A 124,396-nucleotide genomic window follows, 5' to 3' on the forward strand; every position below is an offset into this window, starting at 1 on the left:
CATGTATTTTATTTATTTAGGGGCAGATGGTGACTAGCCATAATGCAGCCACACAAGGGAATAAGAATTCTCCATGAGGGCTGTCACGCTATCTGGAGTGGCTCGTGACCATGAGTGCCAATCTCAGGGCAGACTGTCAAAAACAGGGCAGACACCCCAAACTGGTGGTAAGTTCTATAGTAGATTTCACGAAGTCAGTAACAAATGTGAACTCCTGGATCACTATAACAGTCACACCATGAAGTCACTGACAGTGCCCTTAGACTCTCCTGTCTATCTTGCCACCAAGGCAAGCTGGACTCAGTGATAAATGCTCACTTACACCAAAAATCACACAGCCACAGCCCCAAGAGACCAGTCACTTTCCCCAGATCATTTGACACCCTAGATCTTACACCAAAGACAACACCTGTAGCCAATGCTGTAATAAACTAAAGAAAAAAGAAATGAGAGCATTATTTTCAGGTTAACGCAAGCAAACATATACACAGATGAGTTGCAATCTAAATCCTAAGAGTAACAGTGTTGTAATGATGTGTCAATTCAAAGTGTCTTTCAGGGCAGGCCCAGGAGGTAACATCTGGGGATCTCTGGCTTCAGCCTCTGGCCCTGTGAGAGTTCAAACAGCAGAGATGGAAAATTTTCCTGTGTCTTTGTTTTACTTCATTCATTCAGCCTCCAAATCTATAGAACAAGCTTCCATGCATGTAGCATTTCCAAGGTGTGATAACCAGTCCTTTGTATTGGGATGTTCTTTGATCACCCATCTGCTTTTGATAGTTCTTCTGGATGGGTGGAGGTGGGGGGGACACTCTTTCCATCTGGGTTCACAACTTTAGAGCAAATATTTTCAAGGTTATAAAGCAAAAATGATTCCTTACAGCATAGAATACGGACGTAACAAATAAGATTAATGCGCACAGCAACTTACAAACATTCTATAGAGTCTAAACACTAAATACATTCTTATAAGACTAATACCTATTTTGAGCAACACTAAAATGTAAGTCAACTGGCCTGGTCTCCAGCTATGAGTTTGTCGGTTCTTAGCTAATGCAGCTAATGCAGCCTTAGCAAGAGCTGGCTCCTGGCCTGCCAGTGTCACAAGGACGACTTCAATTTTAGCTCCAGAGGCCATGGGTGGCAAGTTTGTAGAAATTTTGGTGGTGCCCAGAACCCGCCCCCCAACTCCGCCCCCCCAAACTCCGCTCCCACCTGCCTAAGGCTCTGGAAGGGGGCTTGGGGGGGAGGTCTGGGGTGCAGATCCTGGGCTGGGGATTAGGGTGCAGGAGGGGTGCAGGGTGCAGGCTTTGGGATGGAGTTTGGGTGCTGGGTGCAGGCTCTGGGCTGGGGCAGGGGGTGGGTGTGCAGGAGGGGGTGAGGGGTGCAGGCTTTGGGATGGAGTTTGGGTGCAGGCTCTGGGAGGGAGTTTGGAGGTTGTAAGGGGTGTGTGGGAAGGGGAAGGGGGTGCACCCTCTGGGAGGGAGTTGGGGGATAGGAGGGAGTGCAGGGGTGAGGGCTGTGGGGCTGAGGATGAGGGATTCATGATGCAGGAGGGGGCTCAGGGCTGAGGCAGAGGATTAGGGTGCGGGGGGATGAGGGCTCTGGCTGGTGCTGAGGGGTTCATGATGCAGGAGGGGGCTCCGGGCAGAGGATTGGAGTGAGGGCTGTGGGGCTGAGGATGAAGGGTTCATGATGTGGGGGGCTCAGGGCTGGGGCTGAGGATTAGGGTGCGGGGGGACGAGGGGTTCATGCTGCGGGGGGGCTCAGGGCTGGGGCTGAGGATTAGGGTGCGGGGGGACGAGGGCTCTGGCTGGGGCTGAGGATTAGGGTGCGGGGGGATGAGGGCTCAGGGCTGGGGCAGAGGATTAGGGTGCGGGGGGATGAGGGGTCTGGCTGGCGATGAGGGTTTGGGGCGTTGGAGAGGCTCAGGGCTAGGGCAGGGTAAGGGCAGCCTGCCTTGCCATTAGTCGAGGGCAGGCGCTAGGACCCTGTGGCAGCAGACAGCAGTTCTGCTGGGAGCCGCTCTCCGGCAGCACAAGCAGGCAGGGGAGAGGCGCGCATGCTGCTTTTTGTCAGGGACGCGGCGCGGCCTGGTGGGGGTGTGGGACACGCAGGGGGAGGGGTGGCAGGCGGGAGCTGGGACCTGCTCCAGGCAGGGACGTGGCGGGGCGGGGGAGGCCCGCGGGGGCCGGGGCCCTATCCAGGCAGGGCCCGGGGAGAGACCCAGCTCCAAGTATTGCTGGAGCAGGGCACCCGGCCCTGAATATTCCTGGAGCCCGAGCACCGCAAATGTATATAACCTGCCGCCTATGCCAGAGGCTAAGGGAAGCAGGGGACTGCCCACCAGATGCTCTCCCAGGGAATCAAGTGGAGGCATCACTCCACCTATCTCTCTCCCACCTCCCTCACTGGCCACCTAGGGGGGAATAAGTAGCATTACTCTCCTTCTCTCCAGTGCAACTGGAGCACTTTAGCTGCAGGTTCTCCTGCTGCAGCAAACTACATCTGTACGCTGCCCCTTACTCAGGAAAGTGCACAAAGGTTCTAATTCAGTAAGGTTCTTACGCACATGTGTAACTGTAAGCATAAGAGAAACTCCAATGGGACTATTCATGAGCTCAACATCATGCACGTGCTTAAGTACCTGGCTGAATCAGAGCCAAAAAGAAAAACTTAGCCCAGAGAAATTTGCCCACCTCTGTACACGATTAGAGGTAAAGTTCAGAATCTCTGACTGTATCCTTACATCCTCACTTTTTCATTGATTCAGCCTCCATCATGTAACACTTACTTGTGCCAGTAGACTCCTCTAGCTCAATGGGACTTCTCAGGTGAATAAAGCTTGCAGGATCTGGTTAACACTAAACATAGATAGATAGGGGGCATTTTCAGAAGCACAATTGACCATTCGTTGCTATAGGCAAAATGGTTTTGCATATATTAGAATAAAAATATACCGCGTGTGGGTAAAAACACCTGGTTTTCAGTTACAGCAGTTAGCACGTTTTGCTAACAACCCCTGAATGGTACTGCTGCAGCAGCAGCACAGTTTGAGCTCTCCTATGTTCATCACACCCACTGTTAATGGATGAGTTGGTTTTGTTTATTTTGGCTTTGCTTCTTCACCAACACTCCAAGGCGCCACAGCAGAGTCTCTTCTCTAATTTTACACTGGTGTGGGGCAGGGCAGTTGCTTAGCAAAAATAAAAGCTATCAGCCAATGGAGCAACAACAACAACAACAACAACAACAAAAGAGCAACTTCAGAGGGGAGTGGGCCAGGAATTTCTTTGAGCCTGGAACTGCCTGAAGTTAATTGTTCACATAAGAAGAATAAACTGGTGGTGCTATAATTGAATTTTTATGGAAATAAACAGGTGGCAGATTTACTGTGGCTGTGGGGATAGCAGGGGGTGAAATGCTGTAGCCACATTAACCTGTTTAATTTAATAGCCTCTGTACTCCTACAGGAGAAAAATAATGCTGTGTAGCTAGTTCAGTCAGCTGGATGCCAAATATAAATAACTACAATTACCATAAGATTGCCCATGTGCTGGTTGGGAAAAGGGCTTTGTGCCAGCGTCTGCTTAGTTGTCATGTTTATTAATTAAGCTCCAGGAAGTTTAAAAACAAAAGTTTTGGTGTAGCAAGAAAAATAAAGACACCAAGGAGGAGCAAGTGTAAGGCTTCAAACACAAAGGGCTAACTGACAGTCCCCCCGCTCTGCGGTACTGCCTACTCAAACAGACATTGTCAAAGCCTCAGGATGACTGTTTCCAAATCGAGAAGTGAATGAAGTTTTGCACCATGCTGCCCCCTGGTGGTGTAGCATTAACAATACACTGGCTTTGAAAACCGGCCAGTGTTAAGACTGCAATCTTCAATACTTGAGGGCAACGAGCGCAAAATAAGCACTGATGTTGCTAAAGCATGGTATGTTTACGATTAAGCTAATTGCATGAGCAAGGATGAAACTATTTGATTTAGTTTCTTTACCTTTCACCACTGATGCAAAGCAAAAATAGACTGAATCAGAAGTAGCACTGTATTTACATCTTGGCCAGTTAGAGTGAATTGATGGAATTCTGTTGCATAATTCAAAGACGGCTCTAAGACAATCCTATATGATAATGAAATTAGAGAATTTGAAGGCTGCACAGTTAAGCACTCATTAGTCAGGAAATACCAACGTTAAGATTCCAGGCATACTCATAACTCTGTCCCCTACGGCATATACGTGGCAACATAGTCATGATCAGTCTTAAATACAGCAATATAATATCAAACCATTTCCCCTTACAATTTCAGATAAATATGTGTAACATCTTATACTATTGTGCACTATTCTATGTGTGCTGGACAAATAGTGTTCATGAAAGTACTTTATACACAAGATGCCTTTGACGGAAGCAAAGCTTCCGAAGGAGCCATTGCTTCATTGACTGTGCGCTTTACAAGATATCACTCTGTTTAAGAAAAGGAGCCAAATCCTTAGCTGGTGTCAATTGGCATAGCTCTATTGGCTTCAATGGAGCTACATCAATTTGCGCCAACTGAAGATCTGGCCCATAGCAACTGAGCATTAATTCAAAATTATATTGCAATTGCATATATTTACAATGGGGCACAGAAAAGAACTTTAATTTTGACACTACCCGACTTTGGAGTGGTAGACTTTGCAACCTTAATATTCTCTTAAGATGGGGATTTTTACTGCAATTCCTTAGCTGTCTTAAAAAAAATGACAGAAACAAGAATTTCCATAATCTTGAAACATTTTAGTAAGACACCACTGGAATGTGCCTACTGACTCTTGTCTTATTTACTATGCATTGTACTTTGTACACCCTGAAACTGCAGGAACCCTGCCTTATTGCCAGCTCATCATTAGTAGAGTATTGCCTTTTTCCACATATTATGGGCAACAAACTCTATCTTCCTTCTGAAACATTACACAATTGTTGTTCAAATGATCAGTATGTTGGCTCTTCCTAGCCATCCACAAGAGCAACATTTTTTCATGGTTTTTTTTAGCATTTCTTCTTCTGATCCCTACTATTGAAACCAGATCCAAAGAGGCAATGAAAAAAATATTTTTTTAAAAAAAGTAGATACCTGTACTTTGCAAGCTTCTAAAAAAAAACACAGTTCAGGTTTATGTTTTAGAAAAGCGAAGCTGGGTCTTCTATTATCCTAACCAGTTTGCCAATCCCAGACAGAAAACAGGGGCTTCTATTCCAGGCTCAAGGTTAAGATAAACTTTATGGGGAAATATTAAGGAATGACATTGCAAATCTATGAGAAAAATGTATAAAATGAAATTCAAAACACAGACCACATTTTCTGTTCCTGCTGACACACCTGAAAAAGCAGTAAGTGCAAACTTCAGGGATTTCCTGTCTAAGAATGGAACTTGGGTGTAGACCACTGTGGGTAACTATAAATAGTCAAATAAAACCAGCTCTTAGCCATGGACACCCTGAAGAATTTGAGAATACAAAAGAATTCCAGGTTGCCAAGCTGGAAAATGTGGGTAAATTCTCTGAACCACGGGAGCCAATATCATCTCCTCCAACCTAGTAGCATATTTTCAGTCTTATTGAGATTAATTTGCAACCAGTTCATCCTCACCCAAACCCTGATTCTCATGGCCAGATACTAGGTAAGCCAATCAAATCACACCAGGTTGGCCAATGAAATAGAAAGATATGAGTGTCATCCACATATTGAATCCTATGCAGCCCATAGTATTTCACTATCTCCTCCAATGGTCTCACATGCACATTGAATACAAGCAGTGACGGAAGAGAACCCTTTGGTATGTTTCATGAAAGGTATTCAAGGCAAATTACCACCAGTACCATTTGGGTCTTCTCAGCAAATGAAAAACCCATACTCTGAAGAGGGGATTCTTTTAACCCACTTAGGGTTTGCAGCTGTGTCAATGATGTCACCTTTTGGTCAGTACTAGCAAAGGCAGCTGAGACTTCTGAATGAATCAACATGGACCTTTACTAGCACAGGATCTTTGTCCAGCAAAGTCATCACAGCCTCCATGTCAGGTCTCTAAACTGATCCAGGGCAAGGAAGTCTGCATTGGCCAGGAGTTACCAAGTGCTTCAGTGTCACTTTCTTAATAACCTTTCCCAAAAGAGGAAAGTGAAAAAGCAGGCAATAATTAGTGAGAATATTAACATCAAAGGAATATTTTTTTTAGCAAGAGCCTAACAATCTCTTCTTTAAGAGACATTTGAACCCTGTCCTCTCATCCCAGTAAATGATAACATGACCTATGTCTTTTTGTTATTTATTTAAAAATATATTTAATGGAAACAGCCCACAACTCACATCCAGCTAGAACATTTTTTAAACCTGTATTTCATAGAGTCATAGTCCACTTAAGATGATGTAAAATTTTATTAGCTGCATCAGATCTAAATTTAAATATAAAAACTAACACAGGAAAGGATTTTCTTCCTGAACTTTGATCAGTAGGATCATTGTCCCCTTAAATATTTGGCAGCTTCTCCAGTTCCCCACAGCACTTAGGTCAGTTGTCTTGGATGTAATACTCAGGAAGAGGAAGATTCCTGTGGCCATGTTAAACACCGTGTTAAGTGGCTAAGCACTGGAATAGAGTGTCTAGGGAGGCTGTGGAATCTCCATCACTGGAGATTTCAAGAGCAGGTTAGACACACCTGTCTGGGATGGGCTAGATAATAGTCCTGTCATGAGTGCAGGGGACTGGACTAGATGACCTCTCGAGGTCACTTCCAGTCTTACGAGTCTATGATTCTATGTTTGAAGAGTGTTTATTTTGTTTCTTTGTAAAGGCATTTTCTAGTTGAAACATGAAAAATATTGCTCAGGTGGGGTCTTTCCTATTTATGAATCTGTATGGCCAAAATGGCCACCGCTAGCTCAAAAAGCAGCAAACATTCTCTTCATCCATGAGCTGGCATGGGGAAATGAAACTGCCAGATAAAAGACGAAAAATGTGATAAGGGTATGTAGGTATCTTGTGAGTCTGATGATATCACAAACCACTTAAACTTCACTCTTTTTTCTATCAGAACTCCATAATGTCTATGGAGTATTTTATCCCTGGTTTTCCTCTGTTGTGTTCTTTATATTTAATGGATACAGGTAACACTGACAGATAGCTATGTTGTATTCTATATCCAGGCTTTGGACAACCTATTTTCTCAGTTTTGATTTCTTCTGTGTTAGATCTATTTCCTTAATCTTGTTTACTTCCTGGCATACATCCATGAAAAACTGATATTCCTTTGAAAAAAACTTGAAATTTAAGGCACACCCATATCACTTTTAAAATAAATTTCGAAATAAGTCACACTGGCCACATAATAAATATTCTCATGAAGATGGCCTTACATATTTTAAGTGATTTTATAGCACTTTCAATATGCATTTGAAAAAGTAAGTGTATAAATCATTGTAAACAGAAAAGATATGAAGTTTTTTTGTTTGTTTTTCGTACAGCTTGGTTACCAAATTCTATAATACTTGCTGGTGTTTGGTATCTCTTCTGCTCTCTTTCTGTTTCTCCTTTTTTATCTTCCTATCCTGTTTTAGTTTTCCTTCTAACTTTCTGTTTTGGCATGTGTTTTGATTGTTGGCTTTCAAGCATCTCATGCTTATTTTCCAAAGTAGTATCTTCAGTCCAGAGTAACATATGTGCATTTACATTTACATTTCTCTGATTTAGTTTCTTGTTTGGGGTTTTAAATTATTTCTTTAGTTACTTCGTTGAAGTAAAACGCTTCAAAACATACTAAAATCTCACTGTTTAATTCTCTATATAACACCACAGCACTCACATTTTTATAGACAGATTAGCTGGCTTTCTAATAAAACAGTCTTTCACATTTCCATTTGAGCTGTGCAAAACCAAGTTGCTTTATGCAAACGTTTTCTTCAGTTGTGATTTGAATGGGTTCACATCACCAAGCTTTTCTAGTACCTTCAGTGGGACTAGGGTCTGACCCAAACTGAAACTCAGGTTAAGACCCTGCATTTCATCTAACTATGAATCAAAACTTCCAGATGAGGATTTTTTCATGATTTACTATGGTGAACTATTAATCAACTTGGGTTTGAGCCCACACTCACTCATTACTGGACCATGATCACTTGAAATTCTTGTGGCCCTCACCAAACCATGCAATAAACACAGGTCTTTCTTTTGATCTCACTGACATCAGGGTAAGTGATATCAGAATAAGGCCCATAGTCTGAGACTTTTATTGGTGTCAAAATCCAGAATTAGGTGTAATTTGCATGGTTATTTTATCTGGTTGCAAATACTTCAGCTTGTTCTCTATCTAAACTCTCCCATAGCACGTACACACAAACAAATTAACTCAGATCTTCAGCTGATGAAATTCAATTGACATCAATTGAACTATGCTGATTTACACCAATTGAGGAACCAATTCTATGATTTTTTGTTCTGAGTGCAAGAAAACCTCAACCTGATTGGCTGAGTGAAGGCTAAGAGATGGTGAATAAATGCAAAACAGTCAAGAATTTTGTAACTGGAAAGTAAGTTTCCATGCAGGTTTATTTGCTGCAATGGTAGGGCTTAGAGGACAGTGTGAGAAAGCTGGAAATTTGCCAGACTTTAGGATTCTGAATTCAGATCCAGACCTAGCCTGAAATTTAGCTCTCTCTCATCCTCCTATAAAATCCACTTCATGCTCTTGCTAAAACTGCTTTTCATATAATCAAAAGTCAGACCAAAATTATGTGATCATTGCAAAAGAAAAAGAACTTTGATTGGAACCAGTCATTCATCATACCCCACACTTATCCTTTGTCTAATCTTTTACGGTTAAAAACATAACCCACTGGAGGGAGACTGTGCTACATTTCATGAACAGTCACTGCTGGCGCTAAGGGACATTCCCATCTGTTATTTGCTCTTAGCTTTGCTTACTGATAAAACAGGAAGGACAGCTGGCTGATAGGCTTTTTTAAGCAAAAGGCTTCTCTCTTTCCTACAATTAATGTCTATAAATTATTTCTTCAGTAGACAATATGCATCCTACCTCAATTTCAAAATGATTTCTAGTAAATTAAAAATTACGTATCCTATACAAATTTTGCCTCACATAACTCTGACTGATGGAACTTTATAGCTGCTGTCTTTCTTTAACAAATATATTACATTGAACTCCTTCCAGCTACAGAGTGTCTTTTGATTACCGGGATCTCAAATGTGTATATATTTCTCTGTATTACTCAGATATACCGCCACATACAACATGTGTAAAGGAAATACTAAGGTTACATTTTGTTTGAAAGACTAAGAAGGGAACTAGGGAGGGAGAATGGGCAGGATGTTAGCACCTACAGTGCTGGGGGACAGAGGCCGCAATAAGGTCTCGGGAAGAACTGGGCTCTGCTTACTCCGCAATGGCACTTGTTATGCCCTTTTTTTTTTTTTAGTGCTCTTATCTATCGTATCTTATCAGGTACTTATATGGCCCTCATCACCATCGCCTTGGAACACCTCCCCATTGCCAGAGTTTGACGGTGTGTCTACACTGCACCACATTTGCAGTGCTGCAGCTACGCCACTGTAGCACTGAAGTGTAGATGCTTGCTACAGCGACGGAAGGGGTTTTTCCATCACTGTAGTAAATCCACCCTTTCAAGAGGTAGTAGCTAGGTTGATAGAATAATTCTTCTGTCAGCCTAGCAATGTCTACACCGAGGCCTAGGTCATCTTAACTAGTCAGTGGTGTAGCTAGATTGACCTATACTCTAGGTGTAGACCAGGCCTGAGAGCCTGTCTGCAGGCAGGGGGACCCTAACCACAGCCACCACATCTGCCCTTTCTGGTGCTCTGATACTCCCCAAAGTACTTGTAACCATCCTCCACCTTGTGCTCTGGATGCCATGGCCTTTCTCCTCAGAGCAGCTACACTGCAGAAGCTGGTAATGTGACTGAATAATTGTCTTGGTCTTTTTGTTCATTATTTTATTTTTAGCTTTCATGCAGGAATATTCCCCTGTCACTTACACTAGTGGAATGACACCTGATTTACTCCTTTAAAGTCTGAGGGTTTCGGTACAAAGGGATTATGCCCTCAGTCATTAATAGGATAAACTATTCCCAAGGATAGAAATGTGTGTGTTAGGGACACAGCCAAAGCAGTCTGTAAGCAACTCTCTCTCTCTCTCTCTCTCTCTCACACACACACACACAATAATTTTTTGCCAAAGCCATTTTGTGGTACCACTTTTATTTTTGGGACCTCAAAAGGGAGACAGAATCAAAGATTACCGGAACTTTTGCCCTGTGTGAAAGGGTTTGTAGAGATGAATAGCACTTATTTATAAAGGAACAGTAAGGAATTAGAATTATATACATGAGAGGAGCCAAAGAAGACACCAGCCAGCAGTTTCAGTATGGTTACAGTAATACATAATATAGCTAATGATGCTATGTGGCTTCTATATAATGTGCTAGATTGTTTTAAATGGAGCTTAGCCAGTTTACACCAGCTGGAGGATTGGCCCAATATATTTTTACAAGTTCTAGTTCTACTAAAAATATAATTGGAGAATTCAGATGAATTGTTGTCTTTAGCGCCACAAAATGGTTGGCTGTAGTTTAACAAAATGGTTCTTATATCAACAAACATTCTGGCAAAGAAGATTTTTCACTTTTTATGAAGGAGAAGGATTTTCTTCAACTGGCAGCCAAAGATAACGTTTGCCTGTTCCATATGCTGTGTCTAGTATATTTACTTCGGGTGGACTCATGAGTGAGTGTAGGTTCTAAAAGATGTCTGTGACACCCACAAAAGGGTTAAGCAGCTGTCATCAGCTATAGCTAAGAGTGTGCAGTCCTCAGGATCACCAATCAGTAAATGGCAATTTGTTGATATAATGCTTTTGTCTGTGTTTCATTCCTGAGTGTGCATTGTCTCTTATTGTCTTGCTGTGAGGAGGGTAGTGTGAGGGGATTCTGGAACAAGTGGGAACATTCCTCTTTCAATTTGCTCATGTGGTTGAATTTAGCTCTTAATAAGCTTGTTATTTTTCAAATTATTTGCTCAAATTTTTCATACTATTTCTCCAAGCTTGGCAGACATTATAGAAGACACTGATAGATATAACACAAGGGTAGGAGGTAAGCAAAGGTACCTGGCTTCTCCATTTAAAATCCAGCCAGCTAGCAAGAACATGGACCTACTTCACAGCAATGGCCAAGTGTTAAACAGAAAATCCATAGATAATATTTGTGCCCACCCCGTTGTGAATTTAAGGATTTTGGTGCCTGATTGCTCTTACTTTCAAGGACTGATGATTGTCTAACCACTGGTTTAACGCAAATAATAAACATGGGAATAGTGTTTCCTATGCAGAAATTGATCTCTCTCTCTCCTTTCTGTTAGACAGTAATCATGGCATTGCTAAATATGTGTGTTACTAAGTAATCACCCTTATTCAGTGCATTGACTGAGGCTTGATGTTCAAAATAATTAAGAGATCTTTAGACACTTTCCAGTTTGCCAAACAAACACAACATACAGTACTTCTCCCTGACTTTAAACCCCATCAGTATGGTGCTTGCCAGGCACATGTTTTCTCTTTGTGCAGCTCAGAAACAGTTGGCAGAGTGTCAGTTTTGAGTAGGGTGACCAGACAGCAAGTGTGAAAAATCGGGATGGAGGTGGGGGGTAATAGGAGCCTATAGAAGAAAAAGACCCAAAAATCGGGACTGTCCCTATAAAATTGGGACATCTGGTCACCCTAGTTTTGACAATGGGGAGCTATTTGATAGATATGGACCCTGGCCACAGATAATATACAGTTTCCTTTGCTATATCGTTTAGAGCAATATTTAAAACTTTGCGATGAAAAGTTAATTTTCTGACATTATAATGCCTAACAGTATTATAGAATCTGGACACATTCTGGCACATGCACCGTGACAGACAATGACTCATAATGAACTAGTTTTTCTAAAGGTTGAATTTTAGATATATCCTAGAACTAGAACTGGAAGGGAAAAGGTCATCAAGTCAGTCCAGCCCCTTCACACTAGCAGGACCATTTTGCCCCCCCCTCCCTAAGTGGCCTCCTCAAGGATTGAACTCACAACCCTGGGTTTAGCAGGCCAATGCTCAAACCACTGAGCTATCCCTCCCCCCAGAGATGCACAGTATAGTTGTTTGATAATACCACATTGTTCTGACAAGGTCATATCAGCTGCTTTGCCTAAATAAACATCTTACAGGAAAAGAAATATATTGCCTCTTAACACTGCCAAGTCAGCCACAGATGCGTCAGCACAACTACTTCATACGTATGGTATAGCTAAGTAATTACACCACCTTGTTTTTGTATTACCAGGTCTTCTCATTTCCCTCTTCCCACTTCCAGCCCCATTGTTCATTGCTTTCACTCTTTAGATTGCAAGCTCTTTGAGGCAGGACCGTGACATTTTTGTTTGTTTTGTTAGCACACTTTGGGGTGCTGTATAAATAATAAACTAAACAATAACACATGGCTGTCCTCTTAAAATAATCCAAGGGAATCTCAGCTGGGAGACTGTATACCAATGCTCACTAATAGCATGGGTATTCTGTACTTCTAGTACCCATTAATATGACTAACATACACATCCCTACCTCACTTAATTCACTACTGTTAGTAGAGCCCTCTGAGATTTTTCAGATGGAAAGTATTAAAGTGCAAAATACATTTCAATTTTGCCTTTTCCACTAAGACCTCGTCTACAGTGTGGATTTGCTTTGATTTCACCCAGACACTAATGAAGCTGAATCCGTGCAAACCCCTACTATAGACGAGGCCAATTACAATTTGAAGTGGAGCTTGCCCTGGTTTCACGTAGGGATAAGCTTCACTGGTGCAAATCACAGTTTATAGATATTTACCCTCTCTATCCTAAGGGTTTCCACTGGTGCAGTTATGCTGGTTGTTGAAATCAGGACAAATCTCCAAAATAGAAAACCTAGACAGTGCTACTGCTAAATTTGTAATTATTCCTTATTCCTATCTATCCCTAGAGCACTGGATTCTGCTTAATAGCAGCCCAGATATTGACAACTGCTGGTTAATAGCATCATTTTGCTGGGAACCAATCTTGTCCCGGTAATGTTAATGGGATTTGGATATTGGCAAGAGCATGCCATGTATTAACAACACTCTTCGGAAGAAAGACCCCAGCTGCTGGCAGGTTTGTGGGGCTGCAGCAGGCTGGGATGTGCCTACCCTGGCTACAGCCCCACAAACCTGACTGTGGCTGGTGCTCAGCCCATCCCAGTGCTTCCTGCTGGGGCAGCAGCCTCACAAACGTGCCTGTGCACAGGCACTGCACAGGAAGTAAGGTGCTGTGGGCTGGGGAGGGAGGCTGTGGGAAGGACAGTAATGGGGAGGGGCGTCGGGGTGCTGCAACCTCTACCTCTCCTTGAGTTCTCCAGGCTGTGCCCTGCTGAGGGACTGCACCTAGGGAAGGCTGGGATGTGCTTAGCTCCAACCCCCAAAGATCACAGGGAGCAGTATGGTGCAACCCCACAGGCCCCCAGCACCCCCACTTCCCATAGAAAGCCCTCCCTGCTGCTACGCTGCCAGCAGGCAGGTTTGCAGGCTGCAGCCAGGGAAGGCAGGTCCCAGGGCTTTCTTCCCTGGCTGCAGCCCCACAAACCTGCATTCTGCTTATTAGTAACTGCCAGAACTTTTTGCTGGCAGCTGAGGGGTTGCTAATAAGCGGAATCGTCTGTATATAGGGACTCGCCAACAAATGCTGTAGCAATTATACATTATTAAGGCAATTGAAAAGTTCATAAGGGTGAAGCTGTTATTATGGGCCCAGTCCCACTTGCACTAGAACTTTGGCCATGGTTTTTGGTGGGAACAGGACCAGACTCATTCATGATTATTACCCTTGATTGTTATGCCCTTAAGCTGCTGTATTGTAAGTTACTCATGAAAGAGACTGAACTTTTTTCAGCATCTTCCCTGAGACAACTGTCAGTGCTAATAACGATAATATAGATTAACAGGGAAATAATGGTCCCACAGGTAGGGCATGACTGAGGGTTAAAAGTCCACATTTCACTTAGTATTTAAGAGAGAGCTGCACTGAAACAAAAGTAAGCTGTTGGACAAGGTTGAGTTTTGAAATCAGCCCTGTGTTGTGGCTCTTGGCATTGCTCTGGCTTTTGGTAATCTGTCTAGCCTCCCTGCTTCCTGTTGCACACACTAGTCATACACATCACTACTAGTATCAGCAGGAACTACTTAACAAGTGCCAACTTTTATTCCAGAAGTGTGAGCCAGCTCTGTGCTGCACATATGCCAGGCTCCTTCAGTCCTCCCTGTCTCACACTTTGCAGAGGGAAATACACACATTCATAGTCAATCTATTTTAGGGAGCCATAACTCCCAAGGGATGGGATCTGTGTATCGTTTTCCCCCACTACAGTAATAATAATTCCCGACCTCTCAGGGATGTTGTGAGGATAAATACGTTACAGACTGGGAAGTGCTTTGTGATCTACTGATGAAAAGCTCTAGATAAAATCTAGGTGTTATTATTAATATTACTATTACAGTATGTTATTCACACTTTTTTCTTTTACAAAATCTAAGGCCAAATCGTGAGGTCCTCATTTTCTCTCCACTCAGGCAAATACCTCATTAAAGCCAATGTGAGGTTTACCTGAGTAAGGTGTTTAAGATTTGGTCCATATTATTTCTGCTAAGGATCATTTAACAGGCTGATTTCTTGGCACACCAGGAAGACTGTTAGTGTCAGTGGTGACAAGCTAACCTCTCTATCAGGTTGTCCATGAGAGATGTGCGTATACCAGAAAGTGACTGGTGCTACAGAGACAACGCATTTCAAAAGAGGTCAGATCCAAGCAGTTGTTTTTTAGACTAAAGGGAATAAGATTATGACAGTGAGCTGTACAGCATGGATACAGTTCTATCAATAGCTTAACCTATCTAATATCCCACTTCACACACACTATGGCTTTCCTAACTGAATATTTTCAGTAGAAATTCAGAACCATTTTATATATCTCAGTTGTAAAACAAAGGATCTCTTAACATTTCCAATAAAGTAGTAGCTAATTCAATTAAACCATAACGCTGGAGTGGCCATTGCTACTCCAAATTCAGGATCCTCATGAACATCTCACCCCCCCCATGTTAAATTACCTGGGAAGAGGAAGGAGACACTTATCACAAACCTTTCACAGCATATGGGAAGTCATGGGTCTGCAATATCTTCCCCTCTACAGTGCAGGGCAGGTGGAGAAGCAGATGGGTTAAGGGATGGTGCCCAGTCCAGGGATCTATGGCAAAACCTGAGCCAAAGTGTCTGGATTTTTGGCCAAACAGGGGGAGCCAATTTCCCTCTGCATGCATCATAATTCTCCCCAAGTAGCCAGCAGAATGGTGTGTGCTCCTGCTCCCCTCCTTCCCCTTATCTAGTCCCTGGATGCTACGGAGATGGAGAAGATGTTCGTAGAAAAACAATCTGCATTAGTTTATATAGAGAAATTTGCTGCATGAGTTGGGGGTCCATTTCCCTTGTAGCATGCCATGCCTGCTTGTCTGCTAGCCATGTGCTCCCTCCCTCCTAGTCACGAGGAGCAGAGATCATACATTGGTCTCATGAAGGAGGGGTGCAGGTGTTGGCATGATAGCACATATCTACGCTGTCCCTCTGCACAGTACTACAACCCTTCCTGTCTCTTGCACATTGCACAGAAGAGTAGAGTACTGTAGATGGACCTTAAAAGATACCAGTCATGAAATCTCATGTCATCTGAAAGGGATGACCTTCGCTGCACAATCTCCTGACTTAAAGGAAATTCATTCATTCATCAGATAGATCTGATGTACACAAAGAGAACCACACATGCACAGATGGGGCTTAGCAGAGGATAGCAAAGGATACTCTTCCTTGTCTTTAAATAAATCCTATCCTTAAGCTCTATCATGTTTCTTACCCTAATTAATTCATCTGTTAGCCTCATTTCATGTAGCATTGACTCACTGAGAGAAATATCAAGGAGTTCATGGATGTATAGTCTGAATTTCTCCTTCCTTATTTTCAAACTAGCTCTATGGATTATTTATCCAGGTCCTTTAAGTGTGAGCATATTCTTCCCTGGATCTTTATATAAACTTCTTCTGGGACTTGTATAATGTCATCAGATCTCCCTGTCTTCTTCAGTCTAGGTTTGGAGATATTATGGTGTGACGCTGAGTCAGCGAGGGTTAAGTAACCAGCAGGCTGAGTGACCCTTAAAAGCAACCCTTAAGGAGATATTAGAAGAGACTGAAATGGTAAACAGGTTCATTCCTTGCAGATAGTTATCAAAGCCATGTTAAATAGACTAAAATCCTTGATATGTAGGCCTGTATTGTTAAAGGATTGAAAGTAAATAGTAATTGTATTTGTCTGTGTTTACCTACATCTTGGTAGAAGTTTAAAGTTGTGATCTAATTAGCTTGTAGATGCTAAACTTCTGTTCCTGTCTATAATGTTTCATTACTGTATTCTATTGATTCAGAGAACAAAAGGAGTATGTTATCATTTAGATGGGACTTATAATAATGTTATTGACCTCATTTCTCTTTGAAAATTGTAGTAAACTCCCTCTGAACTTTTTGATGGTTAATTGCCTTCTGCTAATGAACTTGTTACCCATGTATAACTAGGAAACGGAGCTTAGCTTCAAAGCAACAATATACATTACCTAGTCTTCATATAAGAAAGGCCCTGCTGAGGTGATGACTTTAACTATAACGAGGCTTCAGCCCTGATTCTTTTTTATCTCAGATCTGCTTAAACCTTGATAGGGAAAGTCTAAACCCATAAGACTGAAGTCTCCAGATTTACTCTGGGTCCAGCGTGGAATTCTCAAACTCTGCATATGGACTGCTGTTGGACTATATCCCTTTAAATTGACTCCAGAAGGACTTTTATAAATCAGCAGCCTCACCATCTCTGCTATGAAATTGACCTAAGAACTTTACTCATTTCTGTACGTATATAGATCTTTTAACCATAGCAACTCTTTCTTTTCTTTTTTTGTTAATAAATCTTAGATTTAGTTAATAAGAATTCGCTGTAAATGTGTATTTGGGTAAGGTCTGAAATATTCATTTACCTGGTGGATAATGTGTCCAATCTCTTGGGATTGATAGAACTTTATATATGGTGAAGAAGGTTTTTAGTAACCGTCACTATATTAGACTTGGCTGTAACCAGTAAGGTATTACAGAAACTGTTTGGTTACTGACTTGGTGAAATCTAATTATAGAATAAACCATCAGTTTCAGGGATAATCGCCCTATTCCTTGCAGTTTGCCCTGAGTAAGCATTGTCAGTGTGGCTCCTCCAGGCACCATGGTGACATATGGTCTCAAAGTCTTTCCGCATAACACATTCATTTAATTCCCCACATTAGTCCTTTTACCCTCCTCTGAACTTTTTTTAAAGATCCTTCTTGAAACTATTAGTATTAAACTGGCCAACTGACACTACATTTGTTGGCTTTATATAGGGGTGTCATTTTCTCTCCTTGGATTCGTGACCTGTAGTCCCCTGGTCTTCTAACAACTCAGCCCTTTGACAATAGCTGCCTCAAAACCAGCAGTAGTTTAAAACAGAACATACAATACAGGTTGTGAACAGCCAGGTCTACAAGCCTCTGGTGCATTATGACCATTTGTGGGATTCTTTTGGATATTCTGGAATGTCAGTCTCCTTTTATCACAGTTTGTCATCAACATTGTTTTTGTTTGTGTTGCAATAGCATTACATTCTGTGTAATTGAGTTTCAGGATGGATGCATCAGGAGACTGAGTGGATATTTCCTTGGGTTTGCAAGCCTTGTCACAATGTGCCTAGATGTTCTTTGCTTTGACTGCCCTGCTGCTTCTGGCATGAGAATAAACATTTGTTTAGAAAAGATCAATGAAAGTAAAATGTGTAACAACAAGGGCCTCTGCTCTGGAAAATGAAATAAAACATAGGGAAGAAAATATCAAACTCTTAGTGAAGCAATCCTCCTGAGAAATTAACTTATAGCCTACAAGAAAATAGAGTAATGCCATTCAGAAGTGAAGAATTCACCAGGTAGAGTTTCCTTTCTCAAATGAATCTCATGTTTGATAAACCAAGAGGCAATTGGCAGAAACTTGTATTCAGTTTCCAAAATGTACAACTGCGTTGTGTTTCTAGAGTTGCTCATATCCAATTATATTTAACCCACTGCGATCTTTATCCGGTGCATGTGGACATTTTCTCAATATTATTAAATACATTATTTCATTCCCTCAATGCTATAATTAAAGATTTTGGTATGTGTCCCCAATACCTTACAATTAACATCACAATAGAAAAAAGACATACTTTTAAAAGAATGATGGAGAAAACTTCTTAATATAATCCACATCAGTGAGAATTCTTCAACAGAGCTGCCAAATGTACTATAACCTGTAATCATTTCAACATTTTTTTTAAACACTCTGCTGGAATTTACTGAACCAGAACAATCCTGTCTAGAAAGCAGGAAATTCAAAGATGCAGTCTCCTTGCAATCTCTTCTGATTAAAATGAAAATACATAGATAGATTAGACAGATATATCAAACAACCTACATTAAATGCAATGTTACAATTGAAAATCAAGCATCAAAAGTGAGGAATTTTCAAAAATTAAAGTTTCTCCCATAATATTAACTTGTTCAGATTGCACTTCCTATGGGCCAGACAAACCAGCATGCTCTGACTGCTTTGCACTACTCTGGAGAAGCAAAGTAACCATTCTTGTTTATTAAGCCAGGTTTATGGCTACTTTGCACTGATGCCAGACAGTCTGAAAGTACTGATAAATCTGGCACAGTGGGTGAGATTTTCAAAAGTGACTGTGATTTAGGAACATAAATCCCAGAGACCAGGTCTCCCTAATTATTCTCTGGTTCTTACAAAAGTGAATGATAAATGCTGTCAGATCCAAATGGGAGTATGGCATATTCATTTTGCATGGAATAGAATGACTTGATTGTGCCACATGTTTGGGTTAATATTATCATCCCTTTGCTGAGAGGTAGCAGATGTCAGCGCCTTCCAGGTTGGTTTCCTGAAAGAGGAGAAATCAGAGACATAGAAACTGGGTATTTTCTCTGTGCATTTTGTTTATTTACATTTTATACACCAGTCCTTGAACAGTGGTCAAACAGCACACAGGCAAATCCCCTTTCTCAGCAATCTTAACTCACACACCAGCTCCCAGTTTCCAGAATACACTCTAGCCCGATAACTGACTCTTCCTAGAGAGATTGAGGCAGAAAGCAAATGATCTTGCTGTTTGCAACATCGTCCGCACACTTCCAAAGAACCCAGAGCACAAAACTTACAACAATACAGTATTTCTTCCAAGACTGAACACTAAGAAATAGAACTGATACGACTATTTGTAACAGTTCCGTCTGGTGACTCCCACTATAACAACACTGTGGGAGCAACTTTAACTTTTGGGATGTTCTAACTTTTAGAGCACTTGATTTTTCAATTTTAACATTGCATTAGAGCTTGTTGTTTGTTTGTTTCATTTGTCTTTCTTTTCTTGATGAAAGGTGTGCTAAGCCTTCATATGGAGGGTACAAAGGCAATATGACATGCTACTCTTTTGCATTACAGGCTGCTGTGAAACTTCTAACTGCAGTATTTCAACCAAACCAAAACATTGGGTGCATTTCATAGTAGTCACACATCATTTCCATAAACAAAAACAAAATTAGTGATGACCGTTGCTACCATTTATACTTCCCACTTCGGTGGTTCTACAATTACTGTGTCATTCGTGTCCTGTGGCTATAGGAATAAAATAGTTCTTATTACTTTAAAAAAGATTCATAATTAATATTGTCATATTTATTGATAGACATTAATAGATGTAATTGACAAGTTAAGCCCCCAATTCAGCAGTCCATCCCTATTCAGCAAAGCACTTAGGCAGGTGTTTATAGTTAAGCATATGCTTAAGTCTTTGCAGACTAGGGATGATTTTAACCACACAACAAAGGTTTTTCAGAGCCTAACAGAAGAAAACATTCTTACATTCAAAGAGATGGGCACAATATATCTGTCCCTCAGACTCAGGTGCAACCTTTCACTCCTCTACATCTGAGGGCAGAATTCTGTTTTTTCTTGCACAAGACATCATGTTGACACCAGCCAAAAGGATAATGCATCATACTATTGTGTTACAGTTACATTTAAATCTTGCAAACTTGCAGCTCACTTATCAAAAAGGTACAGATTAGAACAACATATCAGAGGGAAAAGCCATTATAAAGCTACACAGAGATAAGACACACACAGCAGCTGTGGAAGAAGGAACTCTTGTTGGATTGTCAAAGAAAAAAGAAAAAAATCAATAGAAGGTCTAACAGCCACATATTCCTCATATAGGAGAAATTATAGACTGAATGCAAGGCTCTCCTTCAACCTTTATTCTGCAAAAAAGGTGTAATTTTCAGCCTCAGTATCATTCAAATATCACTGATCTCATTAGTCATCTTACTATTATAATTGATATTACTATGCTATGTGCCTGCATCCCAGCTTTTAACTTATCCCCTACCGAACAGGGATTGGAATTAATGAGCTCGTCTAGAGTTGGCTTTTGCTTCGTGAAATTTCATCAGAAATCTAAACACATTTTATGAATGGTGCAAAACATTTTTCCTCTGGAAGACTTCTTTCAATGTCAGTGCATTTTGCAAAAGGGCCTGAGAGGTCATTTTGCAGGTTTCACAGTCATGTTCATAAAATAATTTGAAACTGCCCATTTTTAAGAAGTGAAAAAACTGAGTATTAGATTCCAAGTGCTTTAGTTTGCTCTCCTCATCTCCTTCCTCCATCTTCCCTCCGCATCTCACAGCAAACTCAACAGCCTACCTATTGTTTCAATGAAGTCAACCCTAGTTATAAGTCAAAGTATAATAAATAGAGAAAAATATCAAAGACATTTCTTAAAAGGTACAAGAAAGATAAATGGAGTTGTTATAGCTGTCGTGGGACCAAACATTGTAACTATGGTTGCAAAAAAGTTTCCATAATAATGGCCTATTTTCAATTGCTTATATTTGTCTGAAACTTCCAACTTTGAAGCTGAAATCTTAGGGGCTACAATTTGAAGGTGCTTTATGGCTTGATCCAAAACCCAGTGAAGACCATAAGAGTCTTCCAGTTGAATCAGTAGGCTTTGAATCAGGCCCCAAGACCAGAGCTTCAGTCAAGCAGAAGTTAGCAGTTCTTCATGCCATCATAAATCATTCCCAGTTTAAAAAAAAAAAAAAGACGGAGTTAAGAGCTAATATATGCACAATAAATTAGGGTGTTGATGTGAACATGTCTATGTACATATTATCTTATAATTTGATATGCTTTGATTTCCTACATGTTTCCATTTCCTCTCCCTCCCATTGCACATTCTCCTGCATTACAAGACATCAGAGTTCTGTGTTCATCTTTAACTTTGGTACTGCCTGACTGTAAGTGCTTATCTTTGCAACTTTAACATTGTTTTAAACACAAGGGTTTTTATCATGTATTTCACGGGGGAAAGTGAGGGTATTTGCATTTAATATTTAAATGTAATACATTGTTGCAGAGTGAAAATCCTTCATTAAGAATAATGCCTTTCAAAACCATATGCTAGTGCTACTGCTAAAGTGAAAATGAAATGGAATATTTGGATTTCAAAGATTAACAACAGGAACATAAACTGAGTTGCAAATAAAATCAAGTCAACCCAATACTTCTTGGCTTGTTTAGAGCCATTCCAGACATAAATATATTCAACAGAGTGTTTGTTTTTATTGAAAAATATGACTCAAGAACTATTAATACACTTAACCCCAACGATCATTAAAATGAGCAATCACAAAATCCAAATTAAAAGTATATAAATCTCAGCCGTCTGTATGTTCATCAATAATGGAATGAATATAAATTTTACTGCCAGCTGGTTAAATTTATGGCAGTGAAATAAGGATCAGGTGGGGATACACTAAAATGAATAAGCCAGGCCCTCAGTCCTTGTCTCTGAATGCTGTGCCTCAGACTGCAACAGATGACTTCTGTGTAGTGTGGATTCCACAAGCTTTTGGTGGAGCCAGGATTATGGCAAAAAGGCTTTCGGTATCTTAAGGAACAGACACATTTGACCATGGTCTGGAGCAGAGCACTTTTAAAGGTGCCATTTTGCAGGCACAGGGGAGCAGCAGCAAGAGGAGAAGCCAGTTGGACAGGGAGCACTAATGTGTAACTAACTATCTAGCACAGTGGTTCTCAACTAGGGGGATGTGTATCCCTGGGGGTATGCAGAGGTCTTCCAGGCAGTACATCAACGCATCTAGATATTTGCCTAGTTTCACAACAAGCTACACAAAAAAGCACTGGGGAAGAAAATTCACATTCCAACTGCCTAGCCCCTAAAAGTAGGGCCAGCTCCCCCAAAACCTCTAAAGTAGTGGTGGACCCTCTGAGTAACTGTTTCCCCTTTCGGGGACTACATGACAATAAAAGCAAGGGACACAAAGATACGGCAAGTGAATGTCTAAATGAGTCACACTTTACTCACAGACAAAGCACAAGAGATATACAGATCTATGGAAACATAACAAAAACTTGCACGTAAAACCCTCCTTGCAGTGAACCACCACTCTTAGATCCCTTTAGGTTTGGACCCTCCTGTCCTCCTGCACAGCCTTGGCTTCTGCTTCTGCTCTCTTCTCTCTCTGTCTCTCAACAAAACCAGGGAGACAGCCTTCCTTTTAAAAGATTCCTTTCCCCATCTGATGACTCTCCTCAGTGTCTGCAAGTCTCTCACCAGGTGATCCATTGCTTGGTTACATGTATACCCAGGAGAATACGTACCTTTGGGCTGCAACTAGCACATTGTCCTAGGATGGTTCCCTTTGGTTAATGATTCCTGATTGCTCATTTGTTAGCTCTCTGCCAGCACTTCCAGGAATCCCAGTTCTATTCAGAGATTAAAAGGCAACAGTGAAGGTACAGTACACTTTTACAATCAAAATAGCATTCACAAAACAATTTGTAATTTGATATAGATACATACTTATAGACATTAATCCATTACATCTGTACCCCAATAAGAAAAAGAACAGAACAGTGGGAACTTCCCATGTGCCTCAGGGATGTTCTTCCACCCCTTTTTGAGAAAGGTAAACTCAGATGTAGTCAGTGATTTAAACTTCATCCATTCATACAGTAAACATTCCCAATAATTACACCAAAACAGTTTTCATGACAACATAACAGCCCAGTGTCAAATTCATTTTACAAATTGCCTTCCTGTGGATCCCATGGGAGAGGTACACTTGGGAATATATCTCCCCCATCCCAAATGCTCTTGTCACCTCAATATTCCTGATTAATTGGGGGTGAGTCCTGAAACCTTCCCGTGAGCCAAGTTTTGTTAGCCACCCCACCCTTACATAGGCCATTTACATTTTCACTGACCATCATACAATTATAGACTTGGGAAAGAATTTCCCATATCTCCTGGCTGCTACTTTCTCTGCAGTCTTCCAAGAAGTTGCTTTACACTTATCTTGGGCTTTTCCCCCTCCCACTGGCAGGTATATTATGTTTGTTAATAGTCTTTACCAGCTTCAGGTTCCTTTCTACTGGTGGAGTTTCAATTCACAGCACCATTCAGGTGTACCTCAATTTCCCCTCTTCCAGATGGAGTTTTGGTCACAACCACACTCAGAACTGGCTCAGTTTCCCATTGACTCCATTGCTCTGTAAATGTCTTACAATTCAGCTATTGTACACAGACTCATTTGCAATGAACTGAAAAAAATCAAGAGTGCAAAATCAAATCACCATCTGGGTGGCTCTGGCCTATATCTAATACACTCTCTCTCTCTTTCACACACATTGCTAAATCACATTTTTCTCATAACTTCAGATTCCAGACAAATGAAATCCCTCAACAAAATAATCAAACCAAGCCAAATTGATCTCTTAAGTGGATCAATAGAAGCTTAACTGAAATGGATTGGGGAGCTTATCAGACTTGATGTAGTAAAACACTAATAAGATTACTTCCAATTCACACATATAGAACTAAATTTTCAGCACAAATTGATCTGATTACCAAGGATGAATGGTCACCTTTAATAATAGATTAAGGCGCTAAAGCATCCCCTTTCTATACAAAGAGTATGTTTTCCTCTTTTATTCCTATAGCTTGTATGCTTCTTAATGTTATATTCTTTCTGCTTTTTTTTAATAATTGTATTGTGGAAATGTTTCAGCATGCTGTGATTCTGTAATTTGGTTAGTGAGGGATTTGTATATAAAAATATCCCGTGGCATGATTCCCATCCCAATACATTTACTTCTATAGGTTCAGAAAACAAACTAAACGCCAGGTTCTTCCCTGCTTTTCAATGAGTAGTACTTGACACTGGGCCACTGGCAAAGCAAGGCACTACTTAATGAGCCAGCTCCCCAACTGCTGTAAATCAGCAGAGCTTCATTGACTTCATGACATAATGAACACACAATAATAATAATAATAAATCTTTAAGTCCGTAATTTCACCCATTTGCACAGAGGTATGGTTTGGTAAATTGTATATAAAGTGATTGAGATGCCCTTTCTGGAGTTCTAACATTTGCAAACAGTTGATCAGCATACAAACCTTCAGAGTCAAGTCAGTGCAAGACTACACCTGATATTTCCATTGGCAAATAGAGTTCCAGGGATGAAGGTAATATTGTGTATTCTGGGGCTTGTGTACACTGTAGCACATTGGATCTAAATCCTGTAACCTAGCATTTCTGGATTCTGTTATACCTTGACGTTTCTCCAGAAAGATTAATGAGGGAAAAGGTTCTACCCCCACCTCCATTCCCCTGGGATGGAGACAAGAAGCTCCTTAGGCCCTCTCAGGGCTGGACTACATTTTCCACTATGTGCTTTGGTCATACAGGTCCACAGTGGTTCAACCAGAGGCAAAACAACTGTGCATCATGGGAGATATAAGCCAGACAGGGAGCTAAGCGTATAGAGGAGAACAGGGGCATGAGGCATCCATGGGGCACTACAGAAGCTCAAGCAGCCACAGATTTATAGCAAACTGACCTAAAACAAAACATTTCAATTTGTTTCAATAAATCAAAATGTTTTGATTCAAGTCAACCTGACTCAACACAAAATATTTCCAACATTGACATTTCCACGCAGAAAATATTGATTTTGTGGAAGATGTCTTTGTCCTCAAAAAACAATTTGATGGAAAATTCCCAACCATTTCTTCTCAAAAATCAGTTCTCATCTCTATTAATCACTTCTGAATCTGTAGCATTTTGTGATGAACCCTATCAATTCATACGGTTTTTGCTGGAATGGAGTATAGGAGAAGAGGGATAATATTTCTAATATCAAAAATAAAAGAAGTCCCTCTGTGACATTGCACTCTATATGATTTTATTAAAATATGCTGCTGAGTGACTGTAGATGGCTTTGTTTTACTTCTAAGTCTTCCTGTGTGCTGACAAGTGGTTAATAGAGTCTTACAGTGACATGTGATCATGTCACCTGAACTGGAATCCATCTTTAACCTGGTGTTTTTCCATTTAGAAGGAGGGGTGGGAATCCAGAGAGGGACAAAGGATTCCCGCCTTATGCAAAATATGCATAAGTGGGTGGAACAGAACAAAGGAGATGGCAATCATGAGAAATCCCCTAGTTACCACCTGAGCTGGAACAAGAGCTGTACCAGGGGAAAGGATTGTGCCCAGACTAGGAAGGCATCCAGTCAGTGAAAGAAACTTATTGAAACATCTCTGAGGGTGAGATTTTCTCTGTATTCAGTTTTATTACTGTATTAGGCTTAGACTTGTGTATTTTATTTTATTTTACTTGGTAATTCACTTTGTTCTGTCTGTTACTACTTGAAACCACTTAAATCCTACTTTCTGTATTTAATAAAATCACATTTTACTTATTAATTAACCCAGAGTATGTATTAATACGGGGGGAGGAGGAAGACAAACATCTGTGCATCTCTCTTGATCAGTGTTATAGAAGGTGAACAATTTATGAATTTACCCTGTATAAGCTTTATACAGGATAAAACAGATTTATTTGGGTTTTGGACCCCATTGGGAGTTGGGCATCTGAGTGTTAAAAACGGGAACACTTCTTAAGCTGCTTTCAGTTAAGTCTGCAGCTTTGGGGCACGTGGTTCAGACCCTGGGTCTGTGCTGGAGCAGACTGGAGTGTCCAGCTCAACAAGACAGGGTGCTGGAGTCCCAAGCTGGCAGGGAAAGCAGGGGCAGAAGTAGTCTTGGAACATCAGTTGGCAGCCCCAAGGGGGTTTCTGTGATCCAACCCGTCACACCCTCTTTATACATTAGAAAGAATAACAAAAGGCACACAAAGAAATTTTCTTTAAAGGTTACATTTCAACTGCCCAGTTGATTATATGAATTCCAGTATAATGTTTTAGTTGTATAAAACATTTAGATGGTATAAAAGCTATACAAAATTAGAGGATTGCCAATCATGACTTGTAGTAGCAAGGTGAGCAAGTATTAAAGCTTATAAATGGAGGACAAAATGTCTCAAACATTTTTGTGAAAAATGTGTCCTCTTTTTTCCCCCCTAAAAATTTTGATGAACATTTTCATTCAGTCCATGAGTATACCAGGAAAGAGATGCATGGTATTGAACTCATAACTGAACATTTCCTGACTTTCTATTATTTAGAACACCTTAAACAAAAACATTTTATTAATATCCTTTTAAATTGTAGACCATTTTTCAATCTTAACTCTGTCTGCATACATTTTTAATATGTGATTATAATATTGCCTGTTCCAGACAGATTCTACTTTGTGTGCCTAAATTGGAGAGGTCAGAATATCATCTCCCTCCTGCAGTCAATCTGAGGGAGAGACTCTGGGGCAGGAAAGGCTCCAGGAACCATGACCAAAGCTGGTGGATCTATGGGAGACCAGATCATTGTATATGGAGGCCCTGTTACTCTACACCAGCTCTGCCCTGTTGGGGCTTCCCCGTTTCTCTGGCAGTACAACTCCATCCCATTTCTCCTGGTTGCAGCTATCCCCAGGGCCCTAGCAGTCTGGCTCAAAAGAAAAGATAATACAACCCAGAGTTGGAAATAATGAACACAAGAAAGAAAGAGAAGGGGATTTGCAAAAGCTTTTGTCATTGTTTCAAGGTTGGGCCGCCTGCCCACACCAAATTTGAAATATTTCAACCTATCCATCAGAAGCTATGGTAACTTATCCAGGGAGTTGCAGTAATATATGCATCTCCCCAGGCTCTGCCCCCAGCCCATTCACACCTCCACCAGCCAAGAGAAATCCCCACCTCTTCACCTCCTCCTCCCCCAGACATCTTGAAGTGTCCTCCGCAAATTGCCTCAAACCAAATACTGGAGTCGCAATCAGGTATGTTATTGCAAGAAGTCCATTTTAAAATTATCTGTAACTAAGTCAAGACAAATGCAAGTTGTAGAGACCAGCATTGGGCTTCCTTTGGTTAAATATACCCAATGGCGAGATGTTTAAAACTAGACACTATTTTAAGGAAACAGAGAGCACTGCTACACCTATGGCAGACTCTGTAGTCATGACACAGCATATAAAAATATAGCAAGCTTTGAGAAAACAGCTTCCACTCCAAATGAAATCAGGAACCACCCACCCAGATGGCTCCTTTATGCTTAGACAGCCATCAGAAGAGTTATATTTTGCCCTACAGAGTTGCAAATCTCAGTAAATAGCAAGTTAATGCCAGATCATTAACATGCTATCATTTTTTGTAGTAGTTTACAATGTGTTTCCAAGGTAGTGTACATTGTACTTTGGCTTGTCTATGACATGTTCCACATTTCCTCAAGTCACAACAACTTCCTTCAAGCTGGTGTAAATAGGTGTTACTTCTTGGTTTATAGAGACCTACAGTGGCATCCAAAGAAAAGGAAAAATACCTTATTTTCTTTGCTTTCTTTTTTAAACATATACTGGGGAGCGGGGAACCTAAGCATGTTAACAGATCTGGTATAGCTTTACCTCTTCTCTGTTCCAACTGGCAGTCATACAGCGTCGAGAGAAAATGCTGAAGTGAACTATTAGAGTCTTTCAGTCATAAGAAAACATGATACAATACACCATAAAATGGTTTATACCTAGAAATGAAAAAAAAATTAACTATTTAAACATCAATATTATGAGATTTTTCTTTATACTGACAAATTCTAATTCATTGCATATAACTTCTCTAGATTTCCTGAACAGGACAGGCTTTCTGTTATAAGCTGTTATGGCACAATGTCTATTAGAATCTACAAATAATTTTGACACCAGTACATTCTGCAGTGATTTGCTATGCTTTTTGCCATAGAAGCCAAAATATTATATTGTATAGAGACATTCAGATCCAAAGAGATCTATGTATATAAAAATAACAGGGTGGGAAACTTTTAATATTAATGTTAGAGGGCTTTCCCTTCTCCCTCTCCCCTGGGTCTTGCCACACAAACAGAAAACAGAAGACCAGAAGTCCGAGGTGCTGGAAATGCGATGTTTATTGGGTTTAGTTTCCAGGAAGCATGTCCATGACTCTGACACTGCAGAGCCTTGTTTTCTAGTGTCCCGTTCTCCCCCACTCTTTAGAAGGCATAATTATACCTGAAATCCATGCCCTCGGTCCCACCCCTTACAATTTATGGTCATGTTCCGTTTTGGGGGTTGTGAGTCTGGGATCTTTGTCCCACCTCTTTTGTATCCCATGGGAGGGGTAAGGAATGTGGTTGTGCTACGGTCAGGGACAGGCATTTCTTTGGCCTTTTAGTGTTTTATACCTTCCCCCCAATCCTCCTTGCCCCTCCCAACTGATTGCTTGACCTTGCCGGGAGATAGGAGTTGAGGCAGTAAGTATACTTCCACCATGCCCAGTAATACTTTAACTGTTCTTATCTCTTCCCATTATACTAACGAACACATCTGGCTAGGCAGAAGCAACATACACAGTGTCTTTGGCCTTTGTTTACACATATAAGTTAGGATCCCTTTGTCCACACATATTATTAAGAATATAAGTGTATGAAGAATCAGACGGGCAAACAAGACCTAAAATTCTATCTCAGGTGGAAGTACAGGCCTGAATCCTACACTGTCACTAGCATGCCTAACAATTAACATAAAATACATTCAATAATATTAAAAGTTCAGATTTTAATAAAGCATAATATCAAGCCCTTTCAAATTGTCAATATAAAATATTATTTTAAGAATAATAATTTGTGAAGTTAAATGTGTATGGGGTTTAAAATGAAGCTAGAAGACACAGTAGTTGGCCTTCTCAATGAATTTTTTTTCCGAAGAAGGTGTTCTTCCACTATACAGCAATACCTAAGAAAAACCTGTAGACAATAGGAAAGGAAGCTACATACTAAGCAAATTGGAATGATACTGAGGATCTCTGACAGAAAGACAACTGGAAACCACAGACAGGATTCTAAACATTACTAATTGATAAACATGGAGATAATGAAAGCCAGACAAAATTGAAGAGATATAAAATTTCCTGGACCATATCAGCTGAATGGGAATTGTTGCTTGGAAAACCCATTAGATGTAGCACATTATACTATATGGCAAAGTCAGCTAAAACAGAGTTACAGTAATCAATTCCTGAAACAACAGAAACAAACATTAAAAAGCAGGAGTATTTTGATAGTAATCAGACCTAAGTTTTATGAATGAAGAGAAAGGAGTTTCTAGTTAATGTAAAATCCATAATCATGCCTATATCTCAGACAACTGAGATAGCTCAGTGGTGGGAGGGATAGCTCAGTGGCTTGAGCATTTTGAAAAATGAGAATCTAATGCTCCACTTAAAGTCAACAGGCCTGCTGGTATGTAGCTCCTCTGATAATCAAGCCCAAAATGTCTCAAGATGAACACCCAAAAACAGAAGCAACCAAATTCAGTAGCAACCAAATTCAGTGGCCATTTTTGAAAATTTATCTTTGTTACTTTATAGTAAAAATTTAAAACTGAGATGTCATGACAAGAGCTGGTTGATTAATGCAAAAACTTTGTGAATTCACTTTCTATGACCATTTGAGCAAACCAATTGCTCATATGTTTACAAAAAGTGAATTATACTAATCAATTCATGAAACAGAAACTATATCATGTGACTTATTTGACCAATCACAAGCATCACTGTTCATATTTAGAATGTTTATCAAATTTAAAAATTCAAAAATATATTAAATAAATTTGAACAACAGCTAAATTCCAGGCAGCAAAAATCTGTTCACAGATATTTTATTAGCAGAAAAACAAGAGATAATTCTATCAAATAATTTATTCTGAGTTATTTGCTTCCATAGTTATGATGAAACATGGCAAGGAATGAATTAGTACCATACACACTAGAACTTGACAGTGTTGCCAAGAGTCCTTCGAAGAGTGTAGTTTCATCTGCATTCGCACTGAAAGGTTCGTATCCTTCAAATGGAAGATCATCAGCTGTGATTTGTACTTTGTTAGAGATCCTTGATGACTGGAACCAAGATTACCTCCTCATGGCAACTGAGGTAGCCATGAATCTAGAAGCAGCAAAGAGTCTTGTGGCACCTTATAGACTAACAGACGTTTGGGAGCATGAGCTTTCCTGGGTGAATACCCACTTCGTCGGATGCATGTAGTAGAAATTTCCAGGGGCAGGTATATATAAGCAAGCAAGAAGCAGGCTAGAGATAACGAGGTTAGTTCAATCAGGGAGGATGAGGCCCTCTTCTAGCAGCTGAGGTGTGAAAACCAAGAGAGGAGAAACTGGTTTTGTAGTTGGCAAGCCATTCACAGTCTTTGTTTAATCCTGAGCTGATGGTGTCAAATTTGCAGATGAACTGAAGCTCAGCAGTTTCTCTCTGAAGTCTGGTCCTGAAGTTTTTTTCCTGCAGGATGGCCACCTTAAGATCTGCTATTGTGTGGCCAGGGAGGTTTAAGTGTTCTCCTACAGGTTTTTGTATATTGCCATTCCTAACATCTGATTTATGTCCATTTATCCTTTCTCTACGGAAAAGGGCCTGGTAATTTGCAATTCTTATTTGAGGACTTGATGTAGAATCATTTTTTCCTTCCAAATAAATCTGGTTTCTGGGGCTCCTTATCTCAAGGTGTTGCTTTCTGTTGGCTTTGTCTAGCTTTAGCCACTGAGACAACCATGGATCCAGGCATGGGGTGACGGTAAAATTGCTTGAAGCCCTGGGTATTATTTGGTAGTAACAGTCCACTTTTTTTTATGTTGGTGCCGAAGAACCAGGTGTCCGCCAAAGCAGCTTACCTAGATCTTCATACCCCTTGTTGATGGGCATTGCAAGATGTTTAGGAACAGATGTGTGAAAGATGTTCAGGCACTTGTGATATTTTTCCTGGACCACCTTCATTTGGATCTCCAGTGTCAGCCATTCTTCATAGCAGTGCTGGGACATTTTGTAGTCATCAGGGGTTGAGGTAGATGCTGCAGGTCTCATAGCCTCATCAAGAGATGATAAGATGTGTGCTGGGATTCAGTCTTCCTCTGCCTGTGATTCCTCATCAGAACCGTGACTGGTCTGGTCAGCTGGTAGTGGAGCCAATTGGGCTAGCTGTAATATCCTTTTGTAAGGTGGAGGAGAAGAGGGGGTGGATACCAGGAAGTACTATCCCTTTTCAGGTGCCTGTGTCTTGGGTAATAGGGATAAGACCTCTAGGCCTGAATATCTAGACCCCAGAAAACAAACTAGTGATACCTTCCCTACTTCACTATTATTGTCATCTGTGTTAGATAGATTACAGGTGGAGTGTGCCTACCTTTGCTATAATCACACCTTCTCCTGCAGTGTTGAGAGACCGTGAGAGGCAGTTGTGGTCACCCTGACTTTGTGTCCTCAGCTGGAAGCATAAAGGACTCTCAGGGCCCCCAACAGAGTCTGAAAGAATCCAAACTTGAGTGCACTGGATGCATATGCATGAAGAGCGGGATTTCCAAAAGTGTTCAACATTGGCCTACCTTGGCTTTTGTTTGAATCTAACAGTAAGGCTCCCACTGAGAGTCGAATTAAGCCAAGACTGTGCACTTTAGAAATTGCAACCACCTAATGAAAGTAAAGGCCTGATCCTGTACTTTCTGAAGTCAATTGATTGACTTCAGTGGGTGCAGGGTTGCTGTTACTTTACAAATCACACCTCCAGTTTCACTCAGTTTGTCAGGACTGAACCATCCACTCTGATTTCCCTGCTGTGGCAACAGACTGCTGCTGCCCCAGCACAGACACTCAAGCAACCTTCCAGCCGTGAAGACGTTAATATCAGAGCCTTCACTCCAAAGTTATGGCAGCATAGTTCTCTAAGCTGCATTTCATTCAGTATTTCCCTGTAAACAGTAGCCTACAGTTCACAATTAGTGTACAGAATGCTGATACTTGTACAGTTCCTCCACCTGTAACTCTCCCCATCCCTCCACACACACATCCAATTTTGCTGGAGAACAAGATTTTATAGCAGCCTGGAGGATTGTGTTTTATTTTTAAATGTTTACAGCTGAACTTTGGAAACATGCATGTGATTTGGAAGAAAAGGAATTTCATACAAAACCCATATTTCAGCTGCCCTCCTAACACCGCCACTTACCCTTCAGAAATTGTTTTATTGATTCTGATTATTTGTAAATGAAATAAGTATTCATGAAAGAGCCCAGACTGATCGCCTTAGAGACTGATGGCCTGATTTAGGCCCAGAACACAATTAGCACAAGCTGTGGCAGGCTAAACTCTGCAGTGCTGCCCCGCCAATGCGCCACAAGGCTTTTCTGGAAAGATTAGCTTCAGTTGTAATTTGGTAGGGGTTCTGGCTCTGACCTAGCAAAACATTTACACATGTGCTTAAAGTTAAGCACATGAGAATTCCCACTGACTTCAATAGGATTATTCACATGCTTAAAGCTAAGCATATGCTGGATTGGGTCATCTCTAGCCAGCCATTCTCTGCTGCAACTACCATATGGATGCCACTTAGTGCCAATTGTGAAGGTAGTATAATGACTTTCAGTTGCTGCCAACATAGTCTGGATTCAAATCAATGATCTAGAGTCAAAAAGCTCCCTTATTATATTATCTGAACAGTTCAGTCCTTGATTTCATCCATTTTAATTTCAACTGTGAAATGAAATAAAGAAATTAGTTGTTAGCAGATGGTTGTCACACAGTATTTGCTAATGTTGAAAAATATGATAAATATTGTACACATACAGCATACAAAACTTATTGCACTGTACTACACTGGAAAAAAATGTAGATGAATAGGTATATTACTAGGGCCCTACCAAATTCACGGCCATGAAAATCACATCATGACAGTGAAATCTGGTCTTTTGGGTCCTTTTTATCCTCTACGAAACAGATTTAACAGGGGACACCAGCGTTTCTCAAATTGAGGGTCCTGACCCAAAAGGGAGTTGCAAGGGGGGGGGGTCACAAGGTTGTTTTAGGGTGAGGCTGCAATATTGCCACCCTTACTTCTGCGCTGCCTTCAGAGCTGAGCGTCAGCTATTGGCTGGCTTAGAAGTAAGAGCAGGAATACCTTACCATGCCACCCTTACTTCTGCATTGCTGACTTCAGATCTGGGTGGCCAGAGACTGGTGGCTGCTGAGGGCCCAGCTCTGCGGGCAACAACGCCAAAGTAAAGGTGGCAATACCATGCCAACCTTACTTCTGCGCTGCTGCTAGCAGCGACTGTGCCTTCAGAACTGGGCTCCTGGTCAGCAGCTACCACTCTCCAACTGCCCAGCTCTGAAGGCAGCACTGCCGCCAGCAGCAGTGCAGAAGGAAGGAGGGCATGGTATGGTAATGCCACCCTTACTTCGGTGCTGCTGAAGTTAGGGTGCCAATACTGCAAACCCCCTCTCCAATAACCTTGCAACACCCCCACCCCGCCAACTCCTTTCAGATTTAAATAGCAGAAATCATGAAAATTTACAATTTAAAAATCCTATGACTGTGAAATTGACCAAAATGGACTGTGAATTTGGTAGGGTCCTAAGGGCCAAATTTTCAAATGGGCCTCAGAATTTGTGTACATGCACCCACAGCTATATATATATATATATGAAGTAGAATCAGGATTTCTGCATTGAGTAGTTAGGCTCACAATTACCTGGCATGCACATTTACTTTTTGTGCATGCCTCCATTTGTATGAGTACAACTCATGTGCACATTTGTGTGGTCTGAAAATTTGGCCCCAACCATTCACACAAAAACCTGTGTGTTTTGGACCTTTACTCCTTTTTAATTCTCTCTGCCATCTTGTGTCATGTTGCACCAAGTTCAGAATCCCACCCTACATTTGGTGCATGATTTAGTATATTTAGTAAATTCACTAGAAGCTGGTACAGTTTATTATCAGTAGAGATGAACAGGTGCAAACAATACCCATCACCAACTGGTGTTTGTAGTATCTCCCAAAATTATCCACAGCCAGTGTGAACCTTCCTATGCTGTAATGTCATTGCTGGACCTTTCACTTAAAATTAAACAAAATCATTTAGTGGAACTAAGCATAAAGTTGTTTATTTTAATCATTTTCATTAAATATTACTGAAGAGGTAAAATGCAGGTTTACCTGCAGGCCTTTGAACATGTTCTCACCATTGTTTTGGCTCTTTACTAGTATTTCCCTTTTATTAAAATTATCGATACAAAAGGTTGATGGGCTATTATTGCTTGATCATTTGAAATTATAACAAGCATCCTTATTTCTGGCCACAGCTATTTTTTTCCTACAAAAACAATGGTATATTCAGTGTGGCAAAACTGGCTTAACACTGATATTTCAGTGAAAATGATCCAAACAAACAGCCAATTGGATTACAAAGTCAAACCACACAGCTGGATGGAAGATGTTAGCAAATCAATTCATTCTGCAGTGCAATATTGTGCACCTTGAATTCCTCTTCTAGGGGACAAAAGTTGCACAAGCCACTGATGGCCAAGAAGTACTCTTTTCTAGGGGCATCTCATTATTAACACTATACAGAAAAAAGAAGGGCATTTATTTTTATGATCCTTCTAGTCATGTATGAGAAAATTGGGGCCCATCTTATTTTGCCCCATTTACTTTGGGGAATAGGGGATATTTAAAAAGGTATTGAGAGAAAGATTGAAGGCGGCTATCAGTGCTTTATTGTGCATTATTCTATAATGTCGTTGTTAAAAACATTTAAGTGTTTGTCTGGATTATAAATTATTTGCAATAAATCTATTGGGGCAGGTTTTTCTAGTACACACCAGTTGCATTATGCCACTGCCAACTAGGTTCATGTCTGCTTTGTGTTGCTGGAATGGGGCACACAGCTTTCCAGTGATTCTGGCATGATGCATTTCCCCCATGTTTTTTTTAAGTGGCTGGTGGGTATATGCTTTCTGCTTGTCTCTTCCTGCATATCAGGGATGGAAACTTGGATAGTTCATCAACAATGCCCCCATTCAAGCTTTGCCTTAGAAATATTAAAATAATGAAACCAGCACATTAAAGAATACTTTGTTTTTTTATTAAACTTCTAACACAGAAATGCATTTCTACATAACTAGCTTTAAACAAATATTCAAAACCACATATACAATATAAGAAGAGCCAACTAAAAGCATTACAGATTGAGTATAAATACATTTCAAATTACATTACATAACAAAACGTGTGAGAGATCATATTGCACCAATCTGTCATCTATACGTTGGCACGTACATAACAGTTTCCAATATGAGCACATCTTCCAAATGAGCCACACTATTACAGTTACACAAGCCACCCATACACAAACACAGGCACGAAGCCTGACACCATAGCTCCTGTTCCACCCTCTGTTCAGGGCAGTTGCTTAGCTGTAGAACCTATTATTTCAAGTATTGAAGTTTGGTGCAGGCATCATTGTCAGGAGCCCACCAGCAACACAGCAAAACCTAATAATTAGGACAGCATTGTCTAAGATATTTACCCACCTAGAAAGTATCTCTGAATAACAGGTAGAAGGAGTGCTGTGTGCTTCCACCTCACTATGTACCCAGTGAGTAATGCCATTCCATTTCTAATGGAAGTAGTGACATAGGTGAACATGGGCAATGGGCATTTTATCACCCACATGTCCACTTTATATAAAGCTTTACATTTCCCATCTACTGGATTGCTCTAAAAATTATTTTAGATTTTGGGGGGGAAAACTTGAAAACTTTTTGTTTAAAATATGGGTTAAGGAATTAAAATGGGTTCAGGTAGATTCATCATAAAATGTAATAATCATCATGATACACAATCTAAAGCACTTCAGAGTTCACATATTGCCACATAAATATGGCACCAGTACAACACTACATGCTATTTTCTAAGCTACCCTGCTTTTCATCATCTGGAATGCCTTTGCATGATCTGAAGCAGAAGCCAAGCTGTATGAGGTTTGCAGTCAAATCCAGCCTTGTCAGAAAGGTAAGATAAATCATCCCTGCCAAGCTGACAGTACAGGAACTGATTTATCCTGCCTTTTTCTGATTCATATTTATTATAAAATCCCAGGTAGCTAGACGTTAGCATCAGTAAAAACTGCTGCCGTTTTGTTCATTGGTGTGCTGTTGCGTGTAGAACAAACATCAAATTTTAATGTGGCATTTAATGATTTATTTATATATATCTGGCACATAAATTAGCTAACATAGCTATGAAATATGAACAGCAGCAAGGTAATTTATGAATATTGAGTTTCACTATGCAGTATGTCACCTAAAAATATAGTGAGAACTCCCTAGAAACGTCTTTTCCTGCCCCAAGCAGCCTATAGTCAGAACACCTGAAAGATTCAAAAATACTGAATGCAATGCCCCCAGTCTCAAAAAATTCTAAACCTTTCCCCTTAAAAATGAAGGGAAAATTTCTCCAGTGCAGTCCGTGATATTTGTAAACATGCCTGAGTCAATGAACCAAACCCTACATTTCCACATGCAAATAGTTAGCTAGGTCTAAATGCAAGGCTGAACCCGCAAATTGGATGTTATGCACACAACTGCCCATTTTGCATGTGTAAATATAATGCTATCCATGCCCAGATGAAGAAGCTCATTTTAAAAATGTGACCATAACTATAGTTTTAGTATTTACTAATTTCCTAATGCACTTTTAGAAATTAGTGTGTGTAAGTGGCAAAAAGTAGGCTGGGGTCTATACTTGTCCTTGTATCTTTCATAAGTGAAATGGGTTAGCATCGGCAATGAATTAGAAATGTAGCAACACATGCAAGATACTCTTCAGAGGCTTGGTAGTGGAAGTCTTAATAGCCTGTTTGCAATATCTGGGGAAAAGTTGCTATGGAAGTGCTTGAAACCATGTAGTTTTGTGAAAGTCAGGAAAATTTTAAGTTTGGAAAAAAACAAACACTATTTCAGCTGGTATCTGTTATCTACTGGAAAATGTTTAAACAATATAGAAGGTAGGTGCACAGGTTTAAACTAAATGTAGATCTCATAAAATGTTCACTTGCAGTAGAGCCACTAAAAAGAGATGCTTTCCCTGGATAGATACTCGTAATCTTCAAGTGAAGTCAGGGTGTAACATGAGAATGTAGGAGAAAGAAACAGAACACCACAGGATGTAAACAATATAGCCCAATGCAAAGGCTCAATTTGAAAGAAGCACATACACGTTTTCCAGTAAAACAGCTACTGAGATTCTAACAGCAAGCCTGTAAATGAGTAAATAATGCCCATGACATTCAACAAAATTCATTGCTTCTACCTGGCTTTGCTCTAAATATTGCAGTGTTTGCCCCTAATAAAATGTTTCCATATTTACAGGAGTGGGAAAATTCTGACTAAAATGTTTGCAGCATATTCAATGGATATCACACAGAAACTGTACATATTTTCCTACAACAGCTGTGTCAGGTATAAAAGAAACATACAAAAATCCACAGTTTAAGGAACCTCAGTTTGTCTGTGTCAATCTGGCACCTTTTGTAAGCACTATGCTCACTTTAAATCCAAGATCTTTTTTGATACTTTTATAACCACTAAATGTGCAGAGATTGAGAAAGAGCAAGTTCACTTCAAGACTTATTCACTCATTCATATAGTTCTTAGTCTACTCTGCTATTCATATGCATTGATTAGTATCCCTAGAAGTCAGCTGGATACCACAATTAGGCAAGCAAAGCTTGCTACTAGTAAATTATACAATGTACTTTAGATCCAATTACACAGTAATGACTGAGTTGCAGATAGTTACTGGCAGCTAAAACTGCCTCGAATGGCTTTCCCTGAGGCAAAGCCAATGGCATCAGAAAAAAAATAATAATCGTCCCAGAACATTTAAACCCATACTTCCCATCCCTGAGGTCGTAATACTCAAATCAATACTTTGATGGAAAAAAAGTTCACACAAATCTTTATAGCACTTTTAAAATGCAATTATAACTGTTATTTTAAAAAACCAACTGCATCTTAGAACTCCAGAATCTAATCCATTTTAATAGAGTTCACTGTGGGCTCAGAAATGTGTTATGGGTATTGTTACTTCAGGCTCATTTACTCTACATACACCTCCAGACGTGTTCATTCTAAATGGTGAAACAGTGTTCTGGAACTAGGGATGCTGGGGGTGCGGTAGCTTCCCCTGGCTTGAAGTGGTTTCCATCATATAAAGGGTTTATAGTTTTGTTCAATGGCTTTCAGCACCCCCACTCTAAAAATTGTTCCAACGCCACTGTGGTGAGACCCTGGCTACATTAAGCAATGTGGTTGGGGGGTGGGGAAGGGTTTTTTTCCTACTTCAAAGATCTAGCTGAATTCTTGGGAGTGGGAAAAGCTCAGAAGAAACACCTGCCCACTGGAAACATTTGTAGCTCTCCATGTGGTGGGGGAATGCACAAGAAGAATGTTATAGGCACAGAGCACTGGCCCTAACTACAGATGTTTTTGTAGCAACTTTAGATCCTCAGACTGAAAATATTAAAGGCCAGTTTTTGAACATAATATTGTCAGCATTCTTGCCATAAAGTTTTTAAAGCTAATTGAAACTCCCTGCTCTTTTGCAATAAAAGCTTTTATTGAGAATTATATTTAGTTGTTTGGGACATTTAAAAGAACAAAAAAAAAGCCAACAACCCACCCCATTGTGCTTGAAGGAAAATATAACTTAAAATATTTTAAGTTAAATTTCCTTTAAATAAAAAACAAGACCAAAAAATGTAAACAAGAATTGGCAAGTCAACTGTAGTTCTACTTTCCTGGAGTTCCTTGCCAAAAAAGAAACATACAAGCAAAATCCAGTCCTGGACTAGGAAAGTTGGGTAACAAGACTGTCCATTGGTCAAAGCAAAAATTTATAATCAAGGTCAGCATGCTAATATATTGCACTTTAACAAAAACTAGGTGAACAGAAAAATCAAGTATGATCCAATGTCTGCAGAGGAACCCTAACCCCCAATCACAAAGCATAAAGTCAAATGACATCATCATTAATGTTGCTCAGCTTCATGACATGATTGTCATGACGGACATGACAGCTAAGATATCCTGTGCCAAAAGATATCCCAACATTTGAAAGAAAGAAAAAATCAGAGTCCTGAACGAAAGTCAGAAATGCAAATGTCAGTTCATTAAGTCTTATCTAAACATCAGTAACAAGGTATTTAAGGCAAGGCCAGCCATTACCAAGACACCATCACTACAAAAAGCTGAGTGAGAACACAGGGAAGTCTTCCAATAAACATATAAAGCAGAAGTGACCTTTCATGCTGTATGGAGCAGCTTTCATACCTAGGCATCTCGATATCAAATCTTGCCATTAACTTACAGTGAACCCAATAGTCCTAACATATCAACCCTGCTTTAGCCACCTGAAATGCTTGAACAGAAAGCCAGACCACAAAGTACTAGGCTCAGTTCTTCCATAGTCTGTGAAAACAAGCACAGTTTACATACGGCAAACGATAGGCACACACGTAGGTGACAACCCATATTCCATATAGTACATTTCCATAGAATATACACCAAAGATGGTGCAAAGGTCATCTGCACCAACCACATGCCTACTGGCAATTCTGCAGTGGAGTCTAACTTCAGTAAGATGCTAACAGCATATAACGGAATGATCTGGCCTAAGAGTGATCAGTCCGAGTGGCAATGGAAGGTATTATATAAAATAAACAAAATCAATAATTGATATACCATATGGGATTACACTTATGCTGTGTCCATCTCCCCTGGGGGAAAGATATAGCTTCTTCTAAGACTGTCTAAAATAGGCCTGACAGTCCCCTCAGCACCAGTTGATATTGAAGAATGCTGTGGGGTTTGCAATATGTCTTTTCCATTATCCTACACCACTGTTTGTCCACGTCAGTGCTAGAGTTACTTTTGCTTATCGTTTAGCACCGCTTCCTGGCTCTGTATCTTCCTTGGGAGCCAAGCCTGCCTTATGGCAATTGGGATGGCACACAGGATTGTGTGGCTATTGGATAATCTACCTGTAGCTCACAGGACATACTGCTTCTGGCAGCCTGCACATTGGGATTATATTTAAATGCCTGCTGCAGCCCATGAGCTAGCACGTGAGCAGGTTATCTTCCATGGCCTTGTATGTGCCTATTCCAATGCTGTTTGGTGCCGACACTGTTATAGACACAAAAATTGCTCCAGCATGAAAGATTGTGCCTCAGTCTCCGTTCACTTATACTTGCCAGCTACTAATGTGTACACTCTGCTAGTCACTGAACACCATGTATACTTCACTGCCTGCTCTTGGCATCTTACTGACTGAAGAATCATGGCTGTGTATTACAACCTTATTAGCCATAAACTGGCCTGTCTACATGGGAATTACACTCATTCTATGCTATAGCTGCAGAAGTGACCCCACTGCATTTAGCAGCACCAGAGTAAATTCATTAGCCTGATTTTACTTGCTCTGATTCTGTTTCATTAATGCTTTAATGGAAGCTGACTCCTCCAGTGCCCAGCTCTAGTTCTTAGCTAGTTGTCCTACTCACTTCTAATCACAGGAACTGAACAAGATCAAATGTCTTATACCTACCTTTTAAGTCCATTCCAACACTATATAATGCTCAAATCAGTAAGTAAAGATCATTGGATACAATGTTTGACACGGACATTTCACAAACCATGACACCTGTTAGCTGGAATGTCTGCTTCAAAAATATATACAACCTGTTTTCCTTGTATTCTTATTGACCAAAGCTAGACTAGGTCCCAATAAAATGGCTCTGTTTGCATTGGAAATTATGAAGTCATAAAATATGCAAAGTCCCTTTCATCTCATTGCATGTTATGAAAATTAACTACCCATCATACTGCCATAAATAACTTAAAATCTTTCCCCTTAAGAAATAATACTAGAAACTTCATGGTTAAAATTAGGGATGATTTGCATTTGGAATTAAGAATAAACAAGCACATACAACCTCCCGAAAGAACTATATTTCTTTGCCTCTTTCTGAAATTAAAAGAAATCAGAAGTTTTTTTTTAAAAAGGTGTGGAGTTGGAGGGGGAGGGAATCATTTTTAAAAACATAATTTTCCTTTGCTAAATTCAAAACTCCAATTTTTTTCAAAATGCAAAAATTGTGAACTTTGTCCATAGTTGATGAAGAAAGAAAGAAAGAAAAGTGGAGAAAGTTTTCAAGAAAAGTTCATCTAAGTCTGTGTCCATTAAAAAAAAAAAAAAGAAGAAGAAATTTCATTGAAGTTACAAAATTCAAAAAATTTTACTGGTTCCAGTTAAAATAAACTTATGCCACATTTTGTATACAAAAATATGTATAGACTAGTTACAGGCCTCAAGATTAAATATATCTTATGATGTGTAAGGCCAAAATGGAGTTTATAATGGAAATGCTTTCAAAACCTTTATTCTACTGTCTATAATTATTTGGTGCCCTGTTTTGAAGTTATTTCTCAAGCACAACTCCTGCTAATATCAGCTGGGCCCTAAACTGATTATGTCAAATCAGATATACATTTATATCAGATCATTGTAAATGGATTTTGTGACTAGGTATTAGTAAAAGATATTACTTGATCTGCACAAATCAAAGTAAAATATTTGGAAATCTCTGTGCATACAGTAAATTATTTCTATGTATTTACAAAAATATAGCATAGACATTTTCATTTTTCTAGTAGCATTATTATTAGTATTTAAAAGTTTGTTCATTAAATATAATTTGAATACATGAATTATGGAAATATATACACATATACAGTAGATACTATATGCTTTTGGAACTGCACATATACATAAGCTATGTTGCAGTCAATATTTTGGTTGCATAAGTAGTGTTAGGTATTTGGAAAATACATAGAAATAGGATTTTACATTTATTTCAGAAAAATGCTACAATGTTGCATGTTTACACAGATGAAATTTATCTTAGCATCTTGTCAACATTTATAAACATTTACAGTCCTATAGTAACAATATTTAGATGTGAATGAGGGATTCCATATATTCACAGAAACTGGTATTAAAAATATGCAAATAATCTGTTTTTTCATTTTCTGTAAAACTAGCTAATAAAAACCAGATCTTTCCTGAGCCTATTCTCTCTACGCTATATTAGAAGTTAAGGCAGTAGTAGCTACATAATCTCTTTAGGAATGTATATGGCCCTTATCTTAGAATTTTACAATGCTATACTCAGACTGTAAGTTGTTTGGGGTAGGCACCTAGTTGTGTGTTTGAACAATGCTTAGTACAATGAGACACTGATCCTTAACTGGGGACTTTTGGCACCACATTATCTAGAGGCAATGCAGTAATAAATAACATGCAGATATTCATAATTGACATTAACCTCCACATACTTCCTCTCCTGGTTAGTGCACTCTAAGTGATCATAAAAATTTAGGGCTGAAAGCGACCTCAAGAGGTCATCTAATCCAGCCCCCTGCACTGAGGTAGTATCACAGAACAGATTAAGATTTTGCAGCTGCTAGTCACAGCTTGCAATATAAGGCGATTCTTCATTGCCTGTATCCATGCAATCATTTACGTCTGTGCAAAGCAAGTGTAAAGCACTGCTGTTCTGATCTGGTAGTGATTTATACAGACTTTGCATCAGTGTAAACAAAAAACATACGGTGCTCAGGCCCAGGGGCGGCTCTAGAAAATAGGCTGCCCCAGGCAGCGCGGTGTGCTGCGCCGCCCTTCCTCGGTCCGGCGGCGGGTCCCCTCTTCCCGCGGCTCCGGTTGAGCTCCCGCGGCAGGTCCACCGGAGCCCCGATACGAGCGGACCTCCCGCGGGCACGGCTGCGGACGGTTCGCGGGTCCGGCGGCTCCGCTTGAGCTGCCGCAGTCATGCCTGCGGGAGGTCTAGCCGAGCCGCGGGATGAGCGCCCCCTCCGCAGTCATGCCTGCGGCAGGTCCGGTCGTCCGCGGCTCCGGTGGACCTCCCGCAGGCATGACTGCGGCAGGTCCACCGGCCCAGCCTGCCGCCCCCTAGATTTGGCTGCCCTAGGCACCAGCTTGGTTTGCTGGTGCCTAGAGCCGCCCCTGCTCAGGCCCTAATGGCCTATTCTAGAAGGGTGAGATTCTTACACCCTGTCTAGCTCCTGCATGCTGGGCGGAGGAAGCCCTACAATCCCTGGATCTGAACAGGAGAGAATATCCCCAGTGCATGAATTTAGTAAGACAGCCTCAGGCTGTTATATGAGAGCCCCTTCACAAGGTCCTGACAGACGGCAGGAGGCTAGGGATGGGAGGGGCATGTCACGGGTGGACCTGCAGCATGCAGCACTGCAGAAATTCTGGATGACACTGGTGCCCATAGGCAGCTGTGGGCAGGCTGCTGTATCTTAAACATTCCTCCAGGACCATGTCCACCCCCAGAAAAATCTGGAATAGAGTGGGTGCAAAGGTGGCTTACCATCACCGTGGTCCCCCCCCTTTCCCTAGGCTGCGAGCTATATGCTGTGGCTCTATGGGATGCAACTCAGTATCTCCCTCGAAGTCTCTATGCTGAAAAAACTTTCATTCATTGACTTCAGTGGGAGTTCTGCCTGCATAGGGAATACCAGACAAAGCCTGAAAAGACCAACACTAGAAAGAAAACACACATCCCATCTTCCTAGCAAGAGGTGTTTTGATAGTAGCTGGTTGGTCAAGAGGTTTAAGGTCCTGATTCTTATCCACACTAGTAATAGTATGATGCAAATCCTTACCACAATACTAGTTCCATTGCTTTAAATGGGTGCAGGATTGGGCCCTAAATGAGAAAAGTCACAACACAGGTTTACCATGCTAGTTGAGGGGATCTTTCTTGAAGGACATGAAGATGACATCTTAGAAAAGGTCAAAATCAGCATTCCAAGGATTTCTTTATATTGTCTAGTTCCTATCTTTGTGCAGTCATACCCATTGCTTCAGGACCCAATACATGCATTTAGTTCTGACTTTTTGTAACTCAATGGATGTCTGATTAAAATGTTTTGCATTAACATTGTATATATTCATAGAATAGAATCATTAATTAAAATAATAAGCACCTTTGTGCCATTTTAAAAATCATTATGCTATTTCACAAGTTATTTTTCTTCTTTTAAATATACAATTGCAGTAAATTAAATGATTTCTCTTAGGACAAAGTAACTGCTTGTGTGAAACTAATGCTACTGAAAAGTGATGGTTGAAATAGGCTCTCAACACTTCTAAATTTCAATCTCTGTAATAAGAAAATGAAAATAATACTATAGTAAACTTAAAGGGACCCAGTCAACTTAAAAATCCATCTGAAAATATTTGTCTATTGTAGTTTCAAACAATACTTAAGGTTATTATAACAAAGATCAGAGGAAAAATATTGTCCTCTTATTTACTTTGTTCATTTGACTGCACTTAGAGGAAACAGTAACACTAACTGCACACAATCTAGTCAATTACTGCATCTTCCCTGTTTATGTGGGTCTTTCACTCAAACACAAGGAAAAAAAACCCCACAAAAAACAAGAAAATGTTATTGTAAAACCACAAAAATTTGCAGGAGACCTCAGAAGCATGTGCAATGAACAGACTTTAAACCTCTTCTTCTTTAAAATTGATTACTTCAAGTTGACAGCATCCCTTTAACTGCTGAAGTTTCGACAGTTCTAGTGTTTCCCTCAATATTTATAAATTAAAAGATTTATGTCTGTTTCATGAAGGTTTTGAAGAAACAACTTATCTTCTAATAGGCAACAGTTTCAAAAGTAGTGCGTTAAATATTTAAATACGTTTTTTTTCTAACATATTAACTGTAACATCTTATCCTAAGGCTGGAGTAGTCTTTGAAATATAGAACCATTTTCTTGAGCATTTAAAATATTTCAGTGTTCACCTACTGTGCAAAGTATTAATAGGAAAGGGCAAGCAAAGTCACATCTGAGCCAAACCTTAACCCAAACCACAAAATGAAAAAAAACCAAAACCAGGGCCGCCCAGAGGATTCCGGGGGCCCGGGGTCTTGGGCAGCAGGCCCCCGCTTCGGGGGTAAGTCGGCGGCGGGGGGGGTCCTTCCATTCCGGGACCCGCCACCAAAGTGCCCCAAAGACCCACGGTGGGGACCCCCCGCCGCCGAATTACCGTCGAAGCGGGACCCGCCACCGAAGTGCAGCCCCCGCCACCGCCGCCGAAGTGCAGTCCCCACCGCAGGTCTTCGGGGCACTTCGGCGGCGGGTCCCGGAACGGAAGCACCCCCCCGCCACCCAATTACCGCCGAAGACCCGGCTGCACTCCGGCGGCGGGTTCCACTTCAGCGGTAATTGGGCAGCGGGGGGGTCCTTCTGTCCCGGAGAGGAAGGACCCCCCACCAGCGAAGACCAGGAGTGAAGAAGCTCCGGGGGCCGGGCCCCGCGAGAGTTTTCCGGGGCCCCCGGAGCGAGTGAAGGACCCCGCTCCAGGGGCCTCGAAAAACTCTCGTGGGGGCCCCTGCAGGGCCCGGGGCCTGGGGCAAATTGCCCCACTTGCCCCCCCCCGGGCGGCCCTGAACAAAACAAAACAAAAAAAACACCAAACTGTTTTGATTCTGAACCAAGTTTTGACTTCAATTTTTTCAACCCAATTTCCTCCCTAATTTCTAGTTTCAATTGAAACTGGGAACCAGGAAGTAGGTTTTGTATGAGAACATCATTTGCTGAGATTTCAAGGCCTAAGAACTTGGTATGTGTTTAAGAACCAGTGATAACTTTCAGACTGGTATAAACTTTTGAAAAGCATCAAATTATGCCTCAAACCTAAAATTTGCCTCCCCTTTAGCAGAAAATTAATATTAAATATCAGAATCGATTTTCAATTACTCTATTGAAAAAAACACAGGAAATTTAGCAATCCTACTAGGCCATCACAAAAGTGGGTGAAATCACCCTGTTTGTGTATGTGGGGAACTGATGTGCTGTTTCAGTTGAGACAAGAGAAATAAGATATTGATGAAGAATGGAGGGAGAGGAAGAACAATGCTGACCCAACCTTTTAGCTAAGGAGCTTTCCCTTACCCTTCTCTCCAGTGAAGGCTAGGTTCTTCATGAGCAGGGTGCAGGATACACTGTTCACAGTATATCTGATTACAAAAACATTTCTGGAACAAATGGTCATTGGCAATGCAGTAAAATCCCCAATTTGAAGAACCTAAGGTTTGCTAAAAAATAATATTATAAAAGGGAAATATTAATGAGATTTTTCATTTTTTTCTACTTGTCCCCACTCTCCCAGAGAGATGAGATGCTCTGTGGCTTCTGTTATTTTACAGCACAGAGCAGATGTACTTTCTACATACCAACTCTTTGTACAAAAGTTTGAGAATGTAAAAAAAAAAAAAAAATTACAGCTCTAGTAACCTAGTCTTTTTCAGGCTTCATTGTAACTGTGACTTGCTCTTGTAATTCTCTGAACTTCCAGGGAGGGGGGAAAACTTCCCCACCCCAATGACCCAAGCTGAAATGGGACACTCAGGCAACACCTCTTCTTAAGGATGTAAGTGATCACGATTTCAAGCCATCTTCTGTTGGGACAACTTCCAGGATGATTTGCAATGTTTCAGTTACCCTGTCTGCAAAGATAAAAGTAAAAAAACTGGAGATATGTGGGAAGCAATCAAGGAAGATTTTCCTAGAAGAGCCGTTCAGCTCACCAATGTTATGTGTTCATAAGTATTTAGATGTACCAGTCATAGCATCATAAAATGTCTCATTTAAAGAGCCCTACAACTGTGTTCCCTTTCTAACCACATTTTGCTCAGCTCCATGCCAAAAAGGGACAATTACTAGGTATAGAAGGGTTCTTATTTGTTGGAGAGACTTCTATTTAGACATTATCTCTAGAGCAGGGCCGCCCAGAGGATTCCGGGGCCCCTGTCTTGCGGGGGGGTCTTCTGTTCCGGGACGCCTGCCCGCCAGAAGAGACGGCCGGCGCCCCCCCAGCCCCGCAGCGACGCGCCGCGCTGCGCCGGTGCCCGGGGCGGGCGCGCGGGGGCGCGGGGGGGCCCAGGCGGGTCGCGGGGCACTGGTCCCGGTCCGGAAGGGAAGCGCCTCGCGCCGCCCCGACCGCCGGCCGCCGGCGCGCGGCAGCGCCCCCGCTTCGCCCCGCCCCCGGCCCCTCCCACACCGGAGTCTCTCGCGCCCGCGGGCAGCCGCAGCGCGGGGCCGCCGCCTGAGCCGCCTCAGGGCGCCGCGTGCGGGGGGAGGGGGCGGGGGAGGGGGAGGGAGGGAGCCCCGAGCTCAGCCCAGAGCCCCCAGCCCCCCCGCCCCCCCCCCTCCCGCGCGGCGCGGGGCGGGGGCCGCCGCGGGGGAGCGGGCGGCGCAGGCGGGCTGGAGGGAGGGAGAGGGCGGGAGAGAGAGGCCCGGGGAGAGCCCCCCCCCGGGGGGCCGGGGGCCCCCGGGGCCCGGGGGCCCCCTGCTCTAGAGAGTTAATTCTCTACACAGTTGTTCAGCTCAAAACAAACAAACAATGTTAATGTTGCAATAAAGGCCCAAATATGCTGAACGATGCACCCATATTCTGTGTCAGAATCCGCTTGACCAAAATAAACTCTGCACTGTAATGCCTCTGTACTGGTTTAAACACGTTACAAGTTAGAAACAATTTCATATTCTCCTTTGTGACTTTTGCTATTATTAAAAGAGAAGAGTCAGGGATTAGTGGGGTTTGTCCTTTGGGTGGTTTGCCTGTTTATGTTGATTCATAGGCAGGCACCAATCATATAAATATTGAATACCAAGGAAAGATTCACTTCTTCTTCAAAGTTCATCTTAAACTAAAAGGCATCCTTGCCACTCGAGGGCCTGATTCTCCACTGCCCAGCACCTTGTGTAGTCATTGACACCAGTGCAAAGTGAGAGCAATATGGGGGGGTAAAACACTACCATTCTGATTTGTTAGTGTTTTATACTCACCCTGCATTGGTAAATGATACAAGGTGCAAGACAATGGAGAATCTCTCTCTATGTGGCTCTTCTTCTCTGCCCTTCTATTTGGGGGGAAGAGGTTGAATACAATATTTAAGGTGAGGAGTTTTTTCTGAAGAAATACTTTGCATTGTAGTCTGGAATATGGAAGTGAGAAGCTGCAAGTACTAAAACACCCATGGTACTTGTGTGCTTTAAGTAGTGGCTAGAGATATTGGGCCTGATTCTCATTTACACTAAGACCTTCTTTATACCACTCTGGCACCACAAGGTATATTTGTATCCATTGTAAAGCCCTTTTTCTGCTTCCAGGGCAGTTTAAAGGACACTCAGCATAAATGAAAGTCAGGCTCATTGGCATCTGGACCTCCTTCATAGGAGCTCGGAGTTGTTATCTATAACCACAGAGTAAAGACTGGGAATGGAAAAGAAACCTCTCAGTAAAAGCAGTGATTTACTGGACATGTAGATGACAGGACCAGGGACCTGCTGCTGCTCTCTAGCATAAAGCGGAGATGAGTTCCTGTGGAGCCCAACCTCATTAACTCAACAAGGAGAGCGGCACTGAACGTATCATGCTACACCTTGAATGGGCAAGTGGCACCCTCTGATGTCTGGAAATAGCCATTAAAGAAATGGATGGATTTTATATGTATAGCATATCTCTACCCTGATATGGGCTCAGCCCTCAACATTCAGAGCCACTGCTTAATTTTAAACTCCTCAAAGGTTGGGGGATGCTTAGCCCATTATAAAGAGACAGGTCACTGGTAAACATGGATCCAGATTTAGGGCTGTGTAACACCCCCAAATTCATGTGTTTTGGCTCAGGTCCACCTCTGATCTCTGTTACATTCTTTTCATTATTGATCTACTTTTGTAGGGTGCTGCTTTGCTTGGATCTTTGGTTTCAAGTTAATTCTGTAAAAGGTGAGAAAACAGCCAGGTGCAAATATGATTTGCCCGAGCACATTGGGTTTAACTGTCTCACAGGTGTCTAATACTAGTGAAATATTAACCACCTGGTGCAATATTAAAAGCCATTTGGGAGTGAGTGAGTGAGAGAGAGAGAGAGAGAGAGAGTATGGGGGTGTGAACTCAAATATCTCTCTGGCTACCTGCATTGGCCAAGCATATTAACGTCACAGTAAGTGAAGTTATTTTTATGAAATATGGTAACTTGATAAATAAGATGAATGCTCATGTTGCAGTCTATGTGGGAGATCAGCTAAATGCATTATTCAGATCTCAGAGAAGCATCCTAAATAGACTTATCCTGAAACAGTACATGTGAAAAATGCTCTTTGGTCTCTACAGTGCAGACTATCAACTCCTGCAAAGTAATATCATTTTTAAAAAATGACTCCAGGGATATTTCTCACTGCCTACTCTGAAACAAAGCTGTTTATTTAATGAGTGGGTTATCACCTCCTCCCCACCTCAAAACTGTCAGCATCAGTTTTCTCTAACTACTATTGTTACTATAGGAATAACACAGGGAAACTGAACAAGCTGTTTCCCCCATATTGACAGGTGCCTGATGCTTTCCCCTCTGAGCCAGTAGTGTGTGTCTGTATATGTTACACAGGCATCTGGCTTGATTTCCTGCATGAGGATCCGGTGTTCTCCAAAGGGCTAGAAGAATCAGCCACACTGTCACAGCTGGTAGAAAAGGCTTAATGTATATCCAATCTCTCCTAAAGAGAATATTTTCCTTTCACCTGAGTAATGTAGTTCAACACTGGCATCCTGTGGCCACAGAGTTTCAAGTAACTATGTTGCAAATCCTCAGGGCTTCTCACCAGAAAATGCAAACAAATATTGTTGATTTATTAAGAAAATATTTTCTAGTTCCGAAACGTCAAGCCAAAGAAATCATAAACTAATGTGGACATCTCCTACTCAGAATAGGTCTGGTTAATTGCTGCTGGGAGGCACAAACTGGCCTGGCATTGGCAGAAGTACATGCTGCATGCACACAAGGCTCTTGTGCTACTTTATTAGGACAAGCTCATTTTAAAGGTCCAGTAAAGCCCAGTGGTGTGGAGTTGGGGAGAGCCCTAGATTTTTTATTTTAATGAACTGTAGTGGGAAAGCCAACTTCTATTGAAATCACTGGCTTTTGCAAAGTGTCTGCAGCATAAGGCAAGCTTTTCACCCAATTTTGTTTAACAAATTACCCACCATTTCTCAAATCTCTTAGGAGATCTTGCCTATATGTCTGTCTGCACTGAAAACTGTCTCGTGATAAAACCTCACAAAATAGGGCTGAGTAACAAAAATACAGAAGTGGGACAGCTTTTTTTTTTAATTAACTGTACTGTTTTTTCCTCTCTAATCAAAAGAACTTCAGACAGCTCTTCACTAACACATCAAAAGTTTCACAAGTTTTTGAAAAAAATTCCATAAATAGTATATAAACAATTTTCCTCAATTAAATTCAGATGTAAAAAAAAATTACAGCTAAGTTACTTCAGGAAAATATGTTGGAAGTCATTCGCAGAAAAGATGTAAACAACCATGATGACAATATATCAACTATAGAGAATTTTATCTCATAACTTTGCTTTTTAATAACCTTTAAGAATCACGTCACCATCTAGGATCCGTTTTAATGAAGGATTTGATTCCAGCATGCCTTACTTGAAACAAAGTCCTATGGCGGCCAATAGGTGTTTGGTTTGAGTAGCGAGTGCAGAATCAGGCCTACATTCAGGCAGGGGCGGTGCTAGCTTTTTTGCCGCCCCAAGCACAAGTCAGGCAGCCTTTGGCGGTGCGCCTGCGGGAGGTCCACCGGTCCCACGGTTTCAGCGTACCCACCGCCAAATTGCCACCGAATCCGTGGGACCGGCGGACCTCCTGCAGGTGAGCCGCTGAAGGCTGCCTAACTGCCACCCTCACAGGGACCGGCAGCAGGGCGCCTCCCGCGGCTTGTGACTCCAGGCACGTACTTGGAGCGCTGGTGCCTGGAGCCACCGCTGCATTCAGGACAATGTTTTAGTTGTCAGAAGCTGTTGTCCTCTCAAGGAAACATTTAATCTATTAGAACAGGCAAATGACTGTAGGAAGGCGGCCAGTAACTTAACTGGGATCAGATACCTGTGTGGTGGGTGTACAAGGGTTCAGTAATCTGAAATGTCTCGTTTAAAAAACGCTTGTCTGTCTGATTGGTTTAAAGAATGAGTTTGCTGCAGACATGGCCATTTAATTAGCTGGAGTTTAGTTTAACTGGTGGAACAATGGTTACAGCACTTGAGTGAAAAGCAAGTAGCTCTGCTGTCCCTGGAACAGAGTGGTGACAAGAATCAAAAGGACTTTCCCATTTGGGGATTATCACCTGTGGCTGACCCTTTAAAGGGAGTTGGGTCTCAGCCCCATCTGTGACATACTTAACTTGCCACCCTAGGGGAAAATGGGTCATATGACTCAATCAGGCCTCTGGACTAGATAAGGGAGAAGCCTGGAAAGAAGCCAGCCTTGGGAGTTGCTGCTCATTAGAGGGACTAAGAGGGAGAAATGGGAAAGAGCCTGGGAAGAGCTGAAAGCTGAGGTATGTCAAGTTGTATGAGTTATTAAAATTGGACCGGACGATAAGAAAGAAGGGGCTGGACACAGTTTGAAATTGGCAAGACGACTCTGGCTTGGTGTTTATGTTTGTACTTGTATAGCCTGGAAAGGGTGGCATTTTTGTTAATTACTTAGCTGGAGGGCCAAATCACGGCAGCAGCCAAACTGGCCTGTGGAGTTTGAGAAGTATTAACAAGGGGGAACTGAGGCACGATGATAAGGGCCACCCCATGCTATGAGAGAGTGGTTTGGAAATGGAAACCCCATTAGAGGGATCAACAGAAGTTCGGAGAGAGAGGGAAGAGTCGCACATTAATGTGGACTTACCTAAGAGCCTTCTGAACCATCTTGGCTTCTTGTCCCATATGATAAAGAGGTAGTAGGCGGGGACACCAGTCAGGGTTATTGCAAAGCCTATTCCTGTATTGACAGGATCAGAGTAAAGTGACAGTGCAACCATGAAGAGGCAAGTGAAGGAAAACAAAGCTGGAATAAATAGCGGCACCTGAAACACAGGCCAAAAAAAAACAACATTACTTTCCACTGACCTTGGTTATTGAATGACACTGGTATTTAATGTTCCATGAAATGTAAATTGGATAAAACACAGCAGCACACTATGGTTCTGCAGAAATACTGGTCTTTTGGAACATGCATTTGAAATGTGAGTAACTAAAGAATATAAATTAAATACAGTGTTATGCAGTAAGTTCTACAGCAGTCTCTTAATTACACACTAAAACACCACAGCACTTTACATCCTTTAAAACGTAAGGGTCGTAAATATGCTGCATTACAAAAGTCCTTTCTCTAGCCCTCTATTAGACAAGCAGCACTAACTATAGTAAAGATTTCCTCTTTGATAATTACCTATTACACTCGATTTTAAAATAAAGCAAAGCGCTCAAGTCGCCAGCTTCCTTTTAAAATCATTAAGTACATACTGATATCCATCCTAAGGTACAAAACAAAATCTGGCTGGAGGAGCACAAGTTAATTGTCATTTGACCACAGATAAATGATATTTGATAGCATTAAGTAACTGACAGGTACTGAAGAAGTATTGTGCTTCTGACAGTATGACTGATTATGTTATCAGTGTTATTCTGAAAACAGAAAAAATATTAATTAATTCTCTCAACTTTCGAGGGTGATGCTGTAAACTGTCTTTTCACCTCTTTGAAGGAGGTGCCTGATGGTGCTGCTAACTAGATGCTTGGTGTAATGGAGAATTCTCAAGAGATGATCCTCTTGCCTTTAGACATTACCAATTCTTTATTGTACCCTGTCAAAGTGTTGTGAAATCAGAGACATGTGCTAAGCTGCTGCCCTTCATTTATATGCCTAAAAGAATGCAACAAAGCAAATTATTTTCTAAGTTAAGTTTCTTCCCCATATTTAAATATGGATAGATTTTTGCTACTCTTACTCAGGCTAAGTAGTATCTTGCTATACAAGTAACCTCACTGGGAATATTCACATAGTAAGGTACTACTTAATATAAATAAGAATGGCAGAATCAAGGCCAAATAATTGCTAGGCCAGATTGAACAATTTTTCTGGGTGCAATTTAGTGCTCAAAAATAACTGTGCCTGAAATTGTGGGCACAAATATCAGTAATTTAATATCTAATGACCTGTTTGTACCTGAAATTGGTGATTAATGCCAAATAAGGCTCTGCAGAGAGATTAGGAAAAAAAAATAAAAAAATACCCCCTTGATGTCTAATTACCAGTTTTTGTTCCTGACATTAATGCTGGTTGCAGAAATGTGGATGATGTTGTTTGGGCCTGCAAAACAGAGGCCAGATTGAGGCCCAGCTGCACTGCCCCCCAAATACTGGCAGTTTGAAAGATACACCGTAGTGTACAATTAGGAGGCATCTTCACATACTTTGTTAGATTACAGACCAGTCAGAACCTACTCCCTTACTTCCTCAACACGGTGTGAGTGTGAGCAAAATTGATCAAACACCTTCACTTTCACACATGAACCTAAATATAAATATACATCTGCTTCTCCCCAAACCCCATCCACAGTGAACAAGAAAAACTTCTTCTCTGGAGAGAAACCTGGCTAGATTAATATTTTTGCTCTTCATCAGAGATCTTGTAGAGAAACAAGCTGGGAATTCTAAAGTTAAACATTTAAACTACAGTAAAAGAATCAGTTCTGTTAACATCGGTTGCCTGCAAGCAGTTAACATTTTACTCCAGAACATCTATTCCCTTATCATCAGGCTGTGGACTAGGGGAGGGTTAAGTACAGGGAGAGAGACTTGTGTAAAAACAGTCAGATTGCTGAAGTTACCTTGAATGGACGAGGCATATCAGGACGTTTATATCTGAGATAAATCAGCCCAATAACTACCAGTCCAATAAAAAGCCACCTGGCAAAACTGAGGAAGTTCAGAAGGCTGTACAGATCCCCAGTGAAGAGCATTATCATTGTTAGAGGGTGCTGCAAAAGAAATTCAGAGCATAAGAGATTTAATTTATTTATATCATCTTGTATTTACAGTACGACTTTCGTCCCATAATCAATCACAAACTGTGCACATACTGCACCTCTGAAATGCAACCACCTCTCGAGAGAAGAACAGCAGCTAATTGTCACACAGAAGGATGTACACAGCAGGGGAAATTTTGGTTAACACCAGGCCAAACTCCTACCCTTATGAGAAGTGTCCTGAGATCTTTAATCTCTACATAGAGCACACAGGAACTCAGGTTATGTCTAAACTAGACTTTTGCACTTTGGCAATCAATTAAACTTGCAGTTCCTAACATGTTTGTAAAGACGTGTGTGGAAACTCCACACACATTTGTTCTAGGCTACAAACTTCAACCAGAGGGATCAGCTTAGGTTAAAGAATAAACATCTATAGCCTGGATCAAATGGCTGGGGATTGTCCACACTCGCTTTTACAAGCATGTTAAGTATCACAATAACACAAGGTAAAAATGTCTAGTGAAAACCAGCTCTCAGTTTTTATGGTCTAATTCAAAAGGCACAGCCAATTTGTACTTTTTGGAATGAAGGGCTAGGTCAACCTTGCTACAGGCTGTGTGTTCACTGCCAAACAAAACAAGTGAAAAATCCTAGTGGAGACAGGCTGTGTAGTTTTTACTGAGATGTAGCAGGGCAAGGTCAACCCTGGGTGGGAGGTGGGGGCATGCAGGGCTGGCCTCGCCTAGCTAAATTGTGATAAAAATTACCACTACCTTGTCTCCACTAGGATTTTACAGTGAGAGAATTAACTTGTGTTAGTTTTTTCCACTGAAAAACAAAACACACAGATTTTTGGCAGAAAAACCTACCTGGGATTTGGACAGGGAATGTAAATATTTCAAACACGGGGCTTACCCCACTGAGCACTCCCCTTTGACTTCCAGTCCATTATGATTGCCACAGTGCCCCAAATGTGCTAGTTTTTTTTTTGTTTTTTTTTTTACAAATAAAAGATACAGGATAAAATCCTCACCCCATTGGAATCAATGGGAATTCGGCCTTTGACTTCAATGGGGCCAGGATTTCACCCATAGACCCTGACCCCTTAAAATCTAACTTTAAGCATGGTGCTGCAATGCAGGGCAATCAATGGTGGAGGACAGAAATGGGGTAAGACACAAAGAAGGCTACAAATAGGATCACATGGTTATTTAGGCTTGTTATATGCCCATCTTGATATTAAGAGTTCTCCTAGCCACAAATAAGCAGGCATGTAATAAGCAATATCTTCCTTTCTTCACTTTGTGTTCTGAGCCTTGAGCATTGAATGTGCTCACTTTCCTTCTCTCCCCCAAACAAGCTCAGCCCTCTGCATCACACACAACAGGAAAACGCAGAGATGCTCAGGGTCAGGGCAGGAAATATCTTCGTAACAACTGCACTTATATCTCAGATGGCATGAACAATAGGAAAGACTGCATAAAAGCCATCTTCATATAGAAGCATACTGCTTCTAGAAGGAAAAGTAGTGTATGTAACTGCTACTAGCACAATAAACGAGAACTCAGGAAAGCTGCACTGTGCCATGTGCTAAACAGAAATGTAAGTCACAAAAGAGTCAATAAAATATAAAGCAAAACAAATGGAATAGTGCAGGGTAAAACAAATACATTAAAACATTCTCCCCCCCTACCCCCAATTAGGGAATCCAATGTTCAAACTTGGGCACCTAAATTTAGATGAACAAATTTAAAATTAAACATTTAGTGTATGGCTACACTGCAATTGGATGTGTGATTGCAGCACACAGAGACATACCTGAGCTAGCTTTAATCTCGCTAGTGCAGGTACCAACAACAGTGAAACTGTGGCAGCATGGGAGCCAGCACAATATGTACCCAGCCTCGCTAGCAGGCTTGTAATCAGGTAGCTAGCCCATCCTACTGAGCTCCATTGCTTTTAGCACTTGTGCTAGCTAGACTAAAGTTAGCTTGAGTATGTCACCACATGCTATAACCACACCTGTGTCTGATACGTGCCATCCAAAGTAAGTATTTAGGCACCTATTGTAAGTGTTGATTTAGGTCCAAATCTTGCAATCTGATCGGATCAGCAGACTCCCTACACCAACATGGAGCCCCACTCAGATCAGTGGGACTGCACATGCATACACGGGTCAAGCCATCTGAAGCAGGGCCATTGGTTCCTCAGGGCCTATGCCAAGAGGTGCTGAATTGCCACAATCCCCACAGAAGATGAGCCCTAAATGGAAATTTATTTACAAATATAACATTAGGCAACTGAGTTTGAAAATTAGGGCCTGAGTTACTGCTCTTCTTTTTTCCTAATGCTTTAGCTGTGAGTCTGTCTTAGGAATTGGTAACTGGCCCATCACCTTGTGCTTTTCCTTTCTTCTCATAGCCCTTTCACAGTTGTTTCTGTTACCCATCTTTTCAGACACGTTCTCACAAAGATTAAAAACCAATCACTGCACTACTCAGGGCTCCCCTCTCCTACATTACCTTTGTGTATCATTGTTTGCATTTTTCACATTAGGGTGCTCTCAAACACTACTGTTTAGCTACGCTTCCAATTAAGTGAATTTGAGTTTTATTTCTCTACTTCCTTTTCTATGAGAATTAATGTCACTGAAAGGACCCAACTAATCACTTTCTTTCAACCTTCCAAATCCTTAGAAATAAAGTGTAATGAGACAGGATTTAGGTAGTAGCCTCTGAGAGTTAAGTGCTACCATCAGAAACACAGAGGAGGCGGCACTAGAATAGATCTCTTCAGTGCCTACATTCCTCTGCCCCTCACCAAACCCCAAAATATAAATAAATAAATAAATAAATAATAAAAGATTCCAGCAGTGCCCAAGTACTGCTTGAATCCTCCCATGCAAGCCTGTAATACACAATCTTGCGCAGGAACATTTGTTTATATGATTTACCAAAACAATGACAGCTGGCAGAGGAGTGTGCTTGCGGACATGAATCATGGAGAGAATTTCTGGAAGGTGACCCTCACGGGATGCAACGTAGAACATCCTGGTGGGAAGTAAATGCAGACAGACTTTAAATACACTCATTACAAAGAGAAGTCAAAGCAGCTCACTAGAGATGCAGAACACATTCAGTTATCCTCAGCAGCTCTAATTTTTATTGAAGACATTCAGATTATAAAAGATGTCAGAAGCCGATACTCAGAAATCAAAGCAAAAGACATATAACCATTTCCCATCCCGACATTCAGTCTTTACAAGCAGTTAATATTAGTGTTTTCCCACATTTACCTTATCTCATAGAAATAAAGCATCAATCCATTAGGTATTACATTAAAAGGGATTATTTTTAAAGCAATTCACAGGGTTTTAGCTATGTGATGCCAAACATGATAAAAGTCAAAGACTATTGCAGTCAACCTGTCCTGATATTTAAAGGAATTAATCCTGGTTTCATTTGTCCTTCTTGGTTTTGAATCATTCCTTAATTAGTTCAAAAAAAGAACTAGATAAGTTCATGGAGGATAGGTCCATCAATGGCTATTAGCCAGGATGGGCAGGGATGGTTTCCCTAGCCTCTGTTTGCCAGAAGCTGGGAATGGGCGACGGAATGGATCACTTTATGATTACCTGTTCTGTTCATTCTCTTTGGGGTATCTGGCAATTGGCCACTGTTGGAAGACAGGAACCTGGGCTAGATGGACCTTTGGTCTGACCCAATATGGCCATTTTTGTGTTCTGACTCACCTCCCCCACCCACTCCAGTAATTCCTGGATCTTCTCACCTGGAAACTGCAAAGATACCACCATTCATAGAGCCAAAGCAGGAAAGGGCGACAAATATTGGAACGGCTAATGAAAAATTTCCCATTAATCGTTCAGCAAAGGTCTGGTAAAAGAAAGCAACATGAATTAACAGAAAAAAATAAGAGTTTCTACAAGATCCCATTCTATAACTTTCTGTGACATTGAACTGCACATTTGTCATTTTCTCTTCGCTAGTGGGATAAGTAGACACACTGAAATAAGGCTCTGCTGGCTGAATAAAGCGCTACCTACTGTATATGAGTGGGAGACAAGGCAAGTGTCTCCCACTCATACTCAGTAGGTAGCGCTTTATTCAGACAGCAGAGCCTTATTTCAGTGTGGCTACTTATCAATTAAGGTACTACTTCATGGAAGAGGGGTAGAATCTGCCCCTATATATTTGTTTTAAATACCGTCAGCTGTCGACTATTCATTTACATTCTATGAAGGAGAATCTGTCTAATCCACATTTGTCATACATATACAAACATTCCTAATATTTTGTACAATGATCACCATACTGAGCTTCTGTCATCCTATAGTCTATGCACCCAGTCATATCTCACGCTCCTAGGTCATTACCATAAGAATTTTGTTTCTTATCCTCATGGTTTGAAGGCGCACACAGGTGCTGCCCATGATAATCTGTGGTCCCACAAAATATTCTGGTGCTAGATTTTATACGTTACAGAATTAGTCACTTGAAAACAGGGTGTTCAGATTCTCCTATTGAAAAAATCCTTAGCTGTATCAATATTGGTATGTGGATTTACACTTGTTTATTGCAAAACCGATGCCACAAAAATAATTGACACCACCATAGTTCAGCAAAACACTTAAACACGTACTTAACCTTAAGCACGCACTTAAGTCCCAACAACTCTAAAAAGTCAGCTGAATAGATATGGGCTAATGCTATGCATAAGTTTAAATTCATCCCTATGCATCAATAAGGAACCCAATAAAAGGCAATGAGACTTAAGCCCATGTTTAAGTGCTTTCCTAAATTGGGGCCCTATAAGGGTGTTTTTGTGTAGCTTCATTGTAAGTTTCCCACTTTTTTTATTCTTATTTTCAGGGGGAAATGACCAACTTTAACAGCAGCTTTAACTGTAGCCAGATCTATACATTTGTATTTTTCCTCCATAACTTACCACTGCCACGGCCTTTGAATTTAGCAGTTCCTCAGGGCTGATTGTAGTGAAATAAGCCACATTTGTTAACACATAGCCAACTGTGACAATAACCATTGAAACACATATTGCGAGCGGTATGTTTCTGGAATACACAAAGAAGCTCATTAGTTGCAATCTGCTAGTCATTCCCTGAAAATGAAGCAAATAAGAACATGAGAAAAAGCCATTTGGTCTTTGTCCTTTGTATCCCTAGATCTATGAGTGGCATGAACAGATAAGCAGTTGGTGTTCTAAAAAACTATAACTAGAAGCTACACGTAAAAAAAAAGAAGAAGAAAAATTTACGTTCCATGTCTCTAATTTGAGTCAGCTATTCAAATAATACATAGTCAGGCATATTCTGCCCCTCAGTCAGGCATATGCAACAGTGCCCTCAAAAAGCTCTACCATGTGCCAACTGACATTCACACCGAGGACTGGAATTTATGGAGATAACTGAAGATTGAGTTTGCCTCAGAAATAGTAGCAATAAGCATATAAAACCTTGCTATTTTATCAATATGGGAGGAGAAGGAAGAACATGTTAATAAATAATAATAAGAGCTTTGTATTATATGACACTTTTGATCAGGAGCTCTTAAAGGAGCCAGTGTCATTATCCTTTTTTTAAAATAAAGGGAAACCAGGGTGCAGAGGCAAAATGACATGTCCAAGGTTCACCCAAGCATGCCAGTGGCTGAGCAGGGAATAGAAACCAGGTCTCCTGAATCCCAGCCCAGTGCTCTACTCAGTAAACAACACTGCCTCCCTTAAAATGACCTCCTCTGGTTCAGACCAAGAAGGGATTCAGCTTTGAGAAATAATCAATCAATCCAAGTTAACAGGAAGCAGCATGGTAGATACAGGATACGCATTGCCTTAAGAAGGGGACACTCCTGCTTCATGGCTATTCCCTTCAGCTGATTCAGTCAGGAGTAAAGCTAGGTGAAAACAGATTTTTAAGTTCACTGGCAATTCTAAAAATCAGGGAAGAATTTGTTTTGGGTTAACCTGAATATTTTTTAAATTTTCAGCAAATTAGAAAAAAACAGTTGTGTCCAATCAGCATCTTATTGGGATCAAAACAAAACATTTCAGTTTTGAGCATTTTATTTTGATTTTTTTAAATTTTGAAAAAAAAAATTGTTTTGAACCAAAAAAACCAAAACAAACAAAAAACATTGTTTCAAAAATGGCAAAACAAAACATTTTTATCTAAACACTTTGCTTTTGATGGGATTGAAAGGTTGCTACATGTAGCAATCTTCTGTACGAAAGACAATGAACACAGTCAACTGTGGGAGGAAAGAGGGAAGAACAGGAGTTCTGGATGATCCAAAGAACCTGCTAGCACTCATCCCAGAAGAAATAAAATCAGCTCCCTCAAAGAGTGCCTTTGGGATTCAACACATTGACCCATGATGTGCTGTTTTTTGTCATAACTCTTGCAAACTACACTGACACTCCTACGTAAGAATTTAATAAGGACCTTCTTTAACACTGTAGGCTGCTGGCCTTTCGCCTACAAAGGACTGACATCTTGTGCAAAGTCTAGATCAGGCCCTTTTCCTCAGAGCTTAATTTATTATTCAAAACACAAACACACAAAAAAGTTATTCCCAGTCTTCCTATAAGCCATCCTGGAGTCCCCTACTCCAGTGCCTGCCACAAGAACCCATAGGTTTGCCAGTTTTGGTTGGATGTATTCCTGAAGGTTTCATCACATGACGTAATCTTGAATTAAAGTTTCATCTTTAATTCCTGGAGACTCCAAGACAATCCGGGAGGGTTGATAACCCTAGGAACCAACATTCTTCAAATGGTGCTGTTCCCTTGGCCCAGGGACTTTCTCCTCCTCCTCCCACCATCACCACCCACCACCTGGCAGCTCTCTCACCAGCTGAGCCATTTTCTGGCTCTAATAAGTACCTCACCCCCTTCCAGCTGGGTTTGAGAATCCCTTCTATCAGGTCCAAATGCCTGTCCTTAAAGGGGTCTGCCTGAAAACAGGGCTGGCTGGCTCCAGGCCCCCTGGCCTTTAAAAGGGGCAGAGCACCTTGTTGCAGATACCTTTACAGAGCTTTCAAGTTGAAAGGAGGTTATGGAATGAGAGATGCTAAAAATGAATTGGTGGTGTCACTGTTCCCCATCTTAACTGCATTAGAAACTATGACGATGAGTATTATAGAAACTAGAGAGATAACTAGATAAGAGGATCATGTAGCAATGATTGCAATATGATGGACATTGTGGCATTGCATAAGCCCAATGCTATTACAGGAAGAGGCCCACAGTCTCAGGTAACTTAGGCCTGGTCTACACTGGGGGAGGGAGAATCGGTCTAAGATACGCAACTTCAGCTACAAGACTAGCATAACTGAAGTCAACGTATTTAGATCAACTTAGATTGACTTACTTCGCATCCTCGCGGCACGGGATCGATGGCCGCCGCTCCCCCGTTGACTCCGCTTCAACCTCTCGCCCTGGTGGAGTTCTGGAGTCAACAGGGAGCGTGTTCGGGGATCGATGTATCACATCTAGACGAGACGCGATACATCGATCCCCGATAGATCGATCATTACCTGCCAATCCGGCGGGTAGTGTAGACATACCCTAAAGAAAAAGGGAACCCACCAGGTTGTACATGTCGCTCAATGCAAGAGACAATGGCAGGGTGGATAGCACACAATACAGAGTTCAAGTACTGGTGGGAAAGCCTGGGCCATGAAATTACTGCATTGTTACCCATATATATGTCCTCTACTTGCTGATATAATCTCCTGTTCTGACTTTCTTGAGTTCAGGCAGCCAAAACCTTCAACTATCTGAGCTAAAACTGTCTGCTCTTCATCTTGAGTACTTATCAACCCTTACAGAACCTTAGCACTACAAGATGCCTCTAATTCAGATCTCAATATAATGTCCTCTAAAATACAGTGGCAGTTCAAAACCAAAGAAGTAAAAAAGCACTTTAAAACCTGAGTGTATTTAGCACACTGAGTCCTGGCTCATTATGCTGAGTAGCACTACTCTGCTGAAAGCCAAAAAAAAAACTAGTCAACAAGTGCCATTCATTACATTGCCTGAAGATTGGGAATCATCATGTTTTGTTACCAAAAGCCTTGAGCAGAATAGGAGGCTTGGCGACCTCTAAGTTCTTAGTGCTCTTATGTAGAAGTGCTCCATCTGTACGTCTTTTTTCTCTCCCAACATGATCAGGCCCTTAGGGGGTTGCAATACATTATCATGTAACACCCGTGAGTGCTGCTTGTTAGATGGCTGCTTGCAATGGCAAATTTTGACAAAAGTGACAATCCAGTTTCATGATTTAAGGGATAAGTAATCCAGCCCTGGTTGATTTCTCATTGACACATCAGTTCAGAATTGCATTTTGTCACTTAATCTTTTTTTTTTTTTGCTCTATGTTTTTTGCCACCCCAAGCACAGCAGTCAGGCGGCCTTCGGCAGCGTTTCTGCAGGTGATCTGCCAGTCCCGTGCCTTGCTGCACTGGTGCCTGGAGCCATCCCTGGTATAGTACATCAAGCCATATCTGAACATTATGTTAAAATACTAAGTAGAAGCTTTAAAAGAGTCTTTTCTACTGGTCAAATTGAAGAGAGAATTCCCAGCCTGCAATAAGATACCTTTATTCACCTCTGTCTCATAAATTAATCCTTTCACTATTATGTGAGTAGCTAATGCCAGAAGAAAAACTGTAGTTACTAAACAACTGCAAGTGAGCATTCTCAATTAAGTAAATTAACTCCGGATACACTGGATCCATATTAATACTCCATATTAGTGGGCATATGTTTACATTGCATTTAACAGGACCTGATATGTACTATTTATCCATAAGGTCATATGAGAGACATAAGCTGTTATCTATAAGGCATTGAAAGGCTTATGACACTTAACAAATGTATAAAGGAACTTATGCATATAAAATCCAAAGAAAGGTACTACTGAGATCCACAAAACCCCTGTTCTGCTGCCACCAAATGCTGTAGGCATCTGAACTCATTTGTACCTACGTTTTCACTGTAAAAGTCCCCTAAGCACCTAAGTTTCTGCTTCTGGGCATGCTACCTGGCACAGGCACCAGGACACCTATTTCACAATTAAGCCCCAGCATAATCTTCAAACCAGGTGCTTATAGGCAGGGAAACATCTATCTTGCCTATGTGGCCTGAGCCAGTAAGAGCGCTAAGAGCATGTCTGACTCCTCACAAAACAGCCAGGAGGGAGGAGGAGGCCTCTAATACAACCTTTAGGCCAATGGTGAGGATACAGCAGACACTCTTTAGTAGCAACATATCGGTGTCCTTTTGCTATGTTGGTCCTAAGTGGCTGCTGCTGATCTGGGTAATGTCGACAATTCACAGTAGGGAAAGTGTTCCCAGGGGAAATGTTGCTTGTAAGCAGCAGTTGCTCTTACAAGGTGTGGCTGCAAACAAGTATCTAACTCACCTAGGATGTGGTACTCACCTGGTTCAATTCCTTCTCTGCTTCAGGAGTAGGGATTTGAACAGGGCTTCCCCACCTCTCAGGTGATTGCCCTAAATACTGGACTATAGGGTCACTCTCTCTCTTTCTGTGGGCCAGTTAATATTTAGGGAACATTCAAACATCTGTGTGCTTATCCCAACTGAACCAGGCCTCTACACTTTCAGATTTACCCATGACTAGTTACTATTCAGGAGCAAATCCCACCATCCTGCCCTACTGTGCTGCAGGAACAGGGAAGTCTGAATTGGGGGTGTGCACACCATGTGCTTCATGGAACACAAGTGAGAGAGGCCCCCTGCACCCCAGAAATATTAGGGGGGGGAGGAATGGAGTTGGTAAACCTGTACCTATATAGATGCAAAAGTCATTCATCTGCCCCTACTGTCAGAGCTCCACTACTTAGGGCTAGTCTACACTTACCAGCCGGGTCGACGCGGTGAGTTTGACTTCTCGGAGTTCGAACTATCACGTCTAATGTGGACGCGATAGTTCGAACTCCGGAAGCGCCGCGGTCGACTCCGGTACTCCACCTCTGCAAACGGCGGTGGCAGAGTCGACCTTGGAGCCGCGGACTTCGATTCCGCGGCGTCTGGACGGGTGAGTAGTTCGAACTAGGGTACTTCGAATTCAGCTACGCTATTCACATAGCTGAATTTGCGTACCCTAGTTCGACCCCGCTTCTTAGTGTGGACCAGCCCTTAGTTATGGACCGGGAGAGAATTTCTTCCTTCCTGGATTCTGTGGACCTCCCTAGGTCACAGCCCAGTTACTCAGGCTGTACACTGGGTTTAGGATTTGACCCTAAATGCAGTAAAATCATAGCTCATCTGGAAATCTGGTCTGCTACTGTATTACTTACTGTAAATAGTTTCAAGAGAAACATACAGGGAAGACACAGTAAAGAAAAGATGAGAACCCAGGGGTAGGAAGAACAACTTCAATAAGTCAGGTTATGAACATTCCCAGAGGTCTACAGCTCATATCCCAGCTTTAATGACAAGCTTTATAACAACAAACTGTAAGTGTTTAGAGCTGAGACCACTGCAGGCTGCTCTTTCCATAAAATGACAGGCATACAGTCAAAATATGCTCAGCAGATTCATCTGAGTTCACAGTCATAAAGTATGTTGTCTTCACACACCAAATAGTTCCCTGGCCAAGCCAAAAAACATTTCCTTGTATTCACTTTAAATGTGGATTTTACTAAAGCCTTAGCTCAGTCCACTGTCCAGGGGAAAAAATTCCACGCACAAAAAAAGCGAGGCTACAGGCCTGCAAGAAGATATGAGAAATGAGCAGTTATAGATTAGCAGCTAAATAAAGGAAAAGAAGCAAATATAAAAAGCAAAGTAAAAGAAAAACGACACTAAAGCAGGCACAAACAGAAAATAAAAGTAAATAGAATATAGGAAATGCAGGATCTTAATGATTTGCTCATACTCCCTTAAATATCTTTGGTGGAATATAATGCACATGAAAAGAGAAGAGCTCACTATGGGCTTATCCAACCTACAGAGTTGAAGTAGTTCAATTTCAGGTCTGATTTTAAACCTATTTAGTTCAATTAGTGCAAAAGGCTATGTGAACCATCTTAGTCTGTCTGAAACCAGATTTATTTCAGTACAGCTTAAAATGATTAGGAGCAAGTTTAAACTGATCTGAAGTTTGCCACTCTTAAAACAGAAATAAGAATATCCACTTCGGGGTGTGCCCTGATTCAGCTAAATCTATTTAATTTAACTGGTGCAAATTTTAATGTGGATAAGATATTTGAAAGCAAAAGCAATTCTGAAATGAGATGGAGGTTTCAGTCTTCAGTAACGCATACAACAAACAGCCATTATCTGCCAAAGTCCTATCTGCCTGATGAGATATTACCCTTACACTGCAGCAGTTTCATATTGAATTCATTGATAAAAGACACAATCTTTCATAGAACTCAGCTCTCCCTTTCACATAATAAGAACATGATAAGTCAGATTTCCTACTTAGTCCAGCAAAATTGCAGATTTTTACTGTGCAAAGCGAATATAAATTATGGGCCTGATCCTATCGCGGAAAGCAATTGGATTTTAGTCCTTAATTTTCAGTGGAACCAGATCAGACTCATTGTTTGCAAAACATAATGCAACTAGTCCAGCGTACCAAAATAAATGTTAAAACAATTACTTATCTGAGTAATAAATTTACTATCTTGTAATAATGGTGAAAGCAGTTAATATTACAGCTGAGTAAACCCTAATCAGCAAAAGTCTTCACTTCTTTCACATGGCTACAATGTTACTATGACAGGAAATGAAGTTTGGTTTTCATTATGCAGTACTGTAGGTACTGTTTAGTTCTTTAGTGTGCTGAAAATTTACCATCACAGAACTTTCAGGTTCCTTTATAGGAATTACCCTTGTGCAATGATATTTCCTCAGGAAATCCCTGAAGTCTTTTAAAAACAATTCTGTAAGTGCATTGCTTCCAGATTCGGGCAATTTAAAAATTGTCCATTACACGGGTCATAGGGCCACATTCATGGTGGAAGTCCAGAAGACATTTGTGCCACAAGTTTCCCAAAATAACAGTCATGGAAGAAAATAAATGCAGCACAGAAAGGGAGCAAACATATGACTATTGCTTGGAAGTAGCCAGGAACTCAGTAGAAGCACAGATGATGCACAGGCTAGGAGTAACATCTATGGGGTCTTAGGTCTGTACCCACAGATTTTAAACCTATGCCTGCATGCATGAATGCATCAAGTCCACCTGCCACACAGACATAACAAAATGATGTGTAACATTTGCAAGTCTGCATCCACAGATCTGTTGGTATTTCCCATGAAGAATGGGGGGCAGACAATATAACCCATTATGGTGAAGGAGAAATCAAAATGATTCACACCTGTCCTGTAAAGTTTGAAAAGGCTACCTTCTTTATCTTCGGTTACAGGAAGGGGGAACAGTGTAAAATGAACACAAAGAACTGAAAAAGGGTGTCACCTCCCAGGGCAGTCGAGCACAAATGGGCTTGAAGTTGTGAACGTTGTGTACTCTGTGGTTTAGAACCCCAGTTTTCACTGCTGCAGATCCTGAGTGAGCATATTTGAAAATATTAATGGGAACATGTGCAATAATTTTTAGGCTTGTAGCCTTAAGCCATAAGTGATTATTATTTTGATTATTGTAGGGAACATTGTGTGAAGAAAATCACTGCTCGTTTCCCTTCAGTGCCTGTAAATATGTTTCATTCCCAGCATCCATATGCTCTGAACTAGGATTGTTATTTATGGTCTTGCAGCTCAGACAATCTTAAATCAAGTGAGCTCTATTCATCGTCTTTTGATTATGACTTTCTGGGGAGAGAAAGGGTAGGCCATTAAGCCACAATTTCATTTGCACCACCCCATGTGCCAAAGAAGTTAATGCTAGAGTGAGAGTTAAAGGATCTGATTCTCTAATTCATTGTATTAGTTTTATGCTATTGACATCAATGGAGATACACCAGCATGACAGAGCATGACAGGTGTAACAGAGTAGAGAATCAGGCCTTCTCACTTTCTGTCACCTAGCAAAGGAAGCAAAATGCTTTTAATTACTTGCTTTTTGACTTACCTTGCTTGGATTGTAATTGGTTTCACTTAATAAAGGGGCTGCTGCATGCCTGACTGACTCGGACAGGTCAAACGATGTAAAAACAGTGGATTTAATTCACTGCTCTGAATTTGTATGTATTTATTTATTTTATAGCAGTGGCTTCCGGATCCATTGAGTAGCATAAAATGCTCTGACAGCAAGAAGTCAAGACCTATAATGGTACCAGCTGTAAGGGCTAAACATTGCTAAACATAGCATATTGTCCAAACCAAACATTTTCAGTCTCAGGACTGAGCAGAAATAAATATGTCAAAAGCCTTTGGCAAGTTTGGTGCCAAGTGCCCCATTCACACAGTGGTTATTTTTAACATGGGTTAAACTTGACTACAGCCACACCATGTTCTAACTCAGTTTGGCTGGCCAGGTGTCACATTAGAACACATGGTTCTAAATATGTTCAAGCCCTGGCTGCCATCTAGTAAAGGTGGTATCTTCCATAAAAAATCATTAATTTTACAGAGGAATGGAATGAACTCGTTCAGCTGAAGCTTGGTGTAACCAACTAAAGAGGGTTCACACTTTTTATCATTTTAGACCATAAAAAAGACAGTAATAATAAATTGCTCAACTTTTGACATTTTTGCACATTTACACTTTAATTGGCTTTATAGCATTTTGATAATGAAATCCCACATCTTCCTACAGAGAATGGATAAGCACTCCTGGTATTCTCAAGAAAACATCTGAAGTAAATGATATATTAAAATTTAAGGCCCAGATCCTCAGCTGTGAGTGAACAGCACACAGAACATCTTAGGAGTGTATGTGTGTAGTGGGGCAAGTGTGTAAGACTGTCTTTGAAACATGTTTGTACTCCCCAGGTCCTAAGCTGACTGTGTGGTAGCCTGGTCTTCCAGCCTCAATTAGACTGTCCTTCAGGCCAGGGCCGGCTCCAGGCCCCAGCATGCCAAGCGCGTGCTTGGGGCGGCATGCCGCGGAGGGCGTTCTGCCGGTCGCCGGGAGGGCGGCAGGTGGCTCCGGTGGACCTCCCGCAGGCGTGCCTGCGGAGGGTCCGCTGGTCCCGCAGCTCTGGTGGACCTCCCGCAGGCACGCCTGCAGATGCTCCACCGGAGCCGCGGGACCAGCGGACCCTCCGCAGGCACGTCTGCAGGAGGTCCACTGGAGCCGCGGGACCAGCGACCGGCAGAGCGCCCCCCGCGGCGTACCACCGTGCTTGGGGCGGCGAAATTGCTAGAGCCGCCCCTGCTTAAGGCTGCCCTAAATTTTAGCATCTGCCAATAGGGAAAGTCCTGCCCATGACCCCTTGGAGCTACTTTTGCTTTATAGCACCGAAGAATCTTCATACATGGGATTGATCAACCTGTGGCTGGCTATGCCATTTTTAGGGCCAATTTGTGCTAGTAGTGGAGTGGGAAGCAGCCTGAATGCAGTGGAAAATCTAAAAGTTTAAAACCTGCTTGCTTTTAAGAGACTGCAGAGTATTTTTCATACATTAAGGATTTTTACTCCGTACATCATTAACTGATATTACATTATTTACACCAAAATTAATACTGTCAAGACTCTTTTATACTTACAGCAGATATTACAAATATATTACTTGTTCTAGCAGTATCCCCACTTTAAATATCAGGAGTATCACTCAAACTGGTAATATCTGTAAAACCAGCATGAACTATTTAAGTGCACCCACTGTAATAGGAGTAAAAATCAATCCAGTTCTCATAGTGATACTTCCTGATGTGGTTTACATATAAATTTAGCTTTACAATGTATTGACTAACAGCCAGATTCTCCCCTTGGATACTTTTCAAAGGAGCACCTGGAGAACCCAGGAGGCAACATTTTCTGTGATTATTTGAACCTGAAAGCTGGCACTGTTAACAACAGCAACAAATGTTTATTCACCTTTAAAGAAATGCAATATGTATTAGTCCGTATCAGATCCTGACATACGCATTGCAATAAAGGTCTGGGTTTAATTCTGACCTACGAGTACAAACACAAGATACATTGCTATGTAGAAAAGTACATGTTTTAGAAAGTGATTAAACATACACTCACATGTTTCACACGAAAATACATCATCACCTCTGGGTTCTCAGTCAACTCTTTCGTCAACCATTTCCATGCTTCCATCAAATGTCAATGTTTGACATCTTTGATGGAGAAGGTCACAAACTTCCCAGAATGAGTACACAAATGCAATAAACCAGGGATGTGAGAAGTCAGATCTGACATTTGTTGTATAGCTTGAACTATAACTTAAGACCACCTCAGTTCTTTAATGTACTTTATCTTATTTTCTCACTGGCAAGTAGTCCTCCTTTCTGGAAGCACTTACATCACTGCCTGTAGCATAGATGATGAGATGTGATACTAAAACATTAAAAAAGGCACCACCAGTCCATATCAAGCTCAGAAACAAAAATGCGGAAGAAAACTACCAGGCTCAGAGCCTGGATTTTACAGCCCTAGATCTCAGTTTTACCTTCTCCTCAGCTGCGACAGGAAATGTATAAACACACACATCCCAATAGAAGCCTTAAAAAAAATGGAGGGGGGCAATTATATATTAAAAAATGAGAGAGAGAAATATTTTATTGCACCAGGTTTTCATTTGACTTCAGAACAACTGAATTTCTGAACACCCGATTTATGAGCAGGAGGTACTGCCCCCAGCTATAATCATTTTTAGTATTAAAAGAAAAAAAAGGGAAAAAAAAGAAGTCTCCTGAAATTCAAGTCAGATTTAATATCAAACATAGCACATGAGTGCTGTGTGTGCTGCCGCACCCCCATCATATACAGGGTTTACAGTTTTGTTCAATGGCTTTCAGCACCCCCACTATAAAAACTGTTCCAATGCTACTGACATAGCAGCAGCCATATACAAGTGCTTTCCCATAAAGCATGAAGACAGCACTAGCCAATGAACTGGCAGCCACGGGTGTGGAACTCAGAGGTACAAACAAGGGGATCCAAGCTGGGAAAGAAGCTGAATGGGCCTCACAGCTCTGGATGTCTGAGCCAGTTGAAACCAATTGCCGTACAACTATAGTGCCGTTGCCAGGGAAGAGAGATGGGGCAGGAGGTGTGTAAGAGAGGAATATCACATTTAGAAATATTAGCTGTCAAATCATCTGTCTCAGTCATAGTAAGGATTAGGATATCTTGACTGTGAATGGATTTGGGGTAGAGCTGGAACTCACAGCACTGATTTGCATGTATATCTATTACCTATATTGAGGACATATGTTTCTGATTTATGTAATAGCAAATGTCACACTAACACCTCAAGACTGGCTAGGCTGCTACCATTCTGAAAATGAACTGCTGCAGTTCAGAGCCTCGTAACAAGCAGTGTGAATGCAAAACACTTTGCTCAGATGCTACTGCGGAGGTGGGGAAGAACGATGCCCTCTGCTTCTTGCATCTGAGCTTTTCAGGAATCATCGTTGTTAGCATTTTAATAACCTAGTTTAGTAACAACAAAGGATGATATCTTAGGTTCACAAGGTAAAAAGAAAAAAGGAATCCAACTTTTCATATTCATTAAATTCTTTGACATTTAATTCTTAACAGGAGAGTTTCAACAATGACAAGGATCATAAAGGAACAAATTGCTGCTGTATGTTTCCATTGATATTTCAGCATGAATTGAAATTGCACTATTCAGCGATGAAAAGAGCAGCTACTTGTAACAAAGAGCGCCATGGAAACTGGAATATCATTTACCAACATAGGCTGTTCTATTATAGGAATTTAAAATGAGAAAAATGGTAACGCAAGTGCCTTGAGGGAAATTAATTAGTTAGCACTTTTAAAAAATAAGAGGGGTTTTAAAGAAAATTAAAGGAAGACATCTTAACAATATTGTACTGTGACAAATGGGCTTATCTAGCATGTAAATAACTCTCCCCCAAGAGAGCAAGGAAATGAGATCTTGCTAGATATATTGCAGCAAACTTACTATGTGCACTGCATGCTTCATGCAGCACCTTGAAATAGGTACTGTAAGAAATGATTGAGTTCTCACACAGCACACCAAAGACAGAAAATTCCAAGTGTGGTCTGAAATATGCTCAAGCACATATGGTATGATGTGCTGCACACTGACTGGAGATCCCTGAAATGGGACTTAAGATTCATCTTTGAATTTCCTTGCTTTGACTTCTTTGTGTATAGTTAACATCAGTTAACTATAACAGGCTAAATTCTGCTCTGTAAACCTGTACAGCTCCACTTTTTAACTGGAGTTACAGGGGTGTAATAGAAAGTAGAATATGTCCACATTTTAATGACAGGAGAAAGAGGTAGACACGCCAAATCACTAGTCACTTTTGTAAGTCTTGGCCATACTTTCAATAAGAGCCAAATGTGACCTACAGTACTTCTAAACAAGAGTTACAATCTTTTGGGGATTGTCTACTGGTTAATCCATGTCTATGGCAAAACAAAACGATCCACAGCTCTTTCACACCAAAACTTAAACGAAAAAAAAAGAGTAACTCCTCTTTAAAATCTACAATATGAGTGCTATTCTGCCTCAGAACTAGCAGAGATGAACACCAAAAACAAAAACCAAGCCTCTCAAAAATGTGCAAATATTTGTGAAGCCAACATACAAAGGAGTACACAAACATAGCACATATTCTAGTGCTCCATAACAAAACAGCTCTTACTCAAATAGACTTCAGGAAGCAAGAGTTGCACATTTCGACCTATTGGAAGGAATGAGGAAAATGATAAGTAGATGGAAAAGAATAAACTTGGGCTTTGATCCTGCAAGCAATTCAAGTAATTGGAGTAAGTGCAGAGCAGACTGAAGAACTGGGGGCCTTGGTGAGGAAGAGTGTTCCCACAAACCAAGGGCCATTCAGTCCAGTATCTCGTCTCCAACAGTGGCCAATACAGAAGCTTCAGAGGATGTTTTAAGAAACCCTGTTGTAGGCAGTTACAGGATAACTGCTCTTAGAGAAAAATTCCTTCTAGTTCTCAGTAGATAGACATTGGCTTAAGCCCCTGAAGCATGAAGGTTTATATCCCTTCCAAAATATAAAAAAATATATATTTACTGTGATGACTCTGGATATTCTTCATATCCATATGAATATCTAATCCATTTTAGAATTGTGCTGATAGATTGACCTCAGTGATATCATGTAGCAATGAGATCCATGGGCTATTTGTGTGTTGCAAAACTATTTGCTTTCTATCACTTTTGAATCTGTCACTATTCAATTTTACACAGTAGCTCTTTGTTCTCGTATCTTGACACAGGGTAAATAAAATCACCTTGTCTCCTTTCTGTATACCATTCCTTATTTTATATCCTTTTATTGTCTCTCCTCCCATTTGCCTCATCTCTAAGATAAGGAAATCCCAGTCAACAGTTCAAGCTCTATTCATATAAGAGTTTTACATGCCCTAATTATTCTCATTGCCTACATCTGAACACCCTCTAATTCCCACCCCACCGTTGCCTTTTTTTTCTATGTCCTTTTCAAGATAGAGTAATCAGAACTACTTTTAATACTTCTAAGAGATGAGTTAGATACTATTGCAGTGCACTCAAAAAATAATGACATGATAAAAGATCCAAGTAATAGTAGTACTTAACCCAAAAGTCCCATAAGTTAATGAGAATCGATACAATAGACTACAGCAGCAAAACTTGCAAATCCTATATTTATTTAGGTACTTTTGTAAATGCAGATTGTTCACTCTACAGCTCTTCTGGAGTTGTTAAGATTTGATATTAATCCGCTTAATTCACAGTTCATGGACACAGGCTGTAATGTAAGGTAATGACTTTCAGTGATAAAAATCTTCTGTAATGTTAGTTAACAAAAGCCCTTTGTTTAAAGTGCCTCTATCATTGTACCTTTCTTTAAGATTCCAAAATACTGAAGTCCAAACTACCAATGTATCAGTCAAACTGTGAACTAAGAGCTTAAAAAATGTCAGTACACAATGCATATGTATATCAGAAAGCAGTATCTACTAATTCAAATTACATTTTTTATATGACTACAGTGTAACTTAAAAATAACTTCATTATTGATGAAAGTAGAGTGAATAATGAAGGTATCTGTTGTATATTTCATTTGGAAAAAAAGTGAAATTATTTGATCAAGTTATTCAGCTAGCTTTACTGCTGACCCAAGTAGAATATGTGCTTCTTTTCTTCTATATGTGTAGGGAGGCTCTCCCTCACATGCAACCAGTAGGAAAGAATTCCTCCACAACACACTGTGATGCACTAAAACACGGATTCAATTAACACACCAACCTTCCCCAACCTAGCTATCAACATACTACCATCAGAAGCAACCGTTAGCCAGGAGATAGGGATGTTTTCAATGGATCCTGGTCAAAACAGCACCAAAGTGCTTCTCCAAGCAAGGTTCCCTAGTTCTCTGTGTGGAAAGCGTGCACTAGATCTACCCAGCATCATGGATAGATGATGTTGGGTTTCACATTGAGATATTAATTTTATTTAAAGCCAAAGCATGAACCAACTCCACATACTTCTCTGAATCACTGCAAATCAAAGCCCCTACACAGGTCTGCTAAGAATGGAAACACAAACATTAATGTGAGAAAAAGAAAAACTACCTTTTTCAGATGGGGCTGTTGCAAACTGAGGGTCTGATCTAATGCCACTGAAGTCACTGGAAAATACTCCCATTTTCTTCAGTGGACATTGGAGCGTGCCCTTTAAATGGAAGTTATGCAAATATATATTCTATAAAACAGTTCATAAATATTTGCATTTTATTACAGATAACTTGCCTGGTTCTTAGTTCAGAATGTGATCAGACACACCTGGCAATCAAATGTACACATCTGGAGTTCTTTAATATTAATATCATATTTGTTGTAGCTGCTCCACTCCACAGAAAACCATGTTGTGTGATTCCAAAAGGGGCCACATTTTGCAGTCCTTACTCAGGCAAAACTCCCACTGATTTGACTGCATATATTACACATTTTTGAACCCATTTTAGTTTAAGTGAATTCAGTGCTTTGAAAAAGTACCAAATTGATAGAGCCTTTTGGTCAAACCACATGCTCTATGACAGATATACAGGACATGAATGGAGCAGGGTATAAAACACTATAAAGTATACAGAAGGCTCCAGAGGATTGCCACAGCATCCAAGATACAAGCAGTTCATCTAAGATCCACTCAACATATCTGATGAAAGAATTTAGCTCCCTGTATTTACATGAGAGTTCACAATGGCCGTGGTTCTCAAAAAAAAAATCTCTCAGTTCTGGAGATCTAATTTTCCACCTGTCCTGCAAGAGATTTCTAGTTTTTCTGTGTAAATCCCAGTAAGAAACTCCGAGTTCCTATAAAAAAGGATACTATCTTCTTGCTCGACTGGTAACAGTAAAGCTTGAGGATTGTATAACCCTCAGTGAAAGATAAAATTTAAAATATACAAACAACATCAACTTGTCAAGGGACTTCAGATGTCAAAGAGGCATGAATGGGGAGAGATGCAGGTATATGAAAACTTAGAAAGTTTCACTGTTACATGTGAAGTAAAATAAAGCTGAGATTGAAATCTTGACATACCCATAATCCACTTGGGTAAAAGCTTTTTACTTCTCTTAGGAAGGTGGATTTATTGTAACTATGTAACTTCACATAAATAAACAAAAGAAAAGCAAACACACCGCATACTCAGCAGATTGGCACATCAGTAGAGGAAGCACTAGGGCTTGACACAAAGTAACTGGATGCATAGTGATGCACTACAACACAGTGCAAACAAAACATGAATACAGAGATAAGCCAGAACTGTTAGCCACTGACAATTCCAACAATAAATACAAGCAACATCTCTGAGCCACTAAACCAGCATAAACTGCAAAATTCTATAACCACAAACCTCGGTGTAAACTTTTCCCCCCTCAAGTGGTCCCTTTACTTCCAAACCTGGAGTGATTTTGGTCCCCATTTTGGTGATTTTGGTGCATCCATTTGGAGGGAGAGATAGCTCAGTGGTTTGAGCATTGGCCTGCTAAACCCAAGGTTATGAGTTCAATCCTTGAGGGGGCCACCTATGGATCTGGGGCAAAAATTGGTCCTGCTAGTGAAAGCAGTGGGCTGAACTCAATAACCTTTCAAGGTCCCTTCCAGTTCTAGGAGATTGGTATATCTCCTATTATTATTAATCTTTGGAGAAACCCAGAAGTTGTGGAGATGGAGGGATGGGAAAACTGAGTTTCCTTTTATTGAGTTTTTAATAATAGTGTCCCCTCAAGAGGAAGGAGCTTAGGGATTTATGGATTTGGCGGGGGGAAAAAAAGTCTCCCAACACAGTGGATCCTAGGTCTGACCTCTCAGAACTTCATGGATGGGCACCTGACTCATGTGGACCTGTTGGCCTTACCTTCTACCAGTAGCATGACACATGCTGGAATTATGCCGTGATTGTCTTCAAACATTATAAAGCCCCAATGGAACTGTCATATTGAAATCAGAATGGTGTGCAAGGGACAATGCACTTCCCCCTTTCTAGTGGGTAGGAGAGATCGTCTTAGAAAATAGCAATTGATTCCTGGTTCTCCATCATTGTCCTGACCAGAAACAGTAGTCTGGTACCTCATCACCGTGCATGCTCCTGTTTGACAAATTGTATCACCAGCCAACCAGTAGGGACATGCCTTTCTCACCTAATGGAAGTTTAGAAATGTAATTTCCATGCATTGTTCTGCAAATTTATCCCTAACTGAACTGCCCTGACCGGATTAGAGTTACTTGCACTTATAATTTTGAAATCTTTACATGGTTTAAATTGCTTTCAGAATCTGCCTCAGGATTTATGTGGCTCCCAGGAAGGTCAATCATTCCCATATCTATCTCAGCTTATGCCCTTTACCCTCACCAGATGAAGATGATATCTAAACAGAGATAGATATCAAGAATTGGTTCCCATCTTAACCACATCTTAACAAAGAGATTGTTCTCACAGCCTGCCTCCTCTCCCACTGTGATTATACAGATCACTTTCCAACTCATTCACAATCTCTTAACATCCTTGTGGCAATTACAGTAATTGCCTTTGTGGAAAAGTAATATTGAAGAAGACTTTTTAGAAGCTTCTAGTGCAATAACTGTTGCAGCCTCCTTGAAAAAGAGCTAATCATGCTCTCTGCTCTTCCCACCCATTCCATCTTTTGTCTCCTCCTGCTCCCCTCTACAAGCTTCTCTGCTGCCTGGTCCACTTCACCTCTTCTTCCCCTGCACATGTGTCCTCAATTCTTGTTTCCCTTCTGCCACCAGACATGTTGCCCAACCATCTGATCCTTTTCTCTCCTTGCTTCTGTAATCATAATATCTGGCAGCCTCATTCCTTTCTTCCCTGTATATTCCTCACCAATGATAGCTGGCAGCTCATTTCCTCTGCTCCTCCTCCTCTTACGTAGCAGCAACTATGTAGGACAATTCCTTCTCCTTAATCCAGACACTTTTACAGGCATCCACATTCTGCTTTGCAATGAAAACCCTAGACTCCTATAGAAGCATCTGGAAACAAGGACAGCCAACATCATGTGACCAGCCATCTCTGTGTAAAGCACCACCAAATACTCCATGGGTCATCAGTGGCTGACAGCCAATAGACTGGGAGTCACTAATGTAGACAAGAGTACCTGTAACAAAGTGGCTCACCCCTTGAAGTCTGAGGCTCATTAACCCTGATTACAGAATGAGCCACATCTGGGAGAGAGACAGTAAGGTGATTATCCTATAAAAAGCAGCAGGAGGTTGCAATGAAGGGGAGGGGAGTTGTGGCAGACTGAGGAAAGGCTCTGTCAGGGATAACCCTGAGACCAGGGGAGTTGTCTCAGGCAGAGGGGCCTGGGACAGACCCTGACCAAGCAGGGGAGAAATTGCAAAGGTCCCAGGCAGGAAAGCCTGAAAAGAGGAGGAAGAGAAACCTTATGTTATAGAATCATAGAAGATTAGGGTTGGAAGGGACCTCAGAAGGTCATCTTGTCCAACCCCCTGCTCAAAGCAGGACCAATCCCCAGACAGTTTTTTTTACCCCAGTTCCCTAAATGGCCCCCTCAAGGACTGAACTCACAACCCTGGGTTTAGCAGGCCAATGCTCAAACCATGTGAGGACCACGCATGGACTTTGGTATTCTGAGTTTTATGTGCAATTTATGTTATATTAATAAACCTAGTCCTCAATATGGGGTATTTTTGGCCAAGAAAAAAGCCTGGGCATTCCAAGAGGGGAAACTGATGCAGGCTGCCTACAATGTGCCCCTTGGTCATGAGGAAGCAAAAGGGAAGTGGCTGGGCCTGGTTACTGTACCCCACAGAAATAGAAACACATACCGTGGCCTATGCCAGTACAATATCATGGCCTTCTCCCTAGCAATTCATTTGTCCCTTTCTTCTGTTCTTTTTTTCCAGTTACATTTGCCCTACCCCTCTTTTTTGTTAGACAACCAACAGCCTTTCTGTGCTTATACCCTTTTAAAACATCTGCATTGCTTTCCTAAAATGTGCAAACTCATAAGTCTAACAAACTGACATGACTTATGATCGGCTCCTACATCAGTCAGTTAGTAGAGAGTGAAAAAGTAATAACCATTCTGGAACTTCTCTTTTTATTAGGATACACATATCTACAGATGTAAATACATGACAGCAACATTGATAAAAGCAACCCTGAGCCTATCACATTTATTTTTGATATCCCCTCATACTCCCTTTGTTCCTCCTTATGTGTCCACACACAGTAGGTCCTGATGCTGACTCTTATTCTACAGGAATAATAGTTTTAACTATAAAATAATAGTTGTATCAAAGAAGTCAGCTAAGATTTTGTTTGTTAGGTCTTCAGAACCCAAGGATCCAATCCTACAGTCTTTACTAATGTTTCAATGGAACTATTGTGTGTGGATGGATTTCTCACACAAAGGTTGTGACATTTTGCCCTATTATAATTGTAGAAGCAACCTTATCATTTCTATTTGATAGCGAATTGGCATATTTAGCCTATTTCACTGTAATTTTATGAGGCATCCCTGTTGTTCTAATCAATGTTAAACCATATCTCTGCAACATTTACAGAAACCACAGATTAGATCAGCCTCGATCCTGACTGATACACACATGCATTGATTGGCATATCAGCTAAGTCTTTGTCACACATAGCTCTTACTGGCAGCCAATCTACTAAACAAAGCATCACACTTCTGTAATTTTTACATTAAAATAGAGAGACAATGGAGTGGATATAGTAGACAGAAGGCCAGAAAGTCATCTGATTTTAAAGTATTAGTGGGTTGTCTTTTCAGAAAACCAATTCAGAAGTCAGATAGGTTTTTGGAAAACAGCCTCCTGTGGCAGAGATTACAAATGCCTTAAGATGCAACTAGAGATAATTTCTATTTCCCATGGTATGGGAAATGACTCTCTGCACAGGCATGTTTCCCAACCAGCTGTAAAAATGACTTGGAAAACTGAGAAAAAACGGAGGAAAAAAGAAAAGCCATGCAGAAGCCATTAACCATCACAGATGTTACAGTTTGAACTAATAATTATTGAGCCAATCAGTTTCTAAATGTGCAGTATTTAAATATACACACAAAAGGACAAATCCTGGAAAGCAGTGCACAGACCCAGCAGCTGGAGTTTTTCATGGGAGTAAGGAAGAAGAATCATCCTCCACTGAACTGCAGCCTGTACTGTGGCCCTGAGGCTGCAGTAGCCTTTATGCTGCCTGCACTCTACTCGCGGGGGAGAAACAACAGGGGCATTCAAATAGTGATTCATTGTCCCTGCTTTCTCCTTGCACATAGTGATATGAGTCCATCTGAAGGCTATCATGTGTATATGTCATAATAGCTGAGGTAGAGGAATTGCTTTCCAAACCGGAGAATCTTTTTTGTACACATGTTCTGGGTCCACAGGAGCTGAGCTGCATGACACAAATGGTGCTCCCCAAATTCTGCCTTTGACCTCTCCCAAACTGGCAACAGCTCAGTGCAGTGGGCTCTGCTACAGCCACAGAGCAGAGGGCAGGATTTGTCCCATATAGGGTTAATATCAAGGATTTGCATTAAACAGATAAAAGCAAAGGAATCCAGAATTAGAGGGCTGAGTTTGCATCCTTAATTTATCATGTTGTAGGTAATAGGTATCGTAGCTCACATTATGCCAGGCCACAAAGTATTCTGAGAGCCCTAGTCAGCTGCAATGGGCAAATATGCATAGCAGGGGGATGAAGATGACCAGGCAGCCTAACTCTGAATATGGTTGTTTTTTTGTCTCTTTGTTTGTTTGCATTTCAGACCTTTATTTTAAGAAAATCCATGTATTACAAAGAGCATACAAGAGCACACTGGTCTTACATGCATGCAAACATCTATCTTCCTGCAGCAAGTCTCTGTTGACAACGAGCTTTAAGGGGGGGGGGGCTGAATTAGATTTCACAGAAACTCAGTTCTCTGAGAGAGGGGGATTCAGTATCCACCTCCTAGAGGCCATGGAAGATTTTGCTCTCCTCCAGGAAGCTGTGGATTCTCCTTACAAGTTCATTCTAAAAATTAATGACATTTGAGGTAGCCCCACCTGCTGGAATAGGTTCTTGGGTGCTAGGGAAAAAGTTCCCACTCCCTGTTCTCCTAGTCCAGTTTGGCACATTAATCATGTTCCACTGTACTCTTGGTTCAAATGATCCTATAGATTAACATGGCCTTTTGGTTGCCTTTTAGAAAAATAAGACAAAGTCACTGATTGCCCATACTGAATCCCCCTCTCTCAGAGAACTGAGTTTCTGTGAAATCTAATTCAGACCCCCCCACACCCTTAAAGCTCCTTGTCACAGGAGACTTGTTGCAGGAAGATAGATGTTTGCATGCATGTAAGACCAGTGTACTCTTGTATACTCTTTGTAATACATGGATTTTCTTAAAATAAAGGTCTGAAATGCAAAAAAAACAAACAAAAAAAAAACTTATTCAGAGTTGGGCTGCCTGGTCATCTTAATCCCCCCTGCTACACATGTGTGAAAGGCATTTTTAACAGTTGGCAATTGACTCAACAGAATGGAACAGATACTCTCATCAGAAAATTATTCATCTGCCTAGATGAGCATGGAACCTGAGAAATATTCCACCGATATATATTCAAGCCAGGGGGCAGATAGCTCAGCCAGGACAGATAAAATAAAGCCTCAAAGAATGGTTCAATTTAAGTCCCTTTCTGATGAGCTGCTTTCTTAATCCTAAACAAGAACAAATATCAGAGAAGTAGCCGTGTTAGTCTGGACCTGTAAAAGCAGCAAAGAGTCGTGTGGCACCTTATAGACTAACAGATGTTTTGGAGCATGAGCTTTCGTGGGTGAATACCCACTTCGTCGGATGCATGTAGTGGAAATTTCCAGGGGCAGGTATATATATGCAAGCAAGAAGCAGGCTAGAGATAACGAGGTTAGTTCAGTCAGGGAGGATGCGGCCCTCTTCTAGCAGCTGAGGTGTGAAAATCAAGGGAGGAGAAACTGGTTTTGTAGTTGGCAAACCATGGGAAGGAGAGACTGAAAAAATTCCACCACGATTTCAACAGCTTCCACCCCACCATCAACCTCAGCCTGGACCAATCTACACGGGAGGTCCACTTCCTAGGCACCACGGTGCAAATAAGCGATGGTCACATTAACATCACCCTATACCGAAAACCTACCGACCGCTATGCCTACCTTCATGCCTCCAGCTTCCATCCCGGGCACACCACACGATCCATTGTCTACAGCCAAGCACTGAGGTACAACCGCATCTGCTCTAACCCCTCAGACAGAGATCAACACCTACAAAATCTCCACCAAGCATTCTCAAAACTACAATACCCGCATGAGGAAATAAGGAAACAGATCAACAGAGCCAGACGTGTACCCAGAAGCCTCCTACTGCAAGACAAACCCAAGAAAGAAACCAACAGGACTCCACTGGCCATCACATACAGTCCCCAGCTATTTTAGCAAGACAGATTCTCAGACTGGCAAACCAACTCTCCCGCCTCATGCAATCATGATACACACTTAGTCCATGACTGAATTGTCATTTAGTTGTATGCATTTTCAGAGGCTTCATCAGGAGCAAAAAACCAACGTTTACTTTCTAGGCAGGAAATTCCACCTGTTAAATTAATCTGCTTTGTTCACCATGATCAGCAGATTCTCTTACTAGTTAATGAGTTACAGGTACATGAAAATTTGATTGTGAAACCATTACTTCAACTTTCCAGACTGTTCATGGATTAGATAGCATTGTAATCTTAAAGACAACAGCAGACCACCACTTCACCTTCTATCTCTGGTAGGAGCAAATGAGGTAGAGGTCCTACCTCTGGTTATCATCTGGAGTCAGAAAGGCAGGAAGTACCTGAACAACAATTTAATCTCTCTCTCGGTTCAGAGCTCTTGGTGCAGCTTAGCTCAGTATATGATTATTATGTATCATTTTCAGCACAGAAGTGCCCCTTTAATGAAGATATAAGAAATTAGTGATGCGGCAGACTATGGATCTGATCCAAAGCTCACTGAAGTAAATTGGAGACTTTCCAGGTACTTCAATGGGCATTGAATCAAGAGCAGCGTCTCAAAGTTCTGCAGAAGTTGATGGGAGTTTAAGGTCCTGATCACCTTGTAGGATTCATTCTAGGGCTCTGTGAGAAATTTTAGAAATAATATAATTTTGAGAAAGACATGATTTAGAAATACTTGATTTTTAAAAATATATACAATGATTCTGAGATAAAGAATTAAGATTCAAAAACAAAAATATCACAAGACACAAAAAAGAATACTGAGGAAAAATGAAGGAAAATACAAAATTGCTCTTCAATTTTTACTTGAGGGTAGCCGGACACCTTATACATTCACACCAGCAAATGGGCTTTGTAAATCATTTGAAAGATTAATATATGTCACCTTTGATTACCTCATGATAAAATATTACAATATAATCCTATAATTTCTACACCACTTATTTGGCACTTTGGCCGTACATGAACAAATTGACTTGGAGTCAAATATATCTTCTATGCATATCTGAAGCAGACTACTGCAAGAGGGATTTTGATCCCAAGCTACAGTAACTGTGTCCCTTTAGGCAGGATATATTAATCTGGGTACAAGCTTCCAAAGGGGGGGGGGGGGAAATAGAGCTGCCTAACTGCGGTTTGAGAATAATTCTGCTGCATTTTACTGGAAAAGAAAATTGCATCCATATCAGCCAGCCCCACTGTCCTATGACCCAATCCTGCAAAGATTCTCACATGTGGCTATATGGACTGAGTCACGCAACTTACATCACTGAACAGAATTCTTTGTAGGATCAGGGCCTTAAAGTGCATAAAGGAGGAGCCTTCTCCTTGTGAATAAACTGGATAAAGTATTTGAACACAATGTTTCAAAATCCAGACTTTTCAAACCTAGAAGTAGCAGCTAGTTTATAAATATAATGCTTTGTACTACTATTCATTTTTCATCAAAGCACGTTACAAACATTAATGCTTTAAGAGATTGAGCCAATGGGCTTCAAATCAGGCTCTAAACCTTTTAAAACCTACATAAAGTAAGATATTATCCCCATTTCACAGATCTGTAAACTGAGGAATAAAGAGCTTAACGCCAACATTTTTAAATTGAAAAACTCCATTTTAGGTACCTCATTTTCATAGATGCTGCGCATGAACAACTCACATTGAAGTCAGTGGGAATTGTGGGTGCTCAATGTAACCCAGACTTACACAGTGGTGTTGTTTCTCTCTCTCTCTCTCTCTCTCACTTGCAGTTACGTCAGAGAGAGAGGTTAATGGATCTGCTACAGCTTTGCAGTAACAGAGCAGAATATTCTAGCTCAAGTAGTAGAGACTCATACTTTTAGATCCAGAACTTCTGAGTTTGAACCCCGCTGACGACAAACCACCAAGAGTGTTGAATTGTTGGTGACAGCATGATTAAAGTTAAAGTTACTGACTTACATTGACATTTTGGTGCATCACATTTGCCACGTCAAAGATTAAAAGGCCACAAACCACCCACATGTTGTAATTTAACACACACATTTTTTGAGGCCTCTCTCGTTTCATTCATCTGTGTCCATATCATACTCAGACATTTTTTAAAAATTTCCAGGACAGGGTTTCCCCTTTCAGTTTTCATTGATGCTAGGTGTGACATTCAAGTGTTAATTAATATAAATTGGACAGACAATATATTAATTAAACATGACACTCAAATTATTTAAACCCAATACAAAACCAAGATTATACAAAGCATTTTGGTACCCTGCTTTTCCAAAATGACTGATGATATCAAGCCTTGGTAACTTGCTATAAGTCTACTGCTTCTTGGCTCCTTAGAAAAGAAGGAATAAATGAAGTGAAAAGACCACTGGAAAAGTCTAATAGACAAACTGACTAATCTCAGACCCCAAGGTCATAGCAAAGCAATTCATTTCTTGGCTTTTCCACAGCACAAGACATGATTTATCAATCTGAGAGCAGACTTACAAACACTATACATCTCAATAATACATTCCTTGCACTGTGTAACTTTTTAAACAATGATAGATTGCCTATGTTGAACCAATGTTATATTACAAACAGAAGCAGAATATTTGCAAGAAAATGAACCTTTAAAAAAGAATTATGCCAAATATAATTAATCACAATGGCTAATTGTGCCTTAGAGTATAGATGTTTCCTAATATATATGCTTCCAGATATTTTACCAACTTCAGGTATCACATATTGTTAGACATCAGGACACTAAACAGATGTCTTCTTTTCTTCATCATTTGATGCTGCTAATATTACAGTAGATTTGTTTTTTAAAATATAATAATTATAACAATAGTAACAACAACCACTTATATTTCCAGAGAGAAAGGATGGTTTTGTTGTTAAAACTAGATTGTGACTCAGGAGATCTGGATTTAATTTTCAGCTCCACCACAGACTTCCAGTTTGACCCTGAGCAAGTCGTTAATGACTCTGAGTCAGCTTCTCATCTATAAAATGAGAATAATACTTTCTTCTGTCTTTACTATTTATACTCTAATCTTGTACTGTGATCAGTGCAGGTTCAGCAGGATTGGGGCTTTAAACTATCAACAATTCTGAACAGGGACAATCTCCTACTCTCTGTTTGTGCAGTACCTGATACAGTGGGGATCTGATCTGATCTTGATTGGGCCCTCAAGGCACAACTCTAATGCAAATATATACTGATAATTTCTATAACATCTTTCATCCCAAGGGCTCCTAAACATTCTTTACAAACTAGGGTCCTGATCCTGAAATCTGTTCCATGCTGAAGAGAGGTAATGAAGGGATGGATCTGTAGTTAAGGTCTTGGCCAAAGGCTATGAGGAGGTATAAGTTAGCACAAAGCACAGAATAAACCTAAAGACTATATATGAGATGAGTCTGAAGGTTCAATGTGCGCAATTTCCAGTCCTCTAAATTTACTTTGTGATACTGCTTCCTCTGTCATTTTTAAAGTAACAAGCTTGCTTGCTTTCAGAGTACTGGTGTTTGCTCATTAACTGGTTTTTCAGTCCTGACAAGGCCTGATCCTTATTATCATGTATGAAAAATGAAGAGATCACCGCTGCAGATGGCATGATTGCATGATGTAATTTTTAACCAAGTTTTACTTTTAGGGTTATTCAAATATTTTTATCTTGAATAATAATCCTTATTGACCCAGCACATATACATGGAAGTTAATTTTACACTGCAGAAAAAGAATGGATTTCATTGCAATTTCAAATATTCTTGGTTAACAAAATTTCAAGTTATTAAAAAAATGCATAGTTAATGAGCTGAACACTGTGACCTCAGAGTCTGCATGAAGCTATCATTAACCTCCGTGTTTCTTCAGGTCCCATCAGCAGGGGCGGCTCTAGACAGTAGGCTGCCCCAAGCAGCGCGGAGCGCTGCGCCGCCCTTCCCCGGTCCCGCGGCGGGTCCCCTCTTCCCGCGGCTCCGATTGAGCTCCTGCGGCAGGTCCACCGGAGCCCGGGACGAGCGGACCTCCGCAGGCATGCCGGCGGGAGCTCCACCGGAGCCAAATGCCGCCCCCCGGGAAACGGCCGCCCCACGCGCCTGCTTGGCGCGCTGGGGTCTAGAGCCGCCCCTGCCCATCAGCACATTAGGGGCTTTGCTCTTTACACTTGTGCTTACAACAATTAAAGTTTGAAACTCCAGGCTTGAGAAAAAGGTAATTAATAGAGTTTCAGTAGGAAATAAAAAACACACCTACCCTTAAATCTTTAAATTGTGACATATTAATGCACTTGTCAAAGCAAAATTAGGGGGTATATATCATGTCTGAAGTGGGACTCAATCCTCCTCCTCCATCCCAAGGCCAATAGTATTTTCAGTTTTATCATTCGCTTTCTTTCGGTTTCTTTTCTCTTCCACTGTGTCTTCTATAGCTTCAAGTATCTTCCCTCCTCCCCCCGCCATTCAGTATCTGTGTATTCTCTGTCACTTCTGTCTGTCTAGGTTTTTACACCAACTTGGCCTCTGAGTGCCTCAGGCTCAGAAGATTTAACCTGTTTAAGGTCCTGATCCTGCAATTTGTTGCCTGAGTGCAGACGGCTGTGCCCAGGCACAAATTCCTCCTGACTTTAAGCGGGATTGTGTGGGTGCAGTGGCCTAACCAAACACAATCAATTGCAGACTGTCTCCTACACACACCGTTCCCAGCTGGTAGAGTTGTGGGGTGGCACTTTTTGGAGTATTTTTTAATTATTACATACAATTTTCTAATATATTTGATACACCCCAATAATGTTTCTGATGCTATACATGACACAGAAGACAAGGTAATCTATGCCCTGAAGAGTTTACAATCTAGAAAACAATCAAGCAGCTGTCTGCATCTCCCGGTGTTCTTTAGCATGGACTCTGAAGTATTGGTCCCAATAATGCAGATGTGGAGAGGGATTCAGAGGATGAGCCCGTGAAAAGGGCACTATGCACTAAATGTGGGCATTTGATAGCTTTGTTGCAAGGACTGTAGGTGCTCTAACATCTCCCTATTCCTAGTGATGTAATTAGTTATATTCGCCACATAACAGTTTAGGCACATTTTGTTGCAGGTTGGCAGAAGGCTGGTTGACACTGAGTATCAGCTGATCATTCACCCAAGTACCAGCTGCCAGTTGTTTTATATGCTGTGCCACACCTAGAAATGTACAACTGTGACTGATTCTAAAGCAAACATTTACTTTGGCACATCACAACACAGAAGGAATCACTGCAAACTCCCTTGCTCCTGAAGTAATTTGTATCTACTGCCATTTACAAATATATTACAAATTACACACCTGGAGGAGTTACAAATGTTAACCTGCTTAAGGCAACACCCCTAGTTTTTGTTTAAATCCTACCGTGTAATACCACTCCAACACTGCTGTACTATGTGTAATCTTTAACGTAACACTGATGGAAAGCATTCTAAGCAATGTCAGCATCACAGCTCAAAGAATTTATAAACAACAACATGGCCTGATAAATGTCTGTCACCAGCTGCTGTTTAGGGGCCTGAGACTCAATGGTCATTGAAGTCAATGGAAACACTTCCATTATTTCAGTGGCAGTTGAGTCAGCCCCTATTAATATTAGTCAAAGCTATCTTCAAAAGCCTTTTTTTTTTTTTGGCCACAATAGCCAGGCAATGGTATCTTTCTACTCTAGCTCTGGAGAAATTTCAGATGCAGAATTCTTTTCAGTATGGTTAACAGCAAACAGCATCTTTACAATCCTTCATGCAGCAACCAAATAAAAAAAAATCGTCTTTTTCCTATATACTTCTACATTCATGTGGAGAATGTGCCCTCAGATGCACAGTAAACACAGGGCACCTTCCTTTATCTCCCATGCAAACAGCACCCTGAATAGGAAGAGTGATAAACTGACGCTTCTGCAGCTTTGTAGCATGGAGGAAGCAACCCAACACATGTAAAGCTGAGCCCCTTTTTCTGAAACTATCTTTTAATGGACACATCAAATCAGCTGGACTATCAGAGTTCTGAAACAATACATATCTCCACAATTCTTTGATCTGCTCCAGCTGTGCAAAGCAGCTACAATACCAGTTTAACCAGCTCTCTAAAGATTCTCCATACCTAAGGGGAATCCTTGACTGGATGTTCCCATGAGAAAGGGGGTATACCTGGGGCAGTCTTAAAGTAGGGTGACCAGACAGCAAATGTGAAAAATCAGGACAGGGGGTGGGAAGTAATAGGAACTTATATAAGAAAAAGACCCCAAAATCGGGACTGTCTCTATAAAATCAGAACATCTGGTCACCCTACCTTAAAGCCACCTTTACGTTCTCCTCTTCCCAAGTGGTACTGAGTAGATCTCAGGGGCAGATAAGGATCTAGCCCACTATATATATATTCTGTGGGATGTAATATTATTTTTATTTGTACTTTTAAAGAAAGAATAGTGTCCCTTATGTTCTAACCAGCAGAGAGGCAATATGCTGAGAAATGTATAGTACCTCTCACTCATTTAACCCAATGGCAAAAAACTTGTGCTGACCTAATCAGAAGCAGGACAGTCACAAAATTATCCATAACAAAAATAATTAGTAACATTGCTTAATTACAATATATTCTTCAGTGTGCAAGTTCTCAAAGAGATTTAACTATATGGAAAGTCTGGTGGGATTTGTGTGTGCGTCCACATGCACATTTGTAAAATAACACCTTATATATATTGATAATAGCCATATAACTTACAGATCCAGGAGAGGAATACTATCTAATACAAATCCTTGACTACCTCACCTGCACTCTGCCCACTAATCCATCTCCCCAGGACTTACTACAGCATTCCAGATACTTGAACATAAGCAATAAGACTAATAACAAATAAACAAAACAAAAAAAACTGCTAGAAAAAAGGTTCTTTTCCCCCACCAAAAGAAATGTAGATATCTCTCCTTTTTTCTCACAAGATTATACTGTACTGATGCATATGTATATACAGATACACAGGCGCCTACAGCCCACAAGAGTCCGTTTTACCATCTTTACATAGCGGTACCCAGGCTTTCGCAGCTCAGAAGCCAAATTACTTGTTTTCAAAATCTAGCCATTTTTTCTTTAAGGAGAATATTCATTTGTAATTATTAGGGGCAGACAATCAATAAGAATCAAAAGGAAATCCATAACTTTTTTTACTGGTGACCAGCGCTACAAGCTCATATTGGTTGTGAAAGACTGACACACGCTCATGTTGCTCGTTGTGTTACTCCGTGGATAACATTTACAGAGATAACCCTACAAGTCTCAGATCCTGGGTCTACAAACTCAGGCTGTGGAGCTCAGACTACAGCGCTAAAAAGAGCTGTGTAGAAATTGTGGCTCAAGCTGGAGGCTGAAGCCCACCTCCTTCCCTAGTCTTCAGAGCCTGAGCTCCAACCCAAGCCCAAATGTCTACACAGCTATTTGTAGTTGTCATAGCATGAGTCCCACAAGCCCAAATCTGTAGACGTGAGCTTTCAGACTCACGGCAATGGGTTGCCACTTGCTCCGTAGATGTGCCCTGTGTGACTAAATCAAGTTATTTTGTGCTGAACTGTAGAATTAGCTGTTTAGATCACTATTTAAAAAAACAGAAAAATTGCCACATAATATACATTCTTGGGCCTGATTCTCCCCAGCAGGACACAAGTAACTTGCACTGAATGAAACCATTGGGAGTTATTCGTATCCTGAAGGTGAGATTCAGAACTCTGGAGATCTACTTACTCTTCTGCTTTCTCTGCATATAAAAGTAGAATGCACAATAAGGTCACCAAAGGCCAGAAAGAACAAATCTTCAAGCAACAGCAGTTAAAATAGATACCAGATCTGCTGGAAAAAGCAATCTGACCAGCATGCAGAGTTTCCAGGGATCACTGCTTTTTCTACAGCATTTTAGTGTTATGATCATTTTAAAAATGAAAGGGGGAAAATAAGGTACCTACTTCTCAGGATTTTCCACTTCTTCAGTTACAAAATTGAGGTAAAACCTAGAAAATAAGAGGAAAATTACAAAACTTTAATGCATTTTCATCCTAGATTAATTTTCCAACAGTCATGTAGATGTTTTTAATTCAATAAACAGACCTGTCCATTATCAGTTTCTTTACAGAGAGTTACCTTTGCAATTATACCAAGGGATGAAATCACACCTACTTATCCTTCCGTCTTCCTTCCATTTTGGAAGAAAAGTTGGCTTGCTAGTTATCAAAGAGAACAGGACACCAGACAAAACCCTACACAATGCCAATGTGGAATGACATTGCACTTAGGGCTTTTTCCCAAGCTCACATACTGAAAAAAATGTGGCCAAAAATCCCCCTCAAACCACACAAATCTCAGTTTTAGGCCCTAGTCTTAAGCTTGCATTTGACAGAATGTCTTGTAAACGTTATATCAGTGACCTTGACCAGACCTTTGGAGCAACCAGAATAGAAGCAACTTCAAAAGAATCCATCTTAGATTTTAGCCAATACTGGAAGTTGTAGTTAATGTCATATATATAGCCAGCGACCAAGGTCATTAATCCTGCAAGCCATGACACTGACCACTGCATGATCAATGAGGCCATTGCACTCCAGTGTAAGAGCCAACAAAGCTTTGTATCTGCATACATAAGGCTATGCAGCAGGCATAGTCCTATACACTGAGCAGTAGTAAGTCTCAAACTTCTTGAGTAATTGTTCCCTAACTTGCAAGTGCACAGAGTAAAAAAGGGAAGGGGGAGTAAGGTAAGAATGTTGATTTATGCCTAATAAGGCATTTAGCTACGTGCTCATCTCTTAAATCTCATTCCAACTACTAGACAGAAATAATTTGGTGGCCAGGCAGCAGTCCTCTCAGTAACATAAGACTGTGTTTCTCTACATTCTTTGTCCTGCTTCTCACTTTTCACCCACCACTTATATACACAATACTCTGCTCCTGCTCTATGCAGGATAAAACTCCAGACATAGCCAATAAAACATCCTTATTCTTCATTTTACTACTGCCTCTTAGGGCAGGTATTAAATTCCACCAATAACCTGGGTCACAACACCAAATTTTGCCCTGCTTCTTCGCTGTTATTTTATTGGATTAAATTAGCCACATGTGACTAACAGAGCAAGGCTACTGTGTGACATACCTCATAGTGCTCTGGTCTGTTCTGCTCTAAAGCAATCAGTTTGAGCTAGTGGCAAAGAGAGAGGTAGCTTGGAAGAAGCACTGGCAAAAGTTAGTTCTGTTTCTGTAAATGGCAAATAAAGATCTAGGATTAACAGTCAGTAGCTGGAAAAGGAAAGGCAAAAAGTGATTCCTTTTATTTTAAATGTAAATTTTGAGGAGCTCAGTGTTTTGGTTGGGAAAGGGAGGTAACTAGGTCTAAAAGGTATAAAGATAATATTATTAAAACCTATTTTACAGCCTCAAGAGTGAGTAATGTCCAAACAAGGAGTTTTCAAAGTACCAATAAAACAAAAATGATCATTAAGGGAAGTATTTTAAGCCAGAGTCCATTTCACAGGTAAATGAGAGAGGGAAGGGGTGGGTGGGAGAGAGAGATTTCATATAATCAGGAAGATTTCTTTTGGCTTTCAAAATACCAGCTCTATTTTCTGAATCTGTGGATTCTCTAGGGTGCCCCCCACACAACTGAATGTGTTTTGTTCGGTAATTCACTGTGTATGTTTGTAATGCCCTTGTACAAAAGGGGAGTTACAGGCTGGCAGAGAATTCAAATATCTGACTCAACTCATTGCCATCCCTCCCACCTCCAAAAAAACCCAAACCCTTATCATTCATGCCTTGTCCTTTGTATAAGGCAAAGTGTTTTAGTGCCTGTGAGCAGTGTGTAAAGGGGAAAAAAGGCTTTCAAACAGTTCTCAAAATAAACCCTGTCTGTGCATTGCAGTACTTTTTAAACTCCAGCTGCACAGTATATCGACATTGCACAATGTGGAATACCTATAGGGCATGAATAAATTATAAGGAAGAAGCTAAAAGCACCAATCTGTTTCCAGCCTACAATAGTGTCATTAGTGACAAGGAGAGAGAGAACTTGGAGCAAAGTTCTGAGCAAGATACTTTGAGCCAGATTCTGATACCGTAGCTCATGCTGAATAGTACTTTACTCCCACTGCAATAGTGTAAGATGCTAGTCAACAAGTGCAAAATGGTTATATATCACTACTTTGTGGCCTAGCTAAAGTTATTAATATACCCTTCCAAGCAGTCAGTTTTTACTAGCCTTTTGGGCTACATTTTCATATAGTAGAGATCAAGGTCCACATGAAACACAATTCCTCTTGCAAATTGTTTAATTGCCTGTATAAAACAGTATTTGTGCATGCAATTACCTGTAGGAGCAGGATTTTATAATGTCCCATGAGAATTAATGTACGATTTAAGTTCATCCTGTCAGCAACCCTTTTTGAATAGCAGAAAGGAATGACAGACCAGAACAATCCTTATGACTGATTATGGTCACCCTTTTGTTTTAGGATAAGTTATAATGTCTACTATGGTTTCCTAGGGTATGTCTACACTTACCGCGCGGGTCGACGCGGTGAGTTCGACTTCTCGGAGTTCAAACTATCGCGTCTAATCTAGACACGATAGTTCGAACTCCCTGCGCGCTCCGGTCGACTCCGGAACTCCACCACTGCAAACGGCGGTGGCGGAGTCGACCTTGGAGCCGCGGACTTCGATCCCGCGGTATCTGGATGGGTAAGTAGCTCGAACTAGGGTACTTCGAGTTCAGCTACGCTATTCGCGTAGCTGAACTTGCGTACCCTAGTTCGACCCCCGCCCTTAGTGTAGACCAGGCCCTATATGTATTACAAATTAGGCACTCTAGTTAAATATACATTTCTTTGTTTTAAGGTTTAGTAAGTAAGAGACAGGATCTTGTATTGTATCTATGGTAGGGAGATTAGAGGAATCTTGACGGCCTGAAGCCCCAATGTGAATTGTTTTAGTTATAAAGATTTAGCAAGGCTTGATTTACAATGTATTCTGCTGAATATACAGTACTGCTGTCTGTATACCTTTGAAGGTTTCTGTGAATGAGGAATGCATGCATCAGGAAAAGATAAGGTGTGAAAGCCATCAAAAATGTCCAGATGGTCAAGAAAAAGTGAGAGAGACTTGGAAAGACCAGGAGACAATCAGAAAATATCCATTGTAGCCAATGCTAAACATGTTAGCAGCATTGACGACCTCAGAGGTGAGGCAGGCACCCCCGAAGGCGAGACAACAAATAGAAGTGTGGCAAAGTACCTTCCTCTCCTCAGCAGGCCCAGTCCTTTTTAGCCTTGGAGACACAGGCTTGGACAAGGCAAATCCTTACCGGTAGCATAGGGTCTGATATTCCTTTCCCCAGTCAGCACCTTGTGCTTGTTTTCCTTCCCTCCAGGGGAGGGAGTGCAGCCTTCCTTCCTGGGAGGGTTCAGGGTCTTGCTGCACCCATCCTACTGGCAGTTTCCCTGTTTCTCTCACACACACACCCCACTTCCATTCAGGGGAGGGTTTAAAAAGGTCACAAGCAGTTGGAGCCAGCTGAACCTAATTAGTTCCCTAGTAATCCCTGTTCCAGCTGTACCTTATTTCCCAGTGGTTCTCTCTCCTCAGTGGATTGGGAGAGGCCTTTTAACCCCCTGGGACTAATTACTACCCTGCCTTTGTAGCTGTTTGTCCTGGGTTTACCACATGGAGATAAGGATGGGAAGCCCGACAATAAGCATCAAATGATAACGCCACTTAAGGACTAATGATTACAGGATGACATTGCAAAATGCATGGACTCAAATGGGAATTTACAACTAGAAAGCTGGGGTGTTTTGCCATGGAACTCTGGGTTCAGTCCTGCAAAACCTTGGAGCATCAGATCGTGACCGACAAGAGCCCAGTTCCACACTCGTGCTCAATCTAACTGGCCATTAGATTGACTTGAGCTACAACAGACTGGTAACTATAAACATCAACTGGCAGGACTCTGTGTGTCTGTATGTGTGTGTGTACATGTGTGTGTAACTAAAAAGCATATGCTAACTATTGCATTTTCAATAAATGCTGCGTATTTGACTTATCCTATAAAAGATCCCGTGTGCTTTGTATAGCATAATGTAACCATATATTTAACAAAGGGATTTTTTTTCCTGTTTGCTTTTAATTAAAATAGATTATGAGAATTAAAGTATATTCCTCCTTGTTTACCTCAGTTCTATCCTGAGGCCAAAAATGTAAATCAATAATTATTTTGAGCCAGATTCATCCATGCTTACTCACCTTACTCTGCAAAAATACTGTCTTTCCTTGATGGGGCTACCCACAAAGTAACTACTGAACATAAGTAAAACCAGCAAAATCTGTCCCTTAATACATTAAAACAAGATATACATGAGATGGTTGAATTCAGGATCCTGACAAAAAGGAGAGCAGCAGAATATGGACACTGGACTTCAGAAAAGCAGACTTTGACTCCCTCAGAGAACTGATGGGCAGGATCCCCTGAGAGGCTAATATGACGGGGAAAGGAGTCCAGGAGATCTGACTGTATTTTTAAAGAAGCCTTATTGAAGGTGCAGAAACAAACCATCCCGATGTGCATAAAGAATAGCAAATATGGCAGGCAACCAGATTGGCTTAACAGAGAAATATTTGGTGAGCTTAAACACAAAAAGGAAGCTTACAAGAAGTAGAAACTTGGACAGATGGCTAGGGAGAAGTATAAAAATATTGCTCGAGCATGCAGTGGTGTAATCAGGAAGGCCAAAGTACAACTGGAGTTGCATCTAGCAAGGATGTGAAGGGTAACAAGAAGGGTTTCTATAGGTATGTTAGCAACAAGAAGGTGGTCAGGGAAAGTGAGGGAACCTTACTGAATGGGGAAGGCAACACAGTGACAGATGATGTGGAAAAAGCTGAAGTACTCGATGCTTTTTTTGCCTTGGTCTTCACAGACAAGGTCAGCTTCTAGACTGCTGCACTGGACAGCACAGTGTGGAGAGGAGATTAGCAAACCTCCGTGGTGAAAGAAAAAGTTAAGGACTATTTAGAAAAACTGGACATGCACAAGTCCATGGGACCGGATGTAATGCATCCAAAAGTGTTGAGGGAGTTGGCTGATATGATTGCAGAGCCATTGGCTATTATCTTTGAAAACTTGTGGCGATCGAGGGAGGTCCTGGACAATTGGGAAAAGGCAAATATAGTGCCCATCTTTAAAAAAAGGAAGAAAGAGAAACCGGGGAACTACAAACCAGTCAGCCTCACCTCAGTTCCCAGAAAAATCATGGAGCAGGTCCTCAGGAATCCATTTTGAAGCACTTGGAAGAGAGGAAGGTGATCAGGAATAGTCAACATGGATTCACCAAGGGCAAGTCATGTCTGACCAACTTGATTGCCTTCTATGATGAGATAATGGCTCTGTGGATATGGGGAAAGCGGTGGACGTGATATACCTTGACTTTAGCAAAGCTTTTGATATGGTCTCCCACAGTATTCTTGCCAGCAAGTTAAAGCAGTATGGATTGGATGAATAGATTATAAAATGGATAGAAAGCTGGCTAGATCATTGGGCTCATCAGGTAGTGATCGATGGCTTGATGTCTAGTTGGCAGCCGGTTTCCAGCGGAGTGCCCCATGGTTCAGTCCTGGGGCCAGTTTTGTTCAACATCTTTATTAATGATCTCGATGATGGGATGGATTGCACCCTCAGCAAGTTTGCAGATGACACTAAGATGTGGGGAGAGGTAGATATGCTGGAGGGTAGGTATAGGGTCCAGAGTGACCTAGACAAATTGGACGATTGGACCAAAAGAAATCTGATGACATTCAACAAGGACAAGTGCAGAGTCCTGCACTTAGCATGGAAGAATTCCATGCACTGCTACAGGCTGGGGACTGACTGGCTAAGTGGCAGTTTTGCAGAAAAGGATCTAGGGATTACAGTGAATTAGAAGTTGGATATGAGTCAACTGTGTGCCCTTGTTGCCAAGAAGGCTAATGGCATATTGGGCTGCATTAGTAGGAGGTTTGCCAGTAGATCAAAGGAAGTGATTATTCCCCTCTATTCGGCACTGGTGAGGCCACATCTGGAGTATCGTGTCCAGTTTTGGGCCCCCCACTGCAGAAAGAATGTGGACAAACTGAAGAGTCCACCGGAGGGCAACAAAAATGATTAGGGGGCTGGGGCACATGACTTATGAGGAGAGGCTGAGGGAGCTGGGCTTATTTAGTCTGCAGAAAAGAAGAGTGAGGAGGGATTTGATAGCAGCCTTCGACTACCTGATGGGGGGTTCCAAAGAGGATGGAGCTCAGCTGTTCTCAGTGGTGGCAGATGACAGAACAAGAAGCAATGGTCTCAAGTTGCAGGGCAGGAGGTCTAGGCTGGATATTAGGAAAAACTATTTCACCAGGAGGTGGTGAAGCACTGGAATGGGTTACCTAGGGAGGTGGTGGAATCTCCATCTTTAGAGGTTTTTAAGGCCTGGCTTGACAAAGTCCTGGCTGGGATGTTTTAGTTGGGGTTGGTCCTGCTTTGAGCAGGGATTTGGACTAGATAACCTCCTGAGGTCTCTTCCAACCCTAATCTTCTCTGATTCTATGATATAGGACATGTCAGTCATTTTTTACACTTAAATACATGGCTTTGTTACAGCATACGATCTATAATACAAGTGGACATCTTTGGACTACTTACCAGCCTGAATAGGCATACATTCCTGAATAAAAAGCGAGAGGTAATCCCATAACACTGGCATCATTCCCTGCAAATGCATCTTTAAAGTGCTGTGTTTCTCCTGCAATAGAAATAGAAACAATACTTAAATATAACCTCTGAAATATTCACTAGACAATTTTTAAAAAAATGGACCCGTGACTACTACTACATTGACCATCTACACTCCTTTTCCCTTGTTTAAAAAAAAATCACATCATGGAGAAGTTACTCACCCAGATAGTTCAACTGACTTCAGATTCTGCTGTTGACATCAACAGGACTATTTGGGAGAGTAGCCCCTCATCAGTGTGAGTAAAGTGTCAGTCTGGCACTGAGACTGTGTCCTGATTGCATTCACTTTCCACTCTAGGAAAGAAGTTGGTTGTATTGTTTGCCAAAAGGGCCAGCTTTACTCAAATTTTGCTGACTATTTTCAGAAACAGCTAATCTCCTCTAATCGTGTAATAGGAACAAAATGTATGATCTATATGTCCAGCTAATACAGTTTGTATATGATACAGGTGAGCTACAGCCAAAAATTCTCTTGAGAAATTATTTGGTGGATAATTTCAAATAAAGTTTGAGAAAATCCTATTGGCAATTTGCAAACAGAAAATGTATCGGATAAATGACCGAATATACATTGTGCACCCATCTGTATTCAATATTAATGTACATTTTAAACATGTCAATCAATGTACCTATTTTTCACATTTACTGCTAGCCAAAAAGCTGGCTCCTGAACCAGCTGTCACATGAGAAGCACAATACTGCTGTATCACTAGAAACGGAAAAGTTAACCAACCCCCCCCAGATCTGATGTTTGGGGAAAGAGAAGGTTCAAATTCTGGATTTGAAATGTCTGGCTAAGACCTTTTAGGCCAAATTCTGCCATAGGCTGCAGGAGGCTTTCAGGGGCTTCAATGGGAGGTGCACACAGTCATGTAACAGCAGAATTTGAACTTCTGTGTTTATTTTATTTTCTTTGTTGGGCTTGATTCCTAGTGCATTCACAGTGTTGTAATTCCACTGACTTCAGTGGAGCTATTCCTGATTTACACTAACACAAATGAGAACAGAATCAGGCTCTTAATTTTTTGTAATTATTCTCTATAATTATACTTTAAAATTTAAATCACAAAAAACACTGCCAGCATTTTACTTATAACAGCTTTTTTAAAAAAAATGGAATTGATAGCTAAAATCTGTCCAGCATTTAAGCTATTAGCATCCAGTAGATTTCTATCACATAATATTCATAACCATGAGTCACATTATACTAAGCAAGAATTATACAGCTATCAATCCAAACACTTGCGGGTAAACATATTGAAAATAGTACCCAGGAGGTGGCTACAGACATATCGTAATAGGCTGTGTGCTCATATTTTTCACAGATTGTTCTAAAAATTTTCCCTACTCAATTTCCTGTACAGATTGTTTTGAATGCACTTCTGCTCATTTTAAAAAGATAATGGAGGCGGGGGAAATTGACAAAACAAGTTCTTCCCTGTAGGACGTGTACATTCATATCTCAGGAATGCAGGGTTTTGCTACTCCCCACTTCACAAACATTCACATTTGGAAGATGCAGTGAAGAGTTTCCACACAGAAAGAAAGGTTTGGTTATAGATCCATCTATCCTGTCGGCACAGGAATATTGTAACCGAATCTGCTGGGGGAAACTGGCACTGCACACGTGTGCTGTAACTAACAGTAAGCTTTAAGTGTGTATTTGTGTAACTCCCCTCAACAAGAGTTATTCTCATTCTCATTCTCTGCTATAATGTTACCGGATTCAGTGTAGCTTGTAAGACTGCTCTGGCATCAGACCTAGTGGTGCCCTAGGTGGCTGCCTATTCTGCCTATGGCTAAGGATGGCCCTAGGCATTGTTATGTGCTAGATTTTCTAGGAAGTTGTAAGCCTGTGCAGAATTCTGTTCAATGTCCTAATTATCAAAGGGTCAAATCCTGAACTCCTTACTCAGTTTTCATTCCATCTTTATTCATTTCAAACTCCTCATTTGTCATGTTCCTGTAGCAGATATGGACTGGCTACAGAGCTTGCTTGTACACACTAGATGTGTTTATACTAAGATCCTTTAATGCTCTGTCAGGTATTGCTGAGGGTAACTTTAAATAACGTATTTTCTCACACTGCGCCACCTAGTGGCTGAATGGTATAATACAGTACATGGTATAATATAATAATAGCATTCCATTACATCACTGAAGCTGATGTGAGTTTTGCCTGAGTAATGACTGAAAAAAATGGAAAGCCATATTCTTCCAGCCTCACTCAGAATGAGAAGTACCTTATTCTGTGAATAGCCTCACTGACAGCATATGGAGGTAGAGGGTTGTGGGGCTGTGAGAGAACAGAGTGGACAGAAGGAATGATTCAGGGGGGACACCATTTAGCATAGCTGGTTTGACACACAAGGCAAAAGCACCCTGGGAAGCCAATGTTGGGTGTGGGTCACATGGGGAAATCAATGGTTCTACTCAATATAAGTAAGGGTAATTGGAGCTAGCCCTGAGCGAGGCGCTCACTATTTGGTCCAGTCCAAGGATATTAAGAGATGAGTAGAAAAAAAGAGTATTTTATTAATGTGAAAGTGAGAGGAAGGAGGAGGAGTAGCTATGAAAAAGAAAACAAAAACACATGAGATCAGGAATCTGTCTAGTGATTAGACTGAGACCTGGAGTGGGAAACTTTTGTTTAAGACACGGTAACTGGCTAAGGAGAATTTAAAAAGTGAGCCATCTATGGCCTTGAGAAAATCTGAATCCACTGCTCTGTGAGTGAGTGAGAGAGAGAGAGAGTACACTGTTGTTGACCACTTGTTTTTCTTATAGAATGATCCACCAGTTGTGATGAATTGTTCAGATTACATTTGGGTAGGCAATGATTAGGGCACCTTTCCTAGCCCTTTCACTTGCTAGAGTGAGCAGTGCTGTCCTGTAAAAGGGGTGCTCATTCACCTGGGGCATCGCTAAACATTTTTGCTCCCTGGGATTCAAGATCAAGATCTTTATAGAATGTCCACTGTGTTGATGACCCTCAGCATATTAAATCTGCTTTGGTGCACCATGTGGAGGAGACCTCTAGGTCCAACATCTAAAAAGGCACTGCAACATTGTATTGTGAAATACATAAGTCCTGATAAAGCACAAAAGACGTCAATGACTATCCCCTGCATCTTACGTAGTTCCCAGTCGTCATGACCTTTTGTGTCACTGTTCTCCAACTTCAGCAGCTGAGAGAGCGAGATTGCCCATGTGCAACAGATTTCTTACCTAAAAAACCTCACTCACAGGCATTCACAAATCATTAAGAAAAAAAGTCTGCAATGATGGGTGAGTGAAGTGTCAGGTGTAGCTGAACACTTGGAGTCACAATCACAAACTTGTACACAGGTGACCTGGGACATTGGTTCCTCAACTTTGAATCTTGGGGAGCAAGGATGTTCAGTAACATCTCTCTTGTTTTTTCTATAAAACAAGAGCTCTCTCTATGGTTACATGGAACATGCAGACCCTAATGGACAAAGATACCACATCAAGATTTGAAAGATGTACAGCATTAATTGCAAGAAAACCTGCAAGATACAGCAACAACATAGCTGCCCTCAGCAAAACCAAACTTGAAGATGAAGGCTCCATAATGAACTAGAAGGTAGCTACAGCTTTTTTTTGAAAAGGGAAACCATCAGAAGAAGACACAATTGATGGCATTGGTTTTGCCATTAAATAGAGCTGCCTGAAATCACTGAGATACTTACCTGCAGGCAAAAATAAACACCTAAGTACTCTACAGTTTTCCATTGGAAATTCATGATATTGTGACTCCTATCAGTGCTTATGCTCCAGCCATGAATAACTAAAAGAACAGTTCTATTCTGATTTGGATGACATAACCAAATGTATACCAGTGAAGACAAACTCATACTTCTGGTAGATTTTAATGCCAGAGTTGGAAAAGAGAAAATTTAACAGGAGCTGTCTTCTCCTCAGCAACTGTACTGAACATGTGTTTGTTATCACTGACACAATCTTCAGGCAAGCTGACAAATATGAATCTTTGTTGAGGCATCCAAGATCCAAGCACCTGATTGACTATGTCATTACATGGCAGAGTTATCAGGGATATCAGATAACCAGAGCAATGTGAGGAGCAAACTGTTGAACTGACCATAGGATGATCAGAGCCATTTTCAATTTACACATTGCTGCTCTTCATTGAAACAATGCTGAATAGATCAAACCGCAATTGAATATAGCAAAGTTGAGACATTCATTTAATCAAGAAAAACTAAGGGAAAACTCAAAGAAAAAAATTGATCACCTTACATCATCAGGTCTCATTTTGCTCAATCAGCTTGTCAAAACAGCGTCAGAGAAGCTTCCATCAGAGATCAAATGAGGATTTAGATTGGGACGGTGCACCATAGACATGATTTTTGCTGTTAGGCAGATTCAGGAAAAATGCATTGAACAAAACATGGAACTGCATGTTGTCTTCATGGATCTAAAAATAGTGCTTGACACTGTGAACAGAAATGGCCTCTGGAAAGTTCTAGAAAAGTTTGGCTGCCCAATTCATTAACACCGCATGTCAATTCCATGAAGACATGTCTGATCAAGAACTCTCAGATGGTGACCTCTCTAAACAATTCCCCATACCTAACAGGGTGAAACACGGCTGCATGCTGGCACCAGTCATCTGTGGTCTCTTCTTTGTACCCATTCTAAATTATGCAAATGATAGCTGTCAAAAAGGAATATACATAAGGTACATAACTGCTGGAGAACTCTTCAATCTCTGAAGACTTGCTGCAAAGACAAAAGTCCTTGAGGCACTCATTTGTGAAACTCTCTTTGCAGATGTTTGTGCTCTACTTAGTCACAGTGAAAGTGACTTACAGCTCATCCTTGAGAGGTTCTCAGAAGCAACTAAACAGTTTGGACTCATCAGCCTGGAAAAAAATGAAGTCCTCTTCCAACCAGCCCCATCAACCACTAAGCCAAACATCAGCAAATATGGGAGGAGGGATAGCTCAGTGGTTTGAGCATTGGCCTGCTAAACCCAAGCTTGTGAGTTCAATCCTTGGGGGATCATTTAGGGAACTCGGGTAAAAATCTGTCTGGGGATTGGTCTTGCTTTGAGCAGGGGGTTGGACTAGATGATCTCCTGAGGTCCCTTCCAACCCTGATGAAAGAAAGCATCACTGGTACCAAACTAAAGAATGGCAATAACTTTACATATCTTGGCAGTAGTATCTTAAATGATAGTTCCCTGGGTCAAGAAATATCAAACAGAATACAAAGGCAAGCCAGTCTTTTGGAAGACTTTCCCATAGTATCCTCAACCAGCCTACCTTCAAACTGTTGCCGGAACTGATATACGATGCTGCTTTGATAGCACCCCTTTTATATGGATGTGAAACATGGACAGTTTACTACAGACACATCAAGCAACTTGAAAGCTTTTACATGCATTGTCTTTGTTCTATTCTGTAGTTCTGCTGGCAAGACAAAGTGTCAAATATCAACATCCTTGAGAGAGAAGAAACAAACAGCATCAAAGTAATGATTATCAAAGCCCAGCTTAGATGGGCAGGTCACGTTATCAGAATGGGTGGTAACAGATTCCCCCGAAAGAGTTCTTTATGGTGAGCTGGAACTAGGAAAGTATAGGAAGGGCAGTCAACATAAATGCTTCAAAGATGCCCTTAAGCAGAATATCATCTCATGCAGTGTAAGTATTGATGACTTTGAAGACACAGCCAATGACAGACCTGAATGGAGAGTAACTATCGATAAACATTGTAAACATTCTGAGAAAGACAGGTGTGAAAAGTGGATTGAAAAAAAGGGCCAAGCATCATGCCAAGTTTTTCAGCGGCATTCCTAGATGACATCTGCTCATGACCTTGACCCGCACAAACTAGACTATAGAGCCACAAGAGAATACATGAGATGCCAGGACATCATTGTCGGATATGATGGACAGACATACTGTGTTTTTGATGCAGGTTTGAGGTTATATGGAATATTGCAAAAGTATCCTCCTGAATTGATAACATATGAAATTCTTACCAGATAGGATCTACCAATGAGCTTATTAAAATCAACGGCTCTTCTATCTCCCCTACTCTGAATGACTTTTTTGTGCTTTGTTACAGTAACATCTAAACAATGACAATATAGAGAGACTTGTGAACTCTTCAGACTTCCTTCACTGAGTTTGTATGAGCCCGGCTGTCTTGCTTTTATATTTATTCTTTCACTTGGTATTAGTAACATGTACATGAGCTTCAAATACAATCACATACGGGCACATCTGCTAGTTTAAACATCTGCAAAGGCCAACATCAGGAACAACATCTTTCTCCCATGCAGACACAATATTTTACCACAAGTATTTTAACATTTGGGAGCTACATTGCACATTTTGATATGCTCATAATTTTGTGAAAATTCTGAACCCTGAACATTCCTGTTGCTAATTCATAACATATAATAATGAACCGGGCTAAACGTTAATGCAGTTAAAAAACAAATTATCTCTGCCAGATAATAATGTCCAATTTATTAAAACATTTAGAGGAACAAGACATGCCCATCTGCCATTAAAACTGATTCTGTCTTTCTACAGAGAGTTTTCACTTCAAATAAAAGTTTGGATGCTGAAAGGAGCAATTCTGTGCTTCTTCATTTAACATGCTGGATCCAGTCTCAATACTCTCATTGGCATGCTGCTATAAATACCAGTTCATCTCAGTGTGGTTCCACTTCCAATCAATTGCATGACAGTACAGAACTCAAGTTAAACAAGCAGAGACTTATTAAGAGATTTTGCTGGTATAAGCACTATTTGGTAGCAGTGAGGGTGGGGGAAGGGAGAGAAAAATCATTTTAAAAGCATTTACTTTTTAGTTCATACCTTTAATTAGCTGCATAACTCCAGGGACTATAATTATCAAAATTGCTACGAGCTTGCAAAAGGTAAGGAAAATCTGGATGCGAGCACTCCAACTGACACTCATGCTATTCAGGACCATTACCACTGCTGCAAGAGAAGAAGAGGTGAAAGTTAAACAGAAGTCCTCATCCCACCGAAGACACTGTAAACTAAAAACTGAATAATGCTGAACAGTGGATTCTTACACATGAAAGAAAACAGAGACATCCTAATAACTTGTTCCCTCTGTTACCTCCTCACCTTTCCCCTCCCCATCCTATGCTAAATGCCTCTGCTGAACCCATCTTTCTGTCCCACTGCTCCAACCATCAATCTCTTCACTATCTGCCTAGCTCTTTCCACCTCAAATTATAGCTTGTCACTTACTCAGTGTCAGAATTGTTAACTGTTCGTAATGGATGGGCTGATATAACACTGCTTTTGATTAAAAAATTAATTGCACATCCCATCACTCTGGGCCTCAGTGTTAATGTTGGCTTGGTTGTAGAATTGCATTTTTTAAACCATAATTAATAATAAAATTAAAGCTTCTCACTCTCACTTAGGCTCTGCATAAATTTGCCCCTAGCTACACCTCTGCCTTTATTTCCACTTACTCTTCTTCTCACTATTTATCCTCTTTTAGGATCATATTACACCAGACACAAGGGGATGAGGATGCAAAGAACTTCCCAGCTATCTTTGGGAATTCTAGCACTGTTGGTGGTACTAGATGCACAGAGGCCTCGCAGTCCTCCAGTGCCAAGTTTGGGCCTGTGTCCAGCTCATATGCAAAGACAGAAGAAAGGGAAGGAAGGATCCTTTCATTCTCACCCCCAAATTGTGTGCCCTACCCATCAGGGCAAGTACATTCTGGTTCTTAATGGGACCCTGACTGACACAGAAGATGAACAATGAAGCATCTAATTCTATCCCAGTTATTCTGGCATATGTAATGATATGCCTGTAGGAGGAGAGGAGATAAGGAGGTATTAGTAAATGAATAATTATACAGAGTACAAAACCCTATTGCTAGCCAAAAGAAGAATACGGTTTTTAATCCCTTGCTGGAGAAAAGGGTGAATGTGATAGTGCAAGCCTATCAATTGATCCTCTCTCTGTTTCCATCCAGAGGGACTAATGAATCAGCTTTACATCAGAATCCTTCCTTACTCCAAAGCCTTCTTAGGAGCACTGGTTTATCTGGATTACCAGATATCTCACACACCACTGGATTTATAAAATCACAATTTAGGAGTGCCCATCCAGAGCCTGAAACTTGGAGCTTAGCAAATATTAATTCAGGTGTTGCAGGTCTGGCCCTGTACAGACTCTCCAGCAGCTAGAACTACTGTTTCATCATGTGTCTTTACAAGTCGGCTCTAGGACTATGGATGATGCTTAACCTGCAAAACGGAGCAAGGTTTTACTGTGCTTCAGAACTGAGACAGTCTCTTTTGGGCTACCACAAAAACAAAATTGTCTGACTTCTGCAAAATCTCCTTGTAGTCAGAATATTTTGTGTTTTGCTTTATTATTCCTGTATACATACGTCAACCTGGCAACACATATAAAGTGCTGGGTGCCTGATTCACCTCGGTGACACTCAACACTGATATAATTCAGTTGATTTAAGTGTTAAAAGTTCCTCCTGTTCTAAGGTGGAGTAACATAGTTCTGAATCAGGCCCTAAATCCTTACATATGTTGGATTGACTGGTTGTTGATCATATACTCATTTACATTGTCAATTTTCGCAGCTACTCTTAAGTATTTAATTGAAAATTAAGCAAAATACATTTTAAACAGCAGATATACCTGCACTGTGTAAGTCACTAAGAAATCCAATGCCAGAAGCTATTCATTGGTTTATTTCAAGTTTTCTAGAAATTTGTTTATATTTGTATTGTGGCTCTTGCACAAGACAAAGCACAGGCAGGGGGCACAATACAAATATAAGATGAAATTTTCAGCTTAGTATTTTAAACCTCCCATTCAACTCATGCAGAGTTCAAGATCCATGCCAAGAACATTCAGTTACACAACTCAGCACAGAGTAAGTAACATGAGCAACTCTGCCTCAAAGAGAACTGTTCTGTACTCACTGGTTTTTAATAAGTTGATCAACTTCCTGATATGCACCCGAGATTTTTATCACATAGCAAATAACTAGTGAGAACTAGAGCTGAGAGAATATAATTTCAGTTCACACAGGTTATGTCTAGACTGCAATAAAAGACCTGTGGTCAGCTGTGGCTGGCCTAAGTCAGCTCACTTGGAGGGGTTCCAAGCCTGGTTCCAGACCAAGGCTGAACATTTACATTGCAATTTTATAGCACCACGACCCCAGCCCCGTGAGCCCAAGTCAGCTGACCCAGGGTCTGAGATTCAGTACCACCGCTTTTTTATTGCAGTGTAGACATACCTACTGGTTTAGCTCATGCACAAGCCACACATAGCTCATAGGTGGGTCGTGTTTGCTTGAACACAATCTCCTCTGTTTGTGGCCACGTTAGAAACTCACAGATGTTTCCTGTGATCTCAGCCAAGGCAAAACCAGAAATGGGGTGGCCAGCTACTTTGTGGCTGCTTAGTTGTGGGTTTGCAGTTGAACAGGAAGAGAGAGAAAAATACAATTAAAGAGTGAACATGCATGAGCCCAGTGTTGCAATCAGATCTGTTCAGGCACAGAAGATATCTATGCTACTGCAGAGCCTGAGTGACGTCAGTGGCAATCTGCACGAGCCTAACAGTATGTCTGTACTGCAGTGAGGAAGTGTGATTCCCAGCATGGGCAGACAGACTCACACTAGCTTTGCTTGAGCTAGTGCACTAAAAGTAGCAGTGTGGACATTGAGGCACCGGCTCACACTAGACACCCAAATCCGCCTGACCCCTGGGTCTGAGCTCAGGTGACCAGTCCAAGCCACCACCCATGGCACATTTTTAGCACACTAGTTCTAGCAAAGCTAGCACAAGTCTGTCTACCTGTGGTATTTGTACCTGTGTTTTATAACAGCAGTGTGAATTTAGAGGAGAGAAGGGAGAAGATAGTGGAGAATAGAAGCCATGACAGGCTTTTATGGCCTAAGTACTTGTGAGAAGTAACAGCCCACATTAGCCTAAATATGTTGCTATTTGGACATCTGTGTGCACCAACTGAAAAGGAGGCACAGAAGGCATAAATCTTGATCTGGAATACAAAAGCATCTCAGTGAAGAAAAGTCTTTATTTAAGCTGCTTATCTGAAATCTGCCAAAGGGGACTGATTTAGTCATAACTAAGGCTGTGTGTCTATCATGGAGGTCACAGATTCTGGGACTTTCCATGAACTCTGCAGCAGCCAGTCCAGCTGGCTCCAGGGCTGCCCAAGTAGATCAGGCAGTCCCTGGGCCAGTCGTCCCAGCCGCTGCTGGGGCAGTTTGGGTGCGGACAGGGGTTAAGAGCTGGGGATTGCGGTACGGAGTGGCGCTTACCTGTGGGGGGAGGGGCTCCCTGAAAGCGGCTGGCATGTCCCTCTAGCTCCTAGGCAGAGGGGCCAGGGGGCTCTGCGTGCTGTCCCGGCCTGGAGGCACCGGCCCCGCTGTTCCCATCCAATGAGAGCTGTGCAGCCAGAGCTTGTGGCGGGGGCAAGGAGCCCCCTGGCCTTCCCTCCCCAGAGCTGCAGGAGCTGGATAGGGAGCCTGCCAACTTTGCCAACCCCCCAACCTCCCCCCCCCCCCGCAAGCACTAGCAGGGGTCCCGGACCACGTGGCCACCACCCACCTCCCTCCCAGCACCAGCGGGGGTCCCGGGCCTTACCCCACCCCACAGCACCTGAAGCACCCCCAGACCACCCCCCAAGCCCAAGTTTTAGTCAGGTCCCAGACCATGATTTTTTTTTTTTTTTTACTGACGTGACCTGTCCATGACATTTACTAAAAATACCTGAGACTAAAACATAGCCTTAGTCATAACTGATGCCATTTGCAATTGCTATACTGGAGAAAGAGAAGTTAGTGGGATTGTGTAAACTCTGAAATAATGTAAAATGATGATTTGGCCAAACAAAAATGTCAGGGTTTTGTTTTTTTTCCCCCCAGGAAATATTGGTAGTTCTGCACAGCTCTGATGACCACGCTTTCCCAGAACAATATTGCCTGTGTTTAGGAAGGGTATATATCTGGGCTCCTTGATCATGGGGCAGAACTCAAAGACAAGGGAAATTTGAGTCCTCTCTAGGGTGTCAAATACTCGGAATAGCCCAAAAATACACATAAACAAGTTAAAAACTCTTAAATCATACATGAGCAGTTGATCTGTTCTCAGACTCTCAGCTTTGCATAGCTGAAACCTCTTTACCTGCTCATTTGATATGGAGACCAAGTGAAGTAATTGGATATGCAGTATAAACTGGGCCATTTCTACTCAGGTTACATAGTAATAATACAGTTCAATACACTTATAAAGTGTAATTTATCCCCAAGAATACACACATGCACACAGACCGCTATGCACTGTGTGTGTATATAGCACTCTCTCGCTCTCTGATTGTGCTAGAATTGAAACTGCATGTAATATAGGCCTTTTGGCCCTGCAAAGTCTGCAGCCAAGGGACCTATGATTTGGGGGAAACACAAACGTGAAGGAGATGCTCAGCTTTCATTTAAGAAGAAAAAGTATGTTTCTAGCCCTCCTCCTTGCAAAGATCAACTTGGAATACACAAATTGACATAAAATGAATGCTAAGTTTGAAAGGAAGGGGCAGCTGGGCTCCACTTCTGTAAGCAGGAGACTGGAGCAGAGCCAGGGAAGAATCTAAAGATTATCCCCCATAGAATCACTTTTTATGTATAATGAATTAGTTAAGTTTGGGGTGTACTCCCAAAGAATTGTCTCACTAACCCTCACTAAAATCCTTAGGCTGGCCCTATGCACAGAAGTTTGATAATTGTGGGCAGTAATTGATTACGATGGTAGACACAAGTAATTTGCTTCCAAAGTGTGCCCAAAATTGCTAAGGTTAGGTATGACTACAGAGGGTACTGTGTGTCTAGCATGCTCTTTGGAGCTATAAAATAATAAATAAATAAATAAATAAATAAAGGAATTTTAAAATTGATACATTGTCCAGGAGCTCAGTTTTAACTCTCATCTGAAATATGGCAACTGCAGCAGCACAGTGCTCCCTAACACAATATAGGAACACAGTTTTAGTACTGCTCTAAAGGGAACTACCTCACTTTCTGAACCATTAACATAATTGTGGACTTTTCTGGGAATGTTCCCATCCAAATACTAATCCGGCCCAACCCTTATCATCTTGTAAATCTTGCTTGCTGAGAAGATCAGGGGGCAAGATGGTAAGGCTACAGAACAAAATCTCTCTTATTACTAACACATAGTTCCATGATGCTTCCTACTATTTTATTCCCATCTGAGATGATAAAGATAACTTGGGTGAGCCAGAGAGCTGCAAAGAGCAGTCTTATCACTCTGCATAATCAGCCATGGTGGCACACAGAGAAAAGAGACATAGAAGTAGGTGAGAAGGACAAGAGATAGGGTAGCTGACTTGCAGTTTGACTTAGGCTGTATCAAACCCTTGAAAGGAAACAGAGACTCCAATCTGGATGGGGAACTTTGTACACAACCATACTACTACTACTAATAATAATAATAATTAAATACACTAGATAATTCTGCTCATAGAAGAGTCACAGTCAGACTTTCAGATCCCTGGATATATGTGCACTCTCTGATATAACACACAACACATCATCACAGGAAAGTAAATACTAAACCCCATCCATCAGTGTTTCCCTTTACATCTCTGTTGGTCATTGTGACACTGCAGTCTATATGGTTTTATAAAAATATGCTAATGAGTGAATATAATGTAACTGGAATATGCTTCATGCAAAAGGTCTCTTGTACGGTATCATTACAAAGCTTATAATCTACTGAGTGTGGTCATCCTATTTGTATAAATGTATCACTCTTGTATCTGAAACTAGAAATATGAAATATAACTCTGAGGGCCTATTGTAATTATGCAAAGTGCCGGCCATTAATGGTGGTTTGAAATCTTGATGACTCCCATTAACCAGGACAATTGTCTGCAGATGGGTCTGTTTTACCTGTAAGTCTTCCTGTATACGTGTGTGCTGGCAAGTGGGCAATGAAGTCTTGCAGTGACATGTGATCATGTCACCTGAACTGGAATCTATCTTTAACCTGGTGTCTTTCCATTGAGAAGGAGGGGGTGGGAACCCAGAGAGGGACAAAGAATTCCCACCTTATGCAAAAGATAAATAAAGGGGTGGAAGAGAACATAGGAGGGAGAGGAGCCATCATGAAGAATCCCCTAGCTACCACCTGAGCTGGAACAAGAGTTGTATCAGAGGAAAGAATTGTGCCCAGGAAGGTGTCCAGTCTGAGGAAAAAACTTACTGAAGCATCTCTGAGGGTGAGCTTATCTGTGTTTAGTTTCATTAGACATAGATTTGAGCATTTTATTTTATTTTGCTTGGTGACTTACCTTGTTCTGTCTATTACTACTTGGAACCACTTAAATCCTACTTTCTGTATTTAATAAAATCACTTTTTACTTATTAATTAACTCAGAGTATGTATTAATGCCTGGGGGAGCAAACAACTGTGCATCTCTCTCTATCAGTGTTATAGAAGGTGAACAATTTATGAGTTTACCCTGCATAAGGTTTATACAGGGTAAAATGGATTTATTTAGACCCCATTGGGAGTTGGGCATCTGAGTGTTAAAGACAGGAACACTTCTGTGAGCTGTTTTCAGGTAAACCTGCAGCTTTGGAGCAAATAATTCAGACCCTGGGTCTATGTTGGAGCAGATGGGAGGGTTTGGCTCAGCAAGACAGAGTGATGGGGTCCCAAGCTGGCAGGGAAGGCAGGAGCAGAGGTAGTCTTGGCACATCAGATGGCAGCTCCCAAGGGGGGTTCTATGATTCAACCCGTCACAGTCATATTTACAAGACTTTCTCCAGGAATCTCTAGTTTCAGTGAGGCAGTAACTCATCCTACCCGCTCTGCACAAACTCTCTTTTGGTCACCATAGCAACAATTTGCTGTTGACTCCAAACTCCCCTCAGGGCGTCATTATTTCAGGATAACTCCACCCTCCTGCCATGCAGCTTCTTTGCTTAATTACTTCATGAAATCCTGGCTTATCAGACAGATTTTCAATTAAATTAAAAGTAATAAAAATACTATTTTAAATTCTTCACTCTTTGTGCTGGAATTACGCGTACTTAACAAAACACTTTAATGGAGTCACCCCATAATGTTCCTTCTGTTTCAGTGACCTTGAAGTTCTTGAACCTCTGTCTTACCCTTATCTTTTCCTGAAATATTTTAGGCAGATGTAATTATAAAAAAAAGTAATTAACCTCAAAAACTCAAGCCCTTAATTCAATTACTCATATGGTTTCTGCATAATTAAAATAGAAGCAAATGTGGTCAGATATTGATTTTTTTTAATACTGGTGGGAAAACACTTCTATGAATAACTTGTTTCTTTATATATAATCTTCCTATCTAAAGAAAAAGTCATCTGATTCAATTACCTGTGCAAAACAAAAGTATCTTCCTGTGTGACTTTTTACACTGTTTTGTCTGAAGTGCTTTTTCATTCCTTTTATATTGATTCAAATATATGTGCTGCCCAAATTAAAAAGAGCACTGTTCCTAAGGTTCAGCAATAAACACAACACTAATGTAGGTCCTACCTATGTGCCAGCTGAATAATAGAAAAAAAGACTAGGAGGTGCTGTTCCTATTGTGTGTGTTAGTGCTATGAATTCATACCTGCACTGCTCTGAACCCACTGCGATAAGAGATGGTTGGGTTCAGAGCTTACTGAAATACTGGCTAGACCTGGGCAGAAAACGGTTTTCCTGTTCAAAACACTTTTTGAGATATCAAAAAATTTCCTGTACCATATTGAAAGGCTTCAGTTTTGTCCCAAAGTTTTTCACCATGAAAAATGAGCTTGAGAGAATCTCCCCAGAAAAGCCTGTTGATTAGGGAACTCACCTCTGATGAGGTGCACTGCTTGCATCCGAAGAAGTGGGTATTCACCCACGAAAGCTCATGCTGCAAAACGTCTGTTAGTCTATAAGGTGCCACAGGATTCTTTGCTCCACCTCTGATGAGGCTTCAAGTCCCTGCTCTGTCCTGACTGCCAGGCTGCCAGGGACGCCCAGGGGGTGGGGGGGCAAGTGGGGCAATTTGCCCCGGGCCCCTCAGGGACCCCCACAAGAGTTTTTCAGGGACCCTGGAGCGAGATCCTTCACTTGCTCGAGGCCTCGGGCCCACGGAGCTTCTTCCACTCTGGGACCTGCCGCCAAAGTGCCCCGAAGACCCACGGCAGAGGGTCCTTCCTCCCCAGGACCCGCCGCAGAAGACCCCAGGCCCCCTAAATCCTCTGGTTGGCCCTGCAGGGTACTGGGTATTCAGGATGGGTCTCTCTCAATCTCTCCTCTTGCAGCTGTTCCAGTTTGTGTAATTAATTAAATATTCAGTGGACCAGAGAAAGGGCAGGAGTGGGATCAGGGCTGCGACAGGGAGATCGAGCACGGGGTGTGGGGGGGTTCAGGGGTGCAGGCTCTGGGCAGTGCTTACCTCAAGCAGCTCCCAGAAGCAGCAGCATGTCTGGCTCCCATGCCGAGGAACGCCACATTTTGCCCTGTCCACAGGCACCATCCCTGCAGCTCCCATTGGCCATGGTTCCTGGCCAATGGGAGCTGCCGGGATGGCGCTTGAGGCAGCGTCAGCGTGCAGAGCGGAGCCCTCTGGCTACATACTGGAGCCGGAGGCGGATATGCCACTGCTTCCGGAAGCCGCGTAGCCCCTGACACTGCTCCCTGGTTGGAGCACCAGAGCAAGGCGAGCCCCAGTCCCCTCTCACCAGCAGGAGCTTGAGGGCCAGATTAAAACGGCTGGCAAGCCGGATGTGGCCCACGGGCCATAGTTTGCCCACCACTTCTATAGTCTGATGGTTAGGGCACTTACCCAGGACTTGAACCTGCATCTCCCATATCCCCATGATAATAAGTAGACCTGAAGAACAGCTCTGTGTGAGCTCAAAACTTGTCTCACTCACCAACAGCAGCTGGTCCAATAAAAGATATTACCTCTCCCACCTTGTCTCCCCAATATCCTGGGACCGACATGGCTACAACATCACGGCATATAATTAATATTTAATGATTTATACAATGTGAAACAGTTCCAACAGGAGCAACTGAGAGACCCACCCCAGAATGCACAGTAATTCTGCAATGGTTCACATCAAGGCACTACCTATTCAATGTCTGACTTATTTTAATTATTTTCTACTTTAACATCACCTTCACCCTTCTCCAAAGCTTAAATTTGATACTTACTGATGCCAACAGCTGTAATAAGCTTAATTGCTAGGTCTGGAATTTCACATTGGATAAAAAATGGTTCCAAAATATAGCGTCCAAATGCCAAGGATATCACTGCTGTGGCAGCAGGGCTAAGGTAAACAGAAAGAAAGAAAGAAAGAATCAAGAAATGATGGTTAATCTACACCTGTGGATAAACAATGTTCACATAGGATTATCTTCATTATCACAAAACTGAATTCAGTTTAACTGTGGTGTGTCCTCCGTAACTATGTAAAACCACAGTGTCTGAATATAGTGGAGGTTCCCAGGAGTACATAATCACTTATGCTTTGCTCAGATGCTACTGAACTATCATCATCACTTTTATCAACATGGACTGACTTATGACTTACCTGTTGTAGCACAGTCAGAAATGACATGCACTGGAGATTTATGAATACAGTCTTTATTCATTCCCTTTAAATCAAATAGGATCAAGTACCAGATAACTGGTATTTAAATCCAACTTTATAGAAGTTTATGTGGATAGAATTTTATTTTTGCATGCATCTCATTTTTCACAAGAGAATTTCAAAGTTCAGAATTCTGCTTTATTCAGATAAGCATCCTAAAAATATCCAGCACTTATACCAAAGTCCCAGCTTATTTAATCAGGATGAAGCTGTGACGCTAAATTGTAATTGTAAATAGGCTTCTGTGAATCATTTCTGCTTCTTGTCCTTGTCAAAAGTTTCAGGTCCTTTTCAATATGGGGAATATTCCTTAAAGACAGTGAGAGAGCACTTATTGCACAATGAAATGTACAGAAAGAAAGTACATATTACAGAGATGGGTGAGGTGATTTCAAGAGCAGGAGATAGCTCACATCAATATATGCATGACCAGCTTAATAAAGGATATGCCTCCTTTTCTTTTTAAGACAAGGGAGAAAGTTAGCCAGAGGCCTTAGCATTAACCCAGATATTGACATCAGTTTGCCCTGTTACTCTAGGTCAGACGTAGTCATGTTGCCTACATAGTGGTGTTCCAGGAATTCTGTTTCCGGAAATATTATTTCTACCTGCTCAGACAGCTCTTTGTGCTTCCATCATCTAGTTACAAACAATAAGGAGCTAAGGGCCAGGGATACTTTTGATCTGATTCCCCTGGAGTAAGGCCCAGCCCATACAGATTAATATTATAGTATTTTTACTTCCACTTGTGGTCAAAACCAGGAAGTGCAACAGTGCTTGCAAATTCCAACAGAACAAAAAGTTAAGTCCACTTTTTATTCAAAGTTTAGTAACGGTCTGGTTCAGTCTGGAGGATAGATGAAAGTTTAGGTAATTCTGTATTTAAACTTGTTCAATAATCCTTACCAGAGTATCTTTACAAAAACACCTTATAGAATATAGCAATGGTGAAACGATCAGAAATTAAACAAGACTGTATTGAAATTGCTCTAAAAATCTCTAGAATTTAAATAGAGAATAATAGTCTGTCTATGGGATTTAAACCATCCTTTAGAATGTAATAGCTAATATCCATGCCATAAAATTTTATGAGACAATTTAAAAATTCTATTGAGAGGTTATTATTGTGTGTTAAATTCCACAAGGGAGCTGCATCTCTGAAAAATATTTTCTTAATGTTGTGACTCAGCCACTATATCATAGATTGTGTTGGATCAGACTGGGGCAAGCAAACATTAAAACTATCTTGTTAACAAAGGTTCTGTGTTGGTTAAGGGAGGTTGCTGCTTGCACACATTTACCACTCGCGCACTTACCCTCATACATGGGGGTTTAAAGGCTTAGCAGACACTCAGGGCCTGATTCTCTTCTCATTTACATGTAACTATATTAACTTCAACTGAGTTACTTCTAATTTACACAGGAGTAAGTGGGAGGAGAATCAAGCACCCCCCAGAGTTTAGTTTGCATCAGGTTGTTTGTACTGCTACAGATCAACCATCAGACCAGATCTTTTGAGTATCCACACACAACTTCCTTCTTCAGTTCCAGTGCCCTCTTCCAGAACCTTACCTAATCTTTTTTTTACAAAGACCTCTTTTTAATTCTCTTAAAGTGAGCGTGATGGTTAGCTGCACCACTACAATTGTTACACTCCTGCTTTTCCTAAATTGTGCCTGCAATAAATGCTGTGGCTTAATGAGCATTTATATGCTCTCATTTTTCTGTGGATTACGCTAACAGCTGCAGTCCACAAATAAGAGAGCAGAGGGTCAAAGTAACAATACACTTTGCATTGTATTGCAAATGTGAAGAAAAGCTAGCAAAGTACATACACCTTGTGCACGTCTCTTGCTTTCAGTAATAGGTAGAAAGAGAATGTATCCCTTGCAAACAAAGGATAGTAGCTGACTATGTGCAGCTAGAAGTAGGAAAATTACCACCAGCGCATCCCATAGCTCTAACTAGGTTGCAGTATGCCATTGTCCAACCTATGGTTTAAGCCCTGTTAGCAACCACCTGACATGGTTTTATAACACAGGTCTAACATGGTTCTCAGGGTGAGGAGAGGAAGAGAAAATATCACTGAATGCACTGGTTAGAGAAAGTGCATGTGAAAGTCACATTTAAACATAACTGTTGCTAGCACAGTTTAATCTATATCATACAGAATTGAAATGTCCCTTGGATTTTAATACTGTGGCTGACATGATATATGGGAGCAGGAAATGTTTATTCTTTATTGTGGCTGCTCCACTAGTCTGTGGTTTTCATAATCCTGCAGTCTTTCATAGGAAAAAGGACACAGCTAAGGAAAGTGTGTGTAACTTTTCTGACTCCTTAGAAGTCACTGCTTAGAACACAAAGTACATATTGGTGGCTAGTTCTTTCCACAGTAACAACCAATTAGTTCGCAGCCATAGGAGTCAGAACTAAAACTCTACACAGAATTTCAGCAATGTAGTTCTGATAACTACAAGTTATAACAAGTACGCCCCCATAGTTATTTCTCAGAATTACTGATTCACGGATGGTTTGACTTTATTCTCATGCACAGTTTATATTTATTTGGGTGTGGGACAGGCTATGATGATAATGAATGTTCTCGTGACGTCATCAGGATGTTGACACATTTTAAACAAACTTTGGATTCAGAGTGACTTTGCATTATTATTGCGTTTAACCAAATTAGTGTGTGCTAGAATTTGGATCCTTGCCCATTTTTATGTAAGTCTGGCAGTGAGAGCAAATAAAGCATGTGCACTGTGATTAGCTTGCTGCATGAGAGGAAGTGAGTCTTACTAAGGCCAGGCGGATTTGAAATGACCTGCGTTTATTTTATGTAGGTGAATTGTCATAACAATATAGATAGCACGAGCTCCTCACAGAAATAGTTCAAATGGATTTCAAGGGACTAACTTTCTATAATCAATTTGAATATGATAACTGATATCCATAAAAATTGTGGGTGTTGGATTGATATAAAGACACTTATATTTATTATACCTTAAGGCTCCAACAGCGTATACACCTGTAGCATAAGACACAAAACAACACAATAAGGCAGATTCTTGGCCCAAGTTAAGTACTTACGGACTTAAAGCTGCTTTACATTGGCAGCTGGGGATTCTCCTATTTTAGAGTAATATCTGAGTGGTGTAAAGCTGCCATAGCCAGCTCTAAATTTCCCACACCTTCACAGAGGGGAAAATGTAGGGGCATGAGGAGAGCACATGGTTCTCTGGCGAGCCATGGCCAGCTGGACAGTACTCTAGTGATATGTCTGCATCACAGGGTAAGCCCAGGGTTCAAACTCAGGCTCAGGCATAACCCCCCTTCCTTCTACACACAAATCATGCTGACCCAGGGCTTGGACTCAGGGTCTCAGGATACCACAGGGGTGGAACATCCAAGCCTGAGTCAAGCTGGGATCCAGGGTTTAAACTCTATTGCTTTGCATTGTAGATGGTACCCCACTGGACTCATGTTCTAGGGGTCCATCAAAAATATCCCACAGTTCCAAGGGGTGACAACCTTTGTCCTCTGAACAGTCAAGTTTGGTGAACAGTAAAGTTTTCCCAAACTGCACCATGAACAAAGGGCTAGAGTGGCCACATTTTGAGAGGGTAATTAGACTCGGGTTTGCAAAATGCTGTTTAGATGTTGAAGCTCCATGTTGGGACAATTCCTCTCCTGGGGTTACAAATGACTGTAGATGTTCAACCCCTAGGTTATCAAAACCAGGGTCTGCTAACTCAAATTCCGATAACCCTGGATTATATTGCAGTGTAGACATACCCGGGATACTATTCTTGTCTCTATTGAGGGAAGTCGAAAGATAGTTTAGAGCTACCTTTGCATTCCTCTTCAACTATTCCAAGCCAGAGTTCACTTCCACAAATCTAAGTAGGCAGCCAACACATGACACACTGCAGATTCAAAAGGTAGGTCCTTTAGAGTATTTTTAAATATGATGTGCGGGTATCAGCACTACTACTGACATGGGTAAGCATTGCAGGCTTTGCAGAAGAATTGAAATCAAGTAGCTGAATTTTTATGAAAACCAGTTCACTTTAAATCATTTTTCTTAAAAATATCTTGAAATAGCTATCAAATCGTCAGTGCTGGCAAACGAAATAGAACCAGTAAGTGTCCTGCAGCAGAAATACTAAAAAAACAAAACAAAACAAAAAAAACCACAGCTGGAAGATCAAAATCCATTTGATTATTTCTGTCCCCTTCTTATCTGAGGTTTCTCTTTGTATTTGAAACAGCACTGGCAGTGGACAGAGAAGGTAAATAGAACCCTCAGCACACTTACCGTATTATAAGCAGTTCCACCCAGACTCTAACAAAAGCCGGTAATGGGCCAAACGCCTCCAGGATGTAAGTGTAGTGGCCACCGGATTTCTTGATACATGTTCCCAGTTCAGCATAGCACAGTGCACCTATAGAAATGTATTTAAAATTGAAATGTTGTATCATAAGACATAACCAATAATGTTTTTTCAAAACTTTTGTGATACATGAGCATTAGGAACAGACTAAACAATAGAGCAAGTTATTCACTAAATAATTATTTCTGACCAGTTTGACATATTTCTTCAAATAAGTTATTTGTAAATACATTTTTCATTAGTTCAATCAGCCCTGTAAGTGGCCAAATTTGTGTGTAATTTATTCAATTACATTTTTCTGTAACCCACTGAATAGGTAATTTGTTAATACAGTTTCTCATTACTCAACCAGCTCTACCAAACAGATCGATGAAAATGCTGTGTCATGCTAGTTTAGAATCATAGAATATCAGGGTTGGAAGGGACCTCAGGAGGTCATCTAGTCCAACCCCTTGCTCAAAGCAGGTTGTCTGGCTACCCACCAAACAATGACAAAAGCTTTGTCTACACTTGGAGAGGGATGCGTGATTCCCAGCTCAAGGAGACATACTCGTACTAGGTCTCATCGCGTTAGCACACTAAAAACAGAGTATAGCCATGGCAGCACAAGCAACAGGAGGGAACGGGATCTTTGACAATGAGCCCCTCCCAACATTCATTCTGCTGTGGCTACATTTGGTTGTTAGCATTCTAGCTAGTACATCTCTTAGGAATCCCTTCACAGCATCTCTTGGGAATACCCAAAGCCCTGTCACTAGGAAATATCATTGGTTTAGTCTCTGCTGAGATTACAAGGGCCTGGAAACTGTACTACACGTTCACTGCTAGTTCTGAGGCACATTGATGGAGCAATGTCAGGAAGTGTGCACTGTTGACTCAGAACTTCACTCTCTAGGACTAGCAATGTGTTGTGTACTAGCACCACCCCCACTCTTCAAATCAGGTTGTTCGGTGCTTGCACATTACTGCATTTGTTCCTAGCTCTGGGAAGCTTCATGGGTTTCTGTATTGCCAGATGACTTCACATTTCCCTAGTAAGAGGAATCTTTCATTCTTCAATATGTTTACACTAGATCAAATAAAAAGAAAACCAGTGTTGTGTTATTACTTTAGGAGGTCTTGTCAAGCAAAAGTCATTTGGTCCACTGTGGAGGGACTGTACAGCACAGGATGACCCTCAGAAAGCTCCCTGAGGCTGCCACATGCACAATACGCATCCTCAGCCTTTATGGAGCATTCAGCAGCATGCTAGATCAACAACATGGACCTGCATTAAATATTCTTAGCCATGTACCATCCCTCCAGTTTTTGTGTCTGCTGGGGTGTTTAAGAGGCCATCACACATTTACAAAGCCAATAGATTCTCAGCTCCATTTATGGACAGCATCAGTCAAGGAGAGATTTACCAGCACTAACAAATGCAGCCAACCTGTTCATTAGTGTGTGCACAGTGTTTGAGCAGCCTTTGGGAATCAATGATAAAGTGATATGGTGTCTAGTGTTATGATCAATACAATATATGCAGTTATCAATTATGTGTTCCCTAATTAATTTATGTCACTGTAATTATAAGATAAAAGCACATTTGTCAAAAAACCAACATACAGCATCTTAAATGTCCAGGGTTATGCAGAGACATGCATACATTTGCTATAGCTATTGCAATACAAAAATCACCAAATAATACATAATTTTAGAGATGGATTTGTAATTCAAAGGACTTCTATTTTGTTCTTATTCTGACAGCAGCCCATTAAAGCATACGTTTTAATGAATATCAGGCATATCTCATTTCTTTGGTAAATAAAGTTGGGTAAACTTTATTTGAGATTATTCAGGGTACCTGATAATCTATTTAGAGTCACGTTTAACAAACCCATTGGCAGATTTTCTCTTGCAAAGCGCACCTGGAGAGATACAATATAGAATCAGTCTGAGGTAACTACTGTAATGTTGCAATACATGTTTCACAGAGACCCTCAGTGACCAAATAAGTGAACTTTGCATACGATTTTACCACAGCATGTAGTGTAGAAGGAACCTCAATAACTTATTACACTTTTAATTACTTGCTCATATAACACATACCTAAATTAAAGTGTATAGTGCTATGTTGAGGCAAGTTCTATCTCTAGTTTAATCTAAAGTCCAGCGCCTCCTAACTAGGCTCCAAGTTATGTGTCAGCTCTCACTTCACTTGTGGAGGAGGATTTCAGTCTAAGGCAGAACCTCCAAAGTTCCACAGTAGATTTTTGTTGTGCATGGCACTCTGGCATCAAAATAATATGTTTAGCTTCTAATTAAAATTGATCCTAACTTTCTTAAACTGTACGTTTAGCTAGGGCCTTATGTTCCTTCTTAACAGCTGATGCCTCTTTTAAGCCCACAGCCAGTTTACATGGGGTGACATTTACATAGTCTTAAGCAGATGTTACTCGGTGCTTGCCCTCAAGACCACCTGCCAGAGAACAAGTAGTCTGTCAGAAAATATATGGCAGTAGTCAAAACCCTCAGTAAGTGTTAGCTGCTAAGTTCCATAACTTTTTGTGACATGGTCTTTCATAGTGATATTGTGAATTGATGAATAAGGTGAAAAAAACAGTAACAAAGTTTTCTCTCACTCACTCTCTTGCCAATAAAAATTTTGTCCAGCAGAAGCTACTCAATTCAGAGCTTAATCCAGTCAGTGGGGAGCTGGATCAAGCTGTCTATACATTTCACAGGTGTTCAGATTGATTGGTCCATATCCCCAACTGCCAACACCTTGCAAGCATGCTGTAAACGAACCATTACAACTAGAACAAAAAGTCATAAATAAAACATAGTATACTTCCCTCTCCTCTTACTTTAGGGATTCATAAGAAACATTATTTGGTCTTATAATATTTATAAAAAGGTACAGCAGGGTTTTGTGTCACAATGATTGTGAAAGAGATAATGCCGAATGCATAGTACTGTACCATTTACAGACACTATCAAATAACAAAAAATATCTGTAGCCTTATTGGTTCTCACATATCAGATTGGTCTTTGATATCCAATAGCAGGGGGGGAAATCCACCCATTACCCCCAAGGATCAATTATAAAGTTTCACCAACTTACCAAACAGTGAGAGGATACCACACACTGTCCAGAGAATCAAGGACATTCCCACACTTCCTGTGTTCTGTAGGATCCCTTTGGGAGAGATGAAGATTCCTGCTCCAATGATAGTGCCAATTATAATGGAAACCCCTCTCAAAAAAGTTACTTTCTTCTTCAGCACCACTTTTTCTTCTTGAGCTGGCTCTTTACTGTCCAGAGAGGGCAACCTGCCAATCGATTGCCCCTGAAAAGAGCTTCCATTAGAGATTGTGGAGAGAGCAGGTTTCCTAAACATGCTACAGTGCCACCAACACACTCAAGACAAACAAAATAAAAAACTTTCTGGCAAGCACTCAAAGTTTCTTTCCCTCAATCTTGGTGCTATTTTTCTTATTGCTCTCACTCTCTTTCTCTGCCCTTTGTTACCTTTCAAGCTGCTCCTGCACACAGGTATAACACTCTGAAGTGTATTTTAATATTCACTGCTGTATAAATACTACTTAGTAACACCTGTCCTTTCACGTTGTTAGCTGGTGCTGCCCTCTCATTGGAAACCAGCTCAGCTTCCGCATGGACTTGTATTTAAGCTCCTGTCATACCAAATTAGTCTGCTGAATGATGATGCAAATTCTCCAGGTTTGCATCAGCCATAAGAAAAGTCTCTGGCATTACTCAGCATTTTCAAATGGTAACAGCATGTTGCACAACTGATTTGAGCTTCTTAGGAAGAACAAAGCTCTCACTTGAAAGGAAGTTTAACCAATCAGAAGGTAGTATATTTCTGTCAGCACACTCCCATATATTTAAAGGAACTCGTAGTGAGACAAACAAGCCTGATTTAAAACACAAAGATCTTTAGCCAGAAAGAAAAAAAAATCAAACAGGATGTGTCACCTTTGGTTCTATTCCAATTTTTTTTTCAAAAGTCTTTTAAACTAATATAGGTTTTATGGGTTTAAACTTTTCTTTTTTAGTTGGTTGGTTTCTCCCAAATCTATCCCTTATCTGGATATTTACATAAAGACTACATACCTTTACATAGAGACTACATATAAAATGTTTGCTACATTATGTTGCCTAGCAACAGCCAAATCAGACTAGTGAAAAATCTAGGTTATTTCCACAGTAATTCTCACATGTACAGAGTTTCTGGGATATTTGTAAATAATGCACAATTGAAAATACCTCTTCAAGTCAGGTAAGCACTCTTGCTAATATTTACAGCTAATTCTTTTAAGAGATGATAGAATATCAACATTTCAAAGTACTGAATCGTCATGTCACAATGTCTCAAACCAGAAACACCATCTGATTGTCATGTCACAATAGTGCAGGCATGGCCAAACTGCGGCTCATGAGCCGCATGCATCTCTTTTACAGTTAAAGTGTGGCTCACAGAGTCCCTCACCCCCAAGCAATTCCCCCATTTTCCACCTAGTAGACTGACTGAGTGTGGGGAGCTCGGGGCTTCTGCCCTGCAGGGAGGGTTGCAGCTCTCAAACTTCTGAAGACTATTTTATGCAGCTTGGCGGGTCAGTAAATTTGGCCTCTCCTGCAGTAGCACCTTCCTGAGTGGATTAACTAATCTGTACTTAGATTTCTTGCTAACTCAGCTGTTACTTGATTTCAAACTGAAACATGAAAAGTTAAATAAAAAAGAAGCTTTCATAAAAAAAAATCAATAGTCCCTGAGCACTTATAACCTCATCACGGGACAGCCTGTACAGTATATGCCAAAGGAAAAAATTCCTATGTAGCATAACTACTGCAGCTGCTCATGGCTTTGGGGTCAATCAGCATAATGAGAAGTAATTATTGCCTTGCATGTTCCCTTTACAGTTATTGCTTAATTAGCTCAGAATAGGGGGGGAAAGATATTAGCTAAGCATTTTGTCATTTCAGAAGAAGGCACTGAGCTCTAAGCACAACTTCTGTGTTTTTAAGTATCTTGGAAACGGTAAATATTAGAGTATCATAGCAGTGCAGTAGTAAAAGCTGAGTCAATGCTTTTAAAACCCCATATTTTCAGGGGTTATAACTTGTCTATAATAATTTGCACTGTGATAAAACTAGGCATAAAAAGCCTGACTGCTTTTAATCTACAGAGGAACAAACACAAATAGTTTTTAGCGTTTGGATATATATTTGTACTGCTATAATATTTTTTAAAGGCTTATTTCTTCCTCCATACCCTTCCCCGTGTTGAACAGCAGCTCATTTGATTTCTCCTCTGGTTCATACTTCTCTTCAGTGCACCATTGGATCAGGCCCCAGAAGACAGCGTAATGTTTCTTTGTCCACAGAGTACTGCATGCCACTCACATATGACCTAAAGGAATTGCTACAGAATAATTCAAGATGGTCCCTCTTCTTGTCATACCTGCGATCCTCCCAGCACCTGAAGTGAATGACCTGACCCACAAACCAAGCCAGGTCAAAGCATTAGCCACAAATCTGTGCTGGTCTGATGAATTTAAAATGAGTTTTAAAAGGCTGTGTACTGAACAATCACAAGTAGAGCTGGTCAGGAAATTTTTGAGAAAATGGTTTTCAGTCAGAACCTGTCAATGGGCCAAAACTAAAACTTTTCCAGGGAATATGGAATTTGACAACTTTTGTCAAAAATTGGTTTCTCAGTCCAGGAAGGAATTTCTGATCAAAACAAGAGAGATAGAAAGAGCACCCTGGAAGAACAAGGAGTAATGGTCTCAAGTTGCAGTGGAGGAGGTTTAGGTTGGATATTAGGAAAAACTTTTTCACTCAGAGAGTGGTGAAGCACTGGAAGGGGTTACCTAGGGAGGTGGTGGAATCTCCTTCCTTACAGGTTTTTAAGGTCAGGCTTGACAAAGCCCTGGCTGGGATGATTTAGTTGGGAATTGGTCCTGCTTTGAGCAGGGGGTTGGACTAGATGACCTCCTGGAGTCCCTTCCAACCCTGATATTCTGTGATTTTATGATTCTATAGCTAATAGCCTGATGATTAAGACAGTCACCTCAGATGTGGAAGACCTAGTCTCCAGTCCTTGCTCTGTCAGAGTCAAACAAAGGGCAACATTTATTTGATCCTGGGCTCTTCTAGCCAGTAGGAAGCTAGCAACTAACACTGACTCCAGCAGTTCACAGAGTCCTGCTGTGGGGGTCGGCAGACGTAGTCTTTGCACTACCCTGATATAGAGCCCATGTTGAAGGCTGATTTAAGTTATAGTGGTTGTCAGTAGCCCCAAAAGAGCAATAGACGCATTCTGGTCATAGAAGAGCCTGAAGCAGACGATACCTGGAAGGCTGAGCCTCTCGAGGGACTAAAGCTCCTGTTCGGATGGAATAAGCCCTGAGACTTTTACTGACTATGGATTTCTGGGTGGTGAGACAATGGTTACTTGCTTTCAGTTTGCCCTTTGTACATGCCAACCCCCACCCAGTGGTTGAATCCTTGCAGCGACTGGTCCAGAAGTGGCTTTGCAAAATAGACGTGTGTTAGATGCTATGAATGCTGAAATAGGCGGGGCTTGTGCTCGCATTGGGGAAAAATGTTGTTTTTATGTTAATCACTCTGGCTTAATTGAAAAGGATTTACAAGCTATTAAGAATGCTGCTGTTGTATTTCATGCT

The 124,396-nt window shown here is 41.0% G+C and overlaps 1 protein-coding gene across 1 annotated transcript; it reads right to left on the reverse strand.

Annotated features, from left to right (window-relative positions):
- Positions 1 to 46,235: 46,235 nt before the first annotated feature.
- SLC7A11 (solute carrier family 7 member 11) lies at positions 46,236 to 121,342 on the reverse strand. Its single transcript, XM_039540630.1, has 12 exons — positions 120,807 to 121,342; positions 117,628 to 117,754; positions 112,867 to 112,982; positions 103,449 to 103,574; positions 96,479 to 96,578; positions 89,742 to 89,786; positions 59,574 to 59,697; positions 58,398 to 58,501; positions 57,562 to 57,658; positions 54,468 to 54,617; positions 52,484 to 52,661; positions 46,236 to 47,235 (listed from the first exon to the last, which is right to left on the reverse strand). Exons 1-12 carry the CDS (start codon positions 121,081 to 121,083, stop codon positions 47,168 to 47,170), a joined length of 1,512 nt encoding a protein of 503 aa, XP_039396564.1. The 5' UTR covers positions 121,084 to 121,342; the 3' UTR covers positions 46,236 to 47,167.
- Positions 121,343 to 124,396: the final 3,054 nt, after the last annotated feature.

The sequence above is a fragment of the Mauremys reevesii genome, linkage group 5, assembly GCF_016161935.1.
Source record: "Mauremys reevesii isolate NIE-2019 linkage group 5, ASM1616193v1, whole genome shotgun sequence".
Classification (NCBI taxonomy): Eukaryota; Metazoa; Chordata; order Testudines; family Geoemydidae; genus Mauremys; species Mauremys reevesii.

What these genes read in the sequence shown, in the direction of transcription:
- SLC7A11 (XM_039540630.1), bottom strand. Translation starts at nt 121,083, where the DNA reads ATGTTTAGGAAACCTGCTCTCTCCACAATCTCTAATGGAAGCTCTTTT. An exon ending in TGGTATCCTCTCACTGTTTG is followed by an intron (nt 117,755 to 120,806) that starts GTAAGTTGGTGA and finishes ACATTTCTATAG; the next exon opens with GTGCACTGTGCTATGCTGAA. An exon ending in ATATGCCTCGTCCATTCAAG is followed by an intron (nt 52,662 to 54,467) that starts GTAACTTCAGCA and finishes CCTGTGTTTCAG; the next exon opens with GTGCCGCTATTTATTCCAGC.